We start from the raw sequence: 144,179 nt of genomic DNA, 5'->3' as shown, positions 1-144,179 counted from the left end.
TTTAATAACAAAGAATAGCAATATAATGGTATAATGGGGAACAAAATATTAATTACCAATAACAAGTTTTCAACTTTCAGAAAAGTACAGTAAGTCAACACGCTGTGTTGACATGTAAATGTTTGTCCTTACACTTGGTACAACCTAGGGGCTGTGCAATAATTATGAACGGAGGGGAGGTAAAATTTCCAAACGGCGTGCTAAAAAATGCCTGCCCCCGGCCTGCCACAAATCGGTTGCCCCTCCCCCCCAATTCTCGGCATGTCAAAAAAATCGCTGCCCCTCTGCGCATTTCAAATTGTTTGGAATCTCAATTTGCAAACCTTAGTCTAGTAGATAGGCCTATGTTGCGAGCGCAGCGAACATGAAAATTTACCTCTTTATACGCTTCCGTATTTAACTCTTTTTACGTTTTAGAGCGTTTTATTTAAAAGGCACCCCATGAACGTCTGAAAAAAAACCCGACCGCCCCCAATTGGCTTGGCAAGAATTGCACCTTCTCCCCTTTTGACAGGCCAAAAATTTTTGCCCCCCCCCTTATATTTAATTGCACAACCCCTTAGAATTTACGAATACAAATTTAGTTAACCAAAACCATAAAATGAAGTGGGTTTTGTGTTATGTCTCCACTCGAAAGTATAACAATATAATATTCGGGATGTGGATCAGCAATCATGCACGAAGGTCATTACTATCTGAAAACAAATTAATGACGTTTATGATATGTACGTCTGGCGCTCGCTATGATTATAGTTCGTCCTTTTGCACAGTGGCCTTGCCCTATGCTCAACTTTGATACTTTCCGCCCACGTACAAGTTAGCAATTTTGTTGCGATTTGGTAGTTGACAGCATCTTCGAATGGTAGTGAGCTTTGGCAAAAATTACATTGATCATTTCATAGCGAGTGTGTAGAAGATTCAAATATCACAGATATACTTTTGTAGGTCCAGTGGTTCTTGAGTTATGTTGTAATGAGGGCTGAAACAACATACCTCATTCACAACAATAAATCAAGCAAGTTTTCAAAGTATATGATAAACTTTTGCAAAACATTTGTTACGAGTCGTAATTACTCAAAGCCAAAATCACCTTTCACCCAAATTCACGCGAATGAATAAGTTAACAACATCTGGTCTATAATTAAAAGTAAAATAAGATTGATACATGAGCAAGAAATTTACATTATAATCACAATTGTGTTGTAATGCGAAAAGACACTGTGCCTCATGGAAGAACAGAGGATACCTTAAAACATCCACTGAATGAGTAACCCAGGCAAAAGAAGAAAACAAACAAACAAACAAACAAACAAATTGTTCAGCGAAGTCCACCATACACATACATTTATATATCCTTTGCGTGAAAATCCTCGCACAGAAATGGTGCTGCTTTCTCCAAAGACTTAACTCCTAGCACAGATGACGATCTCCAAAAATGATGCTTATTTCACCAATCACTCTAGTCCTTTCTCCAGGAAACAGGTTTTTTTCTGCAATGATCCACTTTATTGACAGATGTGTTGTTTTATGAACCAGACTCCAGCAAGTCCCAAATTGCTGTAATAAAGTAGCATGTTATTGGCTGTACAAACTGGTTCAAATGTACCATTGATTACAAACTCTCTTCATATTCTGTAAAGTGCAAACTCTATTGCTTCCACCTTTTTATACTCCCCCCAAGAAACCACGATAATTCTGTCACGTTTATCCTTGAAAAGTAACATATAGGGTGATCTATTTGATCTTCACCCTCTTGCATCACAACACCTCCATAGTCTATGTTACTGGCTTCAACAGTCAGCTGAGCATCCTGCGTTCTGAGCGTGGGCACACCCTGGTTCTCCTGCGCTTACCTAATGTATTTCCACAGGGCACGAGGGTTTTCTTGCAGGTTCTCCACGACAGACTCAACATAACGCTAATGCATCCATTTTTTTTATCTTTTGTTTTACAATTCTTCTAGCAGCTGCAAACTTTTCCCAGAAGATAGCTTTCCCGGACTGCTTAGCTTTTACGCAAATAACTTTTGGTCTACATGGCACACCGACATCGCCTGGCTAATAATTACTTGGTACACCAGAGATACTAAAATCTATACCGGGATCGATACACGTGAATGTGCTATGCACGATTTTGATATTCAGACGAAAATCTTTGGATACCGGGGTAGAAAATGATGAATCTGTCCCGTAAATGATTTCGTCTAAAGAAACCAGATGTGGTTCCTTGCACTTGAATATATGTGCTGAACAGATATGATAATCGTTAGCTTGCGTCTTGAACTCAAAACTGACAATAATTCTGATTCAACCTACCATGGCGATTTCTGCCATAAAGATATCGAGGCGATGACACTGTGCATGGTCTATGCTCGTCGATGAAAGCGTGGAATTCAGGAATCTTCCCTCGGAGACTAGTGGCATTCAGATTTCGCCATCTTGGATGTTTTGTTACCTTGGTAAGACAGCAAAATAGGTCATGGTCAATAGGCCTCAATGGTACTTGACCTAATTTGATGTGTTACCTAGGTAACGAAACATCCTAGATGGTGCAATCCTATCCTTATTTGAATTGTTTTATCAAAACGAACAATTTGACACCTCTTTTGGCAAAATCTAAGCACTTTGATGTTTTTGACCCCCATAGAGCCAAAAACATGACCTTTGACCTTTTCGGCTATAACTCAAGAACGGTGCGTCCTAGATAGGTTTTCTGAATCTTTGTGACTCAAGGAATACACCGGAATGGTTTTTAACACAATTTGAGCAAAAAAGTTTGAAATTTGACCCTGTGTAAAGTTCGATGACCTTTTCCCGCCAAAAGCTACTCCGGTTCAATTTCTATCATGCATTTTTGTGAAGCCCATGTCAACTATCTCTGGTAGCAGTGCAGCTTTGTACCTGAACTGGTACCAAACACCCCCATATGAAGATGTCAGGCTCACACGTTATAAGGGTGTGCATTATATATTAAGAGTTTTGATTATTTAGCATTAGGTCAGGGTCAGGGTTTAGTTTAGGTTAGGGGTTTAGGAGGTGACGGTTAGAATTGTTAGAACTACGTTAGGCATGTAAAACAACGCATGGTGCAAACGACGCATTAGCCACACACCGTTCCCACAACTCCTCTACCCCACACTGCACGTGGAATGTCAAACAGACTGTCCGCATTTTGTTGCGCAATTGACGCATTTGGCAACGCAATCAACGCATTTCATGGCGCAAACGACGCATTAGCCACACACCGTGCCCACAACTCTTCTTCACCACCCTGCACGTGGAATGTCAAACAGACCGTCCGCATTTTGTTACGCAATTCACGCATTATGTTGCTCAATGAACGCATTTGGCGACGCAATCAACGCATATTTTCATGGCGCAAACGACGCATTAGCCATACACTGTGCCCACAACTCTTCTTCACCACCCTGTACGTGGAATGGCAAACAGACCATCCGCATTTTGTTACCCAATTGACGCATTATGTCCCCCCGCGCAATTGACACATTTGGTGACGCAATCAACGCATTTCATGACGCAAACGACGCATTAGCCACACACCGTACCCACAACTCTTCTTCACCACCCTGCATGTGGAATGTCAAACAGACCGTCCGCATTTTGTTATCAACGCATTTCATGGCGCAAACGACGCATTAGCCACACACCGTGCCCACAACTCTTCTTCACCACCCTGTACGTGGAATGTCAAACAGACCGTCCGCATTTTGTTACGCAATTGACGCATTATGTTGCGCAATTGACGCATTTGGCGACGCAATCAACGCATTTCATGACGCAAACGACGCATTAGTCACACACCGTGCCCACCCACAACTCTTCTTCACCACCCTGCACGTGGAATGTCAAACAGACCGTCCGCATTTTGTTACGCAATTGACGCATTATGTTGCGCAAATGACGCATTTGGTGACGCAATCAACGCATTTCATGGCTCAAACGACGCATTAGCCACACACCGTGCCCACCCACAACTCTTCTTCACCACCCTGCACGTGGAATGTCAAACAGACCGTCCGCCTTTTGTTTTTGTTTTGTTTTTGTTTTCATGGCTCAAACGACGCATTAGCCACACAGCGTGCCCACAACTCTTCTTCACCACCCTGCACGTAGTCTGTGTTACAAACCGTGTACCTATATTATCCATAGGGAGAGAAACTACTACATGACGCAAACGACGCATTTCATGGTGCAAACGACGCTATCCAATGGATAGGCGTAGAAAAGGTTGTTGTTAAAAATGGTTCCAAAAATTCATTTCTAAATTTGATTCTGAAACTGAAACGGTTAATTTATTACTTATTGTCTTGAATGTAATTTGTACAATGTTTTATCAGGTAGTTTTAATTATTTTTCTATGCTACATTTCATTCTTTGATTGCTTTTATTATGAATATTATCAATGCTATTTATGTTGATGTTCTGTTGAGCAGACAACCCTGGTGAAATAAATAAATAAATAAATAAATAAATAAATAAATAAATAAATAAATAAATAAATAAATAAATAAATAAATAAATACTGGCAATTATGATTTTGAAATAGTGTACTGACTGTAAAAAAAAAAATGATGAAATTGTTTACAGAACCTAAACATGGTCAATGTGCTTAAGGAATGGGATATTATCGTTTAGCGATGTTTTCACGTATTTTTGTGGGAGCTGAGAGTTTTGAATTGCATTTTGAATACGAGGAATGTCCTTCTGATATCAAATAATTTTGATTTTTGAAATTCGCGATATAATACAAATTTTATGACAAAATTATAATATTAAAATTTGATATTTTAAATTTTCAATTGATCGTCGGCTTTTCTTCCCAGCTACATACACTTTAAGTACATATCATTACATTTATAAAGTTTACTTCGAGGACTGTTAAATATCAAAAATATAATTTTTTAATCATTTGCTATAAAATGCGTATTATATCGCGAATTTCAAAATATCAAATTATTTGATATCAGAAGGACATTCTAATTTGTTTGGTCTTTTCATACCTGTATATACCAACAAAATCGTTGAGTTAAAGGTCATATATTGCTCGGACAACATCATATCATTGGCAAGCTAATATTATGAGGACAATGAAAATGACTATTTTTTGAGAAAATAAGACGTTTAAAATTGATATTCCGCAAAAACCAACTTAAGCGATGAATTCCTTCGAACGAGACAGATTTGACCTAGAAAAAAGGTGACGTCATGAAATTAAGGTGCCTGGTTTGCCAGAAGGGACTATACACATTCTCAATGCACAGAACATATACTGTTGTTGTTCACAGAAAAAACAACTCTGAATTAAGTATTACAAATTTAATGGTTTTTAAACATATGGATAAAATCAGCCGCTTCTTTTTTTTATATTATATATATTAGTAAATTGTGATATTACAAATAATTATGAGAAATATTTGGGGTAAAAATTAAAAAAATAATTTGAACTTAAAATTTCAGCGTGATCAATCTGAGACTAGCATATAAACCATGTCCACAAACTCATGTATCTGATTTTCCTGTGCGATATTGCAATGCTATAGTTATTATAGTTTCAGTTGGATGAAAAATTACAAAGCAAACGCATAAAAACAATATTGTGCGAGGCTTTGTTTCCGAAATGAGAACAATAGTCTGCATATTGTTATCCAGCATTGTTATGGTAAATAATAGTACAACTCATTGTTGCTAAATGCTAATGTCAAACTTGTCAAAGTGATTGTGATTATAGTGTTCGCTTCATTTACTTACGTCATCAGAAAAATTAATTTCGCTTCAAACGGGGGAAGAACACGTACGAGCCCGAACTTTACCCACACAATTTCTTTTTTTTTTTTCAGGAGAAATACGCATAAAAAAATTGCAACGAGTGTCAACTTGTAATGTAATAATTATTCTCTTCGAATAGAGATAAACTTGTTTTTGCAATAGACCTGCCCTTTAAGAAAGTACCTTATATTACATGATTAGTCATTTATTAAAACTATTGGCTGTCGCGATAAAAGTTAATAAGTTTATGAATAAATTTTCATTAACGACAGAGGAACCCGAAACCATAATAATGCGTCTTTACCTACGAAGACATCAAGGAAATAAGTTTGTTTGAAGTTTTGGTTTCTTTTAAATTGATACCTTTTTCATTTAGAATTGAATTATTTTTCCCAATCAAGAACAAATAATAATAATTCTATTAGGAAGAGAAACCATACAAATTAATGTTTCAATCATGAGACATATCGAGGTTGATAATAAAACTTAAGTTCCGTTTTCACCATTATGACCATGATGACTGCATAATGAATGTGTACAGTTCACATTTGCCACCAAACTGATAAAGACTCAACCAAGGTCCACCATCACAATGGCGGGGATGCAGGTTATTTCATCCAATAACGGTAGCGTCAACTTATCGGAAAGTGACCGTCTGGAAAATATTTCAACTACACGAGCCAACAAGACTTGGATAACTCGAGACAGTTACTATTCTGCTGTGGTTCTGATGTATTTTCTGATGAGTGTTGGCATAACACTCGGGTTAGTTCCTCTGCTGACTCGTGGTAGATATCCTGAAGCAAACGCCACAGAGGTCGGCAACGGAACCTCTGGACCTGATCCGTCAAACTCTTTAGAATACAGATATGTGATGATTAAAGTGATCAGGAACGCCTTCAGTTGCTTTGTGGCTAGTCTGTATTTCTGGCTGGTAAAACATAAGGCAAAGTTCATACGGGATGGATCAATTTGGTGGCATTTTGACATGTTCAACACAGCAGATATGAGCTTACAAAGATCACGGCATGGATATATTGATGAAGATTGTATCAACACCCAGCAATATCACCACAGTTCCCTATTTGGTGCGTCTTTATTTCTAGGAGCCGCGAGTGCCGTTATGATTCTCCTGGTCATTATTACAACGACGCAATGCGTCGTCTACGTGCAAAATCAAGGGAACGATGTCACGGTCAGTCTAGTGCTTAGCGTCATGAACAATTTCGTTTACTTGGTCTTGTTAATTGCACAGCTCGCGTTCTTTTACACCTATAATGGAGCGGTGTTTTCATGCCAGTCGAGACGCATTTTTCATTTCGCTATGGCGTTAGGTATTGCTTGTAACTTCTGGGGATGGGTAGGAAAGTCATTCACCGCGCCAATTTGGGAGTATGTTGAGGAAGAACAATACCATGATCAACCCCACTGGTGTAAAGGCAACGAAACACAGTCAATGTGGGTTCTCGACAAAATACAACGATACTTTACGATATTTTTTCCAGAATACTCTATCATGGCGATAGGATTGCTCTACTGTCATTGGACAACTATGGTCTATTTCGGCACTGGTCGCCATCTTGAAAATACAGAAAGATTATCAATTCAAAACTTTGGCCGGACACAGATACGTGGAAGACCCAGAGCAGCAAATTGTATCGACAATGATAATGATGACGATGACAATGCGAACGAAGTAGCGGCTTTATTATCAGTAAACCCGTCTGCTATAAAACAAGACGGACACCTGATTCCAACCGTAAGGAAACATCCGTATGTATCCTTGATTTCTTTTGTGTTGGTTTCTATCTACTTGACGGTGACAATTTGTAGCCGGTACGGAAAAGTTCACGACTGGAATAAAAATGAAGAGAAAGACGTAGCAGTGAGTATCATGCACGTCTTTCAGGCTAGTATATTTTTCCCGACGATATATCTCATGATCCAATGTCTCCGTCGGCTAACTCATATCTCACCGCAGCTCTTACCGCTTAGTGGCAACGATTACATGTTGCTCTTTGTGTCATTGTGGGGACTGCTCTTCGATCTTCTTCAAATCGTTGCATCGATTGAAATACTGAGATCAGGACGTTACACAAGCCTTGCAATTGTAGGGATATTGGTGGCATGTGTCTTCAGTACACAGGTGTGTTTGCAGACAAAATTTCTCATCACAATTAATCGAAAATGTGTTGATAACGAGAAAGATCAGGACTATATCAGAGCGAGTTTGATTTTCATGATGTTAACTAACGCGGCTAATTGGATGGTCACGAGTTTGATCCATGATTGGGCAGAGGATAGGAACTTTGTACCTATTGTCGCGATAGGTTTTGACCACATTGGATTTGATTTTAAGCAAGATCATACTTTGACCATCGGAAGCACCATTATACTCATCGTTTACCCGATGCTATCGCTTTATCGCTTCCATTCAGCGGTGATATGCTTCGAAATGTTGAAAAGGCAGCAACCACAACTTAGGATACGCCCATTTTCTGCCCGTCCATATTTGGAAGACGAAAACGAGTTATTTGAACTATAACTGATCATTAAATAAAGACGGCACTTTTAAGTCCGTTACCAATTAATCGCGTATTGCCTAGCCACATGGCCAATCAAATAACATTTTCAACACACTTTGATAAAATATAATCCGAATCCTCTTCAATTGAAACTTAAAACCATCATACTTCTAATACCTCAGATGAAGTCATCAGGTGTAAAATGCTCAGAAAGCTAGAGATCCAAATAGAATGACATTTTCTAATAAAACGCTGAATAATGTCAACTATACCAGCAGTGGATCTGACGAAGCAGGAGAGGATAACACCAAAGACAATGTTGGAATATTACTGGATTGATATTGACTCTGTAATTACTTCCCGATGGTGTCGCTTTCTCGTTTCCATTCTACCGTAATGCAAATACTAGAGACATTGCGATTTTCCAAACGCAGCACGTGTCACGTACGTTTTTACGTACGTTAATACGGTGTTAAATATTGCTAGTCTCGGTTCCAAACTGAATTGTACTCATTCGTCACGAAGGAGAACAAGTCAGCTAGAAAAAAGACTATAATATTTGATCTAATCTAATCTAGGTCGATAGAGGGCATAGTGATTGAAAAAATAACAGTGAGCTGAGTCTCTGCTTAATTCAATACAGGCCACTTTTGATTTTGATTACAATTTTGACCTACATGCTGATTAAACCTAATTGTTTTTTGTGCTCCACAAATATTATAGTTGCTCCAAAACATATATTTTGGTAGATTAAAGATCACTACATCCATACATCATGACTTTACTTTCAAAATGAGACTTTTTCGTCCTGAAAATTGGGCGCGTTGCACGGACTTAAACATGAGGTAAAATCAGCATATTTCAACGTAGCATCTGCGTTTTATTCTACGTTGGGAATCCAAAATGGGAAATCGTCATATTTGTTACGCAAAGTATCACACACATTTCAATGGGCAATCTCTGCGTATGAATATTGCGTTTAAATTTAGTCCATTTTTAACACATCGCTCTACCTTTATTATAATGATTTGTTACAAACAAAAAGGATCATAATAATAATTAGACTTTCCTTCGTATGTTCATTATCTTTCACTGTCTTTAACATATTGTGAAATGGACAAATTTTGTGCATTTTCAACGATGTGTCTACGTCGATTTCACACGTGGAATATCTTCAAAAATGGCTAAATACATGACCTCGCTTCGATACAGGAGAGTGGCTTTGAATAGATCAACGTACGTCCGATGTCTACGTTTGGACTTACATGCCCAATGTTGCTACATATCCGTTGCCATTTGAACAGCAAAATTGGACAAGATTGGATGCAAAACTAACAAGGCGAAAAAGGCCACAAACAATGATAATCATTTCCGAGGAAAATCAAAATCGAGCGGGGAACTGAAAACAATGTGACGGAAAACGGAAAATATAGCGTATGTCGAAGCAGAAAACACAATAAAAACAACGTACTCCACAGGGAGTCTTCCTGGTTGAAAGTATATGGGTGTGCCACGGTTTTGGGATACCTTTTCAGCGATTTTGGTATATCGATGGGTGGGTTTTCCGTGGTGATAAATGCGAGCTGGCTATGATTATCTTGACCTTTTAAGGTTAGTTGTTCCAGGAAAGTTGACTGTGGGCAGTTACTAATGAGACTCTTCTGGTTGTCTGTTTGAAACCAATACTTCACGAATGCTGTCATCTGGTCATGATGATAAAAAATAATATCTTAAGGGATCTAAAATGAGCGTTTATTGCGTTTCGACAGTATTTTTTGTGGGACATGAGAGCACCTCAGACCTATCGAATTGCATTCTGAATACGAAGCCTGTCTTTCTGATATCAAATAATTTTAATTTTTTGAAAATCACAATATAATACAAATTTTATGACAAATTATACAAATTTGATATTTTTCAAATTTTTGATATATAACAGTCCTCGAAGTAAATTATATAAATCTAATGACATATTCTTAAAGTGTATGTAGCAGGGAGGAAAAGCCGACGGTCAATTGCAAATTTTGACCTTTCATATTGAAGATATGGATTTTTTCCCCAAAAAGACCTAATTTTTTTTTGGTGTTTTGGAAAAAAAAATCCATATCTTCAATACGAAAGGTCAAAATTTTCAATTGATCGTCGGCTTTTCATCCCACCTACATACACTTTACGTATAAATCATCAGATTTATAAAGTTTACTTCAAGTACTGTTAAATATCAAAAATATCAATTTTAATGATTTGCCATAAAATGTGTATTAAATTGCGAATTTCAAAAATCAAAATTATTTGATATCAGAATGACATTCTTCGTATTCAGAATGCAATTCGATATGTCTGATGTGCTCTAATGTCCCACAATAAATACTGTCCAAACGTTCATACCCCAGCCCAAGTTAACCCGTATCTTACTGACAATTACCATCATATTTGGTAACGATGTAATTGCTCATCATAGTGGTATACTCTATTATCTTAAACGTTGTCCCTCTGTCTAACCATGGAAGAAAGAGATGTTCTTCCATGGTCTAACTAGTTTTGCTAGCTCCCATACTCGGAGATACGCGGTCAATGAAAATCAGACCACTTGTAATTATGCTTAGATTTATATGGACTATTTACATCATTATAATATCGAGTAAAGCTGAAATGTTAAGCGCGGAAATGTTAAATTTTACATAAAATTCATTAGTATAAGCGAAAAAAAGCATGTTATTTTCCTAAATTTAGGAAAAAATAGAAATTATAGGACATTTTGTAACAATAGGCCTATAGGTGACCCCGGCCATCCGGGTACTTATTTTACATGACGCTACAGTGCCTACACTTACGCTTTTCAACCCACAATAGACCGTGGACCAGTGCGACTAGTTGAAGACTTGTAACAGAGGCTGATTCAGTTTGTTGACATTTTGTTTTGACCTCGAATCAAGCATATTTCGGGCCGATTTCGGTAAAATAAGGGTTAAATACTTGGCGAAAATTGTATTTTATGTGAAGCTGAACACATGAACATGTAGAGGAGAGTCTTTATTTTTGTTGTTGGCTGGAGGCCCCATGTCGAGAAGTTATAGAAATGGTAGTATTTTGGCCGATTTGAAAAGGGAACAACCCACAGAAAACTACAAATTTGACTTCTGAATCGGATTTGTTGTCAACGGAGGTCAACGGCTTGTGACGTCACTCCGGGGTCACCTATAGGAAGAGTTCAAAAATAAAGGAAAAATATATAGGAAATAAAGGACCGCTTGAAGCCCTGCTCAAATAATCACAAATGATGTTCTATAATTAGCTTAAGTCATTTGTGTGTAAACACGAGCGTATATTAGTATGTTGGATGAAAAACCTAAGGGGGCTGGACGAGAGTAACAAAGAACAGGTAATTTAGTATGGTGATCAAAGTGCGATTTACATCCACAGTATGTGTTTTCAAGGTGGCATGAAGGTTTGTGACTTTACCCCCACCCCGCCTTGCGTTTTCAGTCAAAAACAAATATGACAAAATATCACCATTATTTGGCCGAAAAATGTCAATTATTTTCAGATTCACCATGGAGCCGCCACTGTTCCTAAAACTTTACATTCAAAACATACCAAGGATGTCATAGACGATCGGGTGGGCCGTCATATTGGCTTAACGTAATCTGTTCAATCAAAGTATCCCATTTGACACTTTTAGCTTATGACTCTTTGTTTTTCATTTATCTGTGGCTCTATATAATTTTGCATTATTTTGCCATGTATCTGCTGTACTACCTTTTGTAGTTTTAATAATTTTCTCACCTACCACTGTTTTTGTATACAAGTTCTGTCAGTCATAAAGAATGTTTTCATGTTATGTATGTAATATGTAGGGTAATGTAATGTAATGTAATGTAATGTAATGTAATGTAATGTAATGTAATGTAATGTAATGTAATGTAATGTAATGTAAAAGCGAGAAGGGCTATCAAATGTGACATTTTTAAAGAATAAATATTGACTTTATTCATGGCCATTTTTTACTAGCAAATTCTTATTAGTTTCTTTAAAGGGATATGCAATTATTTTCTGTGAAAATATGCGTCAATAAATATGAGTGGGCTGGATTGTCAATCCGTTAAAGCAATATTGTAACATTAATTACTGAGGACACCCTCATTTTGTTTGTCAAAATTATGATTTTGACACGATTGTACTTTAGTGAACTAACATATCCGGCTAAAATCAAGGCATTGCCCAGTAAACGTGGTAAACATAACTTTTGTTTAAAAAAAAGTTATAAACGTTGTATAATCGTTTTTTGGTCTTAGTCAAAGCAGCGTGTTGATAACATTTGAATTTCGGGTTACAAACATGATAAAGGTCATGAAAAAATGATTATTATTATTGTAAAATATCAATGACAAACATTTGTTTTCTAAAAACTCTCAAATATCTAAATGTTTTGCAGTACGTTTATAAAACGGTATTATAACTCAATATTTAACATGTTTAAACATTTCTATGTATCATGTTATGTTTGCTCTGGGTAGTTAATGTAATTACCAAATCTGAGATTTTAAAAATAAAGTCACGGAACGCGATTTAATTCATACATCGAGATAGTGATCGAATATATACCCCCCCCTCTTTGCACATGCCAAATGTTTGGGATCCCAATTTGCCAACCTTAAATGGTCTATATATAATTATATATATATATTATTGCGTACTATTTTTAGAGCGGTTTATTTAAGAGCCGCCTCATGAATGTGTGCCAAAATCTCTTGCCTCCTCTCGCCTAGTCAAAATTTACTTTCCTCCACCCTCCATTCGGCTGACCACAAAATTCTTACCCACCATCCCACAGGGCTCATAATTATTGCACACCTAACGTAGTATAATCATAGAAGAACATGCAAGGACGTACTGCTTCATTAACTATTTTAACCTCCACAAAGATCCAGAGATTTTCAGAACTAGAGATAGATGCCGTTGATGGCGTCTGGCCAGATGAAGGGGCTATACCCGGCTACCTGTACATGTATAGACCCGTGACGTCACACAGACGTCACTGGTCTATTAGATCTGTCGATTAAATGCACTTTTTTGGCACCTGTAGATCTATACTGTTTCGTATATTTATCAGCGTTTCCAACCCTTTTGAAACCATTCTAAGGCATTCCATGCGCTACAATGTCAAAATTGTGGCTACATCATAGATAACTTGTCAATATTGGTAGGGCGAGGAAAATGTTAACCACAGACTCCGCCAAATTAGCTGTTCACACCTTAGTCACATCTAGACTCGATTACTGCAACAGTTTGTTAGCGGGTATCAACAACAATCTCCTCAAAAGACTCCAGAACATTCAACGCACTGCAGCTAGGTTGATCACCAGAAAGCGAAAATACGACCCCATCTCTGACGATCTCATCAACTTGCATTGGTTGCCTGTTAAGCAAAGAATTGACTTTAAGATCATGGTTCTAACATACAAATCTCTCCACCAACAGGCTCCTGAATATCTTTCAAGCATGCTCCAGATACAGACTGACCGCAGGCCGTTACGTTCCTCCTCTGCACCACTATTATTCGAACCCAGAACTCACCACCGAACATTTGCAGACCGTGCTTTTACATGCTACGCACCTCGTCAATGGAACCGGCTACCGAAACATATCAGAAATGCAAACTCTCTTCTCATTTTCAAAAGACTCTTGAAATGCCATTTGTTTAATGTTGCCTATGGACTGTAATTTTATTTGGTTTAAGTGTTTATCAGCGCCTTAGTACAATTGTTTGGTTTTAGGCGCTATATAAATTTCAGTTGTATTGTATTGTATTGTATCTCGGGCATCTCAGAGCATTATTACCTGGTTTTTCCATATGAAAGTAATTAAGGTGTTCCATCAAAGCTTTCGTCCTGTGCTGCCACCTAGCGGTGGTTCCGGGAACGTTGCGTCTAGTACTAGTACTTTTGACCAATGACGTAGTGCTTTTCGCAACACAAGAGAAAGCGCTTTACTTCAATGATCACAATTCAATCGCCCATTGCTTAGCGGCGAAAAGCTGAATATACACGATCGCTTTTGCAGAAAAGTGATTCTCACGCATGATCAGTGTTAATTTCCGTTTTCAGAGCGTCATGCCGATCAATCGATACAAATCGCCGAAGTGTCGTTGGCGAGTTGAAGAAATCTCAACTTTCGAGCGACATGGATGCATCAACCAATCATTTCCTATCAACTGGATCTATTATTTTGCTAATTAATTTACCTTTCTCGATTATTAGCTTTCGGTGATGAAATGAAAGCAATAATTATTGACGTTAATGGATGTTCTAAAAATGTATTTTGTGGCATTTAGAATATTTTAATTGTCCCACTGCAATTGCTATCGCCGTGATAAGTATAAAATTATGCAAAAGCGACGAGCGATGCATCGCAAAATTCGGCGATTGCTCATCGCTTTCCAAAAGCGGTGCACATCGCAATCGCTCGGCGATCGAGTATAAAAAGTGTGAATTCAGCGTGAAATGTTAAAGTAAAAAAAAAGGAATACGAAACTAGCATAACGGATAGCTGGATCTCATTCTCTATAATATTTAATGTATTTACTATCTTTATCGGGTGTATTTCGTTTTGGTAGTTTCAATTTTTAGTTCTCCTTCATATAAAAACTACTTGAAATAATATAATTTACTATTTAGGGGCATCCGTCTAGCGAATAAAGGACATCGTCAGAAAATCGGCAATGACTGGAATTAACCCAACGGAGCTCAAACTCGCATAAAGATGCCACCAAACACTATATCAAAGGAAGGTTAAAGGAAGGTTTTTATTTCAAACTCTAATGGTGACCCGCAGGTCAAATTGCTAGAATTGAACATTAATTAAACACACCTAAACAGACACAATGCAATTTGCAGGCAGCAGCTTAATCAGCGCCAATATTGCAACATTGAAACAAACAACTATACAAACATCCAATCCAACCCAACCCATCCCCCAGTAGGCAATGAGGATAAAGTGCCTTGCCCAAGGACACAACACGTTGGCACGAGCGGGGCTCGAACTCACAACCTATGTATTATGAGTCGGGCGCCTTATCCACTTGGCCACACGTGCTCCCAGCTACTACTCTGCAACAACTCCTATGTTTTTCTTAATAAGTATCTGTGTAACATTAACTATCGCTCCTCTTCTCTCTGTATTCGCAGGACAGGAGGATACCTTTGAAATGTTAAAGACGTATAGGCCCCGAATTACTCCATATCCGTTGCCCTTTGAACAGTAACATTGGACAAGGTCGGAGACATGCGTTTAGTGAAAATCAGACCACTTATGCCTAGATTTGTAGTGACTATTTATATCATTATAATATCGAGTAAAGCTGGAAACGTTCATCGGGATGAACAATACAGGCTGTATCAAAATGATTGGTACTCATCAGGTTTGGTGGCCATTGATAAACATGCTTCTTACAAATGCAACATTGGATCCTCTTGAAATTACCATAATTGTTAGCTATATGACTGTTTAGGACATTGATCAACAAATTATGTGGATCCTATGTTTCATTTTCATGTGGCAGTCATATCCATATCACTGGAAACTGATGGATGCCAATCATTTTGATACAGCCTGTATAGGCTTATTTCTTATTCAAAAATCGACTATGTCATAGTCTACCTGACTCCAAGGTAAGGCGGTGGGTTTGGGTTACGATTCTATCACTCAAATAAGCACAAATTAATGATGTTCTATAATTATAGCTTAAGTCATTAGTATACTTGATGAAAAACCTTATGGGATTGGACAAAGGTAACAAAGAACAGGTAATTTAGTATGGTGATCAAAGATCAATTTACATCTACAGTATGTTTCAAGGCACAATGAACTTTCTAACCAGTGGGAGGGAGGATTGTCACTTTACCCCCACCCCTCAGAAAAAATGTCACTGAATTTTGACATATTTCAGATTCCCCATGGCCCTGAATTTGTCTGGTGCCGCCACTGTTCCTTAATAAAATTTCATATAAAAGTTAATGATGATTATGTTTGTAAATATGTAGGGTAATGCAATGGTATGTAAATGTATATGTAACCGTAACCGTAATCTAATGCAATGAAATTCTGACTTGCATGAAAGGTAAAATGCTATTTAATGGTAATCCCGGGGGCACTCAACATAAATGTTGGTAGGGGTTTGGAAATTATAGGCTCTGGAGCTATGAAATTCAAATGTTTTGCAAATTTGAGCTAAAGAGCTACAACGAGCTTGAATGCTCATGGCTGAAATGTTCTACGTGTCATGAACATCCCGGAGTATCACGCGCACATCTCGTGATCGAACGATCGATCTCGTTAATGATCGGCTGACAGGCACGCATTGACAATATAGGCACATGAATGAAACAACAGAGCAAACCGAAGAAGTCAAGCACACCACAAATATGTGCAATTCTGTCTACAATCTTGACAAAGAACTTGGAGAACTTTATCGAAAAGGATCCCAGGAGAGTTCCCTTTTGGTAATGGCCGAGGGATTTTCTTCAGGAGTTCGAATACACCATATCACGAGCAGAAACAAGAGTTTGAACGTCCTTTGTCTTACTTCTACATACTCGATCGCTTGGTGAATTATACCACCAACATAAAATACATTAATATTGTTGGCCCGTTATTTAATTTACTATTGGATATATTAACGGAACGTATACAATTACAACAGTTAAATAATATTTTAGTGAAGCTGAAGAATCCAAAACCATATTTCGCCTTTAAATTACACAGGCGATGGTTTACTTTTATCGGAAACCGATCATAATCAACTCAACTCATTTGCTTGCCCAATCAAGAATTAACAATAATCATGATAATATCCTATTAGGAAGAGAAACCTTAAAAATGATAATATTTCAATCGTGAGAATATTAAGGTTGTTAATGATAAATATACAATTTCAGTTCTCTTTTCGATTTCATAATGACTATAGGCACTCTTTAAATCTGTATAGTTCACACTTGCAACCCACTGATGACAATACATTGAGTATTCACCAACGTCGATCATCACCACCACAATGGCGGGAATGCAGGTTATTTCATCTCATAACGGTAGCGTTAACCTATCGGAAAGTGACCGGTTGGAAAATTCTTCAACATCACGAGCCAAATTGTTTTGGCCAACTCCTGTAACTCGAGACAGTTTCTATTCTGCGATGGTTCTGATGTATTTTCTGATGAGTGTTGGCATAACACTAGGGTTAGTTCCTCTGTTGACTCGTGGTAGGTATCCTGAAGCAAACGCCACAGAGGTCGGCAACGGAACCTCTGGACCTGATCCGTCAAACTTTTTAGAATACAGATATGTGATGATTAAAGTTATCAGGAACGCCTTCAGTTGCTTTGTGGCTAGTCTATATTTCTGGCTTGTAAAGCATAAGGCAAAGTTCATACAGGAGGGTTCAGTTCGGTGGCATTTTGACATGTTCAACACATCAGATATGAGCTTGCAAAGATCACGTCATGGATATCTTGATGAAGATAGTATCAACACCCAGCAATATCATCACAGCTCCCTATTTGGTGCGTCCTTATTTCTAGGAACCGCGAGTGCCGTTATGATCCTCCTCTCGGTTATTACAACGACGCAGTGCGTCGTCTACGTGGAAAATCAAGGGGAAGATGTCACGGTCAGTCTAGTGCTTAGCGTCATTAACAATTTCATTTATTTGGTCTTGTTAATTGCACAGCTCGCGTTCTTTTACATCTACAATGGAGCGGTGTTTTCAAGCCAGTCGAGACGCATTTTTCACTTCGCTATGGCGTTAGATATTGCTTGTAACTTCTGGGGATGGCTAGGAAAGTCATTCACCGCGCCAATTTGGGAGTATATTGAGGAAGAACAATACCATGATCAACCCCACTGGTGTAAAGGCAACGAAACACAGTCAATGTGGGTTCTCGACAAAATACAACGATACTTGACGATATTTTTTCCAGAATATTCTATCATGGCGATAGGATTGCTCTACTGTCATTGGACAACTATGGTGAAGTGAAGAGAAAGACGTAGCAGTGAGTATCATGCAAGTCTTTCAGCCTAGTATATTTTTCCCGACGATATATCTCATGATCCAATGTCTTCGTCGGCTAACTCATATCTCACCGCAGCCCTTACCGCTGAGTGGCAACGATTACATGTTGCTCTTTGTGTCATTGTGGGGACTGCTCTTCGATCTTCTTCAAATCGTTGCATCGATTGAAATACTAAGATCAGGACGTTACACAAGCCTGGCAATTGTAGGGATATTGGTGGCATGTGTCTTCAGTACACAGGTGTGTTTGCAGACAAAGTTTCTTATCACAATTCATCGAAAATGTGTTGATAACGAGAAAGATCAGGACTATATCAGAGCGAGTTTGATTTTCATGACGCTAGCTAACGCAGCTAATTGGATGGTCACGAGTTTGACCCATGAATGGGCAGAGGATAGGAACTTTGTACCTATTGTCGCGATAGGTTTTGACCACATCGGATTTGATTTTAAGCAAGATCATACTTTGACCATCGGAAGCACCATCATACTCATAGTTTACCCGATGCTATCGCTTTATCGTTTCCATTCAGCAGTGATTTGTTTCGAAATGTTGAAGAGGCAGCAACCACAACTTAGAAAACGCCTGATTTCTGTCCGGCCATACCTTGACGACGAAAATGAGCTATATGAACTGTAACTGATCAATAAGACGGTACTTTAGTCCGTTACAAATTAATCGCGTATTATAGTTATTTGATGGAAAGGGAATATTAACATTTCTTGAATTGCGCCAGAAGTCGTATTTATATTCCCATTCCGTAAATAGCTCTCATAAGCATATTGTTTGTGACTTTATATAAGCAAAATGGATATTTCTAATCTTATCAAGAGATAACCATTTAAGTTGTCCCGAACGTCAGCTCCTGGGGTATCCCAAGAAACATTACAAATATTCAATTTGAAACTTGAAACTTACAGATAGATATAAGGGTGATAAGGGTGATAAAGTATTCGGTTTCGGTGTAAAACGATCAGAAAGCTAGAGGTCTAATATTCTTGAGATGCCATAGAATAGAAGGACAGTTTGTTCACAAAATGTTCGTAAACATTATAGTCAGTAGCGTAGCCAGCGGTGGAGCAGTTGGGGCAAAGTGCCCAACTGACAAAAAATGAAAGAGAAAATCGGGAAAGCAAGGGAAAAGAAGGTCAAAGGGAAAAGAAAGGGGGCAAGGAGCCTGTTTCCCAAGAAGTTTAACCTGATCATGGGCATGAGCATAAAATAACAAATTTTTGTGCGCTACGCGCGCACATTGTCCAAATAAAGTCCATTTTGAAGACCTTATGTGTAGTCTCTCTAAAAACAACCGATATAAGTTTACATCCGGGTCAAAATGATGCACCCGTAAAATTGTTTTCGTCTTTGCCCCTGAAATTTGTATTTTGTCGCACCTGACCAAGAAAGCTGGCTAGGCAGATGATTATAATATCCGTCCCATAAGGCAACTCGAAATATAATCGGGACGATGTTTTTGAGAGCAGATATCTAATTATGCAATACGTCAATATAAAAATGACACTTTTGATAAGTCAATTAATTACGCAATTGAAAAGTAAAACTATTATAAAGACTCATATTTCAATTTTCATTTTCCTTTTCAAACTACTGTACATACTATATAGTCTGTATCTTGTATGATAGATATATGTGATGTGATCAATCAGTTGGAAGTCAGAAATATTGATTTTGAGATATAGCCAAACAAATGAAGTATTTCCTTTTGTTTCCTATTGTTTTGGAAACTCTTTAACTGCTCATATCTTTCGCACAAAATGTAGCTTTGCAAATGCCGGTTACAATCCTGTAATAAACTGAAAATTTAATATGTCCGACTTCAGACTGATTTTGCTTGATCACACCATATATAATGTAACATAATCACAGACGAACATACAAGGGTGTACCAATTTGTTTCACTTTTTCTCTTACCATACTTACTGCGTCTTTCATTATTTTTAATCTTCATAAAGATCAAGTACCTTTGACCAATGACGTAGCGCTTTTCACAACACAAAGAAAGCACTCTACTTAAATGAACAAAAATTAGTTAGTGTAAATTCAGCGTGAAAATATAAAAAGTAGAAAAATGTGAGACGAAACTAGCATAACGGATAGCTGAATCTCGGTACCAATAGTCAATTGTCTTTTGTGTTGTATTTAATGTCTTTACTACCTTTATCGCGTGTAAAGATATTGTGCATTGGTAGTTTCAGTTTTTATATAGACCATTCAAATAAAAACTGCTTGAAATATTATTGTTTACTCATTCAGAGGCATTCGTCTAGCGAATAAAGGACATCGGCAGAAAATCCACAATGGCTGGAATTCAATCTATCCAATGCGATAGTGAAATGCTAGACGACGAGCAAACAGAACTGATATCCCATCGAAGATCAAACAACCCGCATCAAGATGTCACCAAACACTATATCAGCTACTACTCTGCAACAACTCTCATGTTTTTCTTAATAAGTATCGGTGTAACATTAACTATCGCTCCTCTTCTTTCTGTATTCTCAGAACAGGAGGATACCGACTTGATGTACACATTTATAGCGATTAAGATGATAAGGAATGTGTTTAGCAGTTTAGTGGCTGTAGTGTACGTATGGTTCGTGAAGTGCAAGAGAAAGTGGTTGGAATCTGGTTATGTTTGGTGGCTGAAAACCCGACCCAGCAGCGACACCGTATCTTCAGAAGAGAATGGCTACCATCATGATCGAGGTGAAAATCACTCTTCACTGCTTGGAGCTCTTCTAGTCTTAGGAATAGGGAGTGCCACCATGATCAGCATCAGAATCATCAACGCATCACAACGCCTATACCAAAAGTATGAAAAGGAGGACACCGAGGATGTACCACTTGTGATTTCGCATGTCATGGACGTTACGAACAACATTGTCTATCTGATTTTACTGCTTACGCAACTCGTTTTCTTTTACACTTACGACGGTGCTATCTTTGCGAGCCGAAGTATTTTTCATTACGCAATGTCTTTGTGTATTGCCAGTAATATCTGGGGCTGGGTAGGATTGACCGTGTCTGGATCATTTTGGAACCATCTTGTGCATAATCCATACGGAAATGAGACCTACTGGTGCTCTGGTAACGAAACAGAAGGAATTGAGATCCTGATTACCTTACAGCACAGTATGTCAATCCTCTTCCGTGAATACTCGACGATGGCTATAAGCATGCTGTACTGTCATTGGGACACTATGACTTCCTTTGTATCTGACATTACAAGGGATATACGAGAATCACATACGCCTTATCAGCGTGATCAAGGAGAAAACGATACCAGCTGTAGATCAGATGACGCAGGAGAGGATACCACCAAAGACAATGTTAACGAGGAATTGGGAAAGCCAGGTGCGCACCACAGGAACGGGATCTTCGATGCTTTTCGCAATCATCGTTATGTAACATTCGTTTCTTCTATTCTTCTACAACAGCAATTTTCTATTTAGTACTGAACATTACAACTCAATATGGAAGGTCTCGCGAATGGGCTGCTAATCACGCCCAGATCGTCGCATCGATCGGCTGTTTCTTTTCCGTTGTCATTATGGGTGCCGCAACAGTTCTCATTCTCCAAAGTCATCGTTGTCTAACTATCACTTTGGAACACTTGGTTTCGTTAACAAGTAATGATTACTTGCTCATGTTTACAACGACCTGGGGACTTGTCTACGATATTCTCGAATTTTTAGCCGCGATTGATTTGATTAGATCAGGGAAAGTAACTTTAGGGGTGATTGGTATCTTTATTTCAGCTTCCTTTGCAACACAGACATGTCTTCAGACCAGGTTCCTGATTACCATTCAACGTACAAGTGTCATCGACGAAGCGTCACGAGAGTACCTCAGATCGTGCCTGATATATCTTTTCATGATTAACGCTGTGAGTTGGGTGCTGACTGCTCTAACTCATGAATGGGCAAATAATGTCGGAACATTTGTTCCTATCATTTCCATGGGATTTGACAGTGATGAACTTGGTTCAATATTGATTCTAGCAATATTTCCGATGGTTTCGCTTAATCGCTTCCATTCTACCGTCATCTGCTGTGAAATGTTAAAGACTTATAGGCCCCGCGTTGCTCCATATGTGTTGCCTGTTGACCAGTAAAATTGGACAAGATCGGGTGCATTTAAATATCAATATATAGATCTAATGCAATGAAATTAAACATTCGAGTTGGATAAGGGCCCTTAATAGTCTGATGCGTACGTTTGGCCGTGTGACAAACGCAAACGCGTATGTGCAAATTTTATTTATACATGCATGGTAAAGATCGAAGGGCCAAATACAGAGCCCTGTGGAACTCCCGAGCTTCCTCTAAATCACAAGCATCCGATAGAATACCTCGAAGTACGACTGATTTTAAGCGTCCTAGGAGTAATGATTCCAACCATCCAAAGGGAATACCAGCAATCACGACAATGCCGTGCTGATTTTTCAGGCAGCGTTAGAACAACTGTGAGATAATCTAGGGTGTGGAATGCCGTGGAGTAATCCAACAACACCAACACCGCTTCCTGGTGATTGTCCACAACTAAGGATGCCTCTGTAGTGTGAAATTTTTGGTATGAAGTCTGTTAATGGTAGCAGCCTGGATGTTCCATTCAACATCGTGTTAAAGCATTTTCTATAAGCAGAAAGATACGAAGAGCAAGCAAGTGGTAAATTTGCACATACGGTCAAAGAAGCAGCTGACATTCATTGCCTTTAGTCTCACAATAAGATGACACTGCTTAAGATAAAGTCTACTCCAAGCCAGATTTAATCATTCTTCGATATACTACGGTTATGGTCCGTAATGTTATGTAATGTAATGTAATGTAATGTAATGTAATGTAATGTAATGTAATGTAATGTAATGTAATGTAATGTAATGTAATGTAATGTAATGTAATGTAATGTAATGTAATATAATGCTATGCAATGTAATGTAAAGTAATATATTGTAATGGCAATGTATGAAAGCTAATAGATTATACCCAGTTCTGGTAAGACAATTGCTTGGAGAAATTTAATATAAAAGGTTCCATACATTACCCGAATGTATTCCCTTATTTTTTAATTATTGAATGCTAATTGGAGATTGTGGCCCCTAATTAACCTGTTTCTGGACCATTCATTGCAAAGGAACCAGGCCCGTACGCAGGATTTCATGGGGGGGTGCTGATTTTGAAAAAGTGGACTTTTCTCAAAGGGGGGGAGCGTAAAAACCTGAATTTTTTTGATCGCTACGCTCCCAAATTCTGACATTTTGGGACTTTTGGTATACTTATCCAACTTTGGGGGTTCGTCTTCCGTAAGTTTCCCTTCCTTCTCTTTTCTTCTTCATTATATTCCAGTTTCTTCCCCTTTCTCTCATTCCTTCCCCCTTACATTAAATTACTTCCTTAAGTTTCCATTCCTTCTCTTTCCGTCTTCTTCATAATCAGTTTCTTCCCCTTTTTCTTATTTCTTCCCCCTTCCATTACACTCATTTAAATTACTTCCCCTCAATTATGTTCCTGTCCCCTTCCTTAAATTCCCAGTCCTTCTTCATATTCTTCAATTTCTTCCCCTTTCTTTCACTACTTCCCCCATCCCTCTTGGACTTCCCTTTTGTTTGTTTCATTTCCCTCTTTTATGTTTATTCACGTTTCCTCTTTGTTGCTTTTCCTTCCCTCTTGACCCTTTCTTTCCCCATTCCCTCTTCCTTTTCTCTTCTTTCCTTTCCCCTTTTTTCTTTTTTCCCTTCTTTTCTTTCCCCTTTCCTTTCTCTTTTTTCCCTTCTCCCTCTAAAATTTCCCCCCAGATTTTTCCAGGGTGGGCGAGTCGCCCACCCTGCCCACCCCTAGCTACGCTACTGCCTCCCTGGGGGGTTTTGTATGATCTAGTAGCCTCAAATTAGTTGTCGAGTTATGGTTCAGGGGTGGGACGCTGGAGGGTAAGGGGACAGAATATCCAAAGTGATAGCAATGTTTTACTGTCAGTTAAATTTTTTTATTGTTTTCGAATGAAGTGTCTCAACAACATCACTAGCAACAACAAATCTACAGAGCAATTAATTTAACTGATGAGTCCGGTTGACAATGCGCTTCGGTGTAGCGTAGAAGTTTATTTGTGCTTTCTATTGACTGTCTATCGCCAAGGCCCGCCGTGTACCCACGGCCATGATGAGTGGGTGGAGGGGGAGCACATTTCTGCAGTCCTCTCCGTGTCCAATATTAAATGGAGCGGCACAAGATGCTTAACGCTCATTGCAAATGAGATGGATGATGTTGAACACCCTTGCTGTACTCTTCGTCATTATTTGTACCAATAAAATAAATGTATTTTGGCAACGTATTTTTGATTTACTGGTCTCATCTTGCTAGCAGTCGGTTGGAGTCGGTTGATGGAACTAACCTTTTCCATTTTATCCTTCTTCCTTAAAAAAATATTTGAGCCTACACGTAAAGAACAATTATTCCCAAGCAATCAATATTTAATAGTATTGGGAGTGACCTATAAAGGTCACAGCACTTCTTTTGATAAATTACAAATTGCTGATATTAACGATAATCCTTTGTTTGTAATCTAAAACATTTCATCAGTTGTTGTAAACATGATTCTCCGAATCCGAGATTTTGGGTTCGTAAACTTAACATCATAGGTGACTCGAATCTATTCATCGAAACAAATATAGGCAAAACATATACATAAATCAGAATCAGGGCCGAATTTACCATTGGGCCATGGGCACATTTTGGAGCAAAATATGGCCCTTTACTAGCGAGGAACACCCCCACCTTCGCGTTTCACCTTCATTTAGGGCTAAAATTGATTTTTTTTTCACGCGTTTGGCGCGCAAATGTCCTGTAAATTCGATCAAAATATCTGACTCTAAATGCTAATGCTTCCGCCACTGTCGATCTTTTAGTTGCTCCCCTATTTGCAAACAAAAGCTTGGCCACTTACGTGCACATGCCTTTCTCACGGCGAGTTTAGAGGCCTCTACATTTTGGGCTGGCCCAGGGCCCTCCAAAAAAGTAAACCCGGGCCAGATCAGAATACTCCATGTGCAATTGAACAATTACCATTTCATTTCCTTCTTTTTGTTTCAGACTATAAAAGTTTCGAATATAGTGATAGTTTTATTGTATGGTTGGATTTTGTTACGAAAAGGAATAAAACCAAGCTCAATTACTGAATTACCCCCTTTGGCCAGTTTCATTCCAAGCTGGCCAAGCCCCCCCCCCCCCCGTGGATAAACCAGTTGAAAGAATGTGAAGTTATTATGGAACCTGTTGGTATGTTTCACACCATTTTGCTCTATCAATATGGCATCAACAGGGCACAATAGGAGTGATTAGTGTTTTGTTTTATTCCTTTTTCATAGGAAAACTGGACTATCAAACGTGTGGAATGTAAGTTGTAGATCGCATTACACAATGTACACCAAATGTGATGCAATAAAACAAAGATTTCAAACAGAAAATTCGTGATACAAAATATAATACATTTTATTATATAAAGATTATCCAATTTTATACAATATAAACCTGATTAACCTGATTATATCAGGCATCATTATAGACATTTTAATAAACCAAATACAAAGGAAAATCATCTGGTTTCGCCACGACCACTATGAAACAGTGCTTAACCCCCTTAGAACTCAACTTAAATTTTGGTAGGGGTGTGCGGCACATATCCTACCATTCAATGGGCCCTGTTTAGCAGGTTATGAACAATAGGAGTTACAAATATGTTGCAAAACCTATTGTCATGTGATATAACAGATTTGAACTAAGCCACTATTCATTGTGTATAAATATTAATAATTGCTCCCACAGTCTAATGGTTTATTGGTTTTGACATTGTTTATGACTATTGTTTCAAAATTACTAATAGTTAAAATTCAAAATGTGGATTCTAATGTTCTACCTGGTTTCTTTTCTGTTGGGCTTATTAATATATTGCATACCTAAATTCCTTGTGAAATTAATAATGACATTATTCTATTTAACAATCACATTCCACAAAGACAATATTAAAAGAACACAATGAAGTTTTGTAATTTGCACATTCTAAGCCTGTTGTATACTCCTCTTTCACAGCAGCACATAGTGGTTCTTACCATTGCAACATCCATATCAAAATGATGCACTTATCGGCTGCTAATTGTGTCTCTATTTACATTATTAGTTAGGAATAAATACCAGACTCATCTCAAGTGGAAGTCACTTCAAATCATCCCAAAGTCACATGGTTTAGGAATGTTCTCTTTATTTCTAAACCATGTAACGAGAGGATTATTTGAAGTGACCCCACTTGATATGTCTGGTATGCATTTCTAACTATTATGTAATAAGAGACACATGTAGCAACTGACAAGTGAATCGTTTTGATATGTGGTTTTGATATGGATGTACACATATACTCCGAATGGTGTCTCTCTCGCAGATGTTCCAGTGGGCCCCACAGCATGGTAGCTCATACTTTTGGCGAGCAGCCAATCACAATCGTGTAGCGCTGCAATATCGCAAAGAGCTGCAAAGAAGTTGAACAAAACTCTCAGGGCCAATGGCCAGAAATCCATCCCGGGATGAGAATTTTCTTCACAGGGGTCATAAAAATCTAGCTCTAATTTCATTGCGGCCACAAAATGGAGTATACATCAGACTTAACACATCTATTTTATCTGTTTTTTGGACATTGACAAACTCCAACAAAACCTGAACAAATTGGTAGACCTGATTTTGAGATAAAGGCCTCTTAAAGTGGCATATAAAAATTTGTAAAATGTCTTAAATTGATTCACTATTGTTTTTGAAGGTGATACCCATGCTAATCATCACAAGAGTTCAGATGAAAAAGGTGATATAAAAATATGCCATTTTCACTTTTTCATTAAGGCCACCAACATCTGCCATATAATGCTAGCTTTAAATTCCAATCTTTTGAAACTATGATGGAAAGCAGCATATATCTTTATATATTGGCCTTTATTTCATATTGAGAACAATGTATTATATCAGTTTTTGCACCTGAACTTTTCATTATGTTACAGATCAAAAGTAACCACTTAACTTTTGTTGGTCCCATTCAGCACTATGTAAAAAGAAAAAATTGTTGCTTTATTTCTTAGAATTCCACTTACAGTTTGACACTGACTGACAAATATCAAAAGAATCTTCTATATCGCCAACATGGTACAAAAACATGAGTGTCAATTTCAAGCTTATTTTCAATTTTCACAGGTATATAAAAATCTAATAAAATCTAGGCATGTTACTATGTTCTACATTAATGTGGCGACTCCATTTGAAATCTACACCCACCGTGTGACAGATTAAGGTCATGTCTTCCATAGGGGGTGTATGGATTTCAACTGCAATAACCCAATTCATAACAGCTAGTGAGAAACAGTGAGATCTAGAACTCTAGTTTCCCTGCTTTTTGTTAAAATCTTGCCTACAAAAAGGTTACCCATTGCCCCTCAAAACACCCATCCCAGTGTAATTTCAGTTATCTGGGTCCAAAATATCAAAAACTACCCAATTATAAAAAATTCTATCCCTGCTCGCATCTAAAACAGAAGATTTTTTTGTCTGTTTGTTTTCTCATAAAAGTTATCAATAATGTTACTTGAAAGCTTTATTTGCCAAAATATAGTACAAATCTGTTTTCTTTTATTGCCAAAATATTTTGTTATAGATAGGTACCATCTGAATACATATTTCTTTTGCCAAAAGTCCCATTTACTTTTCATTCTTTTGCATCTTTTTTTAATTGAGATATGGTACAAGGTTCTGCTTAAACCAATCCTCAGTGAATTGAAGATGATCACCTTCTGCTGTCAGGAAAACAAGCTTCTTCTGTGCATCCATCTCCTTCAATCCCAATGTGTCCTGTCAGATGAATAATAGAGGAAATAGCCATGAAAATATTATAATGTAAATCTTTCATCTGCTAACAATACAATAGCACAATTTTCATGATAATTTTCCCAGCAATACGCAATATGGAAGTGATACACTGTACATGCAGATCGGGAGGGTCAAATTCTGGCTGGTAAATTTAAAAACCCTACCCCCCTGACCAAGGATTGGCAAAACGTTTTCTATCCCTTAAGTTGTTACCCTTGATCTAAGCTGCATTTGAGTAGATCAAATTTGAAGCATAGCAATGATGTCATATAGAGCTTGTCATCCCTGAAATGTTTTATACAAATCTTTCAAATGGGGATACCTGAATGGTTGACTCTATTCAAATCTACACCCCCTATGTGGAATATTAAGGTCATGTCTTCAATATTGGGTGTATATAGATTTCAACTTGAATATATCCAGGGCACACATTGTCAGAGCACACAGCAGCCCATCAACAAACTCTGTACAATTATAAAAATGCCAGTTATTTGTATCTTATTTACTTACATTCTTGTAGATGGCACTCTCCTGTAAAGTATTGAGGACCTTGTCCTGACCAGGCTTGTAGAACCCAAACCACTAGAAAACAGAAAGTTGGAAACAATATCAGTATCCCTTTGACGCAGTTGCATTGAGATTAAGAATTTCCTTTCCAATGGCTGACAGTAAAATTATTGTTTAGTTCATGTGATTGATTGGGATTGGCCTTCATTTCCTTGATCTTTATCTTCAATGCTGTTTCTTTCCATCTAGGCCACCATGCATACATAAACTTTTTAGCCTGGTTTGAAACATTTTGTTTGAACCTGATCTAATCAATGAAGCTATGAAAAATCCAGAACTTTAATTTACATTTAAGATAACTACAGAGATAAGTAGTCGCTTGAGTCCAAGGAAGTCAAAAGCAGGGATGAAAGTGCACTTTTGACATAAAGTGTGAACATGACCAAAATGGCCCTAAAACGGCCTGAAAATAAAAGAAATTGCATAAATCTGGACTACAAAAAAGCCTGAATTCAGGCAAAAGCATGAAAACTTGCATCCCTACAAAAAGTGAAATAATTTTGTCAAATTATGAGACACAATTTCATCATTTATTTTCATGTGAGAAAGATAAAAGTTAAAGGTGGCTCTTAAACAAATCTAGCTTATGAAAGTTCTCAGGCATTACAAATAAGGGAATGGGCACAAATACAATTCTCGCTATTCACAATAAGAGGCCGCCAGCAATTTGCGATGTAATCGTGATGTATCATGGGAAAAATTCGACATCAAGTCCGCATAATCTGAATATTACCATGCTATTACATAGGAACACGTGACAATATTTTTAGTTTGTCAATATACGGTATTACACGCAAATCGATAGAGAAGAAATTAATTGTGCACATTTCAAATCACATTATTAAGTATTATTGAGTATCGATTCGCGTGTAACACCTTTATTTTGACAAACTAAAAAAATATTGTCACGTGGTCCTATGTAATAGCATGGTAATATTCGTATTGCGCGGACTTGGATGTCGACCTTTTCCCATGATACATCACGATTACATCGCAAACCACTGGCGGCGCCCTTATTGCGAATAGCGAGAATTAGCAGAAAAGTCTCTGTGACTGCTATCTGAAACTCTTGAGCACTATTCATTTGTTTGGTCAAAAAAAAGGCTACATGCCATAAGCAGGAATTGTTTTAGCCCACTTTTTTTAGCTGCTTTGTTGTAGCCCAATTTTTTTAGCTGCTTTGTTGCTGCTGTCTCCTTTCCAAAATATTGAATATTGTTTTACATGACCCATTCATGCAATAGTTATATTAAAGGCATAATGTATGATTTTGGTCAAATTTTAATTTTGTTATTCTTTGCCAAAAATCATTACAGGGTATTATTAATAACAAATGTCAAGGAGATTTTCTGATACTTTCCAGTTGAAATATAATCAGGTAAAATAAACGAAAACCATTAAGCTGCTGAACTGTGGAGGTCTAAGATGGAATTGGCAAATAAAACTGGGGATCCCCAGTTTTATTATAAAAACTCTAAATTTTACTGTAATTAAAGCATTTCAGGCTTAGACTTTCACATGGTATTTTAGTAAACCATTGGGCATTACAATCATACAAAAATTAGAAATTCAAGAAAAATTGAAGGCTTTTCTCTGAACGCAAATCACACATTATGGATAATTACCTCACTTTCCTTTGGCTGTACTTCTGTGTCTTTTGAGAACATAACCATGACAAATTTGTTAAGCTTCATCAGGTTGGTTTTGTAGCTTGGATTCATTACCTGAAAAAAATATATCAATTTTAATCAGATTATAATTTTGATGTATCACTAACATATGAATACAGTCAGTCTACTCTGAAGTACAAAGTACCGATGCGGATGCACACATTATGCCGAATCTGCAGGAGAGAGGTAGCACTGTGCACTGTTTACGCTCTGTATACGCGCATGTTTTCACTTTGTACTTCAGAGTGGACAAACTGTAGTGGGAATGTTGGCACCCAATTTCATAGCTTGGACTATACTCCCAGTTTTCCCCACCCTCCATCAGAAAAAAAATCCCACTTACTTGTGTAAAATATCCCAAATTTCCATTTTTTTGCTTTGTCCCCCTTACCCTTCTGAAAAAAAATTCCTGTCACCACTGCAAGTTGTTTACATTGTTTAAATCAAATGTGAGCCCTGTGCCATTGCACTGCACATTTTTATGATGGGAAAAAGTAGCTGCTTTTTTATGGTCAAGATAAACTGCTATTGGAAAAAATGAATTTGTACCAGAATTCTTTATTAAACACATAAAACTGTATGTTATCAAAAGGCCAAAAACGGGCTGAAATTAAAAGAAAGTGTGGAAATTTGGACAAAAAAAACACCGAAATCAGGTTTAAACCTGAAAATTTTCATGTCTGTATATATTTACAAAAGGATGCCTAAGGGATTGTTCAATATTTACACCAGCAACCAGGGGGAGTGGGAGTTTTAAGGGGAAATCTGAATTTCAGGGAGGTATTGAGGGGAAATTTTTAGTTGAACCATGAGGGGGAATATTAAGTTTTAAATGGAGAAAAGGAGAAAAACAAGTATGAATCTGAAAATGTTGAGCAGGTACGAGTGGGAAATATGAATTTTTTTATCAAAACTCCACTCCCACCCTGGTGTCAATATTGAACAGTCCCTAAATCTCCGTAATGTTTTACTGAAAACTCACCTTTTCCTGATTGATATCTGCCAAGAAGACACTCTTAGCTCTGTATTCCTCCTCATTCAAAGGATCATGCCAATATTCAGCTTGCACAAGGCTACAATGAAACAAACAATAACAGAAATCATTACATTTGTTACCTGGAGAATTTGACTGTGTCTCACCTCCTTTTTCAACCAAATCGACGGTAATAACTCTTGTAGTGAGGGAGATCAGGCCTCAGGCAAACCTCACTTCCTGGGAACCAAATACCAAACATGGTCATTTTTATGTAACTCATTGACCCATTTGTGTTATATACTGCCTCTAGCTATAATGACATCCTTGTGATCTGGTCAACCCATTGACAGATACAAACCTCAGGTGGGAATTCAATTTTTGATCAATTCTCTCCAGGTAGTGGAACGTAATGTACATTTACGAAACACCTGACAATTCTTGGTGGTTTGTCAATTACATGAATGGATAATACATATCACACAAAAACACCTCAGCGGCAGTTAAGACTGAGACTCAGGTTAAGATTGGATTTAATAAGAACTTCCTTTCTCTTGACCATAAGGCTGACAGTAAAATTATCCACTTGTTTGTTGTGAATGGCCTTCTTTTGGTGTAATTTAATTTGAAACACTTGGTTTGAAATCTTGGAAAATTATAATGAATTGTAGTATATATGGTCAAAACTGCCTATATCAAATTACCAACTATTATGTTATGAAACACAGACTTGACCAAGTCTTCTTAACATTCTTTTTAACATTTTCAATGAATCTTCAACAATTAAAAATTCATGTAAGCTGTACAACTAAATTATTCAATTAATATTATCATAGATAAAAATTCTCACAAATAATTACACAAGGGATCACGGTATGCACTACCTATGACTTGTGCCGGCATGGTGCTTATGATTATACATCGTATATCACCTAGAAAGATATATCAATAAAATGGGATCCACAATTGGTAGGGCAAGCCTGCTGGCTTAGGAAAGCTGACCACTTGCTAAGCTAAGCTAAATCGGGCCTGACACATGAGAGACATAAGCCATGGTTAAGCTATATACCATGTCATAGCTGTAGTAGAGTCTTTTTCCTGTTGATGACTTGGTAAGTTGAAAAGTTAAAAAAAAAAGCTTTTTCTGTGACTTTAGCCCCAGGCCTTGGAACAAGGCTACGTAAAACATTAGAAATATTAAATTGATACTTACAAATCCTGTATGAAACTGGAGACAGGAAATAATCACCATCACATGTGGGAAAACAGAAAGACAATATGGTTTAGATTTCATAATATTGAATTAAAACACTTAAGCAAATAATGAATTGAGATTAAAATACACAAATGTGTGCAGAGAGAGGAAGCTTGTTTGATAAGTTTTTACTTATGTTTTAGTTGCTCTTGATCATAAAAGTAATCACAAAATTACTTATTACAAGTTCAAATCAGGCTCAGAAAAGGTTATGATTTCAAAATCATACTGTAAAACATATCCCACTGTAAAGCATGAAAAGTTATTGTGCATGAAAATTTTGTGAATATCGCGAGTACGATTGATTCTCAAATTTTCATGGACATTTTCATGAATATTTTATCTTCCTATAGGCTCCTAAGGATACATGTATGTACAAATTCATGACAATTTCATGTCACAGAAACATGCATTCTCTCCAAAACAACGGATTTTAATGCTATGAAAATATCATCCTTTACAAAAATGTACAGAAGCTCTTTATGCAAAGTAATTTTGAAGTAAAAAGGAAAAGCATACAAATGTAGCACACAACTTTCAGGTCAAATGTTTCTGAAAAAAAAAACCTTTTGTTTCTTTTTGCCTGAACTTGGTATACTATCCCCCCAAAACTTGTTTGATTGTATTAATGTATATTACTATACCTTTCATAGGCTCCCAGGTTGAGCAGTTTTCTGACCATTTCACATAGAGTGTAATTGGCTCCAGGACACTTGGGAAATCCAAATACACCTGTAAGTGTTAAAGAAATAGATGGGAAGAATGCAACAGGTGATTGAAGGAGAATGGTCTGAATTCATCACATGCTTAATGCTATTCCAAACTTGGTTGAATGATCTGGAACCCTATAGAGATTCATGACGACATTGCAATCCTTTTTTGATTAGATTTGCAAGTAGGCTACAGTCAAAGTTGTGCCTTTAGGTCTTAAAATATAGTGTAAATATAAATTAATTCACATGCTTTACGTACTTGGGCTTACAAAACTTAAATATATTTAATAATCCCCATTAACATAAATAGTCACTCGATAGTCGTTTCACAGTGCTCAATACCAATTTTTAACAACAACAACAGAGCAATGCTGAATATTATTTAGCCAAAATTGTTTTATTAATAATCCCCATTAAATATTATTACAAAATATCGATGAGAAAATTGTAGTCTTATAAAAAAAACTTTACAGCAACATTTTTATAATTTTGCAAAACATTTTGTCCTTACTTAAATAATATTATGTTAAAATGTTTTGCAGTAAGTGTTCAAAAATGTTTTTTTAATGTTATTAAAATGTTTTATACCCTTACCCTATAACCCTTGTATATAACCCAACATTTTGTGTTTGTTGGTAATTTATAAACAACTACATAAATTTCAAACCTCACTTATATCATGAACAAACAGATTCAACTAAGAAAAAGTCTTGCAATTTTTGTGTAATTAGAAGAATAGTATAATCAATTGACTATGCAATATATGATGCATGCATCAATGGTTTTCATTCAATATACCTTGGTGTTGTCCGCCCACTGACAGCAAGTTGTGCATTGGTGGGGATGGGCAGCGCTGTGCCACAGCACGTCTGAAAATAGAAACAAACACAAGAAATATTAAAGGGGCACTAAACCGCATCATAAAAAATTTATTTCAAAAATGTTTAAAGCCACCCATTGCTAATTCCTCATTTAACAGGACGAAAGTAACATGAGTAGGTGTAAATTTCACCTAGAATACATGAATAGTCTTACAATTAGGGCCTGAGTTCCCTGAGGCCACCCATATACCCTACAATAGGCTAAAGAGTAGGACTACAACTGGTCAGTTAGGCTGCCACTTCCACATCTATTTTTTTCCCTTTCAAGTATTCGCTTTAAAAAATTGATGACGGTTTTGTACTTGATAAGGGTTTATTATAATGCATACAAGCTACATGACAGGTGTCAGCTTCATAAAAAGTCTCATCATAATAGGAAATTTGAAAAATAAGCAATATACAAATGCGGTCAATTAATTTGTATCTCTCGACATCCTGACACAAAATGAAATTCTCTTTTTCTATTTAGTATTATCATGAAAGATAAACCATGAAGTTTTATAGTATGGTAGGCCTACTACTAGAGACCAAAGTATTTAATTGCTAGAATGTGTTTAATATATTTCCAGAACGAACAAATCAAGCAAAATGTTTTATCCACTTTTATGTTTGATTTGAAGCTTTGCCTTTTGTGATTGAATCAGAATGAAGTAAAACAAAGTGAGTAATATGTATATGACAGGGTTCGAGGTTTGAGTACGGTTTTACTGCCAAAATGGGGGAAAAATGAAGTTCATGTTATCATAACATTATACATGTTTTCTGGACTAGAATTTTGTGCTGAGTCCATTTCTGAAGTTTTTAATACACAGGGTATCACCATTTTAAAGATATGTAACAAATTCTAAGCGCATGTTGTTTTTACTGAAGAATCCTGGGAGTCTACTTGGAACACAACTGTATTTTAAAAAAGTTACAGAGCATTATTACTTCAGTTAAGTTGTTTTGAATCTATAAATATGTTAAACAAACTATAAAGACTGCTTAAACACTGTTCTCATGTATGAAAATGAAATGATGTTGGTACTGAGGCCCTGTATTCCTATATATTTAGTAAACATATAGCGGTCAGGTTTGGTGTCAAGACAATAAATCTATTGATGTCTAAACTCATAAAGAAATGATGTTCTTAAAGTGTTAATGTATAACTGATTCCCTTTACACAATCTTAAAATGTTTATACTGAAGCATAGCACTTTATTCACCCCTGACATCAGAAATGGCTTGTTGATAGCGCAACTGAATATTGTGTGATCTAGCAGCCCTGCATCAACTTTTTTTTTGATAAATGGTTGATGTGATGAGCTGGTACAGAACTAAAATTCTCTTCACCATACCACTTGACTATTACTTGATTCTGATTCAGTTTTCTCAGGATATAGAACTTCAGATAGATGTTCAGGTACATCAGTTGGGGAAATGACTTTAGCTGGATACCAGTAGCAACCATGCTTTGCCCATACTACATCTCCCGGTGTGAAAGATTCTTCATCATCGGTGGTCGTATTATCATCAGATCATCCCTTTATAATTACATATTTGAGGGCACAACATGAAAGGCTAGGCATTGACTGCTCTTCCTGGAATAACTTTTATGGGTGTGACCTTTGGGTTTAAGGGGTTGATACATCAGAAAAATGGCGTGAACCTCAAAATGGGGCAAAATCTGAGTCGTAAAAAAATTATTTTGAAAAAAAGTATACATGGCATCATTCCACAAATCTAATCGATTGTGGGGATTGGTAGAGTGCACAATCGATCAACTTTTCAGAGCTGTACCTCCATAAGTTTTTCCGAAATATTTTTTACAATTTGCCATATTTTTTTCACGCTTAGGGGTATGGGTAACATTTTTGCAATTTTCTTCAATTTCTCTTTTTTAAGGAAGTTAAAATTATTATCAGTGTGTGGCAAATTGAAATATCATTAAAATGAGGGGTTAATGAGGTCTCTAGCCTCTTTAGATCAAATTTTATGGCGAAACTAAGATACAAATCTCTCGAAAATGACCTTTTTTGGGCTTCGTTTTTTCACTTTCAAGTTCAACTTTATCCGGGTATGGTATACAAAGTAAGCGATGAAATCAATTAAAAACAGTTTTATTTGAACAAATAAACCATCAGGTAATACAAAATAACAGAGAAAGACAACATTTATCTATATAGTAGAAAATATTAGGGATTCAAAATTAATGGTGAATTTTTTTTCACCTAAAACTGGTCATTTTCAGTAAAAAATGGCCATAAATCCATGTATAACCCAAAAACGACTTAAGATACAGTATTCTAAGTTAGAAAAATTGAAAATTCAGACATTTTTACCTTAGAATTACTATATATGCTCATTTTTAGAAGTATTCTTCACACCTAAATATTTTTTTCACACATTTGGCAGTGAAACCTGACTCAAACCTCGAACCCTGTCATATACAAGATGAAATATGAACTTTACATAACAGGAAACTTTGGTTCCTGTCTAACAATGCGCTATTCCAGTTGAAATCCATACCCCTACATTTATATGGAAGTCAGATCATGACCTCTTCCACACTTGGAGTTTGAATTTCAAAATGGAGTCCCATTCAGGTAACTCCATTAAAATCTTCACCAACTGTGTGGGAGATTAAGGTCATCATGTCTTCAATGGGGACATGGATTTAAACTGGAATAGCCCATTCAACAGTTGCATGTGAGAAGGTCATAAGTCCTTTGTTTTTATGCACTGAATAGTGTACTGTAGGAGTGGAAATGTAGGAGTGTACTGTAGGAGTGGAAATGTAGGAGTGTACTGTAGGAGTGGAAATGTAGGAGTGTACTGTAGGAGTGGAAATGTTTGAGTGTACTGCAGGAGTGGAAATGTTTTGCATGATTAATTTTTCACGCTTTGCTAATTTTGAATTTGTCATGAGTTTTTAAATTTACAATTGTAAGCTTCCTTATATTGACCTAGATACACAAAAATAATATAAACATCTCAAAAAAAGTAATTACCACCTTTAAATAATGGCCATCATTCAAAAACAGGCTATTGTGTTACAAATCTGTAAAATGCGTTGGAAGCAGAATTTATTTTGACATTTTGACACCTCATTTGTAGCAATTGACTAAATATTGACATCACAGCATACATTTAAATCAATGTAACCCAAGATTTGAAAGTTGCAGTAAATTCTATTGATTTGTATTCAGTACATTGTTGTAAGGGCAACTTTCAAATCTGGACCTCACTACATTAAATTGACCGGTGTTTTATTGTTTTCTGGACTATCATATCAAATGAGGTGTCAAAGTGCGCAGAAATAAATTCTGCTTCCAATGCATTTTACAGATTTGTAATACAATAGCCTGTTTTTGAATAATGGCAATTATTTAAAGGGGGTAATTACTTTTTTCGAGATGTTTATTTGTGTTAAAGTCATGTAGCTGCATGCAATAATTAGGTCCTCTCTGTTTCATGGTAGCTGCTTGCAATACAAAAAGTGTGGAAATAAATGACGTATGACCTTGATGGTGCATGGTAACTCACAGAAACTGTCCTCCTTGAGAGAATCCCATAGAATTGTATCCTCCTTGTAGCTTGGGATCTTTACTGATCTTGTCACATGCCATATCTATCTGTTTGTTGACATTCATCAGAAACCCATTGGCAGAAAAAAAAAAAAAAAAAGCAAATAGAGTTTCCAAGATGAAAATCCTGAATCTAAACATTGACATTTTTTATATTTATACTTGTTATAAATGTATTAAAAAATTGGCAGTCGTCAGGGAGTCTTTCGTGCGCTCTCAACAAAGACCTTCTGTGCTCCCAGTAACACCATTATGTGGCTTGACCATTTCACCCTTGATGACCTTTATCAATTTTATGTAGAAGAACATTAAGCCTTGAAAAACCTGTCCCTAAATTCCCTGGAAGGTGCAACAGGTTTTCCACAAAATTATCAATATTTCACATTTTTCTTTATTTGAGGAAACAAAATTTCCCTCCAAATGCTACATTTCCCTAGAGTCCACATTTTTTCCAGGCATGAAGAATTACATGGCAATATATTTTCAATTACTGTTCAATGTTTTGAAACCTTGTATTAAAAATAAAATTTCGCTACTATACCGCTCCGAAATCCGATCACTTGAATCAGCCCATAATCCTCAATAAATGATTTTAAGAACAAGAAAGGATCTGACTCCTTGTCTGACTTATTATTAGTGTGACCAGGTATTCTGAAGACAGTGCGGATTGGCCACACGCCCACGCCACATCAACAAGTTTGCCTTAGACACTTGCTACCAAGATAAATTCCGCCACAATATGAGACATTGTAGTGGGGGGATGGTTGCCTGACTTGCCTCATAAGTTAGCTCAGTAAAAAGCTCTACTTTGCTCGTCTGTCTGCACCCCATGGCGTCATGGAACCAAAATGTTCTGTTGCTGTGTAAACCCAATGAAGATGAAGATGAAGACTTGATTTTTTCCCTTTTTTAGAAAAGCTATCCTAAACCAACATAATACTACAGTTCTTTTATTTTTCACAGTCCTACCTCAATGATATTATTGCCAATCTGCAAAGATAAAACATAGATGCCTGGGACTTGCTCTTCAACCATCTTCTGAATTCGCCCCAAACTAAGAGGGTTACAGCAACTATCACCTGCAACAGTGTACATAAAAAAGTCACAATACAGTATTTAGTCAATGCAAATTATATGTGACACGTTCTGGTCCATGGGGGGGTGCAAAGGCGTCAAATTTGAAATTGAGAAAAGACAAAAATATGGAGTAAAAAAATAATAAAATACAAAAAAAACAAACAAATAAAATGCTTGAAGTCTAACCATGAATTTGCTCACCAATAGCTTCACATTCGAGGTTAGAGACCATTGCATTCAAAATCTAGTCGGATTCGCTGAAGCATGACCCCATGTAAAGCAATGGAAGTTTAGAAGTAAACACAGCTAATCACAATGCATGATCGCATCAAATATGTTGCTAAAATTGCACTTCAACCAAATTTTGGACTGTTCAATCCAGATTGGACTACTGCAACTCTCTGCTTATTAACATCACAGCCAAAGACATACAGAAGCTTCAAAAGATCCAGAACCGCTCTGCACGTCTCATTTTCCGGGCAAGCAGGCGTGAGAACACTTCTCCTCTGATTCAAGAGCTGCACTGGTTGCCAGTCAAACAGCGAATCATCTTTAAGACCCTTCTGCTTGCTTACAAGTGCCTGCACAATCAAGCCCCATTTACCTCACTGAACTCCTTCACATTTACATTCCGTCTGTCAACCTACGTTCCGGGCACGACCAACCTCGCCTTGTTGTCAACAGAACTTTCACTACTCAAGGGGATCGCGCTTTCACACATGCTGCCCCAATGTTATGGAACACTTTACCAAATGTCATCAGAAACTCTATCACAGTTGCTTCTTTCAAGAGCCAAACAAAAACTCATTTATTCCCGGACTAATTCTTCCCCCATGTTTCATGCTGCTTTGTTTATTTTGTTTAAATTAGTAATGTAAGATGTGTAGTTTAAGATATTTTTTTTCTGTAAAGCGCCGAGGTCGTGTTTTGCTCATGTTACGGCGCTATATAAAAGCTGCTTGTTGTTGTTGTTGTTGTTGTTCAAAATAGGCAAATTTTACTCAAAAGATACAGTTGACTCTTGACTCATCAAAATAACTTTCATCCAAATTTCAACATTGACGGAATAAATAACATCCATTGCAAAAAATGTCAATGCAGTGACCAAAAAACGATAGCATTGAAAGCATTGAGTTCTCGAGTCATAATACAATACTTCAGAACTTCAGAACTATAGGGGCTGTGCAATAATTATGAGCCCTGGGGAGGATAAAATTGAGGGGGAGAAATTTTGGCGAGCCAAAAGGGGGGGGGGCAAGCAATTTTTGGCAAGCCGAGAAGGGGGGCAACATATGTAGATAGACCATTTAAGGTTCCTGCAAATTTGGCAAATGTTCAAGGGGGGGGGGGGCAAAGCTTTTTTGGCGGGCCGAGAGGGGGAAGGGGCAAGCAATTTTTGGGTAGCCGTTTGGAAATTTTACCCCCCTCCCCCCTGGAGGGCTCATAATTATTGCACAGCCCCAAATATTGCAAGATTTGAACAGAGAAACACCCGATATAGCTAGATATTGTGCATTTATTCTCGGCTTTTGGCATTAAGGACCTACTCACGATATGCAGGGCACATTTTGTCAGCATCGATCCATGCATGTTTTAGTAATTGCGAGTCTCAAGATTTGTATGTCAGTGGACCTGTGTAACGTTTGAAATTTTGCAAATTGAGTTCGGGTCCTTTTTTTCTGTTTAGGTAATGATTAAAATAGTGTAAAAATGGTGCACCAAATGGCTTCAATTGGACTTTCATTTTGCAAAATTTTCCTTCTCAGGGAGAAACACCTCCCTCAGACACCACCTGCGTAGTGGATAATCAAGTGGCCATTTTTGCTTCTGCTTTCGACATTTGCCAATTTAGGCCCTATGTTTAACACAATTTATAGGCCAACAATAATAGGGATTTTGAGGAATGACAAAGTTGTTGTTGGAAACTTTGATGTTTATTTCAACTCTTGATGTAGGATCTTAAGGTGAGTGAATTTGTGAAGAGGTTTTCTTGTTTGAGCGATAGTAGGATATGGGGACGTCCGGACGTACATGTAGGCTAAAATAGTACTTTGACCTGCTCTGATGTCTCAATTCAGTCTGTCTTGTTTCGTAATGCTTACCACAGACAGCAAATACTGTGTATTTACTGTGTGGAACCAGATACAAAAGTACAGGCAAAATTGATTTTCGGCTAAAAATTTGGAATATTAAATTTTACAAGAGTGAGATGAAAATCATTGATTTTACTGTAGAAACCAATGGTGGGCTTCACACCCCCACATGGTCATCATTGACAGCCGGTCCTACCCCCAGGTAAGGTGCTGGGGTAAAAATCTTATCACTAAAATGAGCACAAAGGATGGATCTACGATTACCTAAAGGTCGTTTGGGCGTAACGTAAACATGTTTTTTTTATGATGGATAAAAATCTTAGGGGGGATAACAACCCCCTCCTTCGTAGTTCTTAAAGGTAATAATTATAGTAATTAACTCAACTTTAAAAAATGCCTGGCCCCCATGGAGCTGGAGCAGATTGCATCATATATTAACTAATTCTTTTATTATTTTGTTTTTAACATGTTTTTATACATTAGGTTTCTCAAAAAAAACTTGGAAGGAATATCAATCATAATTCATTATACATTTATTTATTTACTTATTTATTCTAAAAAGGTATTTAAAACCATATTCATACAGGGTTACCCTTCAGATTACAGGGCCCTGTGTCATAATAATATGCAATTGGTAGAATATAAAAAAGAAAACCAAACCATGCAAACACAAATGCTTACTTAGAGTTAGAAGCATCATCATCATTCAGGGTTCATACCGGTAAATCCGCCTGTGAAGCGGTTTCCAGCAAAAGTTTATCACACCTATAATAGTCCCATTGCATAAAAATTGTGCAAAATTGGTATAATATTAACAATTTTAGTGTTGAAAATCGTGTTTTGCTAGAACTTGTGAATGTGATCTCTACTAATTTGAACAGAAAACGCGAAAATTTGAGTGATGTTTACGATGATGAGCGCATGAACACACGAGGTCAAAAGCGGTTAGCAGTCGGACGTAAACACGGGAAAATCAGGCCTTTTTATATAGCGCTATTTTTCTCAAAAAGTAGACCTAATAATATGTTGTGTCATTTTCAGATGTGTTATGCAGAATTTTGTTCTTTGGCATTTTGTGATCCACAGCATCATCCCCACTTTTCTCAAAAAAAGTTGAGATTTTTATATCACTGGAAACCTCGGACTACATAATGTTTATTTGCAAAATAGTTCTTGCAGATTAATTCGTTTAGCAAAGATATCGTGAAATTTTAATTTCGTTCTGGTATACCAGAACGAAATTAAGACACATTGTCTATAGCAGTGTAATACACATAATCATGCATAACTCGCAAACGCAAAATCGGAATCAACTGAAATTTTGGGAATAAGCTTTTTTCGTGGATATCTACTGAAAAATGTCATAAAAAGAGGATGATAGGTTCACGAAATACTTCTTTAAGATGATATCAAATATATATTTCAAAGTAAGACATAATTAGGGGTTCATTCATATATTTTCATGACTAAACGATTGTTTATGCCCGAGGGCTTTAGCCCGAGGGCATAAACAACGCTTAGTCATGAAAATATATGAATGAACCCCGCTCATACATATAACATTCTGCTTGCTGTTATTTCCTCCAAAACTAAAAATACCATCATTTTAAACTAAAACTACCAGTTCCTTATCATTTTTAACAGTTTCTCCATCGCTAATTGTAAGAAAACGTTTTCTTGCTCAGTCCATCGTGCTTGGACGCTGCAACATCGCGTACATCACTCGCGCTTTGCGTAAATAGCTCGCGAACATAGACGCGTAATATCCTACTCGCGAGCGTCCATCAGTTCTCGCGCGGCTTGTATGCCGCGTGTCTTAAGTTGGGAACCTTTTGCGTGACACGGACAAAATTCAAGAAATTTACGCCTTTTTTGATTCAAATGTTTGCTTCGCAAGAACTAAACATCTCACCCTATTAAAAGTATACATATTTTTGAAGCTTTTGCTCCAAGGAATTAAAAAATGACATTATTTTCTTGATAGGGGTAAGGGTTAAGAAGTTACAAGTACAAATATCGGTGATTTTTCCATAAAAAAGTGTATGACTCAAAAAATTAGGTCCACTGATGAGATACATCCTAGAGTAAAATCTATGCCAGAATTGGATTATTCAAGGCAAGAGCATTTTAAATATGTATAGTTTTACAGGTATCCCTATAACGGTAATTGTGATACATGAGGATGAAAATTACCTTCATAAAATTTGCTGTAAAAATCGTCACATTGTTATTTGTGTAGGAAAATCATGTCCAGAGTGCTTTCTGGTTATACACACATGCTCTCTAAACATCAAAAATACAAGTTATATAACTATGAGCCTGTCTAACATGCTTTAATCCTCAGTTTTTACCCATCTTGTTTATCCTACTATCCTGAATCAAAGCGCAGTCACGATAATGAACACAAAATGTCTTCATGGTCTGCATTTTGAAGAACACACTAATTTGCTTTTTTCTTGCTCTGTGAAAGGTCCGTCAATACCAACATAATATTGTAGTCTACATGTATTTTGCTTTTGTACAATGGCTGTCTTTCATCTACTTTCAAACACCCTTCTCTTGTAGTCACTTGATAATTATGAGTGAAATTCCAAAGCCGTGGAGTTGCTGCTTCCTGGCTTGATCTGCAATCGACATTTTTAATGTATGATTATAGTCAGAATGAACAAAAGCTACTTCATTGACTGTAATAATGCCTTCTGATGCAACTTTTAAACAAGTGGTAATCATATGAATCACTTGATGGTTTAATGGCTATTACTGATCCTTGGCAATAATGTTTGCCATTTCTTCAGTTTCAATGACACTTTTTTGTTGGTGCTTTAGATGTAGAAGACTTTTGATCTTTGCTGGTGTCTGATTAGAACTGCAAACCTTATAAGCATGAAAATCAGTTTATAAACATGCCATACAATAACATGACGGCTCTCTGACATTCAGTTTTCCATCACAGTTAACAAATGCTACAGAGCGCAGCTTCTGAGTGTTTGAAACTGTTATGGGCCATTACTTAAAGTTCTTGACACTGTGTCAACTCTGTTCTTGACTTAGATTATGATAATTAAATTATCAGTTACATTTTATGTTGCATTTTATTTTTAATATTATTAATTGCTTTTAAAACAATAACAGCATAAATGAGAGGGGGTATAATGTTTGACCTGTAGGACAATGTAGTTTTTCAAAGTAGTTCATGAATACAATTTCTAATGATCAGACTCGTTTTTGATGGCAAAATTATTTTAGCCTTTGCTAATTTACAACTCGTTAAGTGTCATTAATCTAATAATTTAGAACATTACAGGCCAACAATTTGTTTAATTCTTTATTAATTACTTGCTTCTAAAATACAGCATTAATGAGGGGTGGATATTTGACTTCTATCACAGTGGTTCAAACTCCCAACACAATTTCTAAATGTCAGAGCTTTTGTTGCATCATCGTTTTACTCTTAATTAGCAGCTCGTTAAGTGTCATTATATCTGTATAATTAAAGTAAAATTCATAAAATAATACAGCAGAACTATTAATAAGTCCATTCAAATACATCCATTAACCACACAATATTAAATTACTAAAAATTTCAAGTGAATCATAGTTGGTACCTATAAAAATTCATTTTTCCCATAGAGATTACATTGTACCGTGTCCGAAGATCCGTGTCCGTGATCCTCCCACTTTGCACTTCGTTAACTTAAGTTATTGGTCCGTAAAATTAATTAGCAATGTCGTATTAATTAGCTTTCAAATGAATGTAAACTTCAAGGATTATGATGCTGTCTTCATAGTTTAATTAAAGAGAAAAGTTGAAATTTTCAGTAAAAGTGTCACACCTCCCACTTTTCCAGGGTCCCAAGTCAAGACACACGGCCTTATGACCGGAACGCCGGGCATAAACGTTGTGTATGCCCGCCTATCGACCAATCACGCATGCTGTTATATAGCGAGTATGTATGAACTCGACTTATGGCCTAAAACGTGACCCCTATTTTGCACGTATAATACACATGTCACTTGTATGACCCACCCTAGGACCCCCGGGGGATGTGCGTCTTGGTTGGGTCATTTACCAACCAATTAGTGACGCAGGGTACGGTCATTTACTCAATATGTGCGTCACAACATACCCAGAGGGGTGCGTCAGTGTCAGTCACTTTACCTAGGTGCGTCAATGGTTATAGGTGCATCAGTGTCAGTCAAAATACCTAAATGCCTAATGGTGAGTCAAATTTGCGTCATGAGGACAGTCATAATCCTTAACATGTGCGTCATAATTTTGACAAGGGGCTCAGTCATTGTCGGCAAATGTCCGTCATTGTTTAGACGCACATGTGGGTCATGGTATAGTTAAATCCGACGCACCATTGTAAAGTGACGCACCACCCCCGGGGGTTATGGGGTGGGTCATACAAGTGACACGTGTATAAGTCTATGGAAAGCTAATTTTGTGTTATTAGAGAGCTTGCGAAATGACGTTACTTTAACTTTAACTTTAACGTCTAGAGGATTATTGAGGATTATGTATTCAATACCACCTTGCATAATCCTCTATAATCCTCTAGACGTTAAAGTTAAAGTTAAAGTAACATCATTTCGCAAGCTCTCTATTTTGTGTACCCTAAATTCAATGTAAAACATACACTTGTCTTAAAAATCTTGAAACCAATTGAACCAGGAACTTACCCATTCCGTGCCACATTACTAGAGGCAGGGTTGCATTTGCCTTCGATTTCATGTGAACCCCATAGCCCTGGCAAACCCCCACAAAAACAGCAATCAACAACACAGCAAATCTCTCCATTTTTGTTGTGGATTTGTGAAAAGAAGGATGGTTGTTATTCGCATGCATAGAAAATGCTGGGATCGAAAATAAGCAACCTGCTTCGCACAGATTACTGAACACGGGTTCCTGAAGATGAGGTTGTATGATCCTTTGTCATATGACTTCACATGTGACATAGCGTTTGCAGTGTTTGTTATTGTGATTTTAGGAATACTAGGCAAAATGTTCAAATTGTTGTAGTATTCAAATGCTATCAAACAAAATTTGTTACGTTAAAAGCAAAAATACTAAACAAACAAGCCAAACGTGATAGGAGTATTTGAAGAGTCATATTTTTCCATATTTTGTAAACACAAACAGAACTTATTTATAGAATCACTACAAAACAATATGTCAGCGCCCTTGTTTTGAAAAAAAAAAGTAAGTGCAGAGTTTTCACTTTTTAGTGCATTTTAAAGTAACATTGAGTTTATTCTCAAATCCATTGTATCTTAGAAGAATAACGATATAGCCAGTGTGGCTGGAAGCTGATCTGCAAAAAGAACATGACTAAAAATGAGCTCCACTGAAGAGTTATAACACTGTCGACTGTGAATTCATATATCAATTGGCATTGCTGATGATTGCCATTGCTGGCTGCTTTGATTGTATCAGTATTTTTTTAAAAAGTTTTACATTGTTTCTCATTATTTTTAGTCTTTTTAAGGCCAGCTTGAGTGACTGAGAGATTGTACCACCATGAGCATTCAACCGCTTAAAATGTGAGTATATTTGATATTAAAGTGGCATTTCGTGATCCACAGCACAGCCTCATCCCCCACTTTTCCCCAAAAAGTTGAGATTTTTACACCACTGGATACCTCTGGCTACATAATGTTTATGTACCAAATATTTCTTGCAGATTAATTCGTTTAGCAAAAATATCGCTAAATTTGAATTTCGTTCTGGTGCACCAGAACGAAATTACTAACACATTGTCTATGGAGCAGTGTAATACACATAATCGAATACTGGACACTTCATCCCCTGGACACTTCATCCCCTGGACACTTCATCCCCTGGACATTTCATCCCCTCGTGTTAAAACGCTTCTTTGAGCGTGACAGTCATGACAGTGAATCAAGAATGCATATGAATATAATAATTGAACTTAGAAGGAACTAATATAAGGGAATTAATCATCTTATTTATCCAATGTATGCACCGTGTTCTGTATGAGCTATCACCAGCTGATCACACGTATAATAATCGATCAATGTTGAATGGCAGCAGGGCCTATAATAGACTAATAGTTAATAATAGTTTATACATTCAATGAATTTACCTAAATTCAGCCACTGCCCCACTCCCCAGAGCCATGGAACATGGAAATAGTAGATGCCCCCCGCTTGGCACTTTTGTCGTCTTAAGCCACTTGTGAGAATTGATATGGGAATATTCTAAGGATAATCATGGGGATTAAGCCCTTATATCAGTTATCTCCCCTGTGCGTGTATGACTTTAATTGTTTCCCATTGTCATACTTGAATGCACACTGACCACAGAATGTTTTCTTTTTATTTGAATTAGTTGTTTGGAGGTTTTGTTTTGAAGGACCATTGACTATGACAGAATATCCAATTTAACAATTATGAAGTCGGCTTTTCAAAAATCGCCCAATATTTAATGGATTTTGCGGGTGAGATTTTCAAAGTAGCCAAAATGTCGCGAAATCGCGGGAGCACTTCGTTTACTTTCTTGCTGATCAAAATCAAAAATAGTATTGGCCTACCATTCCTTTCTATACAATTTTTTATAACCATGAGTTTTAAGTCAGCTTTCAATCAATCAACCCAGAACACCCTCCCGGGTCCGTGGATAACGACTGGTAATGTAGTCTAAGCTATTTTCTATTTTCATCCCCCGTGACCACCCCCTCCGTGCCAATGTATAATGTCGTGTAGTTAGTGATCTTTTTAATCAACCCCAAAACAACCTCTTTCGTAGGCCTACATCATGCATTTTTGTAAAATTAGTTGATTTAAAAAAAAAAAAAAAAAAAAAAATAGATAACGACTGGTAATGTAGACTAACCTATTTTCAGCCACTGCCCACTCCCCAGAGCCATGGAACGACATGTTGTTATGTTATTTTTAATAAACCCAAGTGAACCTACATGAAAAGAGAAACTTGGCCCCCGCCTGGCACTTTTGTCGTCTTAAGCCACTTGTGAGAATTGATATGGGAATATTCTAAGGATAATCATGGGGATTAAGCCCTAATATCAGTTATCTCCCTGCTGCGTGTATGACTTTAATTTGTTTCCCATTGTCATACTTGGATGCACACTAACCACAGAATGTTTTCTCTTTATTTGAATTAGTTGTTTGGAGGTTTTGTTTTGAAGGACCATTGACTATGACAGAACATGGAAATAGTAGATAAGAATCTTATCTACTATTTCCATGGACAGAATATCAAATTTAACAATTATGAAGTCGGCTTTTCAAAAATCGCCCAATATTTAATGGATTTTATGGGTGAGATTTTCAAAGTAGCCAAAATGTCGCGAAATCGGCGGGAGCACTTTGTTTGTCATGGGACTAAAGTCAAAAGTGGCCCAATTGGGCAACTAAAACTGGCAATATAGTTATATGTATAGATTCCAATGAATGAAAGAGTTCAACTTCCTGTAACCATTCGGCTGACGGCTATTGTTCCTATTGTATAACATGACATTGCACTAAATCTAATCACCTCATCAAGTGGACAATACAAAAATATTGCCATGAACCTTCCCTTGGGCCTATATGCAGACATATTTGATCACTTTTATCACTATAATATAACATACTATCCACATGACATAACATTAACAGATACATGGTTCCCATAAAAATGTAGGCCTACTAATTTTGTTAGATGAACAACTAAGTAAATAATAATAAATAAAGAAACAAACAAAATAAATAATAAATACATAAATTATAATAATTATAAATAAATAAACAGCCTATAAACAATACACAATAAATACATAAATAACAGGAAGAAAGAGAAGAAATACACTTTAGCTAAGTTAAATAGTCCAGGCTAATATCAACAACAACAAAAAACAAAGTATAATAAGTAATATAAATAATAATAATAAAAATATTAATAATAATATATTGACGATAGGCCTACCCGGTAAAATAACAAAATAATAATACTTTTAATAATAATAATAGGCGTAATACTGAATTAGAATCATCTGTGTCGGGGGCCTACACGCACTGTTCAATAGGTAAATTCATTGCACTATTGCCATTCAACATCGATCGATTTTTTATACGTGTGATCAGCTGGTGATAGCTCATACAGAGCACGGTGCATACATTGGATAAATAAGACTAATTTTAAATAAAGATTAATTTCCTTATATTATTTCCTTCTAAAGATCCTAAACAATTATTATATTCATATGCAATCTTTTTACTGTCACGCTCAAATAACGCTACAATAGCGTTTTAACATGAGGGGATGAAATGTCCAGGGGATGAAATGTCCAGGGGATGAAAATGCGAGGGGATGAAATGTCCAGTTACCACATAATCATGCATAACTCGCAAACGCAAAATCGGAATCAACTGAAATTTTGGAAATAAGCTTTTTCGTGGATATCTACTGAAAATGTCATAAAAAGAGGATGCTAGGATCACGAAATCCTCCTTTAAATCTAGACTCGTGCAGTTCCAATAATTGAAACTCCCGGCTCCGACCGGGAGTTCCAACAGGTGCTGTGTATGTGTTTATATGTGTTTTATAATGTGCATTAACATACACACTTAGCCGTCAGTACGAAGAAATCGTTGCTCCAAAATGATTGCAAATTACACATTTTGTAATCATTTTTCACCACAAAATAGGATATATGAAAATACAGGTCAGGTGAGCAATGTATGAATATATGGCTACAACTTGAGAACAAGTCCTCAAACGTTCGAAATTTGTAGTTACTACAACTGATCTAGACTAGAGTTCTAGACTACGTCTACGGTATAGGTATAGAGTGCTTGCACGGAAGGTCATTAGTTCAAATCATCCTCCAGACACGCTCCAGAAGATATGCAAATGCATGGAGTACAAAAGAATACTTTGATCAATACCAGTTAAACCCGGCCCCCAACTCAACCCAAAATTGGCAACCATGAGAGTTACCAAATAGCGCGGAAAAGGGGTAATTTTTTTACCAGTAGCAAGGACCGCGAAATTGGCAAAATAGGGGGTATTTAAGTTGGGCTGTCTGCGAAATTTGACCGTGAAATCAGCAAAATAGGGGGTATTTAATTTGCACTGTCCGCAAAATTTGGATAAAAGGGGTATTTTAAAAAATCTGGTAATTTTATGGCAATATTTAGTGTCATTGAAAAAGGGGTGTTTGAAATTCTAGTCATTGAAAAGTGTCTGAAATGCTAGTCATTGAAAACTACAAAAAAGGGGTTGTTTTTGGCCAAATTTTGTCCTCGATTTTGTATGAAAAAGGGGGTAATTTGATGAAAAATCATTGCAAAGGGGTCTTTGAAAGATTTGGTAATTCTCATGGTTGCCAACTTTTGTGTTGAGTTGGGGGGGGCAGGCAGTTAAACAGGTGATTTGTATTGTACTGCATGCATTTGCATGTCTTCTGGAGCGTGTCTGGAGGATGATTTGAACTAATGACCTTCCGTGCAAGCACCCTATAGTCAGATGTGATCAAGAGACCCCAGGCAAAAGACAGTTGCAATCAAGTTCATGATCTTAATCTTGCACATGACACAGTATGATGCCCATATCCGCTGCCAGTGCCGTACTATTTATGTTGACTTTCCTATTCGGCGAGGATAACAATTTTGACATCCTTGACCTTGTCTGTTTAGTGTTTACAAACAGAAAGAGACAAAAGACCTGTATCTTTCTGCTTGTCCAAACACTCAAGTATCAGAAGGATGGTTCACAATAGAGTGATTCACACAGCATGGATAGGGGATTAAAAACTGTGAAGTAGGACCATGTTCTTCTTTTGTCCAATTTGCCATTAAGATTTCAAATGGAAACAGTTCTGATGATGATCATGTCAGAAATTAATCTTTTGTTCTGGGACTGATTGTTCGGACTAATCCGAATTTTTTTTAAAATTTTATTATTATTTTGCAAAAAAAAAAAAAAAAAAAAATTGTAGTCAGGGTCGGGCCTACTTTTAGGGTCCGTCAGATTATGCCATCAAACAATTTTTTAGGCCTAATCCCCATGTAAATCCCAGTACAATCCCTACGAGTGCCCCACATTTCCCACGATGGGGTTGGGAAAGTACTTGAAAAGTGCACAAGGCACACTATCGCAGTAACAAACTTTGGTATTTTCTGTAATGGGAATTAATCTAGCTTCCTGTATACATGTAGTAATATTTTTATGCTATTTGCACCACTTAAAGATTATGGTTTAGGCCAATGGAACTCGATTATTAGTTTCCGATTGGATGTTTGAAAAAAAGGATGAGGTCGCTATTTCATTATTCGGTCTCTTTTCATTATCCATTATGTCAACAAAATCAATGATTTTATGAACAGCTTTCTCCAAATTTAGGTACCCCACCAGTACCAAAGTATATATTGTTGATGAAAGACCATTTCAAAACAGGTATTAATGCTTAGATCATCATTACAGACATTTTGCAACAGATTGAGAAAAGATTTGAATTTGTTTTTATTAAAAGGAAAAGAAATTTGCAAGTTTTGTAATCACTAGAAACATGATGAGGTAATCCGTAAATTTCCATTATTTACCACATCCTCTACCCCTACAACTAAGAAAAACTGCTGATTATGATCAGCAGGGGTTGTCAGACATTTTGAGAGTTTCAATTTTGGTTATTTCCATCTCAATTTTCAGATAATTGACTTTTTTATAAAAATAATGAAAGTTTTGGTCAAATTGAAAAGGTGATGCGGGCGGTCAATAGGAAACTAACAATCAAGTTCCATTAGCCTAATATTGTCATACCATATTTTCATTTGTGTTTGTTTTGCAGACTCGTGACTGGCGATGTAGCTGGGAAATTTGACCAGTTGTTCAACAGAGTGAGAAAAAAAACAAAAAGGCAGGGCCTTTTGAGGTAGGAATATCATTTTGAAATTGAATATTTTCAAAATTGTTTTCATTACAAAGAGAACTTAAAAAATTGAGTGGTCAGACACATGTAGCCCAAAATGTGCAGAGTTATGGACAAATGTAGGTTGCCAGATTGTGTCAAAGTTGTGTCATTACTCTCTGAAAACAATACATGTACAATGCACATGTATTAGGGGTTCATTCATATATTTTCATGACTAAAGGGTTGTTTATGCCCGAGGGGCTGCAACCCCATTCATACATACCAGAACATTTAGTGATTCTAATTTCATCAAAATAATAACAAAAAATTGCAAGTAACATTATTTTTTGTAACACTGCTCTCCCTCTTGTAATCTTGACTAACAAAACGAGCAGCTCTATTCTGCATGGATTCTAGTTTTTGTTTGAGTTCTTTTGTGTGAGGATCCCATACTGATCCACTGAATTCCATACAAGGTCTTACCAAAGATTTGTATGCCATATTCTTTATATTTTGGGAGCAAGAAAGTTTCTGCTTGAACGAACCCCAGAGTTCTGTTTGCTTTTGCTACTATCCCATTTACGTGTGTGTTCCATGTTAATTTTGAATTCAATGTGACACCCAAGTACGGGTGTTCATTTGTTTCAGCCAGAGTTGTATGATTGAGCATGTATGTGTATGTTTGTGGCGCTCTTGCGTGTGTTATTCTTAACACGAAGCACTTCTTGGCATTAAAACTCATTTGCCACTGTGATTGCCATTTGGTGAGTGTATCCATGTCTTCTTGAAGTTTGCTAGCATCCTCTGGACCAGCTATCTTTCTGTACACCATACAGTCATCTGCAAATAACTTCATGTGTGAGTTTATGTTTTGTGGTAAGTCATTTATGTATAACAAGAAATCCATGGGTCCAGTTACTGTGCCTTGGGGGACACTAGATTCTACTTTTATCCACTCTGAGTTTTTACCATCCATAACAACCCGTTGTTTTCTCTGTGTGAGAAATGCTTCTGTCCATTTCATTGTTTTCCCTCGAATCCCGTAGCGTGACATTTTCAGCAATAATCTTTGATGGGGCACTTTATCAAATGCTTTCGCTAAGTCCATTATAAAATCATGTCAACCTGTTGTTTTTGGTTTAACTGCAAAGCTATATCCTGTATGGTGTTGGTAAGCTGAGTTTCACATGAATGAATCCGTGCTGATTTTCACATTGGACTTAAGTATGTGTTCAAAGATTTTGCTGCACACTGATGTTAAATTCACTGATCTATAATTCCCTGTATGAGTTCTGTCACCCTTTTTATGCCTCCACCGGAGGTATTATGTTTCCTGGTTGTCCGTCCGTCCGTCCGTCCGTCCGAGCTTGTGAGTGCAATTTCTCGGAACTGGTAAGGCGTATAGTGATGCAATTTGGTGGAGGGGTGGCAATTGGGGGTCTCCAAATTTAAGCAGGTTTTTGTCGCAAAATATGGTAATTAAGTACCTAATTTGCATAATTTATGCATATCAAGCAAAATAACCTTGTGCACAGATTATCTGGAGATCTGTGCGAGTTACAGTGATGAAACTTGACCTGATTTGCTTTTCAGCGCAAAATTTGCATAATCGCAAAGGTCATTGTGAGGTCATTTCGGTCATCCGGGTCAAATGGCCATATATTGTTGCAGGTTCATGAAATTTGGTGGGAATGACTACTGTAGGAAGAAAAAAATGTCAAGGTCATTTTGGGGTCATCCGAGGTCAAATTGCCATAGATTGTCGCAGGTTCATGAAATTTTGTGGGGATGACCACTGAAACAAGGCAAAAATGTCAAGGTCATTTTGGGGTCATCCAAGGTCAAATCGTCATATATTGTCGCAGGTTCATGAAATTTTGTGGGGATGACCAGTGAAACCAGCGCACTGAATGGTCTATTGTTCTATTGTGTCCGATTTGAGCGCTGACATATTGGAAAATGTTGCCAATCAATATTCATGAGAGTGTACATTGGGTGACTTGTGCTTGGCAGGTGTAAAATACATCTGACTGGGCGATTTAAATACGTAACGCATAAAGTCATGGACATCATCGAATGGCTGCCTATAGTGCTGTTAGTGTTAGGCTTATGTGGGGGGGGGGGCTGAGTTTAGTTTCTATAATAATTATTATAAGGCCTACATTTATTTGTCATTCCTTTCTTTTCCTTTCTCTTTCCTTGCTAAAGTATCACTCCCTCTTCTTATCTCCCTTCCTTCTCCATCCCCTCATACTTTTGTCCCTCTTTCTCTCTTCCTCCAGCCCCCCTCTCATTCTTCATGTCCCTCCTCCACCTCTTCCTCCCTCATCCCCTCCCAAGACCTCTCACAAAAGAGCTGCCCCCCCCCTTCAGTACGCTACTGTTTATGACATTCTCCTTCTTAAAATAAAATAAAATGTCAATTTGTGAAACAACTTTTATATAGGCCTATACCGGTATACTTATTATATGTTACATGTATACGTAGCTATTACCATTATACAGTACTAGACATGCAGACATGGCAGCCTTGATGTGTAATCATTCAGTAAGCGCATTCAATTTATTTAAATGAAGCACCTACAGTCAGTGGGGTGACAACGAACTGCATCAGCAGCTAATGTGTGCCTTTTGTGCTTACGGCTACTCAATCACACCCTTGGGTGGTATGACAACAAAGGGTACTTTTCGTTCCAGTAAGCGCTTTCACGGGACTTTCGTTTGATCACTTATTGACAGTAGCCTGCTAGGTAAAGCGTTAATACACTGTCGGGTCAGCTTACCGATTTAATGGCGGAAGCCCTTTGTCCCAAACAAAAGGTACCTTTCGATGAATAGCTTGTCAGATTTCAAATCGGCACAAGTGAACAATGCGTTACATAATCTGTTGCCTCTCCATCTTTAAAAGCTCCATGAGTGAAACGACCTAAAAATGTCAAGGTCATTTTGGGGTTATGTGGGGTCAAATCGCCATAGATTGCTGCAGGTTCATGAAATTTGGTGGGAACAGCCACCTTAGTGAGACAAAAATGTGAAGGTCATTTTGGGGTCAAGTGAAATTGCACCGGTTAAAATGATGGGCGTCAATGTGGAGGCATTGCGGCCGACGCTTTGCATCGAGAACCGCGCAGGTCAAGAACCGCGAAATTCTAGTTGAATATAGGAGTTATGTTTGATAGCAGCCAATCGGATGGTACCACTCCAGTATCGTATGACTATTATCATCAATTAGGGATTGCGCATACATAAGGAACTTTGTTTAGAATTGCCATAATTCCAGTAATTATGGGTTTTCCCATGGGAATACAATCCGCAATTCAACTTATGCAAGGATTTTTGTAAACAATTTGCCTGAATCAAAATTAATTTATGATCTTTTAAAATAATTATTATGGAAATAAAAATCTAAAGTTCTGTTCTCTCTACAGATGTTGCTTTGTGTTGGAGACTTCTTTGGTGTGGCAGCATCAGCCCAAGCAGAGTGGAAAAAGTACCAAGATGGGGAAGAGAAAGGTAATATCTGAACAAGATTGGAACAATCAATTATGTAACAACTAACAAATAAAAAAGATTTTCATTTTTCACCAAACCATTATTATTTTATCTGATTATTTAGGGGATAAAATTTTAATGTTACACTGGTCCACATTAATGTAACACTTTGTAAGACTTCAGACTTGCAATTAATAATACCTTGTAGAAATTCTCCCCGTAGACCTCCTCGTGGAAGTGTAACACAGGTAATATCATAGATAATATCATAGATTGATGAGGATGTCAGCATTGAGGCCATCTTGCTGAATTTGGTATAGGGTATCACTGGCCTTTGGTCCATAAAGTAACCAAGATATACATTTGTGACATGTCATGTCAAAAACAGACACTTTTGGGCAGGTTATCAATTTTGAGGTTTTTTCATATCTAAAATATAGAGATGTTTTGCTCCACAACCGTTTTCCCCAATGAAATTGGACATTTCTAAGCGAAGATATTGAGTTAGTAAGTTATGGTATAGTTAAATTGGAAATTGATATATCGGCCTTTAAAAATATTATTGACAATGTTGAGAGTAGGAATTACCTTGAAAATGTCTGAAAAAAATACAAGATACCAGTTATATTCGGTCTGAAACTCTCAGACAATATTTTAAACATTAATAACATCACAAATTCGCAACAAAAACAAATTGTGAAAAAAATCGCCCCTGGGCAGGTTTTTGGCTATTTCTCCACGATCCTGCCCCAAAGTGTCTGCTTTCGATATACCACTTCACATTCACTTAGAATTGTCTACTGCCCTTCCAATACTTTCTTGCAATTATTCTTGTTTCATTTGTGCTCATTAAAATTGTGCATATTAAGTTTTATAAATGTTTTTAAAGATTGTTTGATTTTTGTTTGATTTCGTAAATGTTTTTAACCCTTTTACTTGATTTGACAGTTCCAATGCCAACATATATTCTTGGAGCCAACAAAGTTGAACATTTAAAGTTTTTTGCTGAGCCAAATGGATGTGAAATTGCTGAAAATGTCACATTTTTAGGTAATGTAGAGTGTCCACATAGGTTAATCATAAATAGTGTATATATACATGCTTACTTAAAACATAGTTGCATACATGCGTTACTTTAGGACTTTTATTCGCATGGGTAAATGGATTTTATAAATAGATTTTCAACAGAAAAGGTCAAGTCACATGGAAATATGCCCAATTGGGGTATCAAATAGCAGGTTTAGCAGCTGTTTGTTTGTTTGTTTAAACGGTCACTCTGTGTGGAGACAGGCTTGGGTCCTGATGGGATCAGGCTCAAACAAAACGCTCAAGCCACAAGCCAGGCTAAAAAGCCTATATAAGCATGGGGCCTGTATGGAAAGAGAAGCGAGAAACAGATTTGAAGACAAAGAACAAGGAAAAGAAGGCCACTGCCATCAATCAAGTTAACAATTTTACTGTCAGCCTTTGGGTCAAGAGAAAGGAAGTACTTAATTTAATCTCAACTGCCACTGAGGTTATTTTCAATCGCCTGTTTCCAGGTATAAAGAAAGGGACATTCACAGGAACATCAGGTCTTCAGCCCTAGTTTAATAAATTGTTATTTTCAATCACCTTTTTCCAGGTAAGAAAGGCACATTTACAGGCACATCAGGTCTTCAGATAGCATACATGAGTGGTATAGAACAAGAGGATGCAGCCATCAAAGAACCACATCATTTCAACAAAGCAGACGTGGATGCTCTAGGCATGCCATTGGTCTCTGACTCCAAGTTTCGTGGAGTGGATGTACTGCTGACATCACAGTGGCCTCTTGGTGTGGCCAAATACGCAAGTCCACCTGTAAGTTTGCCATATTATTAATATATTTTTTGCTCTCCTCTTCCATGTGGCTTCTTTTATCCACTGCCCAAAGCCAAAATATAATGATCTTAAAACATTGGTTAACAGACCTGATTATCTGGCATATTTGTATTGTTTCCACATCACCAACTTACACCTAAATGGAATAAGCCAAATTTGTTGTGTTTGTCAAGTGTCAGGTCAACAGAGCAATTTCGACCCAATTCACACATCTATTTCCCCATAGAGCTCCACATTAAACAGCCAAAATAGCCAGTAGGTTTTCTTTCCCTTTACCATGTTATTTTGGTTTTAAATGGACTCAAACCTTCCCTGACAGTTATTACTAATATGATTTCATATCGGTATCTTAAGTTAAGAATAACAAAATTAAAATTTTACATTACATTTTACATTATGGTTTAATATGTTCTCCTTATAATCACCTCCTAATTTATTAAATTGCTGCTCTTTGCTGTGTGATTAGCAGCAACTGATTTATTTTGGTGGTTTCAATGTCACTTTCTCATCAACCTGAACCCTAGTGTGCACCAAAATGTACTAATTTCATGAAGAAAAATATGCTTTGAGAGAGAAGTAATTCATTGGTAGAGCACCAGCGCAGTCATCTTCGGAGCCTTATTTCACCCTTATACAGATGAGCACTCCATTACAATGCCTCTTTGAAGGTGTCTTGGGAAGTATTTCTTGAACTGCACATCTCCTTGTCTTGGGTAGGCATCAATTGATTCTCTGAGGTCTCTGGACTTAGGACCAGACTCTGGTGGGTTAAACCAGCATTCTAAGAATTTCATAATATAATTGAATCCATGTGTATTTGCCTCCAGGATGGCATCAATGTGGAAGGTCTCCAATCCACAGGATCAGCCTCTGTATCGGACCTAGTGTTAGCATTGAGGCCACGCTATCACTTTGCAGGGATGGAGGGATGCTTCTATGAAAGATTACCATACAGAAATCATAAGGTGCTGGCAGAGGGTGCCAGACATGTAACTAGGTTCCTGGCACTTGCTAAAGTTGGCAATAAAGAGAAGAAAAAGGTTTGTTTGTTTGTATGTTTATACTTTTACAAGGTACTTCTAAATGAGAGATAACAATGAATGTCACATTTATTTTCTTTATTCAGGGGCATATCCAGGCTTCAATACACTGTCCAGACATCCCTGGGTGCTGAAGCCTTGATATGAACTTCATACATGGAATCAGTCCCTGGAAATCCTGGATTAAGATATTTATAACATCATTTTGATACATTTTGGTGCCATTTGAAATGTTTTTTTTTGCCACATACTCCTGGGTGTGCACACTCTGTCTGCATCTCCTGGATCATCATCATCATCAGTCGGCTGCACAACAGGCGACTACAAGCTTTCTCCAACTATTGCAATCTTGGGCAAGCGATACAATTTTGTTTGGCTGCAGCATCCCTTCAGTATCTCCCAGGATACTCTTCCCATGTGGTGGAATATAAAGGGCATATTCTTTCACAGAAAATCTCCAGATTCAGAACCAATAAACAGTAAGCTCAACTGTTAGGTGTCACTCCGAAAAAGTTCGGAGGATTAGGCTGATAGGTTTGATGATCTGGTTGGTAATGCGGCTATTCCAGTATAAATCCATACACTGCCTGTGGAAGTCATGACCTTTATCTCCCACATAGGGAGTGTAGATTTCAAATGGAGTCACCCTTTCTGGTAATCCTATTTGAAATTCACACCCCCCTGTGAGGAGATACCCCTGTGAGGAGACCTTTAAAAAGTCATGTATTCCATAGGGGGTATATGGATTCCACTTTTTATTGTGTACTTGTCATTTTCAGTATCTTTATGCATTCAACATCATCCCAATGAACAAGATGGAGAAAGAGGAGTTAGTGAAGCAACCACAAGATGTTACAGAGTGCCCATACAGCTGGTCAGAAAGAAAACAACAAGAGCAAGAAAGGGTAAATATGACCTGTACATGTCTCATTTCAATAGATATAATCATGACAAAGTAGTTTCATGGTACCCGATGCAGTCCTGTCGTTTAAAGGTGGGTGAGCGACCCTTAAAAAATAGCAATATCATTATTTTGACCCACTTCTGTTTTCATTACATTCAGTTCCCTCATCAGAGAAACATACCTAAACCGTGATTCGGTATGATAATTAGCACACTACATGTATGCATGTATGTGAGAGTATGTTGTTTAGCCCAGAAATGTAACAAACTAGCTGTTACAGAATGTGTCCCCACAACCTTTTGATAATGAAGCAAATTATCGCGAGTACAACTGTGTGCACACTATCTCTACATAAATTTTATAACTGTCAGTACTCAGAAGAGTGATTAATCTGGCCATGCATCATGAACTGATGGAATGCTCAATATCTGCATCATAGAACCATTACTACGTGATAGCAAAGCAGAGTGATATGTATGCATATAAGGCGTCGAAAAAAAGAAACCCTGTTCTACGGGTGGACGGACCTTTCCAAGTAGGGTCGGTCGGTCGGCTTTTTTTTTTTTTTTGAAATGACCCAAAAAACCCACAAAATCTGTAAATAATTTGCAATTTGAGAAAATACAAAAAAATAATTTGTTCCTGAAATTTCTGAAATTTGGGTCGGCATTCATTTGTACAAGAAAAATTTTTCCCCCAATTTGTTCAAAATCTGGGTCGGTTGGGCCCGTAGAACAGGGTTTTCTTTTTTCGTCGCCTAATATACAAAAAATACTGCCATGAGAGGTTCTGGTTAAAACTATGGGCCCCGAGGTGAGATCAATAGTACTATTTAAAAAAATAGTATTAATTGATCTCAACGAGGGACCATAGTTTTAACCAGAACTGCGAATAAAGGCAGTATATATTTGTTTTATATATTTCGATAATATGTTCTTTGTTCATTGATTGCTTAAAAGAAAATTATTTGACGTTTTGACTCTCCAGCTTCTATCCTGAGTGAACAGCACGACCAATTTAAGCACAACCTGTATTTTGCCCTTCAAAAAAAATCATATAGGCTTAAATCGAGCTAACCAATTACAGCAGCGCGAAATCACGCTATGGCAGTTTCGTGTGCATGAATTGTTCTATCGCATCGAATGCGCACACACAGAAGGCATGGTCAAAAGTACTATTTACGGCTTGGAGGTACTATTTACGGCTTGTCCGGTACATTGAAAATACTATATACGGCTTAGAGGTACTATTTACGGATAGGAGTACTGATGGTAGAACTATTATTGGTCATGTGATCCACTTTTAACCAATCAATGAACAAGAATATATTAATGAAGTATATAATATGTGGATTCTGGGTTTCTCTACTGGAAGTCAGTTTGACCGAAATTACCCTTTCATTTTGTATCCTTGAACAACCTATAGCGTACGTCGCATTGGAACATGTATTGTATACTCCAATGATTACATGTGTGGGGTGATCACGAATGCACTGTGAGACCCAGCATATTATATTGTGGTAAGGAATTTCGGTCAAACCGAAAACCAGGATGCAAATATTGTTGTGTGCTTTTGAGGATTCACCTTTTATTATATTTCAGCCTGATATGTCCAACCAATATTTCTTCTCAACCGGTCAACATGGTCAGGGCTCAGGCCATAGAGGCAGAGGTAGAGGTCATAAGAGGTCGCATGAAGGCCAGAGGATGCCTCGCAAACCACGTAAGCATTACTTCAATCTGTTTATAAGCATTTTAGAGTGAAAAAAAGAAGTCATTTTAGCATGGCACATGGATTATAGACCCTGTGCTGGATTCACAATTATACCTTTTATTGGGGGGTTGTTTATATAAGTTTTGTCTTAGAAATGAGCTTACATCAGCAAGAGCTTGCACACACATGGTATTAACATAAAATAAACCAAACCCTTTCACAAACCAACAAAACTTCAAGTTTGAGTGATGTATTAGGCCTATAAAGTGAACAGATTCAATAAGTTGTACAATCTGCCCTGTTGTGAAAATAAACATGGTCAATGGGTGGGATATTCTAAAAATATTATATCGACCCCCCCCCCCCAAAAAAAAATCTGTGAATGTGTCTTTCAAGCCACACTTTTGACAACCCATTTCAGTGGATATCTTTTTCCCGTCTTTTAACACCTGTATGACAACTCCAATCTTATTGCAGCCAAGCCAACAGGTCCATGTTGGTTTTGTTTAGCCAGTCCACAAGTAGAGAAACACCTTGTAGTCAGTGTGGGAACCACAGTAAGTATCATTCATTGCATTGATTACTAATAATATTATATTTATGGGTTCAATGGAAAGAATATTTTCATGAGGTGAAATATGGACTTTCCATTCAAGAAGGCTTTGCTGAGTCGAATGGAACAGTTCATATTTTCACCGAATGAAAATATTCTTTCCATTGAACAAATTATAAACAGTATTTGTTTTATATAACTCATTTATAAATTCCTTTTCTTCTACTTAACTTTATAAATCACCAGGAAAACAAAATAAATTAAAATAACATATAAGCTATATTTATTTTTGAAGCAGCGCTCACACCTATAATTGGTGAGTCAAGGTGGTCACCGTGCTCATTATACAAATGCATATGTCAGGATTGCCATGGTGCAACGGAAAATTGACTATTGCACTGGCGCAGTGTGCAATAGTCTTCTTCTAAATATAGTAAAAATATTCAACAGTAATTGTCCAATGATGATGATGATCAAGACTACTTTTAATTACCTGCCTTAGGAGCATAGGATGGTGTGTCCCTTCATTCTCTGATGAGTCATCCACTCTACATTGTGCCTGATGTTCACAATCCTGTAATGGCATCCCTATGTCATGTTGTACTCAGGGCTGCTGCTATTGGGGTATGGGGGTGCGACACCCCTCAATTGTAACTTTTGTTGGCAAATATTAACTGTTATCGGCAAAGCCATTGCACTATCGGCAAATTAATAAAGCCATATTTAAATTAAATGTGTTACCAACTTGCGGCGTTGTTGTTATATTGCAATATGGCTATTGTTAAAGTAATAACAATTACCAATGAAAAAAAAATTGGATAAAAAAATTTTGCCCCCACTTTTTAGATTTGCGAGCGATTTGAGGTGTACAATTCACAGTTTTATTACACCCCCAATCAGATTGGTCTAGCGACGCCCCTGGTTGTACTGGGCCTTTCGATTTGGAATGCCCAAAACCTCTCTCGTGCCAAGCACTCCATCTGTACCCAGTAACCACAGGTGTTTTGCTGGCCTGGACAACAAAACTGCATATGACACGGTTTCAGATTTGAAGCAGGTTTGACTGCCAAAAATGGCAAAATATAAAGTTTCAAAAAATATTGTTTTAAATATGTTTTCTAGACTGAAATTTTCTGCAGAATTCATTTCTGAAGTCAGAAATGCACAATCTGTCATTGTTTTCCTGATATGAGCATTACAGTAGAGGCATATGCTTTTGACGGAAATAAAAATATGAGATCCATAAGTGACAACATCATCACAACATATTTGAACTCTATTGGCACACTCATAAAGGCTCTGCAAGGCTCACATCATGTTGTAGTGCAAGTCTGACATCTGATTGGTGCACACACATTGAATATAGGTCACATGATTGCGCAATATTACAGGTACTAATTGTTCCCGATTTTGCTCAAAAATGTCAATTTGTCAAGGAGTCAATTTGATAAAAAAATTAGAACTAAAAAAATATGCATTTTAGCACAAGTTTGGTACTATATCCCTGTAGTACTGTATCATGGGAATAACTGATTAGTTTTTTAAACATGTCGCCCTCATATATTTTTTTTTGTGATTTTTCGAAATGCCAAATTTTACGTAATTTACAGATGTCACAAATTGATAAAAAAATTAGAAAAGAAAATTGAGAAGGAATGGAAAGATATTAATGTTATACCCAAGTAGGAACTTATACTGTGCATAACTGATTAGTTTTTCAAGCCTATAGCTCTTGTAGTTTTCTTGTAATCCCGATTTTTATAAATGGCGGGAATTTTTTACACACATCAAAATTTTAAGGGTAGGGGAAACATTTTTACATTTTGCAAGTCTTTCCCTTAGTTGAAATGAACAAAGTGAGGTATCAAATGAAAGCCCATTCAATATTGCATAGACTGGTAGGTCAACCATCACTGTACCACCCTCCTATCAAGAGTTATGATTTTTCAAATCAATTTTTTTGCCGAAAACGGCTTATTTTGGCATGTCAATTGTCACGAGGCATGTCATATTTGAATGATTCTGGCGTGCAAATGATTAAGTCAATCACAAAACAAATACCTGAATCCATCAAATAGTACCCTCAGCTGATATGTTAACATTTTAAAGGGCCATATCTATGTATATTGTAGACTCTATGAGTATACAAAGTTGGCATGTGAAAATTTTTGTCACCCAAAAAGTGTGTTTTTCGGGCAAAATCGGCCACAAATCAACATTTTGTAGCAAAACGATGTACGATGCATGTGTTTTGACCAAAAAATCATGTTCTACAAACAATTTTACCCTAGAAAAGACACCTTAGAAATTAAACATAGCTATTTTCACTCTGGGGTGAATTTTTACACACTTTGGCAGTGAAACCTGCTTCAAATCTGAGACCATGTCATATGTATGAGTTTGGGCGATTAAGTCATCACATCACATGGGTTGCATGCATGCACAATTATTTTACTTTGAAAGTTTTATAGAGTTAGGGTTCAGATCATTTGGAATGTGTTTTTATAATTGTACCTATATTTTTGTCATTCTCATAGACATATTTAGCATTAGCTAAAGGAGGCTTAGTTCCTGACCATGTGCTCATCACACCTATTGGACACTACCAATCAACAGTAGATCTACCACAGGTGAGTAGACTTCTGTATACCAAGGCCCAAGGGCAGTGTTAGAATCGAGGTTGGCACTGGTGAAAATTGATGAAGGTCAAATCTAGATGATTGTTAGGTCTAGGGGCCTGAATGGCACTTGGAAATGTTGGCTTATGACCGGCACTGTCAATAAATAACCATTAACTCTTTAGCTGGATTATTATGTTATGTGTGAATTTGAGTTTATGCTCATAAAAGGTGACAAAGGCCCTTCCATTCTATTTTCAAACAGCACCTGAATGGCCCTTTAAAATGTTACTTCTAACGCCACCCCAGCATTTGCTGTGCATCAGCCTCAGCAGCTATGTGTCATCAGAATTAGCATTTGAATGAAACTGTGTATATAAAGGGGACACTCAGAGATAGGTAGAAGCAAAACCACAATCTTTCCATGATTTTCTGGTTATTTGCATATTTATTATCATGAGACCTCCAGGGGGACAGAATTAGTTGGTTAAATGACGATGTGTCTATATGAGTGACGTCATATTGCATACCCTCTATTGAATTTGCAGGATGTTATATCAGAACTGGAGCAGTACAAGTCAGCCTTAAGGAAGTTGTTTAAGTCTGAAGGAAAGACGTGCGTCATATTTGAGAGGAATTTTAGGACGCAACATTTACAGATCCAGGTAAGGAGCCGTATCAATTTGACATAAGTTGAACAATTATCATATCACATTCATTATAGACATTTTGTGGAAGGTGGAACTAGTCTTGACAAAAATGTTCAACAGTTTCATATACATGTATATAGTAATGTGTCAAATAGTAAAGCTCCTAAAACCCTGCAGGTTTTGGATTGATAGTTTTTCAAATGGCAGAAGCTTGTCAGTTTTTAGCTAAGTGCTTGCGTGAAAAACAATGCATATACATGTAGCCTTATGAAGGATTCAGGATGATGAGGATATACAAGGCGATCATTTCTTGTGTAAATTTATTCATACAAGTGCAAATATTTTTTTAAAGGTAATACTAGGGAAGAGATGCATTGGCCTATTCCATTTGAAATCCATAAACCCCCTATAGAAAACATAATATTAATCTCCTACACAGTGGGTGTAGATTTGAAATGGAGTTGCCCATTCAGGGAATTCCATTTGAAATACACACTTCCTGTATGGGAGATTAAGGTCACATCTTCTTGACTATATACATGTAGGGGGTGGATTTGGCCATTAATCGACAGGTGGTAACTAACAATAATTGAATTTTGAGAGATATAAAGATCAACATTTATTGACACATAAAATTAATTGTATTCTCTGTACTTGGCAGGTTGTACCAGTCAAATTTGATTCCATGATGGTTGACATTAAGGATGTGTTCTTGGAACATGCTGAATCACACAAACTTGAACTGAATGAAATACCCAGGCATAGTGACTTGAAACAGGTTTGTATGAAAGAAAATAGCACACTGGAAAATGATAGCAAATGGTGATCAAATAAGGAAACATATTAAACCAAAAGAAGCCCTATAATAACTAGTATAGTGCCTTATTTGAAGTTGGTCGAAAATAATAAGAGCATAGGAAATACATTATAAACATTTTTAAGGCCCTTCCTCCCTAATAAAAACTAGTTTGTGCATAGGATTTCAGTAATCTTTTGTTTTGTTCCTTGAGACATGGCTATGGTATGGTCATTAACTATACTGTGCTTGGATGAAAGTACTATGTATATGTAATATGAGTAGGAAAATAAAGTACAGGTGGGATTTTTTTTTTCAAACAAATTAACCAATAAAAAAGTTTCAGCAATATGGTTTTTCATAATCAAAAAATTGATAAGGTATGGAGACCAATCATTTTGATACTGCTTGTATTGTAAGTTTAATTGTCAAATGTACTTTTAATTGAATCAGCATTTTGTGGGTTCAATTTAAGACTGTCAGTCTCACAAAAGACCAAGAAAAATGTTATGGCACTTGTCTAGGCTTATCTCATTAGGACAAACTCTTACACATGATCTCTTGACTTTGCAGATTGTATCAGTCGGTGCACCTTACTTCTATGTGGAGCTTCCTAATGGTGATAAACTCTTACACAGGGTCAAGAAATTCTTCCCATTGCAGTTTGGCAGGTAATTTACTTTGTCTTCATTTCAGCATATTGAGCTATTCCAGTTGAAATCCATACACCCCATGTAGATGACATCACCGTAATGTCCCACACATGGGGGACAGACTTCAAATGGAATAACCCATTCAGGTAACCCCATTTCAAACTCCCTACGTGGAAGATTAAGGTAATGTCTTCCATAGTTGCTATATGGATTTCAGTTGGTATGATTAAAAATCGCTAGTGATCAAACACTGGCTTGCAACTTGACGCTCGGACATGCTAGCGACTTTTGGATTAGATATTTGCAGACGTTCTGCTGATCAATGATGTCGTTAAAAAGGCTACGCTCCTAGCGATTGGCATGCTAGCGACTTATGGATTAGATATTTGCAGACGTTCTGCTGATCAATGACGTCATTAAAAAAGCTAGCGACTTATGGATTAGATATTTGCACGTCATTAAAAAAGGCTACGCTCCTAGCGATTGCTTAGTATGATGTACCCTTAGTACTATATTCAAGAAAAGTCTTAATAATTTGGAAGATTGAGTGTGAGAAGCATTAAAGGGGGGTAACCCTATTGGTTTTGGATATGGATTGTCTTTAGAATTACATAATAATATCAAATATCTCCCCCTTTATGCTGCTTTGTGAAAAAAGGAGAGCATTTTCAGCGTAAATGTGAATAAATAGCCAAATTTGCAATCCAATACCTTGCATACGTGAATTGCATTCTGGGTAGGCATGCAACAACAACAATTCCCGTTCGTATGACGAATGCTGACATGCTGCAATGCCCGGCCCGTATTGAACGGAAAATATTTGTTTTTTTTTTTTTGTTTTTCGTACCGTTTCAGAAAAAAAGGAAACAAAATATGTTTCCCCTTGCGATATGTACATTTCAAATGAATATAAAAAAGGTTTGGTCAAAAAATGGAGAAAAAAAAAACTTCCGATACCGGGTTTTGAACCGGGTACATCTAGGGGAAAAGAACGGCGCGCTAGCCAATTGAGCTATTTCACCAACTGAAATAATCAAGGAATTGTTTTAATTATATACTGGCGGACCGTCTCCTCAGCACTTAGCGTAGTTCGCTTTTTTCTCTTCCCATGATCCGAAGTAATTTTTATTGTTTACAAACTGGTATACCTGTAAAACCCGCTGTGATTCATGATTTCTCCGGAAATACATCGACTTGGAGCGTCAAATTTCAGGATAGTAATGAGAAAAATAGTATCTATTATGTGATACCAAAACCTCATCAACAATGAAAAAAATCGGGGATGATGCTGTCGATCGGGTTACGGACCTTTAACCAATGCAAACATGGCTTTTCAATGTAATGAAAATTGCTTAACATTACTGTCTGTTGACATAATAATACAATACAGACGGTTTAAAGCCCGTCTGCGCATCATTTTAGACGGGGAGTTAGCTCCTGGGATGGGCAAAATTAATGCCTTTGACAGATGCTACATTATAATTGCAGGTGTTGAGAAAGGCTGTTGACATTTTTAGTAGACCAGATTTGCAAAACAAGACAACACATATTTGCACTCTTTGAAACACCTATGGGCTGTAGAAGTCTGGTAAATGTTTTAAAAGTCAAATTAGGACAGGCAATTTTTAATATTCAAATGATGGATAAACCTCAATTTCTAGTTAAGATCCTGGGTAACATGCTTTAATCTCAACGTTGTATGTAAAATTATGCATAATTATATCACCTTTTGCTTTATTTTTCACTCTTTTTCTGCAGGGAAGTGTTAGCAAGTAGCGAGATCCTTGACATGACAGAGAGAGCAGACTGGAAAGCATGTGATGTCAGCAAGGAAGAAGCAACAGATATGACAGCTGTATTCAGGGAGAAATTTAACAAATTTGATTTCAACGCTGTTGATGACGATGATGAAGACTAAAGCAGGATTATCTGAACAGCTTCAGCGCCACTTTTTCCACCATCAAAAGTGTGTTTTTGGTATTACACGTACTTGAAAGATTGCTTTTTTCTCATTGACATGAAAAAGCCATAAAAAAGTTGTTTGGTTGTCCTTGATTTCTCTGTAGAAGACAGGGTCGGTTAGTCGGTCAAAAAAAAAAAAATTTAAGCATGACATTTAATCTCAATTCCTAACAACACTGTAGAAATGGCTACACAAGCTCTCACAACTATAGTAAAACATACAGTCTCTTTGCAAATGAATTTTTATTTTTACTTTTCGTATTTGGCTTTGTGTAATGGTGACACATACCATGTTGACAGTAAAAAAGAAAATTCTATTACAGACACCATACACTCTCACAACTATAGTAAAACATACAGACCTTAAATAGCAGCTTGTCTAACTATCAGAACACTGCTACAGAAATGATTTTTTACATCTCCGGTCAGAGTACAAGTCACTTTATGCTTGTGGGAAATCACACGTAGTATCCCGGTTGCAAGCTGTGAATTATCCTTTCTATGTGTAGGCAGCAGAACATAGTATTGTTGTAGAAAAATGATGAAACTTAGCTGAATTAAAAAATAAAACAATATTTGGATATTTTACTAGGTTAAAATAAATTTTGAGTCTCTTAAAATCATTTGTGTCCATTACTTTATATAATTACATTGCTTGAAAACAAATTATAGCATATATTTATTTTGAGATTTTTTACATACTAATATATTCTTGAGAATGCATTTTGTATGTTGTATGTAAAGAGGTTACTGCCTCATTGACAACACAAATTGTTATGTTGTATGCAGCAAAAAGATTCCAATGTGGGAATTGGTTGTGTGGGATGATGGTATTTCATTATGGAAACATGGAAGGAAATTTTTGTGATTTGGATATGATTTTTCCAATTTTTATGGTTAACTAAAAAAAAAAATTGAAATTTTGTTGGGGTCAGCATAAGAAGTTGGGTCGGTCGGTCAAGGACAACCAAACAATTTTCTTGGCTTAATTGGCTTGAAAATGTCTGCATTTTGTAAACCAAAATATTTCTCAAAATGGGCTAACCACACTAAACAGAAACAGATGCAGAGAATTTGAAATCACTTTGCAGGGTCTTAGCTAGGATTCACAAGGACCCATCTATTTCTTCAAAACTGCTTGTCCAATGTGAAAACATAAACCAGACCTCTGCACCACCTGGGGGTTCAGTCAGTTCAAATAACTATTGCTTTATTACAACAATATCTGTTATTGAAAAGAGACATTATTGTGAGCACTATGGTAAGTTTATCTGCTCTACTCCCTATAAAAATACAGCACTAATTTTTTGGGATTAAAATATATCCTGTTTTGCCCAATGAAACATGGCTAAATCCTTATGCTTTAGTTAGTCCTAACTGGAAATCAAAGTAAAATTTTAATATTTGGCCAATTTTTGGAAATAAACATGCGTTTTTAAGGTGTTTTTCGTATGCTGTGATAAACAAGCCCAAAGACTTTGTACTAAGACTAATGTCAGTTTATGCATTCTAATTCTGGGAAAAGGCATGTTTCATTTTTTTCACCAATCATTTAATTATAGTAACAAAAAAATAACAAAAAAAAAAGAGGGAAATTTGAGCAACATTTTGTCAAATACTCAAGATTTTGAGTGCTTAGACTTGTTCCAAGCCTTTTTCCAAGATTTTTGTGACTCGATTGTCAGAAAACATGCCAAAAATGCATGTTTTTGGCTCTTTTCAAAAAATTAGTAAAATATTGAACTTTTTCTTTTATCTCCAGTTAGTACTAAATAAATGATTAGGATTGAGATAAGTTTCATTTGGCAGACCTTGATAATATTGTTTTAATCCCAAAAAATAAGTGCTGTAGTTTTCTGGAATGGGAAGTAGAATTGTGGTGGGGATTAAGTTTCAGATCCAGAATTTAAACTTCTACCACACTGGTATGCCCCTGAATAGAAAGAAGAATAGGCTAATCCCAAGTAATGAAGTAATACACATATATGGCCTCTGGCCCAAGAGAAAAGAAATTCTGAGTTCACACTATTGTTTTTTTACAACATGTTTTATTTCGGAGGGGGCATTAAGTAATTGTGGCGAGTTGTTTGATAAACCTTTTTTAAAACATTACTTTTATGTGAATTTTATCTTCAAAGAATAAGTAAATGTATTTTAAATGGGAAACTGGCAAAATAGGTGTTTTTTTAATCACATCTCTCAACAACAAAATAATGTATTTTTAACTAGTAATTAAATGTTTGTTTAAATGTACAGTATATATTTTTCTGAACACTGCCTCTCTTCTTTACTTGTTTGATTCGATGTATTTGTACCAACATAAGTCATGAAAATGTAGCAAGTTTGTTTTAATGTTTCTTGTTTTATCATTGTGTTTCCAATAAGGCTGCAAGTAATACCTTGGAAATTGAGTCCCACTTGGAAAATTGCATGTCTGGGTAGAGAAACCAGTAGCTGGATACCTTAAAAGGACATACTAGTAATTTAATACATTCACAAGTCTTGCCCTGACCCAGTTGGCGTAAAAAAATTGCCTGCTAAGTTGAATGGCACCATAGTGAGTTGTGGTCCTAGTGGTAGCCACAAAATCCAATTACAAGAGGCCAGATGTCCATGTCAGAAAAGGCTGTTGTTTAACTTTTTACATTAAATATTTTGTGTATATTGTCAATAAAAATATCATAGATACACAACTGTTTGGGGACCATTTAAAAAGAAATAAGTGCAAATTTTGCACTCCACTTGGACTTGGCTTGGTCAAATCCTTGTTGGTACTTGTACCCTGCTGCATGGGTGGGTACCTGCCTGTTAAATTACATGCACTATAGGGCTGAGACGAATATAACTAAAAAGATAAGAAGCAATGCACTTTTACTATTGTTCACTGTGAACCATGTCTTGCATGACATTATACAAATACCTCAAACAATTTCTTTAATTAAATTGTCATACTTCCTATTGTGCAATCACAAAAAGAACATAATCAGTACATGCACAAACATCCAATTCTTAATATGAAAAAAGAATAAAGAATAAAACTCAGGTTGCATTAATTTGGCAGGAATTGCTACACAAAATGAGCCAAAATTCACAAAATTATGTCAAAATCTGAAAAAAGAAGAAGTTTACATTACATTTGGACATAATTTAATGAACTTTGACTCATTTTGTGTATCAATTCCTACCAAATTAATGTNANCTATGAGTTTGATTTTTTTCNTATTAAGAATTAGATGTTTGTGCATGTACTGAGCATGTTCTGTTAGTGATTGCACAATAAAAAGTGTGACAATTTAATGGTTCACAGTGGACAATGGTAAAAGTACATTGCTTCCTATCTATTTAGTTATATTTGTCTCAGCTATAAGGTACCTGGGCACAAAATTACCCAAAAATCACAGCCTTAGTTTGCAAGAAGACACCAACAATGATAAAAATAGCAACAACCATATATTTCTTGCCGTGGGCTTTTTAATTCAAATATACATAAATATTTTCTAATATCCTACTTATATTTAATTTAGCATAATAAGTTTCCTGCATTTATATAATTTAATGCCCACTATAGTTGGAAATATAAATATGCAGTCGTTGTTGTGCAGCAAGGATAGTTGTCAGGTAAGGTGTTGGAGCAATGTATGATCATCCATCAGAATGACCATCTCTAAATATATTATTAATTGTGAGTAACCTATAAACCTTAATCCAAATGCTAATCCTATAGGGGCCACAACTTATATGTCCCCCTAAATACTTTTTAAAATAAATCGAAAAATATTTGCCGAAATGCAAATATGTAAAAAGATAAGTAGCCTTATTTGTTTTACACATATGGACCAAATTATAGCGTCACACGTCATTGCGTTCACTCACAATGGTTCATTATGTAAAAAAAGAGACCGTTTAAACAGTGTTTGCATCTGATTCCATAGGAATCTCAAACAATACAGTAGGCCAGGCCTATTCATGTGTTTGTTAAAGAAAACCTGACCGCTTTGGACTCAGGTGCAACTTTTAAAATGGCCTCTTTTCTTACACAATTAGCCATTGTGACTGAACACAATGATGTGTGACGCTATAAATTGGTCCACAGAAATAAAACAATAAAACAAATAGGGCTATACATATCTTTTTACATTTTATATTTTGCAAAATATTTTTCGACTTATTTTAAAAAGTATTAGGGGGGAACTTTAAAAGTTGTGGACTGTATATAACAATACAGATGATCACTGTGTGTAATTGAGTTTAAGTTTGTTCACTTTAAAAAAAAGTCTGTCTCAGATACCCGCACGCATTGCTATGTGAATTCCAATTTAGCGCTTGGCACTATGTGTTGGCCGTAATTTTTTTTGCCCGTATGTTCAATTAAAAAAAATATTTTCAGTATCATATCGCCATCCAATTTTGTCTGTTTTTGCAGTTTGGTTGTTGTCTTTTTGTACACATTTGGCCATGATCACTAATGACTGACTATAAAAGAGATAAACAAAACTATTCATTGTGTATGTGTATTACTATGTTTCTGTATTTGAATATCTAAAAGTACATTTAAATATTGTGGCTTCATTGTAAAAAAAAATAATAAAAAATTTAAAAAGCATAACGCTTAGTTGGAGACAGACTTTCTTTTTTCTTTTGGCCTTAGAGCCTATCTTGTAAAACTACCGTAAAACCCCGTCTACAAGCATATAGTGTGCTTCTGATGAAAGCTACATTAATCCAGTCGCCATCATGGAGTTTGAGCAAATAAATTACGGATCCAAGCATATACAAACAAGTATTATTTTAAGACAGATCTATTGTATTGGTATATTAACGCTTGCTTCGAATTAATTAAGCTTGTATAAAAAACACTATATATGCTTGTAGACGGGGTTTTACGGTATTGAAATACATGTAGATTTTCAAAATTATGGATATAAAATAGCTATTCCCCCCTTAAAACTAAGAGGTAGTTGACTAAACTAAACGTGGTCGGTTAAACGTCAGGTGTTAGGTACGATATTACTTCTTAGTTTCCTCAGCCCATTCCTTATATCCACCTGGAAAGTTCTTGGCACTGTAAAATATAACAAACAATACAAGTTATTAGCAGGGATGGCATTCTTGATATAATGGCAGATTTTGTGCATTTTATGATTTTTGATATAACTCTGGGCCGTAAAAATATTTGGAAAAAGAGCAGATTTTTCATTGCAAAATTCTTCCAGATCTTTTAACAGAAACAGTGAAAAATAAGTATAGTTTTTCTTGTCAGAGTTGGTCATATTACATTGCTATCTACTGCTAATATTATTGTTGATGAAGTAGCTATCTACTGCTGATATTAGTGTTGATAAAATGGCTATCTAGTTTTTCTTGTCAGAGTTGGTCATATTACATTGCTATCTACTACTGATATTAGTGTTGACGAAGTAGCTATCTACTGCTGATATTAGTGTTGATGAAGTAGCTATCTACTGCTGATATTAGTGTTGATAAAATGGCTATCTAGTTTTTCTTGTCAGAGTTGGTCATATTACATTGCTATCTACTGCTGATATTAGTGTTGATGAAGTAGCTATCTACTGCTGATATTAGTGTTGATAAAGTAGCTATCTACTGCTGATATTAGTGTTGATGAAGTAGCTATCTACTGCTGATATTAGTGTTGATAAAATGGCTATCTAGTTTTTCTTGTCAGAGTTGGTCATATTACATTGCTATCTACTGCTGATATTAGTGTTGATGAAGTAGCTATCTACTGCTGATATTAGTGTTGATGAAGTAGCTATCTACTGATAATATTAGTGTTGATGAAGTAGCTATCTACTGCTGATATTAGTGTTGATGAAGTAGCTATCTACTGATAATATTAGTGTTGATGAAGTAGCTATCTACTGATGATATCAGTATTGATGAAGTAGCTATCTACTGCTGATATTAGTGTTGATGAAGTAGCTGCTAATATTAGTGTTGATGAAGTAGCTATCTACTGCTGATATTAGTGTTGATGAAGTAGCTATCTACTGCTGATATTAGTGTTGATGAAGTAGCTATCTACTGCTAATATTAGTGTTGATGAAGTAGCTATCTAGGCCTACTGCTGATATTAGTGTTGATGAAGTAGCTATCTACTGCTGATATTACTGTTGATGAAGTAGCTATCTACTGCTGATATTAGTGTTGATGAAGTAGCTATCTACTCCTGATATTAGTGTTGATGAAGTAGCTATCTACTGCTGATATTAGTGTTGATGAAGTAGCTATTTACTGCTAATATTAGTGTTGATGAAGTAGTTATTGAAATCCCAGCCACACATGTGTCATTTCAAATGGCAAAGTAACTTACACTTCACATCATTGCCATGACAATCTTTGATCTCTCATTTTGGAGTATGAATTTTTATACCAAACGCATTCAAATGCTATCGTATGATTGTATAAGAGGATAAAGAACTGTGTCCTGACAGATGAGCATATTTTTGATCCAAGTGAAACCCAGAGAAGATAACTTACACTTCCCACAATGCATGTCTTCCATTCTAATATCCTGTACTGATTTGCTATCTACTGCGACATGGGTTGATAGTCACAAAAGTAGCTCCATGAACAGAGCACATCCAGAACTTGCAAAATATGTTTATTGCTTGACTATTGACCCGTGCTAACGTGCTTAGCCAGCCTATTCTTGAATGAAAACAAAAGGAGATTGTACAGTGTATAATGTAATTGTGTATTTAATGATATGAGGTGATGTATCATGTTGCAAAGGATTCTGGGAAGAGTATAAGGTATCTTTGAGTGGAACCATATAGTCCAATTCAGAAATTATTTAGCTGTTCAGGTTTTTACTTACAGACTATACCCTTCTGCACGTGCTACAGCCAGGGCCTTGATACTTCGTTTGCCAATTCCACAGTGAAACACAATGTTTGTATCCGTCTTAGATGGTTTACACTGACCGTATTTGGACTTGAATTCGTCGTCGGATAAATTCAGTGCATCTTTAAGCTCTCCAACTGAAAGGAGAAATATATGGGAAGGATTCAGAGTATTTCACGGGCACTTCAAATGTTTTTATATTAAGGTTAGCAACTATTTTGAACTGTTGCAATTTGGTAGTTCACAGCATCTTGCGAATGATAGTGAGCTTTGGCAAAAATTACATCTATCATTTATAGTGAGTGTGTAGAAGAATTCAAATATCACAGATATACTTTCGTAGATCCTGTGGTTCTTGAGTTATGTTGTAAAGAGGGCTGAAACAACACTTTTGTAACACGTACATAACTCATTAACAACAATAAATCAAGCAAGTTTTCAAAGTATATGATATGCAGAATGAACTTTTGCAAAACATGAAGTGTTATTTTTCAATAATATATTGATTTAGATAATGAATTTTTTTAAAGATGATCCATGTAACGGTGATACTTCGGTCTTTACAAAGAATAGGGTGAAACCTCAACACATTTGTTCAGGACATACCAGAGATGTAGACTTGAGTCGTGTGACTTGGACTCGTGACTCAAGTCACTATTTTTGGGACTTGTGACTTGACTTGCAACTTTTGCAAAATGACTTGACTTACTTGTGACTTAGACAAAATGACTTGGACTTGGACTTGAAAAAATTGACTTGTTACCAACGCAAGTCTGAGGTTACTTTCCTGTAAATTGAAATTTATGGATAGAATTTATGAATATTAATAGGCCTACAATAACATTAATGAATTATCCGCTGGCGGGCCTCGTGTCCGGCATAACCTGAACTTGAAATAAATAAATGTATTTAACTAGTGCCCTCAATCAGAGACACAGGCTCGGCGTGGGAAGTAAAAGTATGTTGCGTTGAAAACTTGCAATGGAGTCCTGTCCCAGCATACACAAAACTGGTGAATAGACTTGTAGTGACTTGTGACAAGTTGTGACTTACTTGCGACTTGACGTGATTTGATGACTTGTGACTTGACTTGACTTGCAACTTTTTCAAAATGACTTGACTTACTTGGGACTTGGACAAAAGGACTTGTGACTTGGACTTGACTTGCAAAAAATGACTTGTTGACATCTCTGGGACATACAGGGTAGGCCTATATATTTATGATAATTGTTCGTACCTTTTCTTCTACACGTAGGTCTACATAACCTTCAGTCCTTCACTATTTGCAATTTTTGAACTAACATAAACCGGCACTTCCCTGCATACACATATAGCCTACTGTAGTAGATTTTGCAAAAAAATAAATAATATGAAAGTGATCTAATGCCGAAGAATTGCATATACAGGCGCGAAGCATATATATGCCTCTAAATTAGTGTGTTTTTGTTTTGACAAAAGAGTCGAAAAAGCAGATACCTCCACAAAAACATTTGGAATTCGAGCAACTATATTTGATAATATTTCTAATACAGGCGGCCGTACAATATGGCACTTTTACTACATGCATGGCTGAGAGTGTACATCTGCCTTAATAACGTTAATGTCGGAGGGAAAAGATCAAACTAAAGAAGATTGAACAATGTGCCAAGTATAAGTTGATCAACCATGTAGTTTAATATTCTCAGATGACCGGGCATGTTGAATAGATTTGAGAAATCTCACGACACATTGACATTACTATACATGCCTCAATAATTTCAAATTCAAGAAACATCAGTGCAGGGCATGACTGGTATAAATTTATGATTTGATTGTTTCTATTTAACCACAAATCTTATTTTCTCGTGAAATTGTATTAAAAACACTAAACTCAGATCATGCACCAAATAAACTTAGCAGTATTTTCCCCAGTTTTGAAAAAACAAAACAAAAGCGAGGCAGCGTTGGGATCGAATTGGGGATCTACCGGTTGTGAAGCACGCCACAAAACCACTAATCCAACTACATAGAGGCATAATTAGTAAATCACCAAAATGAATGGTAACATAGCTATGCTGAAAAGAGCTGTATTAACAATAACAAGTTATGTGACCAAAGATTTGTCTTTGGCGTGTCGCTTTGTTTAAATATCCCCAAAAATATCAAATTTAGAAAAAGGTCCAAATTTCCAGCAAACATGCCTTCCAAAATGAATATACATTCACACACGGTGGCCTAGTCATTACCTGGCACTGTGATGTGGGTATAGGTCCCGCCTTCCCCTCCCCAATGTACCAGTACTTTTAGATTGCCTTTTACACACCCCTTAAGGCAATATATTACACGCATTTTTATGTGTTTCATTTAGGCCTAATCATTATGAATTCGCATCACGTGCATTGCATGCACGAGCAGTGGTTTTAATAGTGAGATATTAGTGAGACCTGGTTCGGTTGGAGTTGATAACTTACATGGTAAATTGAAAGATTTAGGAATTAGACCTTGTCCTAGCGCTTCTTCTTTTCCTCTGACGTCAATAAGTTGTATGTCTCCAGATTCAATCCTCTTCACAAGGCCAGGATAATAGACATTATTTTCATCCTCCAACACAGCATCTAAATTAAAAAGGTTTGGTACAGGAAAAAAAGAAGGGAGTAATTATTAAAAATAGTCCAAAGAAAATGGGACTCTTGAACAGAAAAAGAAAATAATTATGGTCTTTAATCAATTTCATGGGGCGGGGGATGGTTTGAAATTGTCAGTTGAGAGAAAGGCAAATTTCGGTACAATTACCGAATAGGGTGCAACTTGCTAGACTTGAGTCCAGTCCTCGTTTACAGAGTTTAGCGTTGGGGTAGGGCAGTCTTGTAATAAGACTAGTAGAAGGCATTTTTGTGGGGTTGTCCCCATCCCCATGTGTAGTATTAATGTACCCAGAACGACACAATGCAATTCACATTAATATTTAGACTACCCATCTAAAATTCTTCCTGGTGTACACTTATAATAACTACTACAGTAATGCCAGAAAAGTGTGACTTATGTTAGCTAAAACATTTTTGTAAAATGAGCGGATAATCTGAACTGAGTAGAACCAGTAATGGTAACCATGGTCCATGTAATAATTGTATTGCAATCATTCCCTCAATGCGACACACATGCTTAGATTTTGACCAAATAATATCATTATTTGAACTTTATAAATCGCACATTTTCTCGCGCATTTATTGCTGAGATTTGTCCCAGTTATAGCATGGGGGGGGGGGGGTGCACTCACGTATAAAAGTTGTAAGCATCCGCGTGAATTGACTTTCTGTTTGAGTTTGATTTGTGCCTTTCTTCTTGTCATTATGATTGTTGAAAAGATAGCAGAGTATAGCCAATTGCGTGTAGAAATTAGTTTTCTTTATAAGTTACTGTTTTGAAAATGTCGGTTGTAGATATATTTGGTTTTTAAAAGTTAAAAGTTACATTTAATATGCTAAGTCACTTCAATACAATATCTCACCCGCCATCTCGGTGCGCCGTGTTAGTTTTCTGAGAGTAGGCCTGTACCGTACTTCCAAGTTTCAGCACGTGTCCTTTATACAGTCTGTAATAAAAGTTTAATATTACGGTATAAGGCGACGGAAAAACAAACTTGTTCTACGGGCGGACGGACCTTTCAAGTATTTTCTTTTTTTCGTCGCCTAATATAAATTATGTTAGGATGAAGACACAAACAGGCGAATAGATCTCCGACAACAACGTAATTGTGGGGACATTCTGTCATTACAGTCAAATGTCCCAACTATTTTTGAAGCAGAAATAGTGGAACGACTTCCCTCCGGCGTGTGCCATACGCCTAAATCAAACAGAGTAGGCTTATGTTATTTAGGCTATAGTAAGCACATTTAAATGGGATCGTTGCAGTGGAAGGCTCAATTAATTCTGGACCCTGCCAATTCAGTGAAAAACATAATGTCCCCACAATTGCGGTATACATTCTTGAGGGATGGGGGTATGAACGTTTGGACAGTATTTATCGTGGGATATCAGAGCACATCAGACATATCGAATTGTATTCTGAATACGAAGAATGTCCTTCTGATATCAAATAATTTTGAAATTCGCAATGTAATACATAATGCAAATAATTAAAAAATGATATTTTTGATATTTAACAGTACTCGAAGTGAACTTTATAAATCTGATGATTTATACTTAAAGTGTATGTAGATGGGATGAAAAGCCGACGATCAATTGAAAATTTTGACCTTTCGTATTGAAGATATGGACACCAAGGTCTTTTGGGGATTATCTTCAATATGAAAGGTCAAAATTTTCAATTAATCGTCGGCTTTTCCTCCCAGCTATACATACACTTTAAGAATATATCATTAGATTTATAAAATTTACTTCGAGGACTGTTAAAGGCCTATATATCAAAAATGTGAAAAATATCAAATTTTAATAATTTGTCATAAAATTTGTATTATATCGTGAATTTCAAAAATTAAAATTATTTGATATCAGAAAGACATTCTTCGTATTCAGAATGCAATTCGATATGTCTGATGCCGGGGTCTGATGTGCTTTCATGTTCCACAAAAAATACTGTCGAAACGCTCAAAACGCTCACCCCTTAAGGGGGTACTACACCCCTGTGGTAAATTCGTATCGTGACTAGTTTTGCATTTTTCTCAAAAAATAATAACACACTGGTAACAAAAGTTACGTATATTATTGGGGCAAGGAATCCAATTACTACACTGAAATTTCAGTGACTCAAGACAAGCGGTTCAGTATATATGATAATGATAGGAAATGAGGTAGGGCTACATTCTAGCGGTAGGCCTACCTCTTTTCTTTTCATAGGCCTAAATAACGAAACGCTTGTCTTGGGTCACTGAAATCCCAGTGTAGTAATTGGATTCCTTGCCCCTACAATATACATGACTTTTGTTACCACTGTGTTAGGCCTATTAGTTTTTGAGAAAAATGCAGAAATAGACACAAAATTATCGAGGAGTGTAGTACCCCCTTAAAACGAGCTACTCATTTTTTAATAGAAAGGAATAGATTTCTCTTCAAAATGAATCTCTAGGCTGCAAGAGCTTTTTGGAAAGTTAAAGGGTGTGGGGAGATTTTTGGCGCATATTCGAATATTCAGGGCCAATAATTTTAAATTAAAATGCTCTCGGGGCTCTTTTTTTGGTATGCCGGGGGTGGGGTGAGCATACCAAGCCATTTTGAACTCCCGGATCCCGGGCCCGGATCCCCCAACACAGAATTATTGCACAGCACATGCAGTGTATGCTTTGAATTTGTATTTTGCGATGAGGTCACCGATAAGTGTCAAGCAATTTTAATTACGTTCCATCAACGCACGTACGTATAGCTGCGATTGTTAGGCCGTATAAAATTAAATGTTTTGGTTCTCGCCCAGAGGATTTTTCTGAATTGAAGAAGGGGGACGTTTTTTTTCCGCAGGCGGATATAATACGGAATTTGCTGGGGATAAAATATAATTATTTGACACATAATTGTGACTGTGGAAATTGTTTTTGTGTTTGGTAGCTTTATGTATAACAAGATTGACTTATGTAAAATTGTTGTTGTATATGTGTTGAGTTTGTGTACGATAATTTGGAAAAAAACATTCATTTTAATATACTATTTTTAGAAACACACTATTTTTAGAAACTCTCTGGCCTCTTCACTGAGCTAGACGCATGCGTGGTGTCAATTTTGTATAGAATTGGGCTCATTTGCATATGCATAAGTTCGTTGATAAGGCTGTGGCGTACTTAGTGATAGTAGAGTTCCAGTAAAATGAAGTTGCACGATTGCGTTTGATGATATAATGCGTATATATTTAAACTGTTGAAACATTTGTTTTTGTAAATCTGCACAATGTCCAGGCATGTCGCAAATGGCAAATATTGTACTACGTGTAATAATATGTCCTAGTGTATTGTATTTGTTCGAAAAGTTTAGCCCCGCTAATTTACTTCGCGCAAGGCATAGTTAAAGTTGGATAACTTCACGATAAAGGTAGGGATAGAGATATGACGTCATCGAAAAGTGATTTGTTTTAGATTGAGAAATAATGCATGTCAAGTAAAATTTTCGCTGACATTTTTATTTTACTGTTGTATTAATTGTTGTCAATGAAAGTGACAGTAAAATTTCGAAAATAACCGTGCATTTATGACGAATTTATGTCATGGGACTATTTGTTATGGTTTTAATGCGGAGGGACATGGAGCTATAGAGGTCAGTAAACGTGAAATGGTCATAGTCACGTGGACATGCACATGGAGTTGCAGACACGTGCAATAAATTATGCATGTCAAGTAATAATAATTGTGGGAAATGTTAAATTGTTTTATTGTCGTATACAATTGTTGTATCAGGTCTACTGAAGCTGACAATCAATTCAAAGAAGATAATGAAGAATGATGAGGAAATGTTTGTCATGGGACTATATTTTGCTTTAATGTGGAGGGACATTATAACGTTCAGATAGTGTCAAACGGTCAGCTTGCACGTGGATGACACGTGAATTGAAAAAGTCTTTGTCTCCGGTTGTTGTTCCGGGTTTGGAGTAAACTTATTTTCTCGTTTTATACACAACGTGTGATCACTGTGATGTAATCGGAAACCAGCGAATAACGGCTGGCGTAACATTTTGTGATGGGGTTAAAGGAGTAGGCGGCAGAAGGTTACCATGCGAAATGACTTGGTCAGCACGTCAGTGCATACTGCGAGTTTGTTATCAAGATTTTTTATGAACCCAAGCTCAAGTGCACTAATTGCTTCTTGTAGCATCACCAAGGTAAACATTCGCATGGCCTTGTAAGTTGTGCATGTTCTCTCACACAGTGGACTTGACATGTACGTTCTCTGTATGCTGCTTTCAGCATAATTACAGGGTCTAGTATGCTTTCAGTTGACAAAAATCTATTACTGTAGGCCCTACTTAGTATGTGCATCGCCTATTTATATTACCGGTGCACACATGATTTATAAACCGCGTTCATCTATGTGAACTGTTAGTATTATGTTAGTATTATAGTTTCAAGTATTTTACAAACCTGTTACTCAGATAAAAAGTATCATAACTCCAAAAATGCTGTTTTAAAGAAAACTAAAATCCACATTCTTGTGATTCCCGTTAAGTTATGTGTATACTGATTTAAAAGCAACCCTTTGAACCCAATACAAAGTCTGTGAAATTCCAGAAGTTACGTATTAAATATGGGACCCCGGGGGGGCCACTCGAATGGTGAAGGGGGGTATCAGGCGCGTCCGTAAATTCACGTAAAGGGTATTTTTTCAGACTAGGGCACGTTACGTGCGTAACGCGAATAGGGTATCAAATCCATGTAAAACTGGTGTAAAAGGGTATGTTTTTGGAGCTCTTACGTACTTAGGGTAGTTTTGCCCCGGGGTTTTGCCAACGGACTCAATTCTTTCGACACTAGACACTTAACCCATACCAAACTGGCAAAAATATACATCATTTTTCTCCCGACCTTCGTTGATATGCATGCACATTAAAAAATTATTTAATAAGCCTACGGAAACCATCTTGTTGTAGCCTACAACAAGATGGTTTCCGAAATAATTTTCTCCTGCACATTAATATTTTAATAACCATCTAATACTATGGCTTCTGAAGGTATTCAGTTAACTAATTAAGCTCTAGTGGTGCAAAAGAATAGGCCTAAGCCTACAAGATGGTTTCCGACTGCGTTATTCTCCCGACTTTCGCATGATGCATGCACATTAAAAAAATTATATGGATAGGACTACAAGATGGTTTCCGAAATAATGTTCTTCCGACTTGCTGATTTTTCATGCACATTAATATTTTACTTAAAACCATCTGATGCTATGTCTTCAGTTAACTATTTAGCTCTATTGGTGCAAAAGAATAAGCCTACAAGATGGTTTCCGACTGCGTTATTCTCCCGACTTTCGCATGATGCATGCACATTAAAGAAATTATATGGCTAGGCCTACAAGATGGTTTCCGAAATAATGTTCTTCCGACTTGCTGATTTTTCATGCACATTAATATTTTACTCAACCATCTAATGCTATGTCTTCTGAAAGTATTTAGTTAAAACTATTTAGCTCTATCGGTGCAAAACAATAAGCCTACAAGATGGTTTCGGACTTTGTTTTTCTCCCGACTTTCGCATGATGCATGCACATTAAAAAAACTATATAGGCCTACAAGATGGTTTCCGAAATGATTTTCTTCCAACTTGCCGATTTTTCATATAGGGGCCTACATATTAATATTTGTTATTAACTATCTAACTGCTACACATGCATTGTCTTCTGAAGGTATTTAGTTAACTATTTAGGTCTATTTGTGCAAAAGAATAAGCCTACAAGATGGTTTTCGACTTTGTTTTGTAGTGACTTTCTCATGGTGCAGCACGGGCACATTAATATATTTTTCTTTAACCATGCATAGACAACTGCTATCATAGTATTCTAATTGACATTGACACTTGACTGTTTTAATGATGTATTGATGAATGATTTTCTGAAATTAGTGGGTTGCCAGTCCTATTCATTTAAATTAATAATTGATAAATACTAAAAAACGATGTTTGACCACTTTACTGATGTCCTATTAACTCCAAATTCAAAACCTGGTTGTTTGTTTTTTCGCAATTTAGCCAGTTGCCAAATTGAATAAATTAATAAATTTAGGACTTACTTTTTAGGGATTTTGCCAACTCAAATTTTGAGAAAACATAGTTGTGCATCCTTAAACTATTGTTTTAATGGAGGCTACTACTAGTACTATAGGTAAGCTCTGTGAATAAGTGACTTGTGATTAAAAAGCAAGCTCTTGGAAACCTTAAATTTTTCTGTCAGACGGCGGAGCTCTGTCCAATTTTTTCAGAAAAGCTTTATTTTAAAGAGCTCTATCTCTTGATACAGTTCATATGTACGTAGGGGGCTCAGTTTTCAAGTTATGAACCTTTGAAGTTGAAACTTTTACATTCAACATGTTCAAACTTTTCATAACATGCATTTATTTAATAAAGGATTAAGCAAAAACACGTTTTTGGTCCAAGTTATTTCCAAAATTGACCAAGGCAACAGCTTCTTACTTATTTTATGGTTAAAAGCACCTGTTTCTTAGTGTTGTTTAGGGGTAATAATTGCATCAATTGTTTAGGGGTAGAGAAAAGACAACTACTTGTTTAGGGTAGCAAATCACGCTACTTATACTTGTTTAGGGGTGCAAATTTCAGTCTCAGCAATACTTGTTTAGGGTGCTTTTTGTGAGTCCACGGACGCGCCTGATACCCCCCTTCACCATTACAGTGGCACCCCCGGGTATGGGACACAATCTGATCATGCAGAACAAAGGAAGCATTTTTCACAATTCATTTCCCGGAGGGGGGGGGGGCACTCCTATTGTCGCCTGTACACCATCCGCGATAATCAACTTTTGAAAGCACCCTAAACAAGGATTTAACCCTTGGCAAAAACGACACCCTAAACAGGTAACACGCGCCTGTTTCACACCCTAAACAGGGATTTTATTCCTTGTATCAAATTTCATACCCTAAATTTCATTTCCGCGTATTAGCAATTGCAATTTTGCTAACTTTTCCCCCAATTTTTCATGTTTATTACACCCTAAACACGAAACGCGCGTATCGCGCCTACCCACAAAAAGTACCCGTTTTACGCGTTTTTATTATTGCGGATGGTGTACATTTCACAATGGGAGTGACCCCTACCGGGCAACCGCCATACTTCAATATGCTTGGTTCTAGTAGAGTTCTGATGATTTGTAGTATCCATTTTCTTAAATGTTATTTTTGTTGGCCCCTACACCATATTTTTGCCTTGATCTCAATTACAAATTTGCCGGCTTGGGCCCTAAACCAGATATCACACATTGTTACAAATTCAATTCCAGCAACCTGTTATTTCCAGGGGCGGCGGAACGATGTTGAAAGTGGGGGGCAGTCAGGGTGATGTAAAAAATCAAAATAATGGCCGCGAAGCCGGCATCGCGTCGCGCTTGCGCGACTCAGGGGGGTGTCTGAGGGGGATGTGCCCCCCTGAGAAGTGAGAAACTTTTGCAAAATGAAGGCCCAATTTAAGCCATTTGGTGGACCATTCTGGCACTATTATTGTGTACAATTTTAGTTTGAAAATTCCGAAAATGGGTTAAATGAAGGCCCAAATTGAAGCCATTCGTGGATAACTTTTCACTATAATTGTATAAATTATTGCTTTTAGTGTTGGGTGTCCTAATACAGGGGAGTTGGAAAATTTTGCAAAATGAAGGTCCAATTGAAGCCATTTTGTGCATAATTTTTACACTTTCTTTAAGCATGTTAAGGTCTAGAATAGAGATTTGATTATTTATGTTCACCCAGACATGTTACACACAGCACATTATGGGTTAAAAGTGGGGGGGGGGGCAGGTCCCCCAGTCAAAAAAGTGGAGGGACCACTGGCCCCCCTGCCCCCCCGGTTCCGCCGCCCTTGGTTATTTCAATTACTTGTCTTTATATGAATATACTAAAGTGAAGTCAAATAGGCCTACAGCATCTACATGTAACTCAATTCATACAAAATCTCAGTTTTGTTAGGCATTGAGTGTTAATGCTGTGCTGACCTTTCAATTAATATTAATTAACAACATTAACAACATTGAAGACAAAACTGCAGTGACAAAATCATTAAACGGAGACGAATATAACTATTCGTCTCAGATGTGACATGTTTTCATTCAAAGATTATTTATTCTATACTTCTCTTAAGTTAAGTGCTTTCAGTGATTCCAGCGAAAGTAAATTTTGTCTTAAATACATAGCTTTCAGCTGAATTACTATGTTAGCACATCTATGACAATGCAAAGGTACCAAAATCTGAATTTTGATGACTCACGATACGATCGTCCAAATGAGCAAATCGCCGAATGGGCCTTTAGAACCTGTTACTTTTAAATCAGTGGCTCCGGAACCGAGGCAAATCCATCATGTTTCCTTTAATCACTGCGTTGTCTTTTTTAAAGACATTTCTTGTTTAATATATTTTTGTATCCAATGTAAAATGAGCATTGCCGCCTTTTTTCAAATGTGAGATTCTGTAGAGGGATAAACCCCCTAGAATACCACAAATCACTGTTCTCTAATGAACTTACTATGTGTATGAAGTTTTCATAAATCCTTCCAAGTCGAAAAAAAATTGAAAAATCTTCAAAAAAAAAAAATCTGACAAATCCTAGCAATTGATGAGGGAGAGGACTGAGAACCAAAACATTAATTTTATACGGCCTTATTAGGTAAAATAGTCCTGGAAAATAGTGTGGTTTTTTTAAATGGTCGCTTAATTAATATACTAGTATAGGGCCTAGTGTTCAGCTGCCCATGTTTATTAAAACATATTATTACGAAGATGTGAACATTCAGTCTTGAATGTCAGTACCGGAGCTTTATCATGTTTATCGGTTGCTCCCAGTGTACAACAAAATGTTTAAAATATCAAAATGTTATGGCAAAAAAAATTGGGATGGCTATGGCTACAGTTTAAAAAATATTTTGTCACTATCCCAGCAAACACAAAAATTATATTTTGGCTTTTGGTTTAGGTAAAAACGTTTTAATAACATTAAAATGTCGGGTTATATAAAAGTCATGATAACGTTTTAAAACGTTTTGTATGAAAACACACTACAACAATATTTTTAAATGTTTTCAAAAATGTTATTGTAAACTATTTTTGCAAACATTTTTGCCAAATATTGTGTCAATACTTAAATAACATTATGTTAAAATATTTGAACCCAGCAAACACAGAAATATTCTAAAACCTTTTAATAACATTTAAATGTCGGGTTATATAAAGGTCATGAAAACGTTTTTAAAACGTTATTGAAAATATTTTGGGCAAACATTTTTCGCAAAATATTTTTCAACCCCAAAATAACATTCTGTTTAGAATGTTTTGTATCAAGTTTTCAAGAATGTTTTTGGAATGTTATTAAAACGTTTTTATACCTAAACGTTTTCTGTAAAACATTTTTGTTTGCTGAGCAGTAGATTCAAAAATGTTTTTTAAGGTTATGAAAACGTTTTATACTCTTAATATACCCTTTATTATATAACCCGACATTTAAACGTTTTCTGACAACCTTTTATAACCTTTTGCGAATGATGTCGAAAACGTTTTGTGTTTGCTGGGATGTTAGAATGTTTTGCAGTTTTGTGTTGATTGTTATTAAACCGTTAAACCCTTTTATATATAAACCCGAGTTTACCCGACATTAACAGCTACTATAGTATTAACATTAACTGGCTACGTACAAAATCTGCACGCATACAGTGTATGCACAACCACCATCCCTGTCACCACCACTGCACATAAATGCAATTGGCATGCATGAAATCACATTATGAACTTGAATTCCAAAATGATGTTTGAAAATAGTGTTGGAATGTTTTTTACTATTTATAATGCTTAGGTCTATACAATTAAAATACTGTCAGGTATAATTATTTTAACAGACCTATAAATAGGCGTACTTACCCGTAAACAGCACCCAGATATATATATGAAGCACATGTACTGTAGCCTATAGCTGTACCTACAATGTACCTACCAAACAATCGACTTCCAAAGATATATACCGGGGATATATATATGATCAGAGATAACAAAATGACACACTTTGATATGCAGATCAATACAACGACCTTCGAAAAATACTTGAACGACCTTCGGAAAATACTTGAACGACCTTTTCTCACAAAGTACGGTAGTTGAACTCTCACGATTGAATGGATTTAATTTGAATGCATTATATTTCTATATGCTATATATAGCATATCGTCGTAGTCATGACATTGGTCTCAAAACCTGCCCTGGTCTCAATGAATAGAAGGAACAGCGCCGTTTCATCAACATGATTAATCATAATGCTCTGGCGGCGTTCGGGTTGGCGCTACCGGGGGCGCTTCACCAAAATATACTTGTCGCCAGGCGGCATAGGACACGCAACACGGACGTACGAGGCTGGCGAAGATACAGGGCTGACAGCCCCATTCACAATACACGGTTAGCGATTATAAATGGACAATTAACATACTTGCAGTGGGGTACTTTGCAGAACCCCAACGGTTTTAGAGTAAGATAATTTTGCTTTGACACCACATAAGGCAAATTTAGAATTGTTTGTGAAGATTTCATGATTATGTGTTAATCCAATGGCGACGTCAAAAATAGCGATATCGCATCCACCATCATCTGCTTGTCGCCAGCTAGGCTCTGAGTAAGCTAAGTAGCTCTAAGTGCAAATTCAACTTTTAAGTTTAAAAATATGATTGGGATTGGGATGGCTATGGCTACAGTTAAAAAAATATTTTGTCACTAATATGTTAGAATGTTTTGCAGTTTTGTGTTGATTGTTATTAAACCGTTAAACCCTTTTATATAAACCCGACATTAGGTGGTATAAAATTAATGTTTTGGTTCTGGTCTAGAGGATTTTTTTAAATTGATGAGGGAGGGAGGTGTTTTTTGTTTTTTTTTTTTTTCAATGTAAAATTAGCATTGTGAGTGTTTTTGCGGGTTTTTTTTTTTTGTTTTTGAGGAAACGATGAGGCCCTTTTTTTTTTTTTCAAATGTGAGATTCTGAGGGATAAACCCCTAGAGTACCACAAAAAGACTTGGAAGTGATGCTTGTTCTCTAATAAACTTATTTATATGTATGAAGATTTCATAAATCATTCCAAAGTCTAAAAAATTGAAAAATCTAAAAAAAAAAAAAAATCTGACAAATCCCAGAAATTGAGGAGGAGGGACGAGAACCAAAATATTAATTTTACACGGCCTTAACAGCTATTAACATTAACTGGCTACGTACAAAATCTGCACGCATACAGTGTATGCACAACCACCATCCCTGTCACCACCACTGCACATAAATGCAATTGGCATGCATGAAATCACATTCTGAACTTGAATTCCAAAATGATGTTTGAAAATAGTGTTGGAATGTTTTTTACTATTTATAATGCTTAGGCCTATACAATTAAAATACTATCAGTAGGCATGTCACAGTGGCTGCACAATACTTCTGCCACACTGTGCATGCAAGCATAACAGTAAATTGAAAAGCGCGCGCATGAAAGTTGTTCAATTTTGGCAAACATCCATGCCGATAGATTAATTTCCTCATATGTGCTATTTATTACAATTGTTTGAATTTTTGATATATGGTGTGTGAAAACTTTCTGTGACTACCATCGGTTTAAAAAAATAAATATTGCTTCGTTTAAGAGCTACTACCTGTTTTTATGGATTGTTGAAGATCCCTCATAAATCAATAAATATAGACCTTTTGAAAAATCAAGATCTACCACCATTTAGCTGAAATACTAATCTTTCTAAGCATGTAAATTATTTCCGTGTACAACGAATGGCACACTTGAGGAAAACGATTTGAAACAAAACATTTTTTAAGTGAGTTTAAAGGGAGTAATATTCCAAACCACAATAGCTCTAAGCCATTGTATGTGGGTCAGTCCATGTCAAAACAGACTGAGTGTACACCCACCCTCTTGGATTATGCTCTCCTTTGGCTCAGGGGTACCTTTCATGGACCCCTAGGTGAGGTCACAAGAAAAAATTCAAATTCAATTTCGTTTCGAATGGCGGGCCATCTAAGTTTAACGACCTTGACCAAAATTGGGAATTTAAGGTGTCCAAATGACAAAGCGCTCTCTTTGAGAGGCATTTTCTTCTTAATTAAATCAGTTGTGACCCTCTTTTTGAATGTGGTCACTCACTGGCTGTGTCTGAAATGCCTAATGCCAAAAAAGATTGATTTCGGAATTTCGTTGGGATTTCAGAGGGGGTCAAAATCAGCACTTCATACTGTTCAATCAAATTATCTTTGATTTTGAAGGACCCATGATAATGCCACAGTGCACTTATAGGTCCTAATTATGTTCAGAATGGATTAACCATGTGCCAATGTCTATGAGCAATTCAAAAAAAAGAGAAATTTCTAGACCCCCTACAGAATTTTAGGCCCCCCTAAAGTGGTTCAGCCACAAATGGCGCTTAAAATTGGCAAATTTTGACACCTAATAACTTTAGGTGTACACCAGATATGAATTTCTAGTCTTTTGCATCTGAAAGAATGTAGTCTAATGTTACTAGGAACATAAGATTTGTTTTGTATTTTTGTGTTTTGATACTTTCAAAAGGTCGTTGACCTATGAACATTTTTCGTCATAGCGCCCTCCTGAAAGGTCTGACACATAACAAACTATACATTTTGGAATCCTCATGACCATACGAGTAATTTGATATATAACTTGACATAATTGGGAGCATTCTGAAAATTTGACCCCCATAACCTGTACTTTGCATGTGCATCGTTGCCAGGAAGTACATTTTTGACCCCCTTAAAAATCCATACAGAGGATTAGAAAGTAGTTTTTTCTTATTACTTGACTCAAGAGCAACTTGAAATATCAGGATAAATAATACAAATGGCTATAAAGTGATCAAAAATATAAAAAATATCATACTAAAATTGGCATTTTGTACCGTATCCTGTATGCATGGTATGTTAGGCAAAATGACTATTTTTGAAAGCGTCAACTTAATACTAAAACACAAAAATACAAAACAAATCTTATGTTCCTAGTAACATTAAACTACATTCTTTCAGATGCAAAAGACTAGAAATTCATATCTGGTGTACACCTAAAGTTATTAGGGGTCAAAATTTGCCGACTTTAAGTGCCATTTGTGGCTGAACCACTTTAGGGGTGGCCTAAAATTCTGTAGGGTCTAGAAATTTCTCTTTTTTGAATTGCTCATAGACATTGGCATATGGTTAATCCATTCTGAACATAATTAGGACCTATAAGTGCACTGTGACATTATCATGGGTCCTTCAAAATCAAGATAATTTGATTGAACAGTACGAAGTGCTGATTTTGACCCCTCTGAAATCCCAACGAAATTCCGAAATCTATCTTTTTTTGGCATTAGGTATTTCAGACACAGCCAGTGAGTGACCACATTCAAAAAAGAGGATCACAACTGATTCAATTAAGAAGAAAGTGCCCCTCAAAGAGAGCACTTTGTCATTTGGACCCCTTAAATTCACAATTTTGGTCGAGGTCGCCAAACTTTGATTGCCCGCCATTCGCAAACGAAATTGAATTTGAATTTTTTCTTGTGACCTCACCTAGGGGTCCATGAAAGGTACCCCTGAGCCAAAGGAGAGCATAATCCAAGAGGGTGGGTGTACACTCAGTCTGTTTTGACATGGACTGACCCATGTGTCCAAGACCACACCATTTTTGTATACGCGGTATAATAGAGGGGCTGTTCCTTTTACCGTTTCTCTTCCAATGTTAATCCAGAAAACAAAATGTTAATTTAAAGTCTCATTGCAAATGAATTTTCATTTTTACTTTCCGGATTTGGCTTTGAGCAATGGTGACACATACCATATTTACAGAAAAAATGAAAATTCTATTCCAGGCACCGTCAAAATGTCAAAGTTTGTATTTTTTGTATTATATTAACGTAATTAACTGCAGATTCTTTACTCAACATCATAACAGGTTCATACTTGACAAATTCATGATGAATGAAAATACTTTCATTAAATATTGAAAAAAACCATTACTCATGCCTAATTTACATAATAATATCGTGAATACATAATTAGCTGTAATAAGCTAATTTGCATAATTGATTACTTTTTGTGTATTTGTTTGTTATCAATTGAAAGAACTTTGTATACATATGTTTGTGAAAAAAACCGCACCCTGATATCATGTACGGTTTTCTTTTGGCATCAATTTTGCATATTAATTAGCTGAACTTAGTCATTTTTTCAACTTGTATTTGTCTGCAGATTGGCCGGAATTGCTAAAATAGTATTTGGTTAATTTATTATAATTATTCAATGATAGATGTTTTTAATTTTGTTTTCTTTGACGAAGTCAAAAAAGATAGGCAATTAACCTGTGATACTTAAATTAACGTTGCTTTTTCAAGCAAGTGTCCAAATAAACCTTCAAAATCTCGAAATGTGCCATTTTTGTCATTATAACAATTTGTGGCAGATTTGCATTCCATTTATGAGCATCTTAAAATTGACGCTACGTCACAATGCATTGGCCGATTTCAATTCGGTTTTTTTGATTTTTGATGCTTTAATAAAGGTCATTCATGTAGAAACATTAAATAACGTGTTTCTGCTGCCCTTATTTTTGAGGTGATATACCTACTATCAGGTATAATTATTTTAACAGACGTATAAATAGGCGTACTTACCCGTAAACAGCGCCCAGATATATATATGAAGCACATGTACTGTAGCCTATAGCTGTACCTACCTACCAAACAATCGACTTCCAAAGATATATACCGGGGATATATGATCAGAGATAACAAAATGACACACTTTGATATGCAGATCAATACAACGACCTTTGAAAAATACTTGAACGACCTTCGGAAAATACTTGAACGACCTTTTCTCACAAAGTACGGTAGTTGAACTCTCACGATTGAATGGAATTTGAATGCATTATATTTCTATATGCTATATATAGCATATCGTCGTAGTCATGACATTGGTCTCAAAACCTGCCCTGGTCTCAATGAATAGAAGGAACAGCGCCGTTTCATCAACATGATTAATCATAATGCTCTGGCGGCGTTCGGGTTGGCGCTACCGGGGGCGCTTCACCAAAATATACTTGTCGCCAGCAGATGATGGTGGATGCGATATCGCAATTTTTGACGTCGCCATTGGATTAACACATAATCATGAAATCTTCACAAACAATTCTAAATTTGTTATGTGGTGTCAAAGTAAAATTATCTTACTCTAAAACCGTTGGGGTACGACAATGTACCACACTGTACGTGTGTTATTTTTCAATTTATAAATGCTAACCGTGTATTTTGAATGGGGCTGTCAGCCTTGTATTTTCGCCAGCCTCGAACGTCACGTGTCGCGTGACCTACGCCGCCTGTCGCCAGCTAGGCTCTGAGTAATAGCTAAGTAGCTCTAAGTGCAAATTCAACTTTTTTAAGTTTAAAAATATGATTGGGATTGGGATGGCTATGGCTACAGTTTAAAAATATTTTGTCACTAATATGTTAGAATGTTTTGCAGTTTTGTGTTGATTGTTATTAAACCGTTAAACCCTTTTATATATAAACCCGACATTAACAGCTATTAACATTAACTGGCTACGTACAAAATATGCACGCATACAGTGTATGCACAACCACCATCCCTGTCACCACCACTGCACATAAATGCAATTGGCATGCATGAAATCACATTCTGAACTTGAATTCCAAAATGATGTTTGAAAATAGTGTTGGAATGTTTTTTACTATTTATAATGCTTAGGCCTAAACAATTAAAATACTATCAGGTATAATTATTTTAACAGACCTATAAAATAGGCGTACTTAGCCGTAAACAGCGCCCAGATATGTATATGAAGCACATGTACTGTAGCCTATAGACTGTACCTACCTACCAAACAATCGACTTCCAAAGATATATACCGGGGATATACACCAGGCACAAAAAGAAACTCGTCAGTTATATTCATCCTTGCTGTTCAATAACATGATAATTTTGGATTATTCTGAAATATACATTTTGTTAATTGGACTTTGCTTTCTCATTTGACACCCTGTTCGTGAAAAACGAACAAGAATTGATCAAGATATGCACCTCCAAAGCCTCAAACCCCAAAAAGAAAAGTTGCATTTTCCACGGTTTTCAATGGGAACGCGTCGTTGTATTGCACACAAGCACCACAAGAGTTTGGAGGCGCATATCTTGGTCAATTCTTGCTCAATGTTCACGAACAGGGTGTCAAATGAGAAAGAAAAGTCCAATTAACAAAATGTATATTTCAGAATAATCCAAAATTATCAAGTTATTGAACAGCAAGGATGAATATAACTGACGAGTTTCTTTTTTGTGCCTGGTGTATATATGATCTACCAAAAAAACGTTGACAACGTAAAGAAATCAGCAAGTTTAAAAAAACCCACCTGATTTAAACTTTATCATCCGCAAATAAGTTCATCAGGATTGTCAATAAAACAGATAATTAGAGTTTCTTGTATACAAATCCAAAATTTGGGTTGATGTTACGTACCTCAATGACAGTTTCGTGCTAAGACTTAGCACTTTCTTAAATTGACTGACCAATTCCTGCACCTTGACGGCTGCTTCCGGTTGGAGCTGACGTTGGTGGCGCTGTTAGGGGTTGGTCGTAGATGTGCGGTAGAAAGTAGTTCCCCTTGTCTCTGTTGAGTGTTTTGGCGGTGACATCCCGCTATCTCTAAGGTCCGCTATCTCTAAGGTTCGCTATCTCTAAGGTCCGCTATCACTAACGTGTAAAGTCTATGGAGATCAGAATCCCGCTATCTCTAATAGAGAAAAAGGTTCGCTATACCTAAAAAAAGGTCCGCTACTTCTAAGGTTCGATATCACTAATTTAGAATAAGGTTCGCTAGTTCTAAGGTTCGATATCACTAATTTTAAATAAGGTTCGCTATCACTAATTTAAAATAAGGTTCGCTATCACTAATTTTGAATAAGGTCCGCTATCACTAATTTATTGAAGGTTCGCTATCTCTAAGGTTCGTTATCACTAATTCCAATAAAGGTCCGCTATACCTAAGGTTCGCTATCACTAATTTTGTTTCAGGTTCGCTATCCCTAATTAATTAAGGTTCGCTATCTCTAAGGTTCGTTATCACTAATTTCGATTAAGGTTCGCTATACCTAAGGTTCGTTATCACTAATCTTAAAAAAGGACGGTCCACTATCTCTAATTTTAAAAAAGGTCCGCTATCTCTAATTTCAAATAAGGTCCGCTATCTCTAATTTTAAATAAGGACCGCTATAGCGAACCTTATTTGAAATTAGAGATAGCGAACCTTATTTAAAATTAGAGATAGCGAACCTTATTTAAAATTAGAGATAACGAACCTTATTTAAAATTAGTGATATCGAACCTTAGAAATACCGAACCTTTTTCAAAATTAGTGATATCGAACCTTAGGTATAGCGGACTTTTTTCGTAATTAGTGATAACGAACCTTAGAGATAGCGAACCTTAGAGATAGCGAACCTTAGAGATAGCGAACCGTAACCGTCTTACAGATCATGTCGCAGAAGACAATCACGTAATTGGATGGGAAGAATCACAAATCAGAGACAGAGAACAGAACAGAAAGAGAAGACACATAAAGGAAGCCATCTGGATTGAGATCTAGTATATGCTTTCTTTGAAGCTTTTTCCGCTTCGGTTATGTTCTTTGAGTCTAGTTCCAAACAGTCTGGCGGTTTCTCCAATGTATGTTTTGCCGCAATTGAGGCATGGGATCTCGTATACGCAGTCAGATGTTTGTGTGATGTCCCGCTTGTCTTTTGGATGCACTAAAATATTTCTCAGCGTTTGGTGAGGTTTGAAGGCGGTGTTAATGCCGTGCTTCTTAAAGACCCGTCTCACGCGCTGGGAGAGCCCTTCTTTATAAGGGAGGACTACCATTCCTCTGGATTTAGACTCTGGCTGATCCTTGCTATGCGATTTATTTTTGCTTTGCGTTTGTTTAAAAGCCCATTCAGGGTAGCCGCACAACTTGAGAGCTTCTTTGATTTTGGCTTCTTCCTGTTTCTTATCTTCATCTTCTGTTACTACTTTGTCTTTCCTGTCCATTAGGGTGCGTATGACGTTAAGTTTGTGCTGTAGGGGGTGATGCGAATTGAAATGCAAATACTGATCGGTATGTGTCTTTTTGCGATATATGAGCAGTTTGATGTAGCCGTCCTACTTTTTGACAATAAGGGTGTCGAGGAACGGGATTTTTTGGTCCACTTCCGTTTCATACCCATACGTGAATTTTATGTTGCCAGTCTTATCAATCTGATTGATATGTGATGTTAACCGTACGACTGAATCTTTATTCACAACCTCGAGCACATCGTCCACATATCTTTTCCATAACCGGGGTTTGATATAATGGAGCAGTAACTATGGCTTCTTACTCCAGCCATTCCATATAAAGATTGGCTACTATGGGGCTGACCGGGGACCCCATCGCGATACCAAATTTTTGCTGGTAAATTTGCCCGCGAAAAGAAAAATAGGGTGTGGTTAAGGTGAATTCTAACGCTTCCATGATGTCTTCCGGTGTTAAATTTGTACGCTCCCCTAGAGTGTCATCTTCCATCACATGCTGTTTAATGATTTCTAGTGACTTGTCTATTGGCGTGTTGGTGAACAAAGAGACCACGTCGTGGGAAATAAACTCTTCACCTTGTTCAATCATGATCTCCGCTAAGTCCTCCGCTAAGTCTTTAGAATTTTTGACATGATGTTGGGTCTGACCTACTAAGGGGCCTAAAATTCTAGCTAGTTAGTTCCTTTGATGTTTCATATATTATTGATCCGCAATAATCCACGATAGGTCTTAGTGGAGTGCCGTCTTTATGAATTTTGGGAGTGCAATACATGCGGGGAGTGTTTTCCGCTGTCGGATAAAGTTTCCAATACTCCCTTTCCGTGATTTTCTTGTCCTTTTTCCAACTAGACAAGAGGCTAACAAGTTTTCTTTTGTAGCGTGCGGTAGGGTCATTTTTCAGTTTTTCATAGGTCTTATCAGAAGCACGGCATTAACGCCGCCTTCAAACCTCACCAAACGCTGAGAAATATTTTAGTGCATTCAAAAGACAAGCGGGACATCACACAAACATCTGACTGCGTATACGAGATCCCATGCCTCAATTGCGACAAAACATACATTGGAGAAACCGCCAGACTGTTTGGAACTAGACTCAACATAAAACCGAAGCGGAAAAAGCTTCAAAGAAAGCATATACTAGATCTCAAAGACAAGCATCCATTACAGGGGTGGACAACAAGTCCGCTATAACAGATCATGTCGCAGAAGACAATCACGTAATTGGATGGGAAGAATCACAAATCAGAGACAGAGAACAGAACAGAAAGAGAAGACACATAAAGGAAGCCATCTGGATAAGAAAGAGGGGGGCCAAAACACTCAACAGAGATGAGGGGAACTACTTTCTACCGCACATCTACGACCAACTCCTAACAGCGCCACCAACGTCAGCTCCAACCGGAAGCAGCCGTCAAGGTACAGGAATTGGTCAGTCAATTTGAGAAAGTGCTAAGTCTTAGCACGAAACTGTCATTGAGGTTCGTAACATCAACCCAAATTTTGGATTTGTATACAAGAAACTCTAATTATCTAAACTTTATCATATTTATATAAATCTAAAACATTTCCAGAAGTGTTATGTATCTTTAATGTGCAGATGCGATATTAATTTGTAAGCTTTCTGGAACGACCTGAAAGGTTATTATCTTGTTCTTGCATGGTAAGCCAATATTCTATTGTGTTTTGTTTTATAATAATCATGATTAATGATTGAATTAAACGAATAACAAGTAGGCTTGTAATCTTGTTGGAAACGCTGTATTCTGTTGAAATAAAATAAAAACGCTGATTTGCTGTTGGTATTCAAAATGGGACCAAGTTAAAAAAAAGTGAGCCGAGGTGGATTTTTTTAAACTTGCTGATTTCTTCACGTTGTCAACGTTTTTTTTTTGTAGATTTCTTTTCTTTTTATGAATGTAGCCAAGCAGCTCCAAGCTTGGAAAGTCATCAGGTTACGAAATGCTCCATAAAACGAAAAATAGATGTTTGAAGTTGCTATTCTTGATTCATGACAATAAATAATTAAACAAAACTTTATCAGTCGTTTAAAACTTGCTCGTCACGCGTGACTGTAATGTTAAGAGGCGTACACAATGATCAATATACATTTTAATAAACTTTAATTATTCAAGGCAACGTAAATATGTAAAAAAAATGTAAATATGAACAACACACACCCAATGTTGACAATGCCAGAGAGACACAGAGAGTAAGTCCGATTTAGGTCTACTTCAAGTAGGAACTGGTAAATACGCATAAGCGTCTAAATGCCCCGACTAGGCAAGATAATCGAGTTTTAATGTTTGTGGTTCTTTGTAGCCTTGCGGGGCAATATACTTGGCTATCCGAATTTCGCGGTTTTTGGTTCTTTGTAGCCCTTCGGGGCAACCTAGTTGGATTTTCCTATTAAGCGGCGGTTGTCGGCGATCTTTCGTGGTTTGTGGTTTTCATCAAGCCTTGCCATCTATCGGGAGCTAATTTATAGTTTAAGCTTGTTGGATATCCATATTTCTTGGTTTGTGGTTCTTTGTAGCCCTGTGGGGAAATCTAGTTGCAGATCCAAATTTCGCGGTTTGTGGTTTTTTATAGCCCTGCGGGGCAATCTAGTTGAATATCCCTATTAAGCGGCGGTTATCGGCGATCTTTCGTGGTTTGTGGTTTTAATTTCCCCCATCAAGCCCTGCCCTCTATTTATAGCTTAACCTTGTTGGATATCCATATTTCGTGATTTGGGGGCAATAGTTGAAATCCCACGGAGCCCATAGTGATACAGTTTATCCAGTAAAATAGTATGGTCAAAGAAGATCCATAAAAATACCTACAATTAATTTATCATCATCAAAAGCTTAACTAACATCTTAAACAAAATCTAACACAGCTAAATAAGTGGTATGTTTGTTTCTGAATCCATATTGCTTATGATACAAAATATTATTTTTGACCAAGAAATCACAGCGAACAATACGTTCCAAAATTGTAGAAATAGTGACAAGACCAAGACAGGTATATAGTTACCAAAATGTTATGGGTTGTCTTTTTTATAAATAGGAACAACTTTGGCTACTTTATCATCGGGTACTGTGCCGGTACTAAGAGATAGATTAAATAACATTTTCGATGGAAAGCAAATTCCAGCTGTTTTTATGAGATCTGATTTGATATTATCATGGCCAGGGCTGATGACTAGTGCACATTATTGGGTGAAGACTCATGCTCCTCCTCCTCGTCGTCGTCGACATCGTCATCATCATCATCACCAGCATCATCGTCATCACATCATCAGCTATCATCATCAGCATGTTGGCATTTGATATAAACGGTAGCTAAGGCGTAAAAAAAGTTTCTATTGCCCTTTCCTGACCGACCCAAAAAATGGAAACTGACGGTCGCGTTTTTTTTTTTATTGTGACTCATCAAAATCTGTCACAGACTTGAGTTTTTCAAAGTTGATTTCGTATTAAGCACAAAAAAGAGAAAAAAAAATCGATGGTTTTGTCCGCAGTTTTACCTTCGGTATCGACGTATCCTAGTCAGCAACACACAAACTCGACCGGCTACAGCTGGTCTGACCTGTACATGTACCTGCCTTTCACGTACGTACGCCTCAATTTTATTTCGGGCATATACATGTATTTATTTATTTCTTATTTAACCTGGGGTGACCAATTAATGCACTGGCACTGTTCTCCCTTGGTTCCCAGGTGAACCATATATTCCCCTCATATCAAGGATTACACCCATCAAGTTTGAGCCCGATCGGACAAGGTTTGAAATTTGACCCTTCCGTAATGACCTTTGACCTCGGTTGACCTCGATTTTATTTCGGGCATATATTCTCCTCGTATCAAGGATTCCACCCACCAAGTTTGAGCCCGATCAGACAAAGTTTGAAATTTGACCCCTCCGTGATGACTTTGTGTGTTTGTGCTTCGCGGAGAGCAGTCACGTCATCTAGCTGCTGCTCAAAATCGGCTGAAATCTACCATCTTTTTCAGCCATCCGCACTTTATTCATCAGTACTGTGGTTTATAAATATCTTAACCACAAAGTGGTGAGCTTTTTGAGCCAGCATTTTTCATCAGGGTCAGGTATTTTCCATCTAAAAATGTTTGTTATTGTGTGATGACATACCAATCCAAGATGGCGTCAAACATGCAGTGCTAGCCATAGCGTAACGCCGGGTGTGGTTGAAAGTAGGGCTGGGATGTGTGAAGGTGACCTTGCATCTCTCCACCATGAAGGTCATCATGTTTCACACAGTGTTACTTGCAATTTTTATATTCTTATGTATGCAAGAAGTGATTGACATCCATGTAAAACCCAGTGTAAATTCTGTAAATCATCTGAATGCGCACGTATCCAATACTGATGATATTGTATATTCATACCATACATGTTGTATTTTTGATACCATACCATTATGTAATTAGGCCCCTACATGTATTACTATTGTTATATATATTATACACCAATGTTTACAAACATATATGATCTGGAAAAGTATTCTGACATTACAAATATGACTTCTGATTACAAGTATTTTCCTGCTGATATCAAATTGTTGCTTTGTAAGCTTAGGACCAAATCTGGATTATCTGACCATCGTAGTAGTCCTCGCCAACTGGTCCTCACTTATTTTTGTTTGATAATTGTTATGCAAGCTGGCGATGTGGAGACCAACCCAGGTCCTGAATTTCCTTGCAAAATTTGTAATGAGGAATGTGATTGGTCGTGTTACGCAGTTGGTTGTGATGCGTGTGATGCATGGTTCCATGCCAAATGTTTGAATATGAGCACTCAAACTTATGCAGCCTTGGAAGACAGTAGTGTCACCTGGGTATGTACTTGTGGCTTACCGAACTTCGCAAGTTCGTTGTTTACATCATGGTCCACGATAACTGATAATAGAGTACTCGATTCTATCAGTAGTGAAGATGACATAAAATCTCCCTTGGCTGCATCATCACCAATTCACATACCAACTGCTAACAGTGTTTTTGGCAGGCGTACTAGATGGTCTGATAAACCCCCGGCTACCAAAAGTAGTCTTGGTACCCCCTCCAGAAATAAACCAGTCAAAGTCATGATCATAAATTTCCAGAGCGTGTGCAATAAAGTTGCCGAATTAGCAATTTGTCTGGATGTAAACAGTCCCGATATTCTCATAGGAACAGAGTCATGGTTGACTGATGACATCAGCAACAGTGAAATTTTCCCATCAAATTACTCTGTTATCCGTAAGGATAGGCCCCTCAATGATCATGGCCAAAGATACGGTGGTGTTTTCATGTGCATGCAAAATGACATTATCATGTCACATCGTGCCGATTTAGATACTGAGTGTGAAATACTCTGGGCACAACTGGAACTAGTCGGTTCCAAAAGGATTCTCCTTGGTGCCTTTTATAGACCCCCGGAATCAGGAAGTGATATCTTAGACCAACTACAGTTATCTCTTTCCAAGATTGATGTTAACAAAGATCGTAACATACTGAACATATGGGTGGCTGGAGATTTTAATCTTTCACATATTGATTGGGAGAACCAGACCACCATCCCGGGTTGTCCCAAACCGGGATTATCAAGGCAGTTGATAGAACTATCAAATGACTTTGGTCTAGAGCAGGTAGTTAGAGAGCCAACTCGTGGTTCTAATATACTAGACCTCTTCTTTATGTCAAACCCTACCTTGATGGACAGAGTGAGGATTTTACCTGGGATGAGTGACCATACTGGTATCCCACTGGTCACAATTAATACCCGTCCTAAAGTTAATAGGTCCAAACCTAGGAGAATTCACCTTTATCACAAGGCAGATTGGTCAGCCATTAAAGAAGATCTCACATACATAAGCAGTGACTTTCAAGATATCTGTTCAGATATGGTCACAGTGGATGATTTGTGGGATGACTTCTGCACTAGGGTCAAAGGTACCATGGATAAAAACATCCCTAACAAGGTAGTTACTCCTCACAAAAGCCCCCCGTGGTTCAATCGTAATGTATCACGGATCTACAGGAAAAAGAAAAAAGCTTTTAATAAGGCCAAACACTCAAACAACACCGATGACTGGGAGATCTTTCGATCACTTCGCAAAGAACTGAACCGGCAATCGCGTCGGAATTATCGTCAGTATGTCAGAGATACATGTTCAGAGTCAATGAAGAAATTCTATTCCTTCATTAAGAGTCTAAAAAAGACTCCTTTGGTGTCCCAACTTTAAAAAGTGATGGTACTCTTATCTCTGAGAATGTCAAAAAGGCAGACATTCTAAACCAACAATTTGAGTCGGTCTTTCGACAGGAAATAGTTGATAATCTTCCACACATACCAGGCCCAAAGTTTCCATGCATGCCTGACATACACATATCCACAAATGGTATCACAAAGCTACTGACCGATCTTGACCCAAACAAAGCGACAGGACCCGACGGCGTGCCTGCCAGCCCTGGCGACCATCTTTCGGAAATCACTCGAGACAGGAAATTTGCCTGAAGATTGGAGGAGTGCCAATGTTACTCCAATCTTCAAAAAAGGAGATCGCACTAAACCCTCCAACTATAGGCCGGTATCGCTTACCTCCATATGTTGTAAGGTGATGGAACATGTCATCCATTCGAGTGTCATGAACCATCTAGACAAATATGATATATTGAATGACCACCAACATGGCTTTCGCCGAAATCGATCATGCGAATCTCAACTGATTTTGACCATTAATGACTTCGCCAAATCCCTCGACAAGGGGCGACAGACAGACGCTATTATAATGGATTTCAGCAAGGCATTTGATGTGGTAGCACATTAAAGGCTTTTGCTGAAACTTGCCCATTATGGTATACAGGGACCGACTCACACATGGATTACCAACTTCCTGATGCATAGAAAGCAAAAGGTTGTTTTTGGAGGTGATGCTTCGGACTGGGTACGTGTCCAATCAGGCGTTCCGCAGGGCACAGTGCTCGGTCCGTTGCTCTTCTTATTATATATCAATGACCTACCAGACCAGATCACCTCCACCGTCCGACTTTTTGCTGACGACTGTGTCATTTACAGATCCGTCAGCAGCGACGCAGACGCAGACGTACTTCAACGCGACCTTGACCGACTTTGTAGCTGGGAGCACACATGGTGTATGGCGTTTAACACTGACAAGTGTTTTGTTTTAAAGATCACAAACTCCAAACACCCCAAACAACACAAATACTTATTAAACGGTACATTCCTTGAAGAAACAAACTCACATACATACCTTGGTGTTGATATTGCTAACAATTTGAAATGGAATTGTCACATCAATCGCACAGCTGCAAAAGCTAACAGATATCTGGGTTTTATCAAACGTAACTTACGGGGATGTACTGAGGAAATCAAGAACATTGCCTACAAATCACTCGTTAGACCTTCGCTGGAATACTGCGCTGCAATATGGGACCCTTACACCGTGGACCAAATCTACCATCTTGAAGCTGTGCAGCGCAGAGCCGCCCGCTTTGTCAAAAACAACTATGACAAGCGCAGCAGTGTCACCGACATGCTACAAGACCTGGACTGGCCGCTACTTGCTACCAGACGGAAGATATCTCGTCTAAGTCTATTCCAGAAAGCACATGAAGGTCACCTAGCCGTCCCAGTTCGAACCCTACTGCACCCGGTAACGCGCTTCACACGCAAGTCACACAGCAAGTCATTTATTCAACCACAACCATCCAAGGACTGCTACAAATATTCCTTCATACCACGATCCGTTACGGAGTGGAACTCACTACCAGAAGACACAATAACTATATATGACCCTATCGCATTCAAAGCTCAACTACAGCAGCTGTTCAAGTAATAAAGCAACAAAAAGCACACACACCGCAACCGGTTCACTTTTCCCCAATTGTGGTGTTGAACTGTAAGAAACCAGAACCAGAACCAGACCTTAGACCTTGGTTGACCTCGATTTTATTTCGGGCATGCATTCCCCTCGTATCAAGGATTCCACCCACCAAGTTTGAGCCCGATCGGACAAAGTTAGAAATTTTGACCTTTTTACCTCTGATACCTTCAAAACCAGCCGAAGGACATACTTTCCATGATACCCATATCCGAAATATCGGATCGACGCGTCGAAGTGCTGCGAAACACATAGCCGGACAGACAGACATACACACTGACACACACAATTATTTTAGTATAGAAGACTAGTTCACCTGTAGCTGTGAGAGCCTGTGTGTGAGAGTGTGTTTGACCTCTGATAACCCTTTTGACTTTTTGACATGTTCCTGTCATATTGACGATCGTTTCGCGCATATATTCCTCTCGTATCAATGATTCCATCCACCAAGTTTGAGCTCGATCGGGCAAAGTTTGAAATTTGACCACTCCGTGATAACCTTTGACCTCGGTTGACCTCAATTTCGTTTCACGCATATATTCCCTTCGTATCAAGGATTCCACCCACCAAGTTTGAGCCCGAATGGGCAAAGTTTGAAATTTGACCCCTCCGTAATGACCTTTGACCTCGGTTGACCTCAAATTCGTTTCGCGCACATATTCCTCTCGTATCAAGGATTCGACCCACCAAGTTTGAGCCCAATCGGGCAAAGTTTGAAATTTGACCCCTCTGTAATGACCTTTGACCTGGGTTGACCTCAATTTCGTTTCGTCCAATATATTCCCCTGGCATCAAGGATTACACCCACCAAGTTTGAGCCCGGTCGGATAAAGTTTGAAATTTGACCTTAACCTCCGATGACCTTCAAATCCAGCCGAAGTACGTGCTTTTCCCGATACCTATCCGAAATATCGGATCGATGCGTCGCAGCGCGGCGAAACGCATAGCCGGACAGACAGACGGACACGCAGATACCCGGGGCACAGTGTCATCGACCCTATATCTTCATGGCAGGAATCGCCATGGTAGGTTGAATCCACAGCCACGATTAGCCATTTGGTTCAAACCTTTAAAGCTCTTTAAAACTAATAATTAGTCGAGGGACATAACTAAGGCTACTCACAATAGCCGGGTTATTGATCTTGGTTATGCGTGAATAAGCTTGTATACCCCATTGAGGTCAATGGTCATCGACTTTTATACTGCCTACAGTGAGTGCAGCTGTACTACACGCTGTAGTCCATACACGACCAACGCAATATAAAAGTATAAAATATAAAGATTTTGAGTTCAAAGCGCACGGCCAATTTTCAAAGCGCATTCTAGCGACTATCATATCTGTTCAACACGTATTTTCAAATATATGAGACCACATCTGGTTTCTTGAGAAAAATTCATTTGCGGGAGATATTCATCAATTTCTAACCCAGTATCAGAAGATTTTCGTCTGATATCAAAATCGTGCATAGCAATTCACGTGTATCGATCCCGTGTATTCATTTTAATGTCTCTGCTCCACCAAATAATTATTAGCCAGGCGGTGTCGGTGTGCAGGGGGGGGCACTTCAATATGAAATGGATATAGGTGTAGGGCTGGCACCTCCGCACTAAGGGGCATTCGGTGAGAGCAAAATGTAAAAAATATGGGGTCATTGGGTGAGAGCATGATTTTTGGCATTCGGTGAGAGCAAAATTTAAAAAATATGGGGTCATTGGGTGAGAACATGACCATTTTCTTAAATGGAATCTTTAGGTGAGAGCCGAAACAGCGCCACAGAAACCCCGAAAATCGAATTTCTAGTTCTAAATGGCTTAAAATTTCTTTGTTTTTTCAAAATATGTAACAAAATCAGTGACAAATGAAAGTTGCTGTTCAAATTGAACTTGTAAGGGTCTTTGGGTGACAGATCAAATGAAAAAAATAAGGGGTCTTAGGGTGACAGACCATGTGTTTGTAAAAAAATATGGGGTCTTTGGGTGACGGCGATGCTGAAAAAAAGGGGGTCTTAACAGCCCTATATACGCGTCACCTCCAAAGTTGGAGTGCCCCCCCGGGCGCAGATACACTTAGCTCATTATTTTAGTATAGCAGATTATTATTATTATTACTTTTGCACAAGACCAATGCGATTTACATAATAAAAACACAAAGTACAAGGTACATAAATACGTATCAAAAGCCTTTCATAAAAAAAGGAAACATCATTTTATTTTCATTCAAATCAACATACAAAATAAGAGTGACACCAAAATTGAATGAGCACATGAGGAGATGCTCAAAAGGCCCCATACCCCATACACTGACCTAAGTTACAACTTACAATTACACAAACATTATAACAAATAATAGAAAAAGGAAAGAGGAGAAGAACAAGCAAAGAAAGAAACGACGTAAATATTTGCAACATTTTTACAATAAATAGACATTCATAAAAGCAAAATCATTAATCATAAATTCAAAATTTTTTTAAACCATAATATTTACATGAAACATCAAAGTGATAAATAACAGAAAAGTTGTAAAACCCACGACCCCGCCCACGACGCACATCTCCAGCTCAACTTCCACAAACAACCCACCCCCACCCCTCCTCCGTGAATTAAAAATAATAATTTAGGCACCAAAAGTACCGTAACATCCTTATCATAAAAGACGCCAGACGGACATGTGACGTTTATGGCAAGCCATTGGGCTCGTAACGTGCAGGTAGCTACACACAGCCTATTTAAAGCTACGTGCAGCTATTTGACCAATAGAAATCGTTAATTGAATCACGTGGTTGGGTCGTTAGCGCGTATAGTGCTAGCTATGATCTTGTAATTAATTTACGGAATTGCTTGCCGTAAGCTTTCGGTGTCATAACGTGCAGCTAGCTACGCGCAGCGTATTTAAAGTTACGTGCAGCTAAATGACCAATCAGAATCTTCATTCTGGATCTGGATCTGGACGTTATCATCTGAATAAGCGGGTACCAGCATCGCATCAGAGTTGGTACAAACCAATGACCTAAGACTGGATTTGTCGAAATTTAATTGAGGTAGTCCCTAATGGCGGTCTTGAAGTTTTTGTAGTCTGGTATGTCTAATATGTCGTGGGCAGTCCGTTCCAGTGTGGAATTGTCCATGGGAAAAAGCTATTTGCGTAGGTCGCTGAGTTTGCATGTATGAAGATGGGTGGTGTCGTCTGGTCATTCGTGTTGGTCGGGTGAGGTGGTCCTGCCAGTCTATGTCGACGAGATTGTGTGTAATTCTGTACACCAGGCAAAGTCTGGTAATAAGGCGGCAGGTATCCAAACTTGGCCATTCAAGTTGGTTGAGCATTTGCGTAGCACGTGCTTCTCTGGAGTAGTTGTTGTAGCACAACCTAGAAGCTGACCTCTGTATCATGTCTAGCTGGTGTCTCTCTTCATTTGTGGAAGGGATCCAAGCTGCCGACCCATCACATGATTGAGTAGTTCGATGTTCGATGTTCAATAAATGTCAACACTGATGAGTAATAATCATTTAACAGCATGTACATAATAATAACATAGCATTTCTTTGAACTTTCCAGAGTTTTCGAATTACTGGTAAGTTCATTTAGGTATAATGTTATTGAATCTGATTCGTTTAAGGTGATACTATACACCCCTTGATAAATTTGTGACTATACTATTTTTGCATTGAAAAATAATGAAACACTGGTAACAAAAGTTATGTATATTATAGGGGCAAGGAATCCAGTCACTAGAATGTACTTCATTTCTTAACATAATATAATGAACCACTTGTCTTGAATCACTGAAATTTCAGTGAAGTACGGTAATTGGATTCCTCGCCCCTATAATATACATAACTTTTGATACCAGTGTGCAGTTACTTTTTGAGAAAAATGTGAAATTAGTCACAACATTTATCAGGGGGTGTAGTACCACCTTTAACATAGTTAAGATTAAATGATTCTCATATATCGATGAAGTATGAGGAGTAGAACCGATATCATGATAATTGCCAATGCTGTTATGATTCCTGCTTTGCTCCATCCTTTGGTCTTGTTCGATGCCTTTCTGGCGTTCTCATAATCACCACTCAAAATATAAGACGTAACCTATTAGAAAAGGTAAATATCGACATCATGATAATAAGTCAAAATCATAAAATCAGTGGCATTAACCACTTGTCATTATCCCGGGATCATTATGTTGTAGTGTGGTGCCAATTAAATATAATCAACCTTAAAGGCCCATTCAGTGATTTGCTTATAGACTAGTAAAGGCTCTATGAATGATAGCTGTGCTGTATTCTGATTTTTTTTTCTGATACCTAGTACCTATGATGATCCAAGATATTATTCCACCAATAGTGCTGTACTCTGATACCTACGATGATCCACTCGCTATTCGAGAGGCGTCGTCAGATTTTGGTACCTTTGTCATTGTCATAGCCTGCTAGTGGTTCAGCCGAAAGCCGTGTATTTAAGACAATTGAGGCATTTACATGAATCTGTAATTTATGACAATAAATAAATTAGCTAATTTGAATGGGGCTTCATAGCTTCGTCAATACTGCTGTTTTCTTCATTTTTTTGGCAAAACTTTTCATTAAAAAATAATGACAATTTGAATGACTTCTCCTTCACTTAAAAGCAATTTATAAACAATTTTAATTTTTTACACTCGCTCTGGGATCACTGAATGGATGGTGTTATAATGTATTTATAATATTACCTGGTTCGCATATACCAAAGCAACGATGCCAAATGGGCAGACGCAACAAAAGAAGGCACACAAAGCCCAGTCCATGTTCGTGGGCGGTATCCTTGTTTCCTCGGAGTCCAATCTCGCATTGTTCTACAGTTGAAGTTTGGGAAGAAAGAAGATAGAAGATGTCATTACGTTTGTTGTCATTTAACCAGGTATAACTAAATTGGATTCACAACCCTAGTTCACTGTACGTACGTTTTTAAGTATCTACGGTACACATCGTCCACGCCAGATAAATAATTATTTTGTATAGGCATCAAAGCACGTGTCTGCTGAGAGTGAGCTTATACTTGTACTCCGCGCTCGGTGAGTAATTGGTTAAAAATCAATCATTGCCTCATTTCAAATGTTTAGTTTTAGTTTTTGGTTTTGGTTTTGGTCACGTGGTTTCCTATTGTCCTGCCTAACCACTTGAATCATAAGATATCGAACTCAGTGTTTCTACCTTTTGTTTAAAACCGAACATTTGTGTCAGTCAGTTTCGGTTTTGGTTTCAGTTTCTTATAAGTGGTGTGAATCGTAAAATTATTTGATTTGAAGTTACCTACTCTAAGTATACAAAAGAAATGTTTAAATTTCGCAGTGCAATATTCACGAGGAGAGAAATCGAGCATGGTAATCTACATTGAAAGACGTGGTTTACAAAACCGAATAAGCCTAGGCTAATTCACCTGTGAAAAATATAGACCATCGAAATATTTGCATTCGACATTACAAAAGGGGCCACTATTGTAATTGTATAGGTGCTATAAACAAAATCGATTCATGTCCTTAATCCCATGTACCAGAATCGATGGAAGGCCATTATATGACCTCTAATAACCTAATGACTTTTACTGAAGCGATTTTTACTGCAAAAAGTAGAAGATAGAGGAGAGAAGAGATTGTGTGGTGTGTGCGTGTGGGGGGGGGGTTGGAGGGCAAGGGGGATATGGGCCGGGAGAGAGAGAAATAGATGAGAGAGAACATTGGAAGTGAAAGAGAAGGGGGAGGAGAGCTCGAGATGAAGATATCGAATGTTGGGGAGGAGGAGGGGAAAGGGGTAATTTAGGGAAGAGGTGCATGGTTATATAGGGAGGAGCCCCTCTTAAAGAGGTATGGGTTGTGCTTCCGGGGATAATAAACTAATTCATAATCAAATCATCTCCATGCATCGTTTATGTTTCATACAAACAAACAAATCCCCATCCTTCAATATACGCGCATGTATATGATTTCTAGGCCTAGAACTCGTGAGTGTAATATGCCACCTACCTTCGACAGAGAGCATCAACTGTCGTCCGCAGGATAGATTTCCGATATCAATCATGATAATAATTATGTTAGCACAATAGGCTATTGTATACTTCTGGTTATATACCCTATACTGTGTCCTCCCAGCATAATAGTGTTATGATTGCAGACCAGATCAGCTCTACTTTTTTTAATCGCTTTGTGATGTGCCCTGAGTAATTTAATTTGATGATTTATCTTTGTTTACAAAGTTACATGAGTGATGACATTTTGGGGGAATTCCCCTCTCACATTGAGCAAAACAAGTTATCTAACTTATCTAACATATCTAACTTGGAATATTTGGAAACCCCCTGAGGTTGTAAAAAGAAAGTGATGTGATGGAATTCCCCTAAGGAAGTGAGATAATGAGAAAGGTTAATGTTATAATTAAGACTTTGGAATTCCCCAGATTGAACATAATGTGAAGGTAGTAAATGGCCCATAATAGAATGGGGTTTTTCCAATGCTTGGGATATAAGAAAATGTAAACACAATTATGGACACAGTTGATAGTGTTGATCTGGGCTATGCTTACAGTCCAATTCCTTCAAAGAAAGGAAATTACAAACCAGAAATATTTTATGTAGTCAAAGTATTACTATTTACCAGTGTTGTCGGAGAAGATCTAGAATACGTCAAAGAACGTACTTCTTCCACGAAAGGAAATATATTCTTCTGTGGACTTGCTGAAGTCTGGTATTTTGATTCAACGCAACTGTCAAAATAAGTGGGGAGAACTGCATCGCAGTCCTGCTTCCTGAAGATATTGTGTGAAAGGTGGAAATAGCACCAAGTTTGGAGAAAGCTGCGCAAGGAGTTACGAATGTGTTTGGAGAACGACGCAAGGAGTTTAGTACTTGGGAGAAAGTAACACCATTTTGTATGAGGATTTTATACGCAAGGATTTATCAATGCAAGTGTACAAAGGACTTCGCTGATTTTCGCAGGACAAGTGAATAAGGATATATTACATCAGTCGTCCAGAACATTACAAGAACTTTATGATCACCAAGAAGAAGAATGCTGGCTAAGTACTAAATAGTTAAAGAGTGATTATATTTGATTATTATGTATGTGCATTTGTTGTCATATATTGTACCAATCATAACTGGCTTTCAATTAAAGACTTAGATTTTATTAGCTTAATCAAACAGTGTATTTGTGTTGTGCATTCGTGTGAATTTGGGTAAAAGGTGATTTTGGCCTTGAGTCAAGTACGACTCGTAACAAAATTGGGGGCTCGTCCGGGATATGCACTGTAAAAAAGTTGACATTATTATACTGAGTCTTGAAAGTGAAAGTACAGTATGGCAGAGTTCAAAGCAGAAGAGTTTCTTGAAACTATAGATTGGGAGAAGTTTGATAAGTTGAAGAAACCTGATTTATTAGCATTTGCAAAATACTATGAATTGGATGTAAAGCAAGCCAACAGAAAACAAATAATCAAAAATGCCTTAATTGATATTTTGGTTGATGAAGAGTACTTTGAAGAATCCATTTTGGACAAGAAAAAAGAGGTCAAAACTGAAATCGGGGATGCAGTAAAGTTGAAAGAACTAGAAGTTCAAGTGGAAATGGAAAAAATGAAAATGCAATTGCAGTTGGACATGCAAAAGCTAGATATGCAAACTAAAGAAAAACAAGAAAGACTAGACATGGAAAACAAGAAATTAGAAATGGAAGACAAAGCACGCCACGAAAAGATGGCGCTTGAGCACCAAAAACTAGAAATGGAAGAAAAGGAAAAATTTGCAAAACTAGAAATGGAAGAAAAGGAAAAATTAGCAAAACTAGAAATGGAAGAGAAGGACAGGCAAGCAAAGCTCAATTTGGAAGCACATTTGAAAGAAAGAGAAATTGAGGAAAAGTACAAGTTTGAACAAGAGAAGTCAGGGTTTGATGTTACAAAGTATGTAAAGCTGGTGCTAAATTCAAAGAAAAAGATGTTGACGAGTATTTCCAACATTTTGAAAAGGTAGCTACAAATTTGAAATGGCCTCCAGAACATTGGACCCTACTGTTACAAAGTAGTTTTGTGGGGAAGGCCAGGGAAACTTACTTAGCTCTACCAATAGAGAAGTGTAACAATTATGAAGAAGTCAAACAGGCAGTCCTTAAGGCCTATGAACTGGTGCCTGAAGCATACAGACAAAAGTTCAGAGATTCAAGAAAGCAAGCAGATCAAACCCATGTAGAATTTGCAAGAGTAAAAGAACAAATGTTTGACAGGTGGCTTGGTTCAAAAGAAGTCAAAGATGATTTCGGCCAACTTAAGTAATTGGTTCTTATAGAAGAGTTCAAGAAATGTGTCCACGTTGACATTAAAACCCACTTGGATGAAAGCGCTAGCAAAATTAAAACGCTAAGTGACGCGGCGACAATGGCGGACGACTATGGCTTAACTCACAAATTGAATGCGAGTAGATTTGGTCATAACAGAAGTTATTCAAACAGGTTCAGCCATAACCAACCTAGAGCAAATCAGGGTGGTACACAAGAAGGAGATCTCAGTCTAATCACAGATCCTGGTCTAATTCACAGCATAGTGCTGGTGGTAGAGGGACCCCATGGAGTTCAGGTACCAGACCAACAGGTGGGACTGAATTTAAACCCCAATTATTTTGCAATTTCTGTAAGAAACCAAGACATACAGTGACCACGTGTCGGACCTTAAAAGCCAAACAAGATGCACAAAAACAGCAGCAAACTGCTAGTAATACTGTCGGATGTGCAGTGTCACTTGAGTCAGAGAAACAAGTCAGTCAAATCAAGAAACAAGAATTCCCACAAAAGGGAGGTGACACAGACAAGGTGTGTGAGGAATTTGAACCATTTGTGTTAGAGGGTGTAGTATCACTTGGTAAATAATGGTAGTCCAAAGCCCATCAAGATTGTGCGAGATACGTGTTGTGCAAGGTCTATGATTCTGGAAGGAACTTTGCCCTTTAATGAGGATAGTTCAGCTGGTAATGCTTTGATCCAGGGTATTGGGATGGAAATACTTAATGTACCTCTCCACAAAATTAAGTTGACATCTGACTTGGTTTCTGGTCCGGTAACCATAGGAGTTAGACACAAATTGCCAGTCAAGGGAGTGTCCATGTTGCTAGGAAATGATTTGGCAGGGGGGGAGGTTTTTCCTGACCCAATAGTTACAGATAAGCCCTGTTTACAGGATGATAGTAGTGAGGAAAAGGAGATATTTCCTGCATGTGCAGTTACACGGGCAATGAGTAAGAAGGCCTCATTAGAAACAATTGTGGACAACCAAATTGATGACTTAGGCTACAATTTGGAAGACACATTTGTGTCAAAGTTGAATGAGAAAGAAGATAAACTTCCTTCTCCAGGGGATAAAAGACCCTAAAAATGACACAGCCTCTGAGCATGAACAAATTGGGGAAACCATGAGAGACCCATTAAGTCATGACAAGCTAATTCTGGAGCAACAAAATGACCCAGAACTCCAAGAGATCAATCAAAGGGCACTGACCCTAGAGGAAGCAGAACAAAATTCTGTCTGTTTTTACAAACAAGATGATGTGCTAATGAGAAAATGGCGGCCCCCTGATGCACCTGCCGATGAAGAGTGGAAGGTAGTGCACCAAATTGTGGTACCAAAAGTCTACCACACTGAAGTTATTAACATAGCACATGATAGCCCCATGGCAGGGCATTTGGGTGTTAAGAAAACTCATGACAGAATTCTGAGACATTTCTGGTGGCCCACTCTCAGAAAAGATGTTTCTGAATATTGCAAAACATGTTACATATGCCAAGTAGTAGGGAAGCCAAATCAGAAAATACCTCCTGCTCCATTAAAGCCAATTCCAGCCTTTGATGAACCATTTAGTAGGGTTATTACTGATTGTGTAGGCCCCCTACCAAAGACTAAGTCAGGTAATCAATACCTTCTGACAATTATGTGCGCGTCAACACGCTTTCCTGAAGCCATACCCTTGAGAAATATTAAAGCAGTGACTATAGTGAAAGCTTTAACTAAGTTCTTCACATTTGTGGGGCTCCCCAAGTCCATACAGTCAGATCAAGGATCAAATTTTACTTCTGGAGTATTTCAGCAGGTCATGTATCAATTAGGTATAGAACAGTATACCTCAAGTGCTTACCACCCAGAATCACAAGGTGCACTAGAAAGGTTCCACCAAACTTTGAAAAACATGATCAGGACATACTGTTTGGAATTTCAGAGGGACTGGGATGAGGGAGTGCACTTGTTGTTGTTTGCTGCTAGGGAAGCTGTTCAGGAAACTTTAGGATTTAGTCCTTTGAGTTAGTGTTTGGACACACAGTGCGCGGGCCCTTAAAGTTGTTGAAAGAAAAGTGGCTCAATGAGAAATCAGATATCAATTTGTTGGATTATGTCTCCAATTTTAAGCATAGGCTTAACAGAGTAACTGATATCGCCAAAGAAAACTTGAAACAGGGTCAGGCCAAAATGAAACAATGGTATGATAAAAATGCCTAAGAGAGAGTGATCAAACCAGGTGACAAAGTTCTAGTACTGTTTCCAATTCCAGGACACCCATTACAAGCCAGATATCATGGCCCATGTGAGGTAGAGTCAAAAGTGGGTGAAGTAGACAAAATCGCCAATGTAGACAAGAGTAAAGATGACAATTCTGATGTCACATTTGACCAGGATAAAGAGCTGGAGCACAAAGAGTATAATGTAAAATTGAACAATTCTGATGTGCTCACTAATTTGGACTCAAAGTTAGGTCATCTTTCTCAAGATCAACAAAGTCAAATTGCACATTTGATTCACAAATTTGACAATATATTTCCTGATACGCCAAGTAGAACAAATGCTGCATTTCATGATGTAGATGTTGGTGATACAAAACCAAGCAGCATCCTTACAGAGTCAATCCATTGAAAATGGAACATCTCAAAAATGAGATCAATTATATGCTAGACAATGATATCATAGAACCAAGTAGTAGTGAGTGGAGTTCACCATGCATTCTTGTTCCCAAGCCTGATGGTTCATACAGATTAGTAGCAGATATGAGAGCTGCAAATGTTCATTCAAAGACAGACTCATACCCTATTCCAAGAATTGATGATTGCATAGACAAAATTGGGAATGCAAAATTTGTTAGCAAATTTGATCTATTGAAAGGGTACTGGCAGGTTCCACTCGCAGACCGTGCTAAAGAGATTTCTGCCTTTTGTACACCATTTGGTCTTTACCAATACAAAGTTATGCCATTTGGGTTGAAAAATGCACCAGCAACATTTCAGAGAATGGTAAATCAAAAAGTGAGTTTTGCCATGCCACAGTCACATACTTGGGATATGTTGTAGGTCAAGGTCAGGTGAAACCTATCAAAGCCAAAGTTGAAGCAATTGAGCAATACCCCACACCTGTAAACAAGAAGGCACTCATGAGATTTCTAGGAATGGTTGGCTATTATAGAAAGTTCTGTCCAAACTTTTCAGAGATAGCAAGTCCTTTGACTGATTTGTTGAAGAAAGATGCAAAATTCATTTGGTCAGAACAGTGTGAAAATGCTTTTCACAAAGTCAAATCTATACTCATGAGTTCACCAGTACTTACTGCACCTGATTTTCAGAAGCAAGTTGACTGTTGATGCCAGTGACATAGGCTGTGGAGGGTGAAGATCAAATAGATCACCCAATTTGTTACTTTTCAAGGAAATTCAACAAGCACCAGAGAAATTACTCCACAATTGAGAAGGAGTGTCTAGCATTGCTATTAACACTGCTACATTTTGATGTGTATTTGGGTACCACAGTATACCCTGTGCTTGTTTTCACAGATCACAATCCCCTCACCTTCATCAACAGGATGAAGAACAAAAATCAAAGACTGGTGAGGTGGAGTTTGACCTTGCAAGAGTACAATCTGGACATCAAACATATTAAGGGAAAAGACAATGTAATGGCTGATGCCTTGTCCAGAATTGCATAAATACTGACAAACAAAAATTCCTTTAAAAAGGAACTTGTGTGACAAGTAGTCACTGTGTATGTTGAGTTAAGCACTCAAAGTTAATATTATGTTGAAGTTGATGTAAAAGAAGAAAACAATTAAGAAAGTTTGAATGTACTTTTAAGGGGGAGGGTGTGATGTGCCCTGAGTAATTTAATTTGATGATTTATCTTTGTTTACAAAGTTACATGAGTGATGACATTTTGGGGGAATTCCCCTCTCACATTGAGCAAAACAAGTTAAGTCATATCTAACATGGAATATTTGGAAACCCCCTGAGGTTGTAAAAAGAAAGTGATGTGATGGAATTCCCCTAAGGAAGTGAGGTAATGAGAAAGGTTAATGTTATAATTAAGACTTTGGAATTCCCCAGATTTAACATAATGTGAAGGTAGTAAATGGCCCATAATAGAATGGGGTTTTTCCAATGCTTGGAATATAAGAAAATGTAAACACAATTATGGACACAGTTGATAGTGTTGATCTGGGCTATGCTTACAGTCCAATTCCTTCAAAGAAAGGACATTACAAACCAGAAATATTTTATGTAGTCAAAGTATTACTATTTACCAGTGTTGTCGGAGAAGATCTAGAATACGTCAAAGAACGTACTTCTTCCAAGAAAGGAAATATATTCTTCTGTCGACTTGCTGAAGTCTGGTATTTTGATTCAACGCAACTGTCAAAATAAGTGGGGACAACTGCATCGCAGTCCTGCTTCCTGAAGATATTGTGTGAAAGGTGGAAATAGCACCAAGTTTGGAGAAAGCAGCGCAAGGAGTTTAATATTGGAGAACGGCGCAAGGAGTAAAGTGATTTGGAGAACTTTGCAAGGAGTTACGAATGTGTTTGGAGAACGACGCAAGGAGTTTAGTACTTGGGAGAAAGTAACACCATTTTCAATGCAAGTGTACAAAGGACATCAGTCGTCCAGAACATTGCAAGAACTTTATGATCACCAAGAAGAAGAATGCTGGCTAAGTACTAAATAGTTAAAGAGTGATTATATTTGATTATTTTGTATGAGCATTTGTTGTCATATATTGTACCAATCATAACTGGCTTTCAATTAAAGACTTAGATTTTATTAGCTTAATCAAACAGTGTATTTGTGTTGTGCATTCGTGTGAATTTGGGTAAAAGGTGATTTTGGCCTTGAGTCAAGTACGACTGGTAATGTCACCTTGATTTTTGGTTTCTGAACAAAAAAGAAACCATAACTAAAGATTTGAAATGAGGGATTGGCTAAAACCTATCGCTAATAGCTCAGCGATGTGATTATATTCAGCTAAGAGTTTTCTTTCAAAATAAACAGGCTAAATCTATTGTCACTATATTGATGAAGGTCGAATCTTTCAATAGTCTGTATAGAATAGTAAACTCAGGGACAATAAGAGCTAATAAGATCACATTCCTCCGTTGCATATTGAGATGAATTCATTTTATTTCTATAGTGAAAATAGAATATATGTTGTGCTATGATAGATTCTTTTGATGTGATTATATTCTCAAACCCTTCAATCATGTTAATATAATTATACCTTTATTTTTGCTTTTTGCGCAAAACTTTTGTAAGACTTGCAGCTGAATATATGTGTTGAAAGAATATGATAAGCGTTGTAACTGTGCGTATTGAATACCCAATTTGCGTCTTAAAAACAAAAACTTACGAAAAATCGAATTTTCTTTAGTTGGCAACGTTAAAGAGGAAAAATTAATCATTCAGCTGATAAAATGGCAACGTTACATTTGTAACGGAGAAGAAGCGTGTAATTTTATGGTAATCGGTGGTGTGCTTAGCCTGAGTCGATCGGCCTATCTCGAACAAACTCGCCATGCGTGGCCGTTGAAGAACTAGTGGATTCGCCCTACTATCATAGTAACTTCTGACACGAATATATAGGGATGATGACGCTGTGCGGTATCGCCCCAATCGCAACTTATCCTTGCAAATTCGATGAAATCGGACCATTTTAAAATGTTGACCTCTGTGTATGAAATGTTTGACATTTTGACAAAATATGACAATTGACTGTTTTATTCCCTGCGATAAGAAGAACAATCACGATGGGACTTGTTTTGCCCCAGTGTGACCTTCAACCCTCGTGGGAACCACAGGGGCATAGGAAAAAATGAAACGTCGAAAAAAATTCAATAACAAACGCTATTTACATAACAATGCGGCATATGCTAATAAGAATTGCCCTCTCCAGGAATTCCTCCCGGGAATTCCTCTATGCTGATGATGTGGCGGCAATTGATCATTGACATGTGACAAAATGGCGTTGCTAGAGGTCGTTGATTAAGATTAAGGAAACACAAAGGAGATGAGCAGGACATTTAATATCAAGAACTGAAGATAACAGGTGGACGAAGAGACTCAAAGAATGGCAGCCAAGGAGTGGTTGAGTGAGTGAGTGGTTGAGCGAGTGAGTGGTTGAGTGAGTGAGTGCTTGAGTGGTTGAGTGGTTGAGTGAGTGGTCGAAACGCTGAAGATTACAAGATCTGTCTTACAAAAACAGAGTTTGCTAACAAAACAATAAGAACCGCCGGGCCAAGAAAATGGCATTCGATCGACAGATGCGCCAAAACGGCTACATCAGTCAAACTCTTTAGATCCCAAATTAAAACAAACCTTATGGAAATGTACACTTAATACCTCTTAGTTTTGATTTACTTATTTTTATTTTTCTCCCTTTTAAAACAAAAAATCGATTAAAATTAACTGATCTCTTAGCATTTATACTATTTCACAAAATGTCAGCTTTCTTTTGCGATATACGTGAGCATATGTTATGAAATCCTAATTTGTCTTAAACTTATATTCTGCATGTTCTTTATTCATAATTTTTTTCCTGCTTAGTTCGTTCTACATGAATGTATGGAAGAGGGTGGGGGTGTTTGTATGTATGTAATTGTATTTTATTAGACAAATTAAGAAACTTAGGCTAAGGTTAAGGGGGTGCTTGTTCAGGCCTTTTTGGCCTTCTGAGCATCTCCTCATTCAAATGTGTTGTTTTGCTGTTACTGTATTGTTGTATTTTGAATGAAATAAAGATTGATTGATTGAATGAGTAAGTGAGTGAGGGGAGTGAGTGATTAATTATATCTCAGAGAAGAGCTGGGGAGTAGCGACGACTTAATTCCCTTACCTTCATAGTCCTTAGAGCAGCCGTTTCTTGTAACACTCGCTGTTCATTTTGATCGATCGGAGTCGTCTGTTGTGGCAGTTCTTGATAAGGTGGAGGATCATCTGAAGGAGGCGAATGCGGAACCTCTTGATAGGGTGGAGGTAGTTGCCATGATGGTTGGTGAGGATAATTCAGGTGACCAGGAATGGCAGAAGTTATGTTAAGTTGTCCGACATCTAGTAGGTGTAAGGTTTGCTGCTGAGGCGGTTGTGAAGTTGATGAGGGTGCTGTATGATTTTGAAGTAATAGTAACAAGATTATACAGTTAAACAATATTGGATATATATATGACTAATACAGGCTGTATCAAAATTGCCAATCAGTTTATTAAAAAGCCTACATCAATTGGGGACAGTTGAATAATATAATAATAATAATAATAATAATAATAATAATAATAATAATAATAATAATAAACACTAATAATAATAATAATAATACTAACAATAATAATTAATAATAATAATAATAATAATAATACACTAATAATAATAATAATAATAATAATAATAATAATAATAATAATAATAATAATAATAATAATAATAATAATAACACTAATAATAATAATAATGTTCCTAGCTGCTGTGAACCACTGATTGGCCATGTCTTTTTTGTCTTTTATAGTGCCATGGTGCCTATATAAGTTATTGACCTGTGTCACTGCTCATGTGCTATTTTTGCCTAATAGTCTTATTTTTCTTTTAAAAATATTTGGTATTCCTGATCGTTCAACATTGTTAATATTCTAATGAAATAAACTTGTATTCGTACAATTGTGTTTATTTTTTTGCACCGGATCAAAATCTGACATAATAATAATAATAATGAAAATATGATTGAACTTACCTTCAGGTGAATTATTATTATAATTATCCATTTGCACAGTTAATTTAAAGCCACTCGCCATTTTTGCATAATATTCTTAGTTTTCTTTTAAAAATATTTTGTAATTGTTCAACACTCTTCATATTTTGATGACATAAACTTATACAATCGTATTGTGTTTAATTTCTGCACCGGGTCAAATTTGCCATAAAAAGGATAGATTACGAACTTTACAAGCTCCCATAATGCATTGCAAATGAATTAAATACGAATGTGTCGTACTAATATTTCTTTTTATTTATTTCGTATTCTTGGTTTGTTTTGTTTTCATTTTTTTATAACGAAGTCCTTATGTTTGTCTAAATTTATAGGGCTACAAAAAGTGATAAAACAGATGTACCTTGCCATTTCACGACGCAGATTTTCTTAAACATCGATAGATATTAGGAAGCAAGCAGAAGCGTGTCATTAAAGCCATATTATAACATTTTGCCGAGGAGATCGAGAACGCCCTCAATTTTTTTTTTAATTTTGGTTTTTACACGATTGTAATGTACTTTAATCAATAAAGATACTCTGCAAAAATCAACACTTTAGGTGCTGTAGTTTTGTCAAAATCCGAGATTTTGAATAAAACGATGGAACCGGCGTTTTATTCTGAGACGAAAATACTGTTTCGTCTCACTCTCAGGTTTTATTATTACGATGGAAATATTAGTCGAACACGTATGCACAGTACGTACACAGCGTGTGGGATACACACACACACACACACACCCCGAGAGGATCGTACCGTATGGGCGCTAGTAGTACTAGTAAATTCCAATTTTATATGCTTTACCTCACTTGTTCCACTCAAAATTAAAAGGGGACATATTTGACAGTAAAAGCTAACATTTTATGGAAAATAAATACTAATCTATTTTTACAGAAATGTTATAATATGGCTTTAACATAAATTTTATCTATTTTCACTGACCACTGTGACACAAGAAACCCCTTTAAAGTAATTTTTTATAACATTCAGAGACCCAGTCCATAAGCGCAGTCTCCTAGTCTACCTATATGACCATCGCAACCATCACTTCTTTCATAGGGTCCAAATGAAAATGTAAGCTCTAAGCTGTCATTCTAAAAGCTAGTAGTTTGAAAATATTTGCACCTAGAAAATAGTGAAATTCTCTTTAAGAACACACTATATCATGATTCCCCAGGCGAATTTTTTCAATGATAAAATGGGGACGGCAAAGATTAAAGTGTTATTAATTAAAATAACTAAACATAGGACAAACAATTTACAGATGGGGACGAAATTTTTGGAAATTTCAATTTCAGACTATTTTAGGCCCAAATGAAGGTGTGGTTTGCTATTTCATGGGCCAGTGCTCGAAAGCGGGCAAAACGTTGTAATTTTACATTATTTGGGCCAAAAACTTGGTGTTTTTCCTTTAAAAAAAAGGAAGATACACCTGTAGGGCAATTATTGCTTTATTTATTTACCCAATCCGTATCATTATAATGGTCGCGTCGATTCACAATATTTTAAAACACTGTATGGTGGGATGGCGAACGTTTTTATTTGGTATATGGGATATAATTTTGGCACGTTCCTGTCACAGGTCATAGCGTTTTATATTATCAAATAGACAATCATGCATGAAGAAACCTTTTAACCAATGAAGGACACTATGCCTTTAACACTGGCTTTTATTCTTTATTCTTTTTATATACCTTTGCTATTTTTTAAGTCCACGGTCAAACCTATAGGGCCAAATCTTCCAGGGTCTATGGCCAAATAGAGCCCGTTGCAATTTTTGTTATGTAGATAAGAAACCAACAATCGGGTATGTATATTTTTTTAAATTTCAAAACACAAAATTTACAAGTTCAATTTGAACATTTTAAAAATATCCTTTTTATTTACGCACCAGTTTTATAAACAGAGATCCGAATATGCATTGTTTTGCTATAAATAAAAAGTATTCTCCATTCAAAGACACACATGTTTGGTTCGAATATTGTATGTACACCGAGTGGAAAGAGTGGGAAAAAAATGAGAGAGTGAAATGGAGGACAACCCTTTTTGAAAAAAAAAACAGACAGAATTTTCGAATTCGATTGTCATAGTTTTTTGATAAACCAGGTTTCTCGACCGAAAAACCAGGTTTTTCTGTTCTATTGTGCAATATTCATATTTTATATTAATTTTTTTTAAATCAAAATCACACCCATAATAACATAAAAACAAGATGGAGGAGGTGCAATTAAAAAACCTGAGAAAACGTTGCACCGCCTAACAAGTAAATTAAACACTCAAAAACCAAACAGACATTCAGACAAGACATGACAAGAGCAGTGGCCGAGAAAACACACACACGCTTTTATTACAGACATAACTCAGTGGCGTAGCGTCATAGGGGCACGTGCTCCCAATCACTTGCAAAATTTAGAAAATCCCATAGGAAAATTGCCAAAACCAATCAGACTCGGAAGGCACATGTCCTGGGCGAGGTCTAGTCTTGGGGTGGGCGAATCGACCAATTCAGTGCCACCTCGATAGATCGATTCTACCAGGGCATGGCATCCTAGTATTACGTAACAAACCGGAAGATGTAGTTTAAGTCTAGACAATAGGCGGATTAGCGGCCATTTTGTCTTCTACATGATTTTATTCACGTGTCCTTATACTTTAGTACACAAGTATATAAGTTAACAGGTTTACAATTTTAAAATTATATTTTGTGTATACAATATATTCTGTAGTAAATCGATCAAATGACGGTGATTGTTCAGGTATTATATGCTTGATAGAATTAAATTGTCTGACCAGCTAGTATTCTCCTCCGCTGTCATTGTGATTCCAGTCACTCCACGTACCATGTTGCGAAGGTGGAGGAGACTAAAACGGAAGGGGTTTAAAATGATGTTGTTTAAGTCGAACAATAGCGTGACGTAGTTTCCGGCATTGTTCCTATGCACTTTCACCCTCCTGATTCTACTCACCTCCAAGCGCGGGTGACAATTTCAGCAGGAAGTGGAGTGGACCATTCTGCATCTCTGCCCTTGGCACCACAACCCTACCTACGCCAGTTCTTTTTGCGTCCTGCATTCTTTTGACAAATTCTTATAAAAGCTGATTCTCTTTCTTGTATGTCCTTCTGATGTGATGCCTGATGTTTGTGCGCACCCCATTACTCGTTGACTGCCGATAAAACGCCCAATAAAGACCAGTTAAAGTACATGCCCTATCACACCACTCCACACCATACATAAATTCTCCCAGTCACATTTCCCAAATATGAAATTAAAAAAGTCAAATTTTAATTTACTTCTTTTAAAGTTTGGCAGAGGCGGGGTTCGAACTCACGGCGCAACGCTTAGTACTCTATGAGCCTAGCGCCTTAGACCACTAGGCCACTTGTCTTCTTGTTATTCAGCTGAAACTTATTTAAAAATATAATCGCAACTTCAACATAGGCCTACCACGTGACAAGCAAAGGCAGAAAACGTATTATATTTTGGAATTTTATCTGCTTAAAACATTAATGTGTATTATAATAGAGCTACCATTATTTATATTGTTGAATTCTCAAGCGCATAGAGACAATTAATACGAGCGTCCTATGATACATACACAATACATGAAATCGATTTTGATCTTCGGCATTACTCGGTGACCTCCGATAAAACGCCCAATAACGCCGGTCAGTTAAAAAAAATGCTTAAGTACATGCCCTATTGAGATAAGCAATCCTTTTGTGATATGTCCATTCATCCATATAATAATAGCAATCAGATTTTGGATGGATGTTTTACACAGTGATTGGAGAAGAAGCTATGTAAATAATCAAAAGTACATGTCTACAAATTGACAAGGACAACTCCTTTTGTCAAAATTGTTTTCACCTATTGCTCAGTATGTTAATTAATCCGATTAATTACGTAATTTCGCCAGCGTATGATATATCAGTACTAATATGTAGGCCCAAGGAGGTTAGATATAGAAAGAAGAGGAAATAGATTACGTATCGCATATTGGTCCTATGTGCCTATTAGAGTTTCCGCCAAGGGGAGGAAGAAAAAAAAAGGAAGGAGGGGGAAGGAGAGAGGGAGAGTCACAGGGCTCTAAATTACATAGGCGTAGATCGGGGGGATAAATGCCACAATATTTTGCCAGGGGTGATCACCCCCAATATTGACGCCTGTGTATTGGTTTGTGTCGAAATTAACCTCATATTTGGCCATTTTATAGCCACAGAATGCCATTTTAGCGCTTTGCGCGAATTTATTCCACTTTTGTCCCATATTTCACCAGTTTAGTTTCAATAGGCCTATGCTAAAATTTTCGCGGGCATTTGTACCATAAGGTTCACTGTACTGGGTACTTGTAAAAAATCCTAACCTAACCTAAAACATAACTTTAACCCTTAGATTGGAGCTCTACTAGAAGTAAAAATATAGATAGTGAACGAATTTAGTATTTCTATATCTATGTGAGAATGATACAATAGAGGCCCTGCATGAAATTATTGATTGGCTCCAAACAAAGGTTTTCAACCGGTGTCCTTCACCGTAGTTATGGCGGAGTGCAGTCCATTCAATCAAATGTTGTCATCAACCTATTTGATCGTAGTGCAGGATTATGTGTGTGAGACGAACTGTCACGGTAGATTGCAATCATGCTTTTGTTGAATGCATTTGAGTAGTCCGCCATATTTACGGGATGATACGTCGCATGCAAGGCCTCTATATGACATGATGAACATAGTCATTGATGCATCAGTTTTAAAATAGACTAGGCGGTTACCCATATTTGGCGGTTCTCGGCTGGACGCGATTACCAGGCTGATGGTGACATGCCCATATGACAATTTTTACTAATTTGACCTCAGATGACCCCAGGGTGACATTGGATGACCCCAAAATGACCTAAACTTATAACTCTAAATGTTGACTGTACCTACCAAGTTTCATGCCCATATATGAGCTTTTACTAATTTGACCTCAGATGACCCGTGGTGACCTTGGATGACCCCAAAATGACCTTCAAAAATACTGCTTTAAATGTTGACTGTACCTACCAAGTTTCATGCCCATACGACACTTTTTAGTAATTTGACCTTAGATTGCCAGGACAGAACTACACCCACCCACCGAGTTTGAGCCCCGTAGGACCTAGTTTCATGCCCATATGACAGTTTTTAGTCATTTGACCTCAAATGACCCCTGGGAGGGAGCCCCGGGGTCGGACGACTTAACGAACATAAACATCTTCTTGCCAGGACAGAACTACACCCACCCACTGAGTTTGAGTCCCGTACGACCTAGTTTCATGCCCATATGACAGTTTGTAGTCATTTGACCTCAAATGACCCCTGGGGGGGCCCGGGGTCGGATGACTTAACGAACATAAACATCTTTTTACCAGGACAGAACGTCACCCACCCACCGAGTTTGAGTCCCGTACGACCTAGTTTCATGCCAATATGACAGTTTTAGTCATTTGACCTCAAATGACCCCTGGGAGGGGGCCCCGGGGTCGGATGACTTAACGAACATAAACTTCTTCTTGCCAGGACAGAGCTACACCCACCCACCGAGTTTGAGCCCCGTACGACCTACGACGGCCTCACATTAGCAGTCACAGACAAAACCTAAATCTACAGAATATATCCATTACTCGTCGATACTCGAAAGAGCTCAAAATAAATAACTTAGAAAATTTTCTTGATGTCCTTTAACATGTTTTCATAGTTAACCATCGTTAGCCATGGATATCTATCATGAGAACTGACCGGTGACTAAGTCCGATTTATTGGGACGTTTATCGGCAGTCAACGAGTAATGCAGGTTTAGCTCAGTTTTCTTTACAATTTTTTTTTCGACTAGAAGAAGGGCCGCTACAGACTCCGAGTATTCGACGTAGAATATTTGATGTAACATATCTACGTTATTTAATCTAGTCCCATTCTATTTCCAGTAATGTTTAAGTTGTAACGAATGTTTGATGATGTAAAATCGATAATATGCTACGTAGAATATCTGGTAGAAATATATTATCGATTTTACGCCATCAAAACATTCGTTACAACTTAAACATTACGTGAAATAGAATGGGAATAGGACTGAAAAGAGATATCAAAATATTTTCCATTGTAGTAAAGTAAGTCTAGGTATTATAGCGCTATGTCGATTTTGGGATGTAGAAGCTTGCAGATGCAACTACAGTACACCCCGTACATTGTATACATGACTTTTAGAGATGTGTGATGCACGCTGCGGCTGCTTATCACTTTAATGTACTCATAAAAAATATCGCACGTTTTATCAAGAGCCGCTTCCAACTTAGGATCGTCAAAATTCTGAGGTCCTTAAAAAGATGTTCATAACAACGACGATAGCAGTGCCAATAATGCCAGTGATAGTGGCTAAGACATTCCAACCTCGAGCTGACTTGGAAGCTTGTAGAGCTCTTCTGACGTTACCCTGATGCATGTGGTCGGAAACCTGAGATGGAAAAGAAAAGATAGTACTACAAGGAGAAATTGGCATCATATTGGATTAGACATTTTATTTGAGAAAACTTTGGAAATGAGATGAAATAAAAGGTAAAGAAAATATCAAGACTCGTAGTTTGTAGGACTAATTGATTCTAGTATATCCACCTAATGGCCTAACTACGCATATTATGACTTATGAGTAGCCTTATCTACACCTAGCCAGCCCTGTCGGCCAGGGTGGACAAGGCTATAAAATCCCCCCCCCCAAGTTGAGTTAAAAATTGAGTGAAGCGTTTCTCGGCGTGGGGTCCAGGGGGGGGGGGAGGCATTTTTATACCATGAAGAGAAGCCTCTTTGCATCCTCTTTGCATGGGTCAACTGTCCAAGAGAAATGGGACGCCATTGAGAATCAAATCAAATCTGTCATGGACAAACATGTTCCATCAAAAATGGTCTCTAACAGGCATAATCTGCCTTGGTTTACAAGGGAGCACAGAAGGTTGTGTAGAAAGAAAGAGCATATAACAAGGCGAAGCGTTCTGGAAAATCAACCGACTGGGAGAAGTACAAACTTTGCTCGAAAGATCTTAGACGCAGTCTCAATTACGCCAGGAGGGAACATGTTAAAGATCACATTGAAAGCTCTCTTAACGACAATACCAAAGAATTCTGGTCATTTATCAAGAAGCTTCGCCAAGATGGAGGAAGAGTACCAGATCTCAAAGTGAACAACAAAATTCTTAGCACCAACAAAGAGAAGGCTGAGGCGCTCAGCGACCAATTCAGCAGTGTTTTCACTAAGGAGGATACTACTATACCAAATCTTGCCAGTAGCAATATTCCTTCCATCAAGAAGCTGATCATCCGGGAAGAAGGGGTACTCAAGCAACTTCAGAACCTTAATCCAAATAAGGCATCTGGGCCTGACGGCATTCCAACATGGCTACTCAAGATGGCGGCGATGGAATTGACACTGATATTCACCAAATTCTTCCAAGAGACCCTTGATAAAGGTGGAGATTCCACTTCAGTGGGACGAAGCCAATGTCAGTGCAATCTCCAAAAAGGCCTGTCTCATTGACCAGCGTTCCGTGCAAGGTGATGGAACACATCATCCATTCTCATGTAATGGGACACTTGGAACAGAACAGTATTCTTGTCGACAAGCAGCATGGGTTCCGTGCAAAACACTCCACGGAAACTCAACTTATCCTGACTTTAAATGACCTGACCAAGAGCATCGAAAGAGGTGAAATCACGCATATGGCCATCTTAGACTTCGCCAAAGCGTTCGACAAGGTGCCACATGAACGCCTCCTCAAGAAACTCGAGCATTATGGCATCAGGGGTGACATTCACAGATGGGTAACAAACTTCCTTACCAGACGTACACAGAGAGTAGTCTGTGAAGGGACACCTTCAGAGCCGAACAATTTGACTTCAGGGGTACCACAAGGCACAGTCACTGGACCATTGTGGTTCTTACTTTTCATCAATGACCTTCCTGCAAACCTCACCAGTACAGCAAGGTTGTTTGCCGATGATTGTGTGCTTTATACATCTAGCAGTTCACCTGAGTTCAAACTTCAGGAATGGCAAGACAAATAGGGCATGAAATTCAATCCCAGCAAGTGCTCTGTAATGCAGATCACCCTCAAGAAAGAAAGATCGCAGATGAACTACACATTTTGTGGAAAAGAACTCAATGAAGTGACTAGCCAGCCATATTTAGGAGTTCAAATCGAGAATCGTCTTCAGTGGAAGGGGCACATCAAGACGGCAGCCTCAAAAGCAAGCAGGATCTTGGGCTTCCTCAAGAGAAACATCTGGTTTGCATAACAGGAAACTAAAGTATCAGCCTATAAAACGCTGGTTAGACCCATATTAGAATATGCTTCCTGTGTATGGGATCCATACAGAAGAGGAAATAAGATGCTTCTGGAGAGAATCCAGCGGAAAGCAGCCAGATTCTGCTTGAAAGACTACGAGCAGCGCAGCAGTGTAACAAAAATGCTGGAGAAGCTCGAGTGGGAGACCTTAGAAGACCGACGCAGAACAAACAGACTGACCATGATGTACAAAATCATGAACGACTCAGTCGCAATCGACAGGGACGACATGATCACCATGTCAACGGAAACCATAACTAGGGGTAGTCACCAGCTCAAAATCCTCAAGATGCAAGGAACAAAGGACATTTATTTGAACTCCTTCCTCCTTCGCACTGTGACAGACTGGAACAAGCTTCATGGGGACACCACTTCAGCAGCCACCTTAGAAATTTTCAAAAATAGAGTCCAAAAGTAATTTAAGTGCATGTAGTCATGTCATTATATCAGCTTGAGCAGCATCAAAGTTGGCATAGTACATCTAGATCTGAACCTGCCGACTCAACCAAGACAAGACAAGACAAGACAAGACAAGACCATTTCTTCCCATTGCTCTCTTCCTTTTCTCTCCTTTCCCCTTCGTTCATTTCTTTCCCCTCCTTTCCCCTTCTTTTCGTTTGTCTTTCCCTTTCCTTTCTCTTTTCCCCTTGCACTAGCCCCGTAACAGTTTGGCGATCTTGCTAGGATCACTCTGTGATTCAAGAGGAAGGACATGACAAGAGAAGTGAGGACAAGACGAGACCTTGATCCAGAGCATCATGAATAACTACTTGTCTCTGCAGAGCCCCCTAGATCTGTCCAGAATCGAGTCACCCACCGGTAGCTAGGCCACTTGGTACTTCAGTACACAATACACACACCGAATGGAAACCTCGTCACTATACGCATTGCCCCCTCCCCCTCAGCAAAAAGGCAGTAGGCTAAGTGTGCACAGGCACTCCCTTTCACTTCTTTTGAGACAGGTGTTTTAGCATGTTTATAATCAATCGCTGCCAAAATTAAAATATAGTATCTTCAATCAAAAACATAGCATATACTATATTTGTATTTGGGAGGCAACACAAAACACCATACGGGTATGGCCCCCACACACCCCCACACACAAACAAAAGATCCCTGTTTTGGACCGATCAGCTCAAAAAGACCCCAGAATTGTACCAAAATAAAGCGCTGAAAGGCCCTTGATGCTGTCACCTCTTAAAATATCCCCAAATTGATAATTGCTCTCATTTCTCTACGCGATATCAACAAAGATCCTTGCTTTTGACAGGCCACTGCTGAAAATTTAAATTTCAGACTATTTTAGCCCAAAATAAAGGCAAAACTATGCACTTTTACCCTATTTGGGTCCAAAACATGGTGTTTTATACTAGCTATGTACAGGGAAAATTTATTGATGATATGAACCTCTCTTTACTGGGTCAAATATTTAAAGTCAAGTTACCCAAAAGTCACAGTTAGTATCTGCTAACAATCATTAAAACAGTTACCATGGTTACTGGATGTTTATTTGATTTGGTTATAGTCATGGCGAAGTATTAATTCTTACCTCGTTTGATTTGCAAATGGCGAAGACTCCAAACAAGCAGCAGCAAAAAAATGTATTGAGAATGGACCAAACCATGTAAGTAGGTGGGCCTACTTCTTGGGTGGTTCGCACGATTGTTTTCTGATGAAACAAAATAAATTAATTAATTGATTAATCTTAATTAATTAATTAATTAATTACATTTACAGGCATTTATGGTGCCATTCACTAAGATACCATAGCGTTTTAAACAAAAATACACACAAAAAGTCAAATAAACAAGAGAACAGTTCAAGAAAACAAATAAGTCTTTAGCATATAATTGAACATGGATAAGGTCGCAGCAGATTTTATGTCCACGAGTAGTGAATTCTATGCCGTAGCAGCTGCAATGTGAAACCTGTTTTCGCCATTGATTCTGTGGCTGCGTCTTGGAATAGCTGTTACTGTCAGAAGACGATCGCAAGGTACGAGGAGGAACATAAACGCCCGCATAAACGGTAAAGTAGTCCGTGCTGTGGTTGGGGCTCTGGTGTTGCATAGACTTATAGACGTACAGAAGGAGTTTAAACAGTAATTGTTGGCGAACTGGAAGCCAGTGCAAGGTCTTCAGGAGATTGGAAGCGTCAGTTCTACGATCAACTAACTGCAAAAATCAGTCTCGCATCATTATTCTGTAGGCGAAGTGAAGAGTCCGTTGCAATAGTCTAGACGACATGAAATGAGCGCACGAACTGCAAGGTGGCAAGTGTCCTGGACAATGAATTGACGAATACGCCAGAGATGTCGTAGTTGGAAATTGATGGATCTGCGGAGGAAGTTCACATGGCTGGAAAGGGTCATTGTGCATGTTGAAGGATTGAACATGACGCCGAGGTTTCGAACAGTCTCAGATGGCTTGATCTTATGTGCCAATGGTGAGTTCAATTTGGGGCAAGTGTTTAAGATTGTAAGGTGACCCTGCAACAAAGAATTCCGTCTTCGAATCGTTCAGCATCAGACAGTTTCATGACATCCAGGTTTTAATTTCATTGATACAGCGAGTCAATGTGGAAAGGGCACGCTCCATATCACCAGGAATACAGGGATTAAACGAGATGTTGCGTGTCGTCCAAATAATTCCATGACTGATGGCAATGTCACTTATGGGACGAATATATGCAGTATAAACAGGAGTGGCCCCATTACATAGCCTTGTGGCGCACCAAAATCAGGTAATTGAGCAGCAACATTAACTTAATAATTAAATAATTCAGAATACCCCTGCCCGCTACGCTAGATTGGTCATTGAAATAGGCCTATTAAATTTCCTTTTTTTTTGAACCAGGCACTTCCAACCCTGATTCTGTACGCTTGTGTCTCAAAACTGGCTTCACAGGACGTGTCTAGATTGTAGTTGTCTTCAGGCAAGACACGCCCTTATACGCATTTGTTTCGTATTAATGCTTTGCGTACTGGCAACATAAAGAAGTCCAAGTTTTGTGATTATTTCTTAAGAACCACTAAACCTGAGTAAACCAACACTGGGCTTGTTTGTACACATTTGAACATTTCAATGCCTTGTTTCATACTGATTCCAAATAAAGCCGGAATGTTTGAATTTTTGAAGACAATTTTGAATTGGTCGTCTGCAGTCGACACCCGTGTGGAGAGGGATAAAGCAATGGTGTAGCGTGAGTTATTAGTCATGGGGGTGGTGGTGGGTGGTGGTGGTGTGGGTGGGTTAACCCAGCAAACACAAAACGTTATCGACATCATTCGCAAAAGATTATAAAAGGTTGTCAGAAAACGTTTAAATGTCGGGTTATATAAAGGGTACATTGATGGTATAAAACGTTTTCATAGCATTAAATAACATTTCCTGGTAATTTACTGCACAGCAAACACAAATGTTTTACAGAAAACATTTAAATGTCGGGTTATATAAAGGGTATAAAAACGTTTTAAGAACATTCCAAAAACATGTTTGAAAACTTGGTTCAAATCATTCTAAACAGAATGGTTTTTGGGGGTTGAAAAAAAATTTTGCGAAAAATGTTTGTCCAAAATATTTACAATAACGTTTTAAAAATCTTTTCACGACCTTTATATAACCCGACATTTAAATGTTATTAAAACGTTTTGTAAAAAACATTTTAAGAACATTTCTGTGTTTGCTGGGTGCAAATGTTTTAACATAATGTTATTTAAGTGTTGACAAAATATTTGGCCAAAAATGGTTGCAAAAATAGTTTACAATGACATTTCGAAAACATTTTAAAAATATTGCTGTAGTGTGTTTCCATACAAAACAAAACGTTTTAAAACGATTTCATGACCTTTATATAACCCGACATTTTAATGTTATTAAAACGTTTTTACCTAAACCAAAAGCCAAAATATAACGTTTTTGTGTTTGCTGGGTGGTCACCGACCATGATTGTAGGCACCAGGCAGGATGGGGGGGCTCATTGATTTTCCAAATCGATGGGGGGGGGGGGGCACAGCATGCTCCATCCCCGTGCCCGTATGATGCTACTCCACTGGCAAGGTACATGTTTATAATTGCTATAAGACACATTTTTACAGAGTACTGATAATTTCCTTATTATCTTGAACTGACTTACATTACGCGGAGGCCTAACGGCAACAGACGGATGCCTATCGGCAACAGGCGGAGGCCTAACGGCAACAGGCGCAGATCCGACGGCAACTGTGGTTGTTTTTTGACTTGGCGGTGTGTAAACTTGCGGTGTGTATAAAGGATACTCCGGGGGGTGATCGCTTGGGAAGATGCCCGCAGCTGTCGGATTGGCATACCGGGCGGAATACGGCATGTACGGTGGTGGCTGTTGATCTACGCAAGATGACAAACAAAATGAGCAAAAGTGCTTTGAATCATCAACAATTCAATCATATATTATGCAATTTAGGCCTACAGGCGGGTACCCGGGGGTACAAGTATCACTAGGAATCAAGCCAAAGCGGAGTGTGAAATTTGCACTTATATTCTACATTTTCGAGCGGGACTCGATTTCCCGGGTGTTACACTCATAAAACAGCTTGGTCAAAATTGACCCTGTAGAAGTCAACTATGCACCTTAGGCCTACCCCTACATTTACCACAATTTAGGAATAAGGTGCATAGTTGACTACTATGGAGTCAATTTTGATCACGCTATTTTTAGTTTAGAGTGTACATTTGCGTAGCTAGGGGTTGTGGCGCACGGGGCTAAGGATACATAGTGTCGCCCCCTCACCCAAAAAAACCTTGAAACAATTGCGCGCGGAGCGCGAGAAAATGTGCACAAATATCACTAATTAATTTTGGTTATAATGAAGTTGAATTTCGGTCAAAATCGATCTAAATGGATATTTGTGTTGAAATGCGCAAACATTTTGACTTTCATCGCTTGAGGAGGCGCAGAATTGATGCTGAATTGGTCAATTCGGCACCCCCTAAACTGGCGCCCGGGGCACGTTGCCCCCTTCCCCCCTGGTTACGCCACTGAGAGTGTACTCCCAGTCTTAACACCAAAAAGGCTGAAGAATGTGACTTTAAAATATACCCATTCTAATATTTTGGATTTTTTAATAGCAAAACATCTTTTATAAACAAACTAGCCCGTATTCAGATAGTTGCAAAGAATCTTTGAAAAACATTCTTTTTCTATATAGCTAAACCAAAGGGACCGTTCAATAGACAAAATAATAATAATAATAATAATAATAATGGTATGTGGAAATTATTATGGAAATAAAATATGAATGAATATGAATGAATAATGGTAGTAATTAATACTACCACCAATAATAATGCTTTAATTAAAATACAATATTGACTTAATAGAACTTATGGCTACCACTTCAGTTATAAGAAATAGTAAATTGTCATGACAAATGAGAGTAACACAATAAAATAAGGAAGTAATTTGCCAAGCAGACATAATCTTATGTAATCAATGTACTACTATCCAGTAATAATAGAGAAGATCTAGAATACGCCAAAGTGCGTACCTCTTCCAAGAAAGCAATATATTCTTCTGTAGACTTACTGAAGTCTGGATTATGAAACAACACATCTGTCAGTGTAAGTGGAAACAGTGGGATGTAAGGCACGCCTGTTTTCCACTAAAATGTGTGAAAGGTGAAAAAAGCACTATTTTGGAGATCATCTGTGCGAGGATTTTATACGCAAAGGATATAAAAGTGTTCAGGATATACATCAAGAACATAGAGTGTAACAGAATATTGTGGTCAACAAGAAAAGCTGCTGGTTAGGTAACATTCCTAATTTATGAATTTCATTCATTCAAAATCATTGTTAAATCATACTTTATTTTTCATTAAAGATTCAAATATTATTAACTTAATCAAACAGTGTGTTTTGTTGTGCATTCTGAATTGAATTTAGGTAAAAGGTGTTTTTGGCCTTGAGTCTTGTAACGACTCGTAACACATGCATGAAATAAACAATAAGTAGAGTTAGTAATGACTCCAAAAATTATGAAGCAGTATAAAAATCAAAGATTATTATGGCTGCATCTGTAAGGCACAATATGTCATGTACAAAAGTATAACATAAATATAATTGCATACAAGTAAGCGCCATTGAACCGTGACTAGAGCATAACTATAAAAGGGGACATTGGTGGTAACAAATGAAGGTGGTTAGAAATATATAGGTGAAGAGACGACTGCCTTTCCAGAACATTGAGCAAGAAGGCTGACGTATGCACTGGTTGTGGTATCAAGGCTAATATGAACGGGTAACACGGTACAAGTACAGTACAACAATATTTTAGAATGAATGATGTATCAGCATCATAAATAAAAACAATAAATTATACAGTTTGGTCAATATAATAATCGGGCACTTTTGCATAAATAGAGTAAAATACAAAAATGTAGACCCTAAACTAACTTAAAACAAGGACAAGGTCACACGCCGTAATAAAAGGAATACAAATAAATGTCTAAAACAAAGGTCATGCCCAACCTGTATGTATGCAGATAACAAGGAAATCAAAATTGGAAATGAAACACTGAAGCAGGTATCCAAATATACCTATATAGAACAGGTGATTTAGTCAGTTGGTAACCAGTTGCAGGAAATAAATAGAAAAACACAAGCAGGATCGGCAGCTTTCAGTTGATGCAAAGACATATTAACAGACAAAACCATGGCAAATTATCTGATAAAGAAGCTTTTTGATCAGTGCATCTCTACTATCATAACATATGGAAGTAAATCATTAAACAAATATATGGAAAAGAAACCCTTTCACCTACCTTCCTCATTGTTGGACTCCATTTTGATCTTAAGCTAAAACGGAACCTGCGAAACAATCCGAATTACATTATACTATAATTACGTTATGCGGTATGTATGTATGTATGGCATGGCAAATTGTTCAGTCAATATCATTGTATTTGATCAAGTACTGAAAGGTACGTCTGGATTTCTAGGTTTACTTCCTGAAAACGACTGGAATTCCAGTTGCCAATATCATACTGGAAAAAGCTTAAAAATGCTATAATGTATTAACAAAAGCCATGGAATTGTCCGAAACGAGCTTATCAAATATAGAATTTTCGATTGTGAACTATTTTTGCTGGAATTTTTTTTATCAAGACACTTTGAAAATCTGGATTTAAAGCAATTGTAACTGGTCAAAAAAATTCCTTTCAAAAAGGAATGGGGTGCCCAATGGGAGCTGTGATGTGACGTGCTTGAAAAGTAACCGTACCAGTACGACGGCAACTTCGTGACCTCTTTTGTTCGACAGAAAATTTATACGGGTTGGTGAACACGAGTTACGTAACGCAATGTTGAAATTTTAGCCGGCAAACACGTTTTATCAAAATAGCTCCAGAAATGTAAGACACGGGTCGTATATTGCTCCATTTATGTACCCTAACCACAGATAAGATATCAAACATTGTGTAAAGCAACAAATAACTTGTAAAAGTTGAATTAAATGGACAATAAAGAAGCTTGAACATGTCCAAAGTAGCTCGGAAAATGAGAAAAATTGCATGTCACGAACACAAAAATGTTCATATCATCAAGCAAGAAAAAGCGCCGGAATCAAAAATGGGTGTCATGTTATAGAATAACTAAAGTGAGCTTGCCTGAAAATTTCATCAATTTTGGTTGGGGTATATTCCGAGTCGTATATTGAACATGTTGAAATGCTTATCTTTGTGCGTGACTACTGTCACGCGATATATTGTAAGGCCGATGTTTTTCCTGCAAAGAAACTTGCATTGTCAATTGTTCATTGTTGGTTATTTACCTTGAAAATAATACTCCCAACGTTTAAACAATTTTAAAGTCAGCATAAAGGTTTGTGTTACATTATTTGGACGGTGTTAATTCATTCCAGAAATAGAATATATACGAGTGAGCCATGAGTGGGAATAACATTGCTATTATTACCGTATCTATCAAATCACTGGTATGGCTTGGTGGTAAATACCGGGGGTAAATAAAATTTTTGGAAGTTCGATCTTGGTTCGAACCCCGCTAGCACCTCTCTTTGATTTTTGATTTTATTTTAACTAATTTTTTTTTAAATCTCGTGATTTAATATGAATGCATAAAAGCTCATAAAATATGTTGTCGATAGGGGAGGGGTCTAGTCCAATTAAAAAATCGTGAAAATATGTGTTGATGTTCCTTTATTTGATAGGCCTATATATAATCTTGAACTAAAAATTACTTCAGTTTGACATGCTTTATTTGAAATTATTTCATGAAAGCTACTGAACTTAAATGCAATTTAAAAAAAAGATCAAATCGAATGTAGGATTAGGCCTAAATATGAAATACTTAGCAACAAGAAATAAATCATGAAAAAGGTGGGCCTATAAGCTGCATTCATTAGGCCTATATTATTAAAGACAAAAGGGAGAGAAAAAAAAAGAAAGAAAAACGAACTGAAAAATTCTAAGAATAACATGAAGGGAATCGAACTCTCAACCTTCCGCACTGCAGACCTTCGCTCTGTCCACTAAGCCATCGCATCTTGTTCTTGCAACGGGTATTATTTTGCTATCTTATTTCTCGTTCAACATGTTCAAGTATCTCACTTATCAACAGTCTTTTTAAAACTGCGTGTACTTCAGTTAAATGAGATGATACTACCTTCTTTGACGACTTCAATATTTTGTTACACAATAGAGTATTTTGCATTAATAAAATATATAACAATAGACGTTTTTAATTGCTATATTGATCAATATAACATGCATAATAGACAGCGCCGGCTGGGATCCATTTCGTGAAGCATCGTGACACTTGCAACGTGCGCTTACGACACGACAACTCAAAGAACACAACTTTTCAACCTACGACTAGGTTGTTCCACCGCTCATTTTCGCTGAAAATTTAATACAAGCTCTGGTTAATTAATGTTTATCATAACAGAAAAGCATTAGACCGGCGTTTCCTCCAAGCTGTAGATATAACCATTTTAGTGATCGTGACATGCATTTTCTCTCATTTTTTAGGCTACTTCGCGCACCAATATCATTCATTTTTTCCACAATAATTCAACTTTTACACGTTATTCTTTGCCTTATACTCATGTTTCATATCTTATCTATGGGCTCAATATGGAAAGGAAGGGAGGAACGACTCGTGTATTCCATTTTTTTGATGTTTTCTGAAAACCCGTATTTGCCACCTGATTTTCAACATTGCGTTACGTAACAGCAGAGGTCACGCCGGTAAAAATTACCGGAAGTGAGCTAAGTTGCTGTCGTACTGTACAAGATAAGATACAATACAGGCCCGGAATACAGGCAGCCCATTTGCTGCTTTACTATTTGCGCAATGTCGTATACTTTAATAGAGGAACAGCGGACCAAATCTTAAAGGTTTGAAATTGTTTTTTTATTTGCCTGATGAATACTAAATAGAGTTGGCTGGGCTACACTCTTCAACATGTATTGGTTTTGGTAATTTTTGGTAGGGCTCATTTAAGGTTAAACAGTGCAGGGGTCAATTTGAACAAAAAATATGTATCACAATCCTGTGTAAAAGTTTTAAAATCGTCTGCCCATAAAGGAATCCAAAAATGTACATTGGTTCGCATTAAGTTTAGTTGTGACGTAGGAGAGTATTTCGCGCGTAAAACATTAATAGCGCAGAGCGTACATGCACGTGTACACTACCCATACCCATTCGCTTCTTTTTAATACGTATATCAGTCGGAGAATTCCACGACTGATATTTGTATTAAAGAAAAAGGAGAACGTGTATGAGTTCTCATACTAATGCTACAGAACCAACACGAATGAATATTTGTATTAAAACATGTTAAAATCGGGTCATCCGTTTTGCACGCTTGTTTGATGTATATAGAATTGGCTTCATTATTAACTAAATGCAAACTATAGATGGCGCTATTTATCCTAAATCATATTTCTTTATTTGCAAGGGGGTAGATGATTAATACTGCCATTAAAACAGCTGGAATAGGTGAAACAAGCAACAAGGAAATTCTATGAACATAATTCATCAACAAAGAGGAATTATCTGTATTAAAAAGAGTAATTTCCAATAACTAAATAGCGCCACCAATTTTGTCATTAGTAGATACATTTTATATCCGAAAAAGCTATAAAAATACTATAAAAGTAAATAATTATGTAAAATAGGGGAAATCAAAGTTGAGAATGACTCAAAAGCACCTGTATACATTAGCATGATATCACATGTAGCTGCTTAAGCCTAAAATTTTGTTGTACATGTACATGATGTTTTGTTTGAGGTCAATTATTCCATTCCAAACTCATTTGACTGTGAGCATTCTAAGACAAGACAAATTTGTAACTAACTTTATTCAAGTATTTTAAAATGGATACTGTGATGCACCCTGAGTAATTAATTTAATTTTAATTTTGTTTACGTTTAAAGCTATTTCATGAACGTTGAGAATCCCATGTTCATGTATAATCAAGTGATCATGCAATACTTTATGTGTTATGACAAAGCGTGGAAACCCCTTTGGGTGCAATAAATTAATTCAATCATAGTTATTAATATCATGGGGAATTCCCATATTGCTCAATCTTAGTACATTGCCTAATGTTAATTGGAAAACACCCTTTTTTTGTTGTTATTTTGAACAAGTTCATTAGGAATGTTGATTTTAACTGTAAATTCATCAGACTGGCAACTCATCACATCTGGCTGAACATATCCTTTTATGGGTAACAGGAGGAACCAGTTCCTATATTGGTGAAACAGGTCGCCCCTTCGGTACCCGACTAAAAGAGCACCAAAACGTGGTTGAGAAATTTAAATCCAGACCATTTACACGTGCAAATCGCAAATCTTCTGTCGTAGACATTCACAAATCTGGTCACTGATCGTGAAGCTGATAAGACTACCAGGTGGCTCAAAGAAGCCATTTGGATCCGCAGAAAAGGACATGAAACTCTAAATAAGGACGAGGGGGCCTACATACGCAACAACATCTTTGACCAACTTATCACGTCCTCTACGGTGCCTCCTGTTACCCATAAAAGTCACTAGAATGTGACTTACAAAACTGACTGCTCATATCCATAAGTACCAGACTTTAATTATGTTTATCAGGAACAGTTACCCTGACTGCTCATGTCCATAAGTATCAGACTTGAGTCCTGTTTATCAGGGACAGTCTGTGTAGCTCAGTGGCCGAGCGCTCGCCCGACAAGCGAGATTTCTGGGGTTCAAATCCCCGCACAGCCAGGTATGTCCGGAGTTTTTACTCTGGTATATCTGCCTATGCATGTCATGTTTCCATTTGTAAATGTTGCAGACAAGGTCAGGCCATTATACGCCGCTGCCAGACACATACGAAAATATGAGCTGTCTTCCAACACCAAAATCTCAATTTTGATTTGATAGGAGGTAGTTAAGGGTAACCTACCTATAAACACCGATTTCGTGGTCCTAAGTGCTTTTGTTTTCCCTATTTCGTAACTATCAAATTCTTGACGGCTCGTTTTCATGCGTTGCTATCTTTTTGCGTCCTGAATCATTTGGTCAAATTCTTCTAAAAGCTACCTCTCTTTGTTGCGTGTCCGTGATGCCTGATGCTTATATGCACAGGGTGTATCTTAGTCTGTATATTTGCAATTCATTTTTTTAGACTAGAAAAAAGAAAAGTGATATCAAAAACAGTTTTTCATTAGTAGTATGTATGGCGTCAAGCCGACCAAGTCAGAATTTGTTTCTGCAGTGATTTTAGGCTTTTGTTTTGAAGTATTAATTACTTTACCACTGGGTCATGCCAAAATTCACCTGTATAATTTCTATAAATTGAGCCAGAAGCAAGCAACTCTAGAGGTATCAATAGAAAAAAGTATAGGCGAATCCAACGAGCCAAGTGATGGGTCAGAATTCAATCAGCCATTTGGGTCCCATCCGCAGGAAACTGGTGTTGTGACTGTCCAATTGGATACATAAAACCTTTAATCGATCTTAATATTTTGTATTGTGTTGCAAATATTCATCATTATGTTGTCTACGTGTAACCACGGGTGGTGGAATACAGTTCAAAATCCCCACCAAGGCTGTATCGTTTTACATTTCAGGTGAGATTGCCCCGACCCAGCAATGTCTGCCATTGATCTGTAGGAATGCATGAAAATGCGGGAAAAGTAGACCGACTAGGATTTTCTCCAATATATCTTTAGATGTAGAATAGGTGCAACTACAGTACATACATAGTGAGTGCACTTTAAATTACTTATAAACAATATAATATGGCACGTTTCATCTGAAGATCTTCAACATTGAAGATCTTTGATTGTATTTAGTAACCGTCGTCCGCGATAATGCGCAGAGCAAGGATGACAGGAATTAAAATAATGCCAGTGACAGTAGCTGCGATATTCCAAGCTCGAGCTGAGTTGGACGCTTGTAGAGCTCCTCTGATGTCACCTCGGAGCATGTGGTTGGAAACCTGAGGTGGCAGGTAAAGAAAATAATAAGACTCATAGTTTGCAGGAATAATTGGTTCTACTACACCTGATGGCCTAACTACGCCCAATGACCTAAAAGCAGCATTGCCTCTATAGTCAGGCTTCAAGAAATCTCGGCAAGAAACTGGTATTTGGAGATTTATTTTAACATTTCAGGACATACCGAATGGAAAACCTCATTATCACACATTTGGCTTCCCAAAAAAAGGCAGTATATTATGTATGAACAAATACAAAACATGAACCCAATTTTATTTTTGAGCGACTGGTGTTTTATCTGCAAATAACAACATAACATAATTATACTGCATTTGTATTTGGGAGGCAAATACCTGGGGAGTGGGGAGAGCACTTAACACAAATGACCATACGGGTATGCACCCCCACCCCCACACACCCACACACCCCTACACACAAAAGACCCCTGTTTTAAACCGCGCAGCTCAGAAAGACACCAAAATTCATATCAATATTCTTAAGCGCTCTTTAAGCAAAGTCATTGTTCGTTGAATTTACAAAAGTTTTTGGCCAATGCTCATTGCAATGAATACATGGACAATATAAGTGTGCTCTTTCATTTAATGACATACTAGTAATTTGAAATATTGTAAGGATCAATCGGGGTTTTGACTTTTACAACCTACACCTTGGTCAAATATTGTGCGTGACTAGGCCGTTTTCAACAAATTTACAACGATCGCCTTGCCCCCTCTCGGCTGGCCAAAAATTTCTTGCCAAAATTTCTTGCCCCCCCAATTTTACCCTCCCCAGGGTTCATAATTATTGCACAGCCCCTTAGTGACGGAGGAACACAAACCGGCTGGGACCGAGACAACTGTGCATAGATGCATTTATAAGGGTATCGTTTTTTCGATATGTTTACAAAAACAAAGCGCTGAAAGACCCTTGACTTATTTCTTTCTTCTCTAAAATATCCCCAAATTGATCATTCCTCTCATTTCTGGTTTCTTTACGCGGTATTCAACATAGATCCATGCTTTTGACAGGCCACTGCTCTAAAATACCTTTAACGACGGTTCCCATAGATCCCCCATTTCCGGTCCACGGGGAGCATACCTTCCAACAAATGGATTGACGATATGCCCCTCTCCCAACCGGGCCAAACATTTTAAGTCAATCTACCCAAAAGTGACAGTTTGGGTATAGATCTGATGAAGTATTTAAAATTCTTACCTACCTCGTTTGACTTAATGATGGCGACGATTCCAAACACGAAGCAGAAAAATATTGTATTGAGAATGGACCAAACCATATAAGTAGGTGGAGCTACTTCTTGGGTGGTTCGCACGATTGTTGTCTGATGGTGCAAAATAAATAAATAAATAAATAAATAAATAAATAAATAAATAAATAAATAAATAAATAAATAAATAAATAAATAAATAAATAAATAAATAAATAAATAAATAAAAAACAAACAAACAAACAAACAAATAAATAAATAAATAAATAAATAAATAAATAAATAAATAAATAAATAAATAAATAAATAAATAAATAAATAAATAAATAAATTGAATAAACATATTTTAAATGACACCCGTGTGGAGGCTTATATGCAGCCTCTCTACAAAATATTGCCAGCGGAAAGCACCATATGACAATTACAAAATACTGCTGTTGTTGCTTACATCAACGTCAAGGGAGCATTCCTAGCTTTCAAATATCGTTTGTTTCATTCATTTTGGTTTCGGCAATCCAGAGATCTGCTTCACTAAACACAAATGTGTGAAAACCCTTTTGTGCCACTTTTTAGAAAATTTAAGAGAATGTTATATCCAAATACCTGTACAGTACAGTCAATATAAGAACATTCATTTGTAGGATTACTCAGTAAAATTTCAACCGTATACGATATGCAACATTTCGATGACATGATTTTAATATCACAACAGAATGTGCAATATTTGTTTACAAAGAAAACAGTATTTACCATGATAAAATCATTGACACGTATACATGTTTTTGATTTTAGAGCAGAATGTGAAATATCTATTTATCTTTCAATCTAATTCAAGGGGATAAAGAGAATAATTATACTTGTATCATGATAAAACAGTAAAAATAGTAAGAATTTTTTTGTATTGTTTATAAATCGATGCATTCATTTGATTTCACGAAGAAACTCTTGATAAACTTGATGCTATCATTGACTTACATGTATTGTACAGCCCTCTTCAGTAGTAAAGTGGCACAGTTGTGATTTCCCCTTGACGTTGATGTAAGCATCATGTCACAACAGTATTTTCTAATTGCCAAAGAGGGCGCTTTTCACTTGCACAATATTTGGAGACGGGCTGTACATGTCTATAATTGCTTATAATTTCTTACAATCTGCTGATAATTACTTCCTTACATTGGATTGACTTACATTGGTGACGGCACCTAGTCTTTGTCAAAGACCTCGCGATCCTAGGGGGGCGAGCGGCGAAGCCGCGAGCTGTGCGCCGAAGGCGCGACAGAGCGGCGAAGCCGCGACAGTGAGCGGCGAAGCCGCGAGGTCTTTGCGCATATAGCATTTACTCTGTGCAAGCATCGAATGTCAATCAAACGATGTCGTCATGGAAAGCCAAAAATAGTACCGCCCTATTTTTGTTGAACACAAGTAGTTCCGTAGTACTTAAAAAAAGTTCCATTCCAGTCCAGAGAAGATCGTATTTTAATATAATAGTAGGGCTAAAAACACATTGAAAATTATATTTCGTCAGAAGCATGTCCAAAATATGGTTAAACAGGCAGGTTTTGACTTTTAGATTCAAAATCGAATAATAAAATACGAAAATTCTGTATGATTTTCAAGCCGGTACAGCGCTCTGCTGCGTGTGGACTGTAAACCAGCTGTGGCGATCTTTTAATGAAAAACAAAAATCGTATTTTTCCTTCGCAAATACGGTCTAAATAACGATGTTTCACTTTGCCCAACAACTTTATACTTCAGAATATCAAAGATTGATATGTTTTTTCCTGAAAAATAGCATAGTTTTTAGCCAGGACTTCTTAAGATTTTCAAGACCACGGTTTATTTTACCGGACCCGCAATCGGTCCCCTCCATCTCACAATTTTGCCATGACAAGTTATTTATGGTCGACCACAAGCAGGAGGTCGCGACCTTTCGACTCTGATTGGACTTTTCCCAAGGTCATCCAAGTGATGAATACAATACTTCATGTACTATACGGGGTGAGGTAGGAGTGGGGGTGTTGTTATTGAAAATTTTTTTAATATATTAAGGGCAAATAGTATGAAACGTGTGCGACTAAAATCAGTGGTTCAAGATAAAAATAGAACTTGTAATCACATCTGTCTTGCAATTCAACATTAATAATTGCAAGTAGGGCCTACGGTAATTACTTAACATTAACGGTGGTGTAATTCAGAGCGGGGCCAATTTAAGGGGGAAAGCAATTAGTGACTGACAGCCCATAGTGGGGGAGGGCAAGAGGTCCCCATTTTTATTACCCCAGTAAGCAATAAGCATTAAAAAATCCATTATTTTGGGTAAAAATCACTGAATTTTATTTTAAATTTAAAAATT

At 37.3% G+C, this 144,179-nt stretch overlaps 6 protein-coding genes and 1 long non-coding RNA gene across 10 annotated transcripts; 2 read left to right on the top strand and 5 right to left on the bottom strand.

Moving 5' to 3' along the window:
• Positions 1-25,859: 25,859 nt before the first annotated feature.
• Positions 25,860-37,995, bottom strand: LOC140166453 (palmitoyl-protein thioesterase 1-like). Its single transcript, XM_072189928.1, has 8 exons — positions 37,878-37,995; positions 34,270-34,340; positions 33,403-33,490; positions 32,717-32,731; positions 31,513-31,603; positions 30,486-30,584; positions 28,804-28,875; positions 25,860-28,275 (listed from the first exon to the last, which is right to left on the bottom strand). The coding sequence occupies exons 1-8, from the start codon at positions 37,982-37,984 to the stop codon at positions 28,153-28,155; spliced, it is 666 nt and encodes a 221-aa protein (XP_072046029.1). The 5' UTR covers positions 37,985-37,995; the 3' UTR covers positions 25,860-28,152.
• Positions 37,996-46,257: 8,262 nt separating this feature from the next.
• On the top strand, positions 46,258-70,472 carry LOC140166452 (CWF19-like protein 1). Its single transcript, XM_072189927.1, is given in 16 exon segments — positions 46,258-46,291; positions 46,568-46,632; positions 51,900-51,955; positions 51,958-51,983; positions 55,391-55,475; positions 56,403-56,504; positions 57,079-57,296; positions 58,145-58,357; positions 59,137-59,262; positions 60,863-60,983; positions 61,452-61,531; positions 64,065-64,157; positions 64,694-64,810; positions 65,457-65,573; positions 66,165-66,262; positions 68,003-70,472. Coding segments are annotated over 15 exon segments (1,635 nt in total). The 5' UTR covers positions 46,258-46,291; positions 46,568-46,609; the 3' UTR covers positions 68,163-70,472.
• A 2,109-nt stretch (positions 70,473-72,581) lies between these two features.
• LOC140166454 (thiosulfate:glutathione sulfurtransferase-like) lies at positions 72,582-92,623 on the bottom strand. Of its 4 annotated transcripts, none has more exons than XM_072189929.1 (5): positions 92,396-92,623; positions 78,561-78,644; positions 77,524-77,667; positions 75,048-75,210; positions 72,582-73,268 (listed from the first exon to the last, which is right to left on the bottom strand). In XM_072189929.1, the coding sequence occupies exons 2-5, from the start codon at positions 78,565-78,567 to the stop codon at positions 73,214-73,216; spliced, it is 369 nt and encodes a 122-aa protein (XP_072046030.1). In that variant the 5' UTR covers positions 78,568-78,644; positions 92,396-92,623; the 3' UTR covers positions 72,582-73,213. The 4 variants fall into 4 exon arrangements, with proteins under 4 accessions (XP_072046030.1, XP_072046033.1, XP_072046031.1 ...); XM_072189932.1 differs by having other exon boundaries at positions 92,458-92,623; XM_072189930.1 differs by lacking the exon at positions 92,396-92,623 and adding an exon at positions 87,686-87,913.
• An 8,536-nt stretch (positions 92,624-101,159) lies between these two features.
• Positions 101,160-102,071, top strand: LOC140166929 (uncharacterized). The gene has a single exon (XM_072190414.1). The coding sequence runs from the start codon at positions 101,160-101,162 to the stop codon at positions 102,069-102,071; it is 912 nt and encodes a 303-aa protein (XP_072046515.1).
• A 5,360-nt stretch (positions 102,072-107,431) lies between these two features.
• Positions 107,432-122,308, bottom strand: LOC140166451 (uncharacterized). Its single transcript, XM_072189925.1, has 4 exons — positions 119,765-122,308; positions 118,877-119,142; positions 108,437-108,559; positions 107,432-107,817 (listed from the first exon to the last, which is right to left on the bottom strand). Exons 1-4 carry the CDS (start codon positions 119,823-119,825, stop codon positions 107,662-107,664), a joined length of 606 nt encoding a protein of 201 aa, XP_072046026.1. The 5' UTR covers positions 119,826-122,308; the 3' UTR covers positions 107,432-107,661.
• Positions 122,309-125,596: 3,288 nt separating this feature from the next.
• Positions 125,597-135,362, bottom strand: LOC140166450 (interferon-induced transmembrane protein 3-like). The gene is made up of 4 exons (XM_072189924.1): positions 134,932-135,362; positions 132,267-132,496; positions 129,682-129,801; positions 125,597-126,250 (listed from the first exon to the last, which is right to left on the bottom strand). The coding sequence occupies exons 1-4, from the start codon at positions 134,951-134,953 to the stop codon at positions 126,098-126,100; spliced, it is 525 nt and encodes a 174-aa protein (XP_072046025.1). The 5' UTR covers positions 134,954-135,362; the 3' UTR covers positions 125,597-126,097.
• Positions 135,363-138,470: 3,108 nt separating this feature from the next.
• LOC140166449 (uncharacterized) lies at positions 138,471-143,029 on the bottom strand. The gene is made up of 3 exons (XR_011860863.1): positions 143,015-143,029; positions 141,821-141,940; positions 138,471-140,603 (listed from the first exon to the last, which is right to left on the bottom strand). It is a non-coding gene; the product is annotated as an uncharacterized lncRNA (long non-coding RNA).
• Positions 143,030-144,179: the final 1,150 nt, after the last annotated feature.

The sequence above is a fragment of the Amphiura filiformis genome, chromosome 12, assembly GCF_039555335.1.
Source record: "Amphiura filiformis chromosome 12, Afil_fr2py, whole genome shotgun sequence".
NCBI classification, from domain to species: Eukaryota; Metazoa; Echinodermata; class Ophiuroidea; order Amphilepidida; family Amphiuridae; genus Amphiura; species Amphiura filiformis.
The sequence above is the reverse complement of the archived record's forward strand: the minus strand, read 5'-3'. Positions and strand labels throughout refer to the sequence as shown.

What these genes read in the sequence shown, in the direction of transcription:
- LOC140166453 (XM_072189928.1), bottom strand. Translation starts at nt 37,984, where the DNA reads ATGAATGTCAACAAACAGATAGATATGGCATGTGACAAGATCAGTAAA. An exon ending in AGTGGGCGGACAACACCAAG is followed by an intron (nt 33,491 to 34,269) that starts GTATATTGAATG and finishes TAACACTTACAG; the next exon opens with GTGTATTTGGATTTCCCAAG. An exon ending in TACAGCCAAAGGAAAGTGAG is followed by an intron (nt 28,876 to 30,485) that starts GTAATTATCCAT and finishes TCTGTTTTCTAG; the next exon opens with TGGTTTGGGTTCTACAAGCC.
- LOC140166454 (XM_072189929.1), bottom strand. An exon ending in TAAATCTTTCAATTTACCAT is followed by an intron (nt 75,211 to 77,523) that starts GTAAGTTATCAA and finishes TTCTCCTTTCAG; the next exon opens with TTGGAGAGCTTAAAGATGCA. An exon ending in CGTGCAGAAGGGTATAGTCT is followed by an intron (nt 73,269 to 75,047) that starts GTAAGTAAAAAC and finishes TATATTTTACAG; the next exon opens with TGCCAAGAACTTTCCAGGTG.
- LOC140166929 (XM_072190414.1), top strand. Translation starts at nt 101,160, where the DNA reads ATGTCACATCGTGCCGATTTAGATACTGAGTGTGAAATACTCTGGGCA.
- LOC140166451 (XM_072189925.1), bottom strand. Translation starts at nt 119,825, where the DNA reads ATGGCGAGTGGCTTTAAATTAACTGTGCAAATGGATAATTATAATAAT. An exon ending in CTGCTCTAAGGACTATGAAG is followed by an intron (nt 108,560 to 118,876) that starts GTAAGGGAATTA and finishes CTTCAACTGTAG; the next exon opens with AACAATGCGAGATTGGACTC. An exon ending in CTTTGGTATATGCGAACCAG is followed by an intron (nt 107,818 to 108,436) that starts GTAATATTATAA and finishes CTTTTCTAATAG; the next exon opens with GTTACGTCTTATATTTTGAG.
- LOC140166450 (XM_072189924.1), bottom strand. Translation starts at nt 134,953, where the DNA reads ATGGAGTCCAACAATGAGGAAG. An exon ending in GGAGTCCAACAATGAGGAAG is followed by an intron (nt 132,497 to 134,931) that starts GTAGGTGAAAGG and finishes CATCTTGCGTAG; the next exon opens with ATCAACAGCCACCACCGTAC. An exon ending in CCGTTAGGCCTCCGCGTAAT is followed by an intron (nt 129,802 to 132,266) that starts GTAAGTCAGTTC and finishes TTGTTTCATCAG; the next exon opens with AAAACAATCGTGCGAACCAC.